General features: G+C 31.4%; 2 protein-coding genes across 2 annotated transcripts; both read right to left on the reverse strand.

Annotated features, from left to right (window-relative positions):
- Window positions 1–16,671: 16,671 nt before the first annotated feature.
- On the reverse strand, window positions 16,672–62,288 carry LOC134708381 (choline transporter-like protein 2). Its single transcript, XM_063568868.1, has 23 exons — window positions 62,155–62,288; window positions 56,592–56,640; window positions 55,412–55,485; window positions 49,974–50,049; window positions 47,269–47,362; window positions 43,935–44,075; window positions 41,310–41,373; window positions 39,014–39,164; window positions 35,873–35,956; window positions 33,491–33,603; window positions 32,506–32,637; window positions 31,532–31,631; window positions 29,852–29,944; window positions 28,293–28,389; window positions 27,826–27,875; window positions 26,878–27,054; window positions 25,426–25,554; window positions 24,534–24,603; window positions 23,736–23,809; window positions 23,009–23,079; window positions 21,974–22,062; window positions 20,834–20,918; window positions 16,672–20,297 (listed from the first exon to the last, which is right to left on the reverse strand). The coding sequence occupies exons 1-23, from the start codon at window positions 62,195–62,197 to the stop codon at window positions 20,176–20,178; spliced, it is 2,178 nt and encodes a 725-aa protein (XP_063424938.1). The 5' UTR covers window positions 62,198–62,288; the 3' UTR covers window positions 16,672–20,175.
- A 53,207-nt stretch (window positions 62,289–115,495) lies between these two features.
- Window positions 115,496–125,027, reverse strand: LOC134708382 (uncharacterized). Its single transcript, XM_063568869.1, has 6 exons — window positions 124,898–125,027; window positions 119,550–120,239; window positions 118,867–119,030; window positions 117,530–117,684; window positions 116,839–117,002; window positions 115,496–116,303 (listed from the first exon to the last, which is right to left on the reverse strand). Exons 1-6 carry the CDS (start codon window positions 124,901–124,903, stop codon window positions 116,127–116,129), a joined length of 1,356 nt encoding a protein of 451 aa, XP_063424939.1. The 5' UTR covers window positions 124,904–125,027; the 3' UTR covers window positions 115,496–116,126.
- Window positions 125,028–144,179: the final 19,152 nt, after the last annotated feature.

Consider the following 144,179-nt stretch of genomic DNA (forward strand, 5'->3'; position numbering starts at 1 on the left):
CATGTCAACATTCTCATGACCCCATATTTCCGAGCCATAAAGTAAAATTGGAGAAACCATACAATCAAATAGTCGAAATTGCAGATCTGAGGGAATTTTTACATTTCTTAACTTGTAGTATAATGCGTACAGTGCCTTTTGTGACTGTTCAACCAGTTTTTTCTTTGATAAATTAAAATTACAATTATATCTTATTAATAATCCCAGATAATTATAACTGTCCGTGAGCTTTAACTCCTCGCCTCTTAACATAAATCTGTATTTATTTTTGCGCTTCGCCTTCTCAAACACCATTACTTTTGTCTTATCGATGTTTACATTTAGTTTCCATTTAACACAGTATTCATCAAACTTATATAACATTATTTGTAAATCGTCAGCTGATTCTGCCAGTAATATTGTATCATCAGCATATAGTAATAAAAAAATTCTAATATACATGCCAAGTTCACTTTGACAGTATTCATTCACCTTTTCTAAGCATGTTATATCATGCTGAATAAAATAGTTTTCTAGATCATTAATAAAAAGAGAAAACAGAAAAGGCGATAAGTTTTCACCTTGTCTAACTCCAACTTCGCACGGAAAGAAATTTGAACAATCCGAATTATGTCTAACACATGATTTAATATTAGAATAGAGGTTATAAATAGAGTTGAATATTTTGCCTGTTATGTTACTAGAAATAAGCTTTTGCCACAGCCCTATCCTCCACACCGTATCAAAGGCTTTCTTGAAATCAACAAATGTACAGAATAAACGTTTTCCAGAGAGTAGATAAAGTTGAATCAAACAATATAAACTAAAAATATTATCGAGCGTGGAGTGACCTTTCCTAAATCCCGCTTGGCATTTTGAAAGAAGTTCAATTTCTTCTGCAAATTTGTCTAGTCTGTTATTTAGTATAGCTGTAAATACTTTTCCTAAACATGATACCAGTGTTATACCTCTATAAGAGTCCGGATCTTTAAGATCTCCCTTATTCTTATAAATGGAGTTTATTATTCCCTTTGACCAAATTTCGGGTATTATCCCTGTGTCGAAAATGAAATTGAACAATTTGACGTAAAGAGGTAAACATACAGACACTGAATTTTTAATATACTCGTTTCTTATTCCATCATATCCAGCGGCTTTATTATTTTTTAGAGTCTTAATGACTTTGATAATTTCTTCATCGGTAATGGGCCCATTTAAAATTTCATCAAACTCATTAGTCTGAAAGTTAGGTAATTGAAACTCTCCCTCTTCATTTACGTCACTCACATTGAGCTTCTTAAAATGGTCATACATTACTTCTAGAGAAATTGAACTTTCCTTTTTTCTTTTCGGAGATAATCTATTTAAAACTTTCCAGAATTCTTTCGGGTCATTTTTTGATATATTACGAAGCTCCTTTTCAGTCTTTAACTGGTAATTTTTGAAAACAATTGTTTATTTCTTTTTTATATTCCTTACTTGCTCTTTTCAGTGAATTCTTGTTATTTATACTTTTCTGTTTATTATATTTATACTTTGCCGAGTGAAACTGTTTTCTTTTCAATTTACATGATTTACCAAACCATGGTTTATTACCCTTTTTGACCCCATTAGCTTTTTTCATAGGACTTTTATTTACAAAAGTTCCAAAAGAATCTGTAGCTGTCTGAGAATAAAAATTTGTTAAACTAGTTATTACTCCGTTTATGTCATGATCATCTTTTTTGAAAGATTCCAATTCATTACACAAATCAAGTATTTTTTTCTCGTTCATTCTTACATTTTCTGTGAATTTATTTTTATCTTGTTCAATCCATTTTATTGAGGTCTTTTTATGTGATTTATTTTCCTCTACTATTTTATTGGCCTCTGTTATTAGTTTTACATGTATGCGATTGTGTACATCAGAGAATAATGCATCAAATGGAATAACCTTGAACTCCTCAATATTCTTAAAAAGATTTGACGAAACTATAAAATAGTCAATTAAACTATTGTCTTTCGTGGTAGCCTTTCCTATACCCTTATCTTCCCCGATCCTTCCCGCTGTTATATACAAATTATTTTTCTTACAAAAATCTACTAATTTATTACCTTGAGAATTTGGACGCATTTTATCTTCTGAAAATCTTTTAAGTGGAATTTTTAATGAAATTAGATTTTGGTAATCATATAAAAAATCAATTAATTCGTCGTTTAAATTTTCATCTAAAACCTCTACCAAATTTTCATCTGGAACGACAAAATCAATCAGGGTTCCGGTTCTGGCATTAAAATCGCCAATAAGTGAACATAACTGTTCATCATCTCTAAGTGTTACCATCTCCCTTTCTATTTCATCGAAAGCATCTTTTGACGCATATTTACTATTTTCAGGTGGTATATAGACACAACCGATAATCATGTTTGATTGATTAGAAATATTATTGAGTTGAATCCATTGAACAAATTCACAGTCGGTTTTGATAAACTTGATATGTTTTTCTATTGATTTACTATAAATGACTGAGATGCCACCCGATTTTTTCTTGAATTTTTTCCTACATTTTGAAAAAGAAAGATACCCCTTGGGCAAAGATAGCATATCAAGATCATCAATTTTTGATTCAATACATACTAGAATATCGTAATTTTGAACAGTTTCAATGAATTCGGGGATAATGAATTTAGATTTTAAGCCACATACATTTATACAAGAAAGTTTTAACCCCCCTGATTCATAGTTTAAAAGTTCTGTTGAAACCTTGTCTCTTGTAGCGGCGTAGTCCTACATATATCTATTCTCTTCATTGTTCATATCAGATGACTCGGTTCGCGTTCGTTTAAACGGTCTAGGTGGTATTGGAGGGCTTCTATTGATTTGCTGTTGACTGTTTTTTAACAGGGCACCTCTGTACTCAGATTCTGTATTCTGTTCTGATCCTGTATTTTGGTACTGTTTTCCGTTAATGAAAAGTTTGTCTCGGATCATTTTAACTTGCTTCCCATCTTGTCTAGCTTTTTTAAGAACCGGGTACAATTTTTTCCGTCGATTTTCAATCTCTTCGGGGAATTGTTCATTAACGCCAAAACTCTTTCCTTTTAATCTTTTCGTGTTTCGTAGCACCGCTTCCAAATCTTTTCTGTACAGAAACCTTGCTACAATAGGTTTAGCACCATTGAGTCCTGGCTTGCCAAATCGGTGGACATTTCCAAGTTCAACGTGGAATTCTATTCCTAGTTCATTATACATGAAGCTTCGAAGCTTTTCTTCGCAATTTTCATTTTGGTGAAAACCTAACCCAGAGAATATTAGATTGTTTTTCATTGACCTGCACCTTAAATCTAGAAGGCTATGTTCCATTTGTTTGATATGGTCTTTCAGGTCGTCATTATCTATTTTCCTTTCGAGTTCTTCGTTTCTACTCTTCATTTTCTCTATTTCATTTTTGTTGCCCGAACACCTCTCAATGACAGTGTTAAGCAGTTCTCCTATATCTTCCACACTTTTTCTATTAGTGAATTCCTTTTAATTATATTCAGTAAAGAAGTTTCAATTTCATTGATCTTGTTGCACATTTGGCTGACAGATCCATTCATTTCATCTATCTTACCAAGCTTATCTTCCAATTTCTGTTGCCGCTCATCTATTCTTTCTAGGATTGTCAAGATTTTATTTATATTTGAAGCACTGTCAGATTGTTCCATTGCTTTCTTGCTTTCTTCGATGAGCGATTTTGTGTTAAGAGCCATTTTGTATATTTTTAAGGTTAGACAATGGTTACCAACGTTATCTTCTATGACGACGCAGCGACCTTAATATGTTACCGGATTTCTTTTCGCGACAAACGTTATCTCTATAAAAGTAACGAATTAGTCATAATTTATCTGTTTTAGTGATCGTTCAGGTAAAAGTAGGTCCTTATCTAATTCTTGAACACTTTTCAGACTTCTAAACGAGCAATATATTATTGAAAACTCACTTTTTCAAGAGCCCAAAGTTATCGATGACAGGTTAACACTTAAGAAGTGAATGCTTCTTTTTGTAAATTTATTGGGGTGTAAAAGCGTTGACCGAAGTACATTTTGTAAAAATGTACGCACAGTCAACGCTTTAACAACCCTATAAAGTTACAAAAAGAAGCATTCAATACTTATAATTACATTTTTTTTAGCTAGGATCATGAAAACACGATTTTTATCCAGTTTTATTTAATTCACCTGTGCACTTTATTGTGGGACCTCGTGTCGTCATGCATGATAAATGTTATTGTCTCATGCAACTGTTTACGGAATTACATGTGATGTGCTGTTAGCCAATCAGAATAACGTATTATAATGAAACATACATCTAATGTTATTATTAGTATGTAAAGCTTGGAACGTTACAGCATTCATTCATTCATTCATTCACAGCCGATTGCATTGAGTGTGTAGGCAAAGGTAATATCTTTGGTTAGCTTAGCTTGTGAGCTTAACCGTGAAGTCCTTAAAAGGTAAGGTATACTACGGTACCCGCCTTTCGAAGTAGCCTAGTCCTACAGACAGATAGATTGATTATCTGTTGGAATAGTATATACTCTTAAAGAAGGTAAGTTTACCTAACCTAATAATGACTTCACGGTCAATGAAATCGACTGTAACAGTATACTATGTTTACTATAGTAGTCTCAAACAGGTGAACTTGACTCTCGACGATCTACAAGCACTTAAATTTCTACTGTAGAGCCGTGGTGTAGTGGTTAGTGCATCGGACTACTAACACAAAGGTTCCTGGTTCGATTCCCGTTTGGGATGAAAATTTCAGGAACTCAATTTTCGGCTCTCCCTTGACACCATTTGCGAGTATGGTCTTGAGGAAACGATGATAGTCCGTCGGACGGGGACGATAAATGGCTGGCCCATGTTGAGAGAGAGCCATATCTCTTGCACGTTAAAGACACCCTTGTAGATTTCGAAAAAGAGTAGGCTAATGCCGCTACAAGGCAGCACTCGCACCCGCAAAGTGGAAAGGGATTAATATAAGTTGTAAAACTTGTTTCCCAATCCACTATAAATAAATATGTTTAAACTAAATTTCTATATATTTTTTTTCTTTCCTTAACAGCAGTGCACAAAAAGTACAAATTAAAGAACACATATTTCAATTTAAATCAAACTTTTGAAAGGAAAAGTTGTGCACGGTATGACAATAAACGTGAAGTCAAATGAAAAAATGTCAAAAAGATAATTGATTGGGCATTTCAATATCAATCATTGAGTCACAAACTTAGGACAAAAGTAGTTTTCTTTTATTACACAAATATTGCATGTATTAAAGTGCTTAGTAGTAAAGTTGGCCTTAGCTGTGACACGTCATTATTCGCAAACTTTTAACATTCTTGACTACTCCCATACTAATGTCTGGAGTGTAGTAAGTATCAGACCGACGCTTTCATTTTTTTGCATCTTTTAGATAAAAATGATTCTAAAATGAATAATTGATCCATAAGCAGTTTTGCAACTTTTTTTTTTTGTTTGTTTACCTCAAAATATAAAAAAAAATGTAACTTTAAATTTACTCCAAATGTTTAGTCTCGAATGAAGTTGACTTATGAATATATCATACGTTTTTGTTCAAAAAAATAATTTGTGCCTAAATTGTAATGTTTTTTTTTTGTTTTTATTTATTTTCTATGTAAGCCTGTGAAATTAAAAAGGTTATAAAAAAACATAACAGTAAAATATTTCGTCTTGAATAATGCCTTAACGCTTCAACATTCGAACCGTAAATGACCATTCGTCACCACCATTCCAAGTTAATGGAGGGTTCAGAGTTTCTACTTTGTGACACTTAGAACTTGTTAAACTCCGCTTCATTGTTTATGTCACCGTCCCAAGAGCCTGCAATTCAGCGGTTGGTAGTTGTCTATCATATTTGTTTGTAGCAGTAGCTTGCTTAAATCGTTTTCTCTTTTGAATTGGTTCCAATTTTGTCATACCGCAGCCTTTAACAGATTACTATACGACATGGTTTTTGATCATTGTTGAAGGCCCATACAGTGCCCTAAAGTTGTTTGCATGCTCGCCTTTTGGTCTCTAGTAATCTTTTTGACCAATCATATACCACATCTCCATATTTTATATTGTCATGCCACTGTCACTGATTTAATACTCACACTCACGGTACCTTTTGATGTTCCAGATGCTATAAAGGAGTCTCAGAAGCAGATGTTATTCGCACAACAACGAGGCGACAATGCTGACGATGACGATGACGTTGATAATGAGAATAATGAGTTCGCAAAGTGAAAGATGTAAAGAAAAAAATTGCACTTTGATTCAAGATGTTATTATTAAAATACAAATGTGTAGATCGATGTGCTCAGAACCATTTTTCCAATGTTACAAATTAAGCATATATGTTAGTGCATGTATACCATTGATTTCGTATGTGTCTAAAATGTAAATTAAAGACCAAGAGGAAAGCTATATAATTTTAGGCTTTTTAAGTGTGTCATTTTATTTCTTGTGGATAGTGGTTTTATTGGCATTTAAATTATACTTCAGTGGAGTGATGAAGATTCAGAAATACAATAACCCTTATCTGTATGCTATTTTTTTTTGGAAAACAACGAAGGGACTAGCTATTAAAATAATGACCATTGGTTTGTGTTTTTTCCTCACATTTGTCTTCCATTAACAAATTCTTAATTCATGACTACAACTTTTTGGTGACGATCTACTTTATAAAATACTATATTTATACTATTTTAAGAGATGTTAACAAGTTTAATTCTTCTATGCCTATTTTTGATTTGACATCAAAACTTGTTGAAAAGCTTATAGGTTGAGAGGAGTTGGGGTGACAAATCAGTTTCCATACATAGCATTAGCAAATTTCACAGAAACCAGATTCAGTAAATATAAATATGGGGGAAAATACAAGAATCAAAATCTTGACATTAATACATACGCCTTATCCTTGACAAGTGAACACATTTATTCACAATTTAAGGATTCTGACTTGATATCAGTAAGAGGAGTAGATGCACGGCGGCTTGCAAGTACATGAAGCTAGGAAAAGGGAGCTCCTTATGGTCGAAAATCCTTTTTTTTTTATATAAGAATAGTGAGATGCGGTATGACTGCCAATGAGACAACTATCCACACGAAATTAACCAATAAATCAAACTACTTTTTTTTAGTACTTAGTAAGTGAATGAAAGCAACTATATGCAAGCGTATGGCCTTCGACAATGAGAAGAAAACCAATACTGTACGTATAGTCGTCTATGAAAGGCTCCGACAGGGAGAATATGAAACTTTTCATCTCTTCATCTCTTCGTCCTCTAGGCAAATTATTTCGACCATAGGTCACCATACGGCTTCAAAAATGAACAAAACCAGTTTACCAATTGAATAGTCATATTCTACTGGAGCCAATTGAAGCCCATGGATGTCGTTTTACGGATGATTTGATTTAAACAAATTGTTCTTTAATATTAAATGTCATCACCGACCATGTTTGCATGTAATGTGTTTGAGATGAATTTTAATGCAAATTGTGTGAGTGTTGTTGAGTAAAGTATTGTGATATTTACCAAGGACGTACAGCAAATTATCCTGTTAAATTACCGAACCAAGCATTCATTTGATTAATGCTGTGTAATGAGGAATACAGAAGATAAACAATCAACTTTTTTAATAACAACAGGAAGATGATACTTGTAGTACCCCTTGTAAAACACAAGTTATTCAGTGATTCGTTTCCTATTCGATTAAAAAAACATGTAATCGTTAAATGATTAATAATCCTTATTATTTATTACAGCTAAGCTCTTTCAAATGATTTTTATAATTTATTCGTATGATGTACTGTTACATCACTGTTCCAGGTTAGGGAAAGGTTGGCGCCTGTAAACTAGCTTAACCTGCCACATTCTGTATGTGTCACCTCAAGTCAGTTGCCTTTAATACAGTGGTTGCTGTTTGTTGCTGTATCATATTTGTTTTTCGTGCATTATTTTATACATAAATCAGGCCTGAATTGTTTCACATTTTTCATTTGGGGGCCTTATATAGTTGACTTTGCGATATGGCGCTTACTCATAGTCGAAGGCCATATGGTAACCTATAGTTTTCATATGTCTGCGTCGTTTGATTTCTTGTGGAGCGTGGTTCATTTGTATACGTCCCGTATCAGTCTGCATGCACGAGTTATTTTTGCACATTTTGCAATTTTCACAGCTTTCTTAACTATTTTACCTGAAGTTAACTTCATAGAAACCAGGTTTCATAAATGATTCACCATTTCAACCTACCTTTAAAGTCTTATAAGAAAAACCTGACAGTGGAAACACAGGAACTACCAAAATAACCGGCCCTTGTTTTCTGGAAATCTTAAATTAGTATACTACAGATCACATTAGTCTTGAATCATTGAAATGCAAACTCATAGACAAGTTTTGGGCTCAAAACAGTCTCAATATATTTCTCTTTCACCAAAAAGTTTCATTTCTGCAAATTTGTTGGTTAGTTTATATAAAATTACATCATATAAAGCTACTTTTACATACGTTCTAAATTGGAAAAAGTAATTGGTGGTATGCCACATAAACAACCAAAGCAGAGCACGAAGAGTACTTGACTGAGGTTAATTGTGTGGAGTAAAGAATAGTGATTTTTATCACGAGTCACTGAAAAATAATAGAGCATCAGTGTTCTATCTATAAAGTTTGAACAGGGTGTAGCGCTCGCCCTTTTTTATTGACGCCCTTGCCTTTTTCCTGTTGTTTCTCGGGCGCCCTGCTGTTTTGCTGCAATGATATATATTTTTTTTATGTTCCATGCGTTCTCATTTGTTATAGAATCTTTTCCTGAACAGTTGTTAAATGATTTGATGTAATATTTTTGTTCTTTAAGAATCAGTTACATTGTATTACTATTTAACTTTCAGTTCACTTTAATGATGGATCACGACCTATGGATTGCAAATGCGTTGTGAGGTGGCCGAAGTTCCAACGAGAGGTCTTGTAATTAAGGTCACTAGATACGAAAAAAATATCGTCGAATTATGTACGGGAAGAAAATAATTCAATAGTAGTAAATTGTTGGAGATTGTAAACAAGTATACAGGATTTTCTTTCTTAAGAAATTTCAGTTACTCTTGTTTCATAATCAATTGAACTTGACCTGTGTTCCGTTGGCTCTTACTCTTTTTATGTTTGAGTTATTAGATATGCGGAATTTTACCACTATATGATCTATTTCAAGCAATAGCAGCCATGTTTGTCCATGGATCAAACCACCAGATGATTTTTACAAGGCACCATGACCAAAATCAAGGTACTTGAAGAGTTAGATTAATGTGATTAGAAACTTACGGCCGACAAGTGGTTTATCAATGAGATAAAAACTTTATTCTGAAGGGACATTATTCCTATAAAAATAGTGGATTGGCACTGATATTCGAACTAGTTTTAGACATTACCAAAACCTTTGGTATGAATTTCTTAAACACCTGTCAAGAAATGAAGGCGTAAAAAGGCTATAGATATAGGAAGATGTGGTGTGAGTGCCAATGAGACAACTCTCCATCCAAATAACAATTTAAAAATTAAACCATTATAGGTTAAAGTACGTAAGTATGAATGGATTTAATTATCTCCTATAAAAAATATTGTTCAGTGCTTATTTTCGATTTTGTCCAAGACATTTGATCTAAATTTCATAATGCAAGGAACTTGGAAGCATTTAAAAGGATAAAGATGCCTTTTATTGTGAACCTCAAATTAAAAACATTAATTTTGAATCATATTTTCGAATGGACCACATTAAGATCAATCTTAGAGTCTGTGTATTCATTTATTATCGTGGATTGAGGGATAATTTTATTTTAGAGTTTTTCTTTTTGTGGAAATTTTATATGCTTATAACTTTTTTTTTTTACTTCGTTGGACATTTGAATTCGTGGTTTACTTATACACAAGGAATCCACCAAAATTTGTATCCAAAAATTGATACTGAATCCACAAAATTATTAATTGGAGTTATCTTCCTTTGTCCAAAATTCACAGAGATCATAATTGAACATTTGTATTGAACCTATTTTTGATAACTGTAGTACAGACAGCTTCCTACACTATACACATTTTGTTGGTGTATACAACAGTTTTCTTAACAATTAAATAATGCAAGTACACATCATTCTGTAAATTGAATATCTGATTTATATATTGTAACTGTTGCATTGGTTAGATACAATTCAAATAATTTTCACCACACTGACCTATATATAGTATCAACAGTAGTAATAAACCCAAGAAAATACTGGTATCTAGCCAGTAGTATCAGAGTCTTGATTGGATTTAAAGCTATATATTTAACAAGAAATGTAGATTAAGAGTGCTTTTTATTTAAAAGAGCAATTTTCAATATAATTTAAATTTAAAAGGGACATAACTTTTATAAAAATAATTTATTTTTTAAAGTCATTTAATAGAGTGCTTACAATGCAATTTACAATTGATTTATATTTCCAACTCCTTTCAAATTGTCAATCAGCATGGATTTCTGAACTCACACAGGACACTCCCTGCTGATATAATCCTAGGATAAAAATTATGTGCAAATCTGGCAAGAATTGTATGCTTTCTAGCCTTTCCGATAGATTTTTGGTATTTCTATAGCACGTACACTGCTGGACACAAAGGAAATTAGGAAATGTGGCATGAGTGGCAATGAGATAATTATCCACCTAAGGCCATAAAATGTAAACAACTATACGACAATCTTCAACAGTGCATTAGAAAAGTATCTACTAAATGTGATACAATTCAGAGAAAACAATGGTCTAAGTTATGCAAAAATAATAACAAACACAAATGAACAAATAGGCAATGTTCAGAGGTTGTCGTCTGTTAATGTGGTTCATAAGTGTTTCTTGTTTTTATATAGATTAGACTGTTGGTCTATCTATACAATAGAAATTTCTGGGGCCCTTTATAGCTTGCTGTTCCGTGAGAGCCAAAGCTCTGTGTTGAAGGCTGTACCTAAACCTATAATGGTTTACTTTCATAAATTGTTACCTGGATGGAGAGTTGTCACATTGGCACTCATGCCACATCTTCATATATCTAAGACAGCAACCATTGAAAACATTGAATAGATAAAGACTAGTTAATTGATTAAAATTATTCTTTATTCATTACAGATCATTACATTTGTGTAGATTATAGATTGCATAAGACCTCCAGTTCTTAAAGTTTTGCTTTTCTTTAGTTGCAGAAGTCAATCATAAATTGTAATAAAATCTTACATCATATCTTCCACATATGTATATTTTTCCAATACTTAAAATTAAAAGAGGTTCGTCTCAAATTTTGAATATACATTTATAATTATTATATAAGGTTGATCTTAGTTCGTCCAATTATCAATTGAACCAAGGATTTTGTATAGAAAACTTATTTAATAACAATTTGAAAAAAAAAACAATTGACCAGAATAATATAAGCTCTTTCAACTAGAGGCTCTCAAGAGCCTGTGTCTCTCACCTGTTACTGTATTTACTGATGTCGGCCATCTTGGTTGGTAGGTGGGGTCATTAGACACTTTTTTTAAATAGATACCATAGTGATGATTGTGGCCACGTTTAGTTTAATATGGCCCATGGTTTTAGAAAAGAAGATTTTTTGTACAAGTTACAAAAATGACGAAAATTTGTTCAAAATTGACTATAAAGGGCAATAACTCCTTAAGGGGTACTCTTACAATTTTTATCATGTTGACTTATTTGTAGATCCTACTTTGCTGAACAAAATTGCTGTTTACAGTTTATCTCTATCTATAATAGTATTCAAGATAATAACCAAAAACTGCAAAATTTTCTTAAAATTACCAATTTTAGGGCAGCAACCCAATAACAAGTTGTCAGATTCATCTGAAAATTTGTGAGGGGATAGATCTTATTCTGATGGACATTTAAATCTTGAAAGATTCGCCCTAAATGTCTTAGTTTTAAAGATATAAATCAAAAACTGCACTTTACCACTATGTTCTAATTTTAGCCATGTCGGCCATTTTGTTTGGTAGGCTGTGTCATCGGACACATTTTTCAAACTATATACCACAATGATTATTATCGCCAAGTTTGGTTTAATTTGGCCATGTAGTTTCAGAGAAGAAGATTTTTGTACTAGTTACAAAAACTGACGAAAATTTGTTAAAATTGACTTTAAAGGGCAATAACTCCTTTAGGGGTTGACTGACAATTTTGGTCATGTTGACTTATTTGTAGGTTTTACTTTGCTGAACATTATTGCTGTTTACAGTTTATCTCTATCTATAATAGTATTCAAGATAATAACCAAAAACTGCAAAATTTCCTTAAAATAACCAATTCAGGGGCAGCAACCTAACAACGGGTTGTCCGATTCATCTGAAAATTCTAGGGCAGATAGATCTTAGCCTGATTAACAATTTTACCCCATGTCAGATTTGCTCTAAATGTTTTGGTTTCAAAGATATAAGCCAAAATATACATTTTACCCCTGTGTTCTATTTTTAGCCATGGCGGCCATCTTGGTTGGATGGCCAGGTCACCGGACACAATTTTTAAACTAGATACCCCAAGGATGATTGTGGCCAAGTTTGGTAAAATTTGGCCCAGTAGTTTCAGAGGAGAAGATTTTTGTAAAAGTTTACGGACGACGGACGCAGGACGACGGACGACGGACGACGGACGCCAAGTGATGAGAAAAGCTCACTTGACCTTTCAGGTCAGGTGAGCTAAAAATGTGTAAAAAAAAACATGCTTTCTTTTTTAAATTAACTACAATTTTTTTAATGAAACTAATAATCTCATATAGGTTAATTTTCCTTTTAAAGTATACTACATATATTTTAACTTCGTTATTTTAGCTATAGGTCATATATCAAAATTATTTAAGAAAAAATAAAATAAATTTTAAACCTCAAATCATACGATTTCAAAAATATCTAAAGAATAATTATTGTCATGACTACAAACAGAAAATAAATAAAATACATGAAATGAGACATATTGTTAATTTAAAGACAGAAATACCTGAGTATATTCTAAAACATGATAAATATCTTAATATAACTTAGAATATACATTTGTTCTATACAATGCAACATCTATTGATTATTCTATTAAATTTAGTAGTTTGAATATTGGATGATTATGATATATTAAAAGTACTTAAAAAATTATAAAACAATGTATGATGAGAGAAAACAAATTTTCAAGCAGAATTTTGCAAATTGTTTTTTTCTTAAATATTTCACAGATGTGTATCTTGTGTGTATATGCATATTTTCCTTTAAAAAAAAATTCTCCCTTCCCCAATTTTGTTTTCTTTCTCCCAAATCGTACACCCCTTCCTTCCAAAAGTAAAAACAATAAAAAAAAAAACATTACATGTAAGTAGTTCAATTTATACAAATAATTTCAAGAGAAAATACAACAACTATGTCTGGTTTGCCATACATATCATACACTAAATACAAAAAAATATATGCCATGTAAGATATAATCAATAAAAATGATAAAGGCAGTTCAAAAGTTCAACAATAACTTTCATCGTCATGGTCCCAGGTCATGGTATAACTAACAAAATGCACCAATGATATATCTTTATTACAAAATGGCTTCATGTTTAGGAATGGTTAAAAACATGAAACAATATAAAGGAAAAACTTTTACAACCAAAACCATACTTGGTCATTATATATTTTTCCTAGATGAAACTCTGGCAGATCTAAATATAGATTATGAGGTTTCCTTCCAAATCTATATCATGATATGTGAGCTGTACTGATGATGATCACAAAAGGCAGATTTATGTCAAGTTAGCACCACCAACAAATTCAAAAAGACTTTATATTGTGTGGAAAACTGATATTTTAAAATATGAATACGATGATAACCCGCTTTCTGATTTATCAGATCATAATTGGGTATTTTTCTTGATACAGAAACATTTTTCTTCAATTAAACAGCAAACTAGAAAAGGATTGGTTAAGTCTGGGTCAAACATATCAATGTAAGGTCAAACATTATGATGTCATCAATAATTCAGGTCAAATTTTTAAGATAAAAATAAATAGGGTTTGATTGCCAATGAGACATATATCTAAAAGAGACCAAACTTCTGAGCAACTATATTTTAAAAGCTGTAAAATATTATCAATTTTTTTAAGAGCTGGACTCCGAAAAGACTGATGAGATTGAGCTATCTTAGAATTAACCTGTTACCCCCTCCCTGTAATATTTTAAGAATATCTTACAATACTTGTTTAAATTATATGTTATAGACAAAATGTAAACTTAAATGACCACAAACTATAAATAAATAAATCATAAAACATGTATGATTTTGGTTGTAATAGAAAAATTAAATACATCCAATCATATATACATATTCGTGCAACTACCTGAAAGATTTTCAAGTATTTCCTAATGTTGGACCCATTGCAGATTACCTACTACATATTAACCTAGAATTACTTTTAGATCTATTTCCAGAGAAGTCAAATAAATTATCAAGAATTAAATAAAATAAAAAGTAAAATGGATTTCATTTACAAGAATAATCTCATCAAACTCAATGTGTTAAAATCAAAAACCAAAAAACATAAAAAAAACTTACGCAAACAACTCAATAATTATTTTTGATTATTTACTTTCTGGAAGCTCAGTTTTTTTTTTGTGCTAAGAAAACATGTGCACTTCTTGTTTCATTCCTCAAAAACTTTCAATTTGCTGAATGGAAATAAGGACCACAAGTCTTATAAAACTAAATTTTTTGCAATGAATAGTTTGCCATACAAATGTCACATGACCCAGAGTTTGGCATACATCTCTCTGTAACAAATTATTTCTGTTTTGCAATGGAATTCTATCATCAAAGATAAAAATAAAAAACAAAAGAAACATCATTATAATGTTAAAACAAATATCGTTGTATCACCCATATTCATACATATATGGCCAGAGGACTTGATACTTAGATTTTCATCTAAGCCTCATAAAAATTGTTGTAAAATCAACAGCAGTATATTATTTTTTATGTACTAGGTACCTTAAAATTAGAAATATATAAACTAAATAAAAATAAAGATCTCAGTAGGTAATACATCTCTGTATCATCAAAATCAAAGTTGTGTGATTAAACTGTAAAATGTATTCAGTAATAGCCTTTAGAATACACAAATCATGCTAACCTATATGATATGTATTTACTGTTGATAAAATGTCAAATTTCTCTAATCTGTTATTTTTTATTTTGTACTTCAGCATGATTTTATGTATTGTTTTTATCCTAATGACGGTACCCTAGGCACCTAAACATGTTGATCAATATATTTCTGTAGCAGTCCCTAAAGTGTTGTTGTTATCAGACTCTCTACATGTTATTTTTTATTTTTATGTTTGGAAAAGTTGGCAACCACTACTTAAAACCTTTCAACATTAAACACTATTTATGTTTTTTGGTTTCTAACTTCAAACAAAAAAATATTTCATAAAGGTTAAGCGTAGTTTCATTTGTGCAAATAAGCAGTTGCTGTGAAACATGCAAAAATAAGACAATCACAAATATTATCTTAAATAATCCAAAATGAATACTTAAGAGTAGAACTCAATATTGACATACAAAACTGCTACAAGTATTTGCCTCAATCTCAGATGGCTCAATATCAACTGCAATGGGAGGGGGATAGGACCTTTATCGGGACTTCATATCCGGTGTTTTTAAGCTCGGGATTTCAGGATTGACCCTGTCAGGATCGGGGAATTCTTTTTTTCGAATTTCAGGATGTTGGGATTTAGATTATTTAAATTCGGGACCTCAGGATTTCGTGTTTTTAAGCCCGGGATTTCGAGATTAGGACCCCTCCTACCCCCCTCTAATGAGATATAAATCTACAAATAAGGCAACTTGATAAAGAGTATGTTTACAAAGTATTATGCACATAATTGAGTGTAAGAAAAATATAAATATGAAGTATTCTATAAAAATTGAATATCAGAGTTTTAACAATACATCATAATTAGCTTTATAATATTAAAATACACAATTAGTTTTTTCAGATCTAATATATAAAAATACAATGGAAAAAAAATCAAAGTTTTGTAAATGTCTGTCTGCAAACCTTTAGAAAATTTTTATTTGCTGAAAATATAAATTATTTGTTCACCTCAACCCATGAAGTCCACAAAAAATTGTACTCCACGAATAATAAAGAATGCACAAACACAGATTAATTAGAAAAATATTAATTGTTAAAAAAAAACTTCACTACCGGTAAATGCTTGGAATTTCAATCAGATTCAATATACTATATAAGTGTAAATAAAGGATACATAAAAAATAAAGTAAATAAAAATCACCAGGATTTCTATCAGATCTTGGATTCAGAGTATATTTATAGCAGAACCTATCCATGTGTCAACCATGTCTCTTGTAAGCAGTCAATTCTATTCTGGTTTTATTAAAAGGTTTTCAAAATGTTCATATGTTTTTTAAAAAACCAAAATTTCTCAGGGTAAACTCAGATATATTTCTTCGAGTTAAATAATTGATACAAATGGTACTGCGTAAACAGTATTGATATCAACTACCCAACAACAGTTTTAATGGCAAAAAATATTTAAAAGTTTAATTAAAATTTTGTTACAAGAAAATTGGTTGCCCATGAATTAGATCTGCTGTAATACTGGTATTACAAAACAAACTGAAAGGAATCTCATATTTGTTCTTTTTTGGGCCCTTGATAGCTTTCTGTTCAGTGTGAGCCAAGGTTCTGTGTTAAACGCTGTACTTTTACCTATATTAATGGTTGAATTTTACAAATTGTGGCTTGGATGGGGAGTTGACTCATTGGCACTCATACCACATCTTCTTATAACTGCTTACATTTTTTGTGTACTAAGGAGTAGATGTGCTGCTTTGTGAGAAGATTTTTTAGATGGTAAGATTTTTTTTAATGATGTTGAATGACTTTCATTATCAGTAATGAAATTTTGAACACCTAAAGTACAAAAAGGGAAGATAATTTGTTCATGGCTTCTTATACCAAAGCAACAGAACACTTTTAAAGCTATCCATTTCTTGCATTTTTTTGGACCCATTTTCACATATGATTTAGATATTTCATGGTCTACTGTGGATTCATTAATATTCGTTGGATACTAATTTTCGTGGATTTCGTGGGTACAGGAGAACCTCAAATTCAAATGTTCAACGAAATACAAATTTTGTAAAGGAATGAGAGTAGACTTTGCCAAAACCACGAAATTAAATATCCACGATTATGTAAGTTTTTCTCAAACCACGAAAATTGGTACCCACGAAAATAAATGAATCCACAGTATATAAAAATTATTATATAAATATCAAAGACTTAACATACGCATAATTATTTTTCATAAATATCATTATACATACAAAATATAAATAAGAAGATGTGGTATAATTGCCAATAGAACATAGAATGTGTATAGGTAAAGTAAAAAATACTAGAATAAATAATTGCCATATAAACTTAGACACTCAAACATCTTTTTGCCAAAATTAATTCATTAAAAAAAGGAAATATCTAATATCTTATGGATTTCTAGAAATTGTTTTCACAAGTAAAAAAAGAAAATGAACTATTTCAAAAAGAGTTTAAAGTACAAATATTCAATATTGCTTGTTCATTTCAACTTTAAATATCATGATAAAAATATAATATTTACAAGACAAGTTAGGTCAAGGCACATACATATGTATATATAGTAACATCACAATTTGATATAATATATGTTAACAAATCACAAACATTGAGCAAGGAATGTACATGAAGTTTATATTTATTAGATTATTAATGACAGAATAAGTAATATGCTCGATACAGCATCACAATACAATTGTTAATTATGAGGGTTTGCATGGCCGTTCTTCCATTTTTTTAACCATTTATCTCTACTTGTTAATTATCTTGCCCAATATCCTTTTTTTTGGGGTGTTATTCTGCCTATTTAATTTTTATTGAGCCCATTATTTGGCACTTTTTGTTCATTATTCTCTATTCAGTAAGCCCCATCAAGCCAAAGTAAAATAGTAAAAAAGTGTGGTTTACTATAGGAAAGAAAGTCCTTATTGTACACATCAGGAACCCAATGATCCAGTAAGAACCACAGCTGAGGGGGTATCTGTTTGGCTGCACATTTATAAATAAAGCATATTCTGTATGAAATGGGGACTAGATAGTTATAGGATTAAATTAATGCCCTTGGCTCTGATCTTGCAATATAAAACTGCTTTAAAACCTTGCAATGATTTTATAGGGAACTGTAGGTGATCTTTTACAAGGCAAAATTTCTAAATCAAATTGTAATACATGTATGACAAATTTGTGGCAAATATAGCCCTCTTAAGAAAAACCTTAATTTAGAAAAGATTTTTGAGTCAACTGTCTAAGCAATTTAAATTTCATCCGGACATACTTAAAACTATTGGCTATTGTGAAAACAGATCTAATATTTTGAAGAACAAATCTTTATGGCAAACAAGTTATGTAGTTTGTTACTGAAATAAATCTACAAAATTCATTATCATTTTCTTAATTTAACAGTCAAAGTTAATTAAGATTTCACATACAAAATTGCAATTTTTTTTAAAGTGGCCACTTTTGGTCCCCTAAACCATTTGTCTTTTCTAACAAATTACAAAATACAAGAAGCTTTAACAGATAACTTTAGCTACAATTTTGATTGATAATAAACTGTGAAATATTCTGTAAAGTTACAACATATATGTACATTTTGTTCTATTTCTTTATATGTGTAAAGTTAGTTGTAACAGATCTATATGTACATTATTACATTCTCAAACTATATATGTACTTTTCAAACATAGAATTAGAAACATTTGCATTGATTATTTTATTAGCACTAACATTTAAAATGTATCCGAACATATATATCCATCACTCAACCACTTCAGTTACTTTAACATTATTATTACATGTACATGTAGATTACATTTTATTATGTATTAAATTTCTGACTTTTACATTGACTAAAACAAAAATAATGATATATTTCTTATATGAGGGGGAATAGGACCTATATCGGGACTCCGGGATCGAGTGTTTTTAAGCTCAGGATTTCGGGATTTACTTCTTCCGGATCTGGGAATTCATTTTTTCAAAATTCGGGATCTGGGATTTAACTTTATTTAAATTCGGGACCTCAAGATTTAGTGTTTTTAAGCCCGGGATTTCGGGATCAGGACCCCTCCTACCCCCCTCTTATATAAGAGAATCTCATTTTGTATTTTGATCTGTAGAAATGCTGTTTGTAAAAATCTTCTTTTGTGGTGTTGGTAAACATCAAGGATTTCATTAATGAAGTAAATATTTCAAAATAAGTTTGATTGTCATAGTGTGACTAAGTAGGATTAACAGCAACAACTGATTCTTAAATGTAAAATATATATAAATGGATTCACCATTTCAGAATCTAATGGATCCTTAAAGATTTTGTCTAGTTTAACAGCAATTAAATTAGTCAAAAGTCATTTATGTGTTTTTTCAAAACAGACCTATATTTAGGAAGGAAAAACTATAGCCTTTCTTGGAAAGTGAAACTCAATTCAACTATCTTGATTTTGGTTTAAATTATGAATAGGGATATGTAATATTTTGAACCCAGGTCCTGAAAAAGGTAAAGTATTCATAACCCCTTGAAATTTACCAAACAAAAATTGTAATTTAAATTTTTTTATAAACACACTTTGTTAAAATTAACATTAGGGCTGTTCCAGAAAATACTATGTCCCCCCCCCCCCCCAGGGAAGGCAATTTTTTAAAATATTATGTGGGTGGTTGTATTTGAAAATACCAAAATGCAAAGGGAGTGCTGTTCTAATTAAATTTTATTTCTGTGGGTGGTGGGGGGGAAAAAAAAGTGCCGTCCCTGGGGGGGACATAGTATTTTCTCGAACAGCCCTTAACACAATTTATATTTCATATCAAAAATTAAAAAATCAAAAAATCTAAAAAAATCTATTCTGCTATTTTTCACTGCTGGCTTTATCCTCTATCACTATAATCAAACTAGAATCAGTTGTACTGGTACAGTATTCACAAACTTTTAATATATTATTAGCGAAAAAGGCATGTAAACAAAACAGTTCATTTCAGGATTTCATATTTTGCCATTTAAGCTCTGTTTTCTTCCTCTGGATCTTCATATTTCTTATTCTTTTTTGACAACAATTTCTGCAATCCTTTCCCCATACGATATGGCTTATCTTTGCCATTGTTCACTTCCAAATCTTCCACTATAAGATAAAAGATAGCATGTTATTGATAGAAGTGCTGTACAAGCAAACTAAACTTTTTCCACAATATTTGGGGATGAAAGGGGGTGCGGACTATACACAAATGCCGAAAATACACTGCATAATACAGAATACAACATTTAGTTAAACACAAAAAAAATGATAAAGTAAAACAAGAACTGCATTAAAAGTTTGACAATTCCAGCAGTGTTTTTCCATTTGGATATCCTGTTAATTACAAAAGGCATTTGTATAATTCAAGACAGCTTTCTTTAATAAGTTCTTTACTAATACACAACGATCATCATCACTGCAGAATCTCTTTATTTAAACTAGATTGTTCCATGTGTAGAAAGATACCCATTGGTGCCCTTGACTGTTTTCTGCTCTTTTCGTTGGATTGTTGCCTCTTTGGCACATCATTCCCCATTTCCATTCTCAATTTATTGAAACAAAAAAAAGATTGTGGTATAAAGGATATCAACCAACAATATTATTAACAAATCCAACATTACCCAATGATACAAAGTACTTACAGAAACATAGAAACAGTGTATCAACTGCCATGGTGTAAACATTGAAGAATGTAGCTGCTATCACATATGTTCCCATTATTACAACCTGGAACAAAATATAGTAAAATTAAACATCAAAAGACAATATGAAACATTCATCTCAAATTTGATATAAGAATTTAGTACATTAAAACTGGAGCCAAGTTTAGGGAAAGTCAGACTGCTTACACTCATGTATAATAAGACATGAAAATCAGGCCCACATGAAAATCAGGCCCTTTTCATGCTCACATTCAAATTTTAATGATCTCATACTATCCCAAAAGATTTTTTTTCTAAATTGAAAATTTCACAAGAAAAAGATAAAAATCTCAAGGATGACTTATACAGTTTTACTGTAACTAATCAATCTAATCATGAGTACTTTAATACTTTATATGCGTATTATTATCAAATTTTGAATAGTGTTTTGAAGAGAGAGGGTAGTATATTCTGGTTATCATAATTATCACCCCACCTATTAGGTTTATGGGCCTTTTTAATCAATTTTTAGATCTTTGGGCAACTATACTAAATGCAGTCTAACAACCTGCTTTTACTATCTAAAACCTGATTCAGGCAGTAAGTTCAAATATTCTTATTTAGTTAGACACTTGTTTATAGTTGCAAACCATGGTATATTTAATGCTTGAGATATGTCTGTACACTATTGTAGCTGGTTTCTTATTCCATAGCCTTTTTCCCCATATCAACTTTATTACTTATTCAAAACTTTTATGCAGCTTTATTTCAAATTAAGTTGGAAGTAATTAAGGAATGACTGTAATATTTTTTCTGTCTATGAAGAAATAACATAAAAAATATGGTGCACACTGAATAACACGCATAGCGGGTTATTTAACAGTGTGCATCACATTTTTTATGTTATTTTGAAGAAACAAAAAAAACCATTACAGTCATTTCTTATAATTTAATTCTAAATTCCATTTTAAACCGTAAAAAAACATGAAAAAACGTCAATGACGTCGCGGTCACATGACTAAATTATGTATATTGGCTCATAACAAAATAACGTCATCCAATCAGAAGAAGCGTTACATCCAAAATTAAATTATTACACAATAACAAAGCATAATCTCTTCAACTTATTAGTCTACTTACTATGACTGGTACCAGATAATAATTGAGCTTAGGGAGATAATCTGTAAAGAAATCAACTTTGCCCTGGAACCAGAAGTATGCACCAACACCTGAAACAAATAAAACAAATCTAAATGCTTATCAATACAGAAATCACATTGTTGCAGTATGAATGAATATGCAAGTTGATTTACCTTTCAGTTTCTAGCAAAGTTTATATATGTGTTGGAAAAACAAGGCATGCCTATTTTTAAACGACATGTGGAAAAAAAGGTGAAATGTGTTGTAATCCATCTGGGAACAGTATATCAATATAAATGTTTCTGAATCCATATTAAGGTGGTACCTTACACTACAGGGAGATAATTCTGCAAAGTCAGCTGAATGTTTTAATTACATTCAGTTGTGAAAGAAATATTAAGCTTCTCAATGATCAAAATTGGTGTTTGTCAAACTGCTATATAACCAGTATAATTTTTCTGACAAAATGGTTGGTTCAAAATTTTTTGAAATTTTTATATTTTTGTTAAAGTGTCAAGGTAAATACTTAGACAAAATTTTATGAAAATTAAACGAGACAAATTAATTTTAGTGAAAGTGTTGGGTACCATATTAACCTAAGTTTAATTCAAATTTCTAACTAATTTTTTCCCCTGTTATACCCAGAATTTGGTGGGTCATTGTTGTTTAAAGAATTGGTGTATTGACATGTTACAATTTGAAATAAATTAGATACCTTCAAAAGTTGTCATTTTTTTTAATAACAGTAAGGCATATTAAGTGTGTGCTAGGTTTAATCGTGTATACTATGGGGTGTTAATTTAATATATACATTTTTTTCTTTTACTGTGGATTCATTTATTTTTGTGTAAACCAATTTTCGCGGATTGATGGTTATAATTTTGTTGTATTGGTAAAGTCTACATTAGATAAATTGTAAGTTGTTGAACAATTCAATTTTTGGTTCCACTGTACCACTGAAATCCACTAAAATTGGGATCCATAGATTACTAATAAATCCACAGTATCTTTTTTCACTTTTACTTCATGACCTACCCACACCAGCTGTGACCACCAGTTTGCTGATAAACAGTACATAGTCTGTGACTTTGTCGAGAACCATGGCCCTGTATAAAAAAGTACAATTATCTCAATTATAAAGCTAAAAATTTCCAAAAGATGCATCTAAACTCCTACTAGTATAAACAATTGTTTGTAAATCAAAGAAAGATATCTAGATGTAAAATATTAAGGGTATTGAGTAACAATAGACAAAGTATCACAAAATTATTTGTTTTGTTTCAAACATTATAAAACCAGAATTGTAAAATGATATTTTGGCATTATCAATTTGGTTTAATCTTGTCACATTTGGAGCAAATATTCTGATATTATTAGAAACAATTATGCATAAACTTTCAAAATAAAAGTTATTTAGTGTGTACAAAGATGAAGAATATATTTGAAGGCCCCCTTGAAGGTTTTGTAGGACTATAAAAACAATCTTTCACGTAAAACCCCCATAGGCATTTTGAAAAGTTGGCAGGTATGTGATTTGCTTGTTTGCCAGCGGACCATGAAATAACAAATTCTTTGCTAGAGTAGCAAGAGTTACAAGTAAAAAAATTATCTTTACAGATAACAAAAGAATGACTTTGTACCTGTTTGGACCATTTAGTTGCAATCTACAACAAATAATAAAGATTCCAAGGTTAACCTAACAAGCAATCATACTGAATTGTTATGCACCAAATACACACTCAAATTGATCAAGCTTGCCTACCTTACAACATTTCTAAATATCAAAAAGAATGCATCTTTTGCTGCAGGACAGAAACTTCTACCATATACAGCTATCTGTAAAAATAAAAAATGTAAAGTTAAAATGGAGTAGGTTCGATAAGACCCTAAAATGGCCCCGTATTTTAGCTTAAATTTCAAATTAGATTTTTTTTTACCAATATCACAATAAATTATAGCTAATACAGTGACAAGGAAATAAGCCTTTTGGTAAAAATTTACGTTTCTACATTTAATTCATGATGTCGTAAATAGTACTCATTTTGATTTTAAACAAACAAATTAATGAAAATGGACAAATTTCTATTTGATAATACATTTACTAATTGCTTACTACACTTGCCAATGCTTTTATAAATTTGGCGATCATAAGGTACAGGTTTTGTTCATTGTTGAAGACTGTATGGGGATCTTTAGTAGTGAACATCCTTGTCTATTGGTCAATGGTGGCCTCTTATACAGCATCAACCCATTGTATTTATTGTAACTTTGTTCTCATCCTGAACAAGCATGAATTGTTTGTCACACAATATCAATCAATCAACAGAGTTTAATTATTTCAAAAAGTAGTAGAAATTAATTAAATTGTGAGAGCCCACTTTATGTTCCTCTTCTATAAATTTCAGATAAATCAAATTTAATGTAAAATTTTCTTGCTAAACATACAGTGTAGATGTTCTCTGATAAAATTGTACCATTCATGGGCAAATTCAAAATAGGCTTCTTTTTGGTGGCAACAGCAATAAAAAAAAACCTCTAGTAAGTACAGGTATATAATTACCATAATGTAAGCATTCCTGTTCAAAAACTTTATAAATTTTTCTAAGCACCAAAAACAGCACTTCATACATCTGTAAAAAGATATCATTTAATAAAATTTATCAACATGGAAATTTTTCCTCAAGAGTTTTTTTTCAAGAGAAAAAAATTACAGCAAAGAGAAAAACCTTAATATCTGCAAGTTACATAATAAAAACACCCAAGTAAAATTTGGAAACCAACAGGATACCCCAATGATGATTGTGGCCAAATTTAACAAGAGAAGATTTTTGTAATAATTAACAGACGACCACTACAGACGATGATATTTGATGTAAAGCTCACTTGACCCTTAGAGCCAATTGAGGTACAAATCTAATTTAAAACACACATCCACCATATAATAATTAATTGCAAAATATACTATACAGTTACGATACTGTTGTAAGGTCATTAAAGATAGCATTTTTTGGAAATGATATTGAATGATTTACTGATAGAGTCTTTTGTTAATTAGTGTAGATCATTGTCAATGTGCTTAGTAAATTTCCCTGTTACCTAAATCTAGCATCAGATTCAGACTTCTTTTAAACTGAGTTTTACTGTGTATATTGCTGTGTGTTTGTTTATTCTACATTGGCTAGTGGTATAGGGTAGGCTTGAGATCTCACACAACATGCTAATTCTGTGCTATGCTGATGAACCATTATGATTTGTGGCCTTGAGCTGTTTTCTGTTTTTTTGGTTGAGTTGTTGTCTCTTTGACACATTCCAAGTTTTCATTCTCATTTTTATATGATAGGTGAAATCTAAGTTTCTATTGTGAGACTATATATATTTACAATTACAAATTACTGATGCATTGATTTGTCAATTTTACAAACCAGAAAGAACTTTAACTTGACTAAACTTACTTTATGAGGAACTTCGAGACTGGATTTTCTGAATTCTTTAGCTTGGCGTCAATATATTCCAACAACACACGAATCATTTTGATAATAGCAATGATCAAAGACCCAAATGCTAATGATCCTAAATGATATCTAAAACACACACATAAATGTATATATAACATGTAATAAAATATTAAAACATAGTGTGTTTTTAATGATCATATCTAGAAATAAACATCACTTCAGTTATTAATACTGGGACATGAAAATGACATATTGCACTTTTTCAAATTTCCATAACTGTAGATTCAATCATAATTGTTGGATACCAATTTTTCATGGGGATCATGGGTATATGTGAACCACAAATTCAAATGTTTAATGAATTGTTGCATTTTTCTTTCATTGCAGACTTTGGCAAAACAACGAAATTAAACATGCATGAGAATGCAGGTGTACTTGACAGTATTTTTTCATTCTGATATAGCGTATAAGCATTTTTATGCCCCAGCTTTGATAGAAGAGTGGCATTATGTTTTCTGGTCTGTACGTCAGTTTGTCTGTATGTCCCTCTGTTCGTCTGTCCATTCGTCTCGCTTCAGGTTAAAGTTTTTGGTCAAGGTAGTTTTTGATGAAGTTGTAGTCCAAACAACTTGAAACTTAGTACACATTTTCCTTATGATATTTTCTTTCTAATTTTAATGCCAAAATAAGAGTTTTCACCCCAATTTCACGGTCCACTGAACATAGAAAATGATGTGTGGGTCATCCCTGTCCTGGGGACACATTCTTGTTAAAAGATCATTCAAAGTGGAAAACAAACAAAATCTTGGAATCATCAATATTAAGATATGTTATAAAGTAAAATAGAATCTAATTTGATCTAGTATTTGTCAATATTAATCAGAGAAAAGTAATATATTTTTTTCAATATTTCAAAATGTAATATTTGGAAAACAGTTTATTTACAAAATGCAGTTTTCTAGGAAATTGACTTTTTTCCAAGAAAAGTATAAGACTTAGGAGAAGTTTTAAAGTAATCTGAAAGATCAGAATTCTATCATAAATTGAATCCAGTAGTACAAGTACTTTAGAAGGAGTTATCAGGGTTAAGCAATAATGCTGAGGTAAGTGAACAAACCACCGATCTAGCATGATATTGATTTATTGTTTTATTGGTGTAATAACACTTTCAGAACTGCTGACTATTTTGTGGCAGCCAGTTTTTATTGGTGGATGAAGCAACAGTGCATAAAGAGAGCCACCTACCTCAGTAGGAAAACTAACAATTCTAGTCAACTTACTTTTGAGTTGAATGTACCTGCTTTGTGGGGACTGGATCTCAGAACCATAATGTTAAAAGGCTAGTGATCAATTATCAAATTACCTGATAGATCTGTAAAAGGAAGACCAGATAGGCATAGTGGGTACATGTATATTTTTGGGTGTATTGACTGCCCAGTAAAATCTTACCTGATAGATCTGTAAAATGAAGACAAGACAGGCATAGTAGGTATATCTTTAGGTTTATTAACTGCCCAGTAGTATGAAGCAAATGCTCCAGCCAATGTCATCTGTCCTAAAGCTATGATGAAATTCATTAACCAGAAAAACATGAACAGTAAAAACACCTCCAGTGGTATAATATATCTGAAAAATATAAAAAAAAATAAAGGAATATATAATTGAATGATTGGTTGGTGTTTAATTCAGATGAGAGATTCAAACTCACAACCTCAGAGTTAACAGGCTAGTGAAAAAGTAGTCGGACTGCTTAGACCACGAATGACCACCAAGGACCCATTTCATATATGTTCCATTCCAAGTAATATGCATAGATCACCAATGATAATCAGAGTTTTGCTTGTGTCAACACTCTGTACTTTCTGGATTTTTCTGTACAAAGAATTCAATTCACTTGTCCATCATTAGATCAGTAATCAAGGTAAATAAAAGTTTTGGACAAACTGTTTTTCTGTTAAAAATAATATCCTCGTCTCAAGGGATTTGTGCTATAAAGAATGCAATGTACTGTCTCAAATTCCATTGCAAAAGCATGCATAGTACTAATTCATATGACATAAGAAAACTTATGATATGACCATACATTGAACTTTGTAGTATTCCAAGGAGTTTCATTTTTCATATACACATATAAGCTTCATATCCATTTCATTTTTTTTGTTCGTTTGTGTTTAACGCCCCTTCAGCAACCCTGACCATATATATGGTGGCTCAAGGAAGAGTATCAAGAGAGATCTACCAACCTTTGGCCGGTGAACGGACACACCCTTGCCATTAATTATAGGTTGGAGTCGACACATTGTGTATTATGCACCACTTGTATTAATTACATCCCAACATTCATTGTTGAATATTTACTTGTATAGGACAAACAATTCTTACGAAGAAATTACTTACTGATCTCCACCATATTTTACAAAACCACAAAATTCTCCAAACGTTGTGTCCTAGAAAAACAAATAGTTCTGGTAAGTGATTTAGTTTGCCAAAAAATTCTGTTCAAAATTATCCTACAATCTTTGATATGGGATTTACTATTCATGTCACTACTAAAGTGGTACCAAACATTTAGATTATCATAACTTTGGGTTGTTTAAATTTCATAAAATATTTACAAAATATTTACTTTAGACAAAACTTCATCTGAAAAATTTTATTGGATATATAGCAGTTTGACAAACACTTACTTTGATCATTTAGAAGCTTAAAATTTCCTTAACAATACTGGTATATTAAATTGTTAAAACCTATATCTGTTTTAGACAAAGTTATCTCCCTGTAAAGTTATGTACCACTTTAAATTTCATTTTACTTTTATTTTATAATTTGAAAAGTTTCTTTTACTATTGACACACTGTACTTACATTTTCATTACATGGTAAAGTAGACAATGCTTCACTACCAATCCGACTGCTGGTATCATTTCTGTAATACTCTCTTCCTCCCATAGAAGCTACAAATCTGGTACCAGGTTAAGGATTGTATTATATATATATCCTGTACAGATTTTGTAGACGTTATAACATGTACAGACATATTTTACAAGTTATAATTTGTACAATGCAAAAATACAAATTATTACATGTACAAAATATTGTTTAAAAATGTTTTTTTTAGAGTTTTTTCTGTTCTGAAACTTAGGTATGCTCTTTTCGTTAGTCCACTGATCAGGATTATTTTATAGCTGACTATGTTGTATGGGTATTGCTATAGTTGTTTATTTCTGTGTCACTTGGTCTCTTGTTGAGAATTGTCTCATTGGCAATCATCATTAACCATCTTGTATATGGAAAGAGGGCAGAGATATCTAAAAACAACGGGGTATAATTAGTCCCTCACTTATGTTATGTTCTCATTCTAGATTCTCCTTAGTGTTGTCTTATGAAATATCTTAATGTTTTAAGTCATTTCAAAGATTTGATATTTGAGGCAGTTTTTTTTCTGTTTATTCTGTGAATTCATCCACAACCATTTTAGACATGGATCATTTAGAGCCTGACATATAAAACAGATACTGTTGTTAAAGAATGTTAATACACTGTAAATGTTTTTTGATGTTTATGTCATTAGTGGTCCGTTTCCTTGACATAAACCCATTTTCTTCTTTCATTTAAAGTTTGAAGACAGTCCACTGTTTAAACTCTTTTATTTCTATGAAGTTGAAATGCTATATAAATTCTTTCAACATGCAATTTCACATATGACACCTCGGAAAAATAATTAAAGCTTTTGATATTCAAAATTCCTACAAAACTGTGGATCAAAGTGAGGGCCACAGATGGTTTGCAGTTGAAAAGAACAATATCCACTCAACTTGTAGTGTGCAATGCAGCTTTTCTATAAGCTTTATCATTTTTAAATGCATATTGTACGAACATGGAAATTTCGAAATTTTATTTTTATTTCTATCAACTGATAAATAATTGACCAAATTGTGTTCTATTTTTCATGAATTAGTTGCACTGTTTGATCAACGGTACATTGACTTGCTAATTGACCAAATTGTGTTTTATTTTTCATGAATTAGTTGCACTGTTTGATCAACGGTCAATTGGCAAAAAGGACATTGAAGTTCAATTGGTTCTGACTGTGATACAATTACATAAAAATTGTGCAATTAACTTATCTTAGATACAAGGATTGAAATTTTGTATTTGTACTGGATGTGCTTTTTGTATACAAAGACAATGTAAAAGGGTAAATGCACACATCAGAATGTTGTCTATGTATACTTGTTTTGAAAATATTTTTGTTTCATCAACTGAATGACACCAGGAAAATCTTTTGTATCATTTTTAAACAGCCACACTGGTTACCATACAGTGTCCACTAGTGAAAAATCAAAAATGAAAAGATGTGAAAAAGCAATAACCAATTAATGAGGTAAAAACAATTTTGACAAAAAATATGTTTTGAAGGATACACTGCTGTCACAGCCATATAAGATATCATTATTATCTGCATCAGGAATGGAATAATTGGCCAGAACAGAGTAAAGATCATGTTTCCAATAGCTCTGAAATGATATATACATAAAAAAAACATCATATGGTAAACAATATTAAATATACCAATTATGTAAAATTTTGGGCTCATTCAGGAAAAATTTGTAAGGGTTCCGCGGAACCCAGTGTTTCGCCTATTTTTGCTGTAAATCGCAGGTTCAACAACAATGAGGAAAAAAATCAATAAAAATATTCCTCTTGTTACTATTTTATTATTGTAAGAAAATCTAAGTCCATTTAAAAGAAATTTACAGAAAAAACGGAGTAATTTTTTTACAAACTTTACTTCTGGATACAATCTTATGATCATAAATAAGCTTCTGTCCATGTTTGGTACAAACCCAGGATAGTTTAAGAAAGTTATTAAAATTTAAAAAACTTTAACCACAGAGTGAATGTAATGGTTCCCCGAAGAAAAACTAAGTCCATTTAAAAGTAAAATATGGAAAAAATGGATTTATTTATCTACAAAATTTACTTCTGGATACTATCTTATGATCATAAACAAGCTTCTGTCCAAGTTTGGTACAAACCCAGGATAGTTTAAGAAAGTTATTAAAATTCTAAAAACTTTAACCACAGAGTGAATGTTTTGTTTCCCCCCCAGAAAAAAACTAAGTCCATTTATAGTAAAATACGGAAGAAATGGAATTTTATTTTTACAAATTTCTTCTGGAGACTATCTTATGATCATAAACAAGCTTCTGTCAAAGTTTGGTAGAAATCCAGTATAGTTTAAGAAAGTTATTAAAATTTCAAAAACTTTAACCACAGAGTGAATATTTGTTGACGCCGCCGCCAACGGAATGTAGGATCGCTTAGTCTCGCTTTTTCGACTTAAGTCAAAGGCTCGACAAAAAGTTCAAATTGATTGTTACATTTCAAAAGTACTAACTTTTTGTTTACAATCGTTGCCATTTTAGGTGTCAGACCACCAATTACTCACTCCAATTTAGAACGTATGTAAAAATAGCCCTACTCTGACACAAAATAGTGCTTTTGATGTCCTTGTTTACTTAAACTAACCAACAAATATGCAGAAATGAAACTTTTGGTGAAAAAGTCATATATCTAGATCATTTTGAGCTAAAATTTACTTGTCTATGAGTTTGCATTAAAAATTTGAGGATTAATGCGCTCCATAGAATACTAATTTTAGATTTCCAGAAAACCAGATGTTTTTTTTTAGTATCTCTGTTTAAAGGTCAGTTAATTTGTTAGAAGGCTTTAAAGGTATGGTAAAAATTGGCCTGTAGAATGCTGATTCATGAACAATTCAGGATATACCTGGTTTCTATGAAGTTAAACTTAAGGTAAAATATTTAGAAAGCTGTGAAAATTGCAAAATTTGGTTGAACAGATAGGGATTTTTAATTGGTGGTCTGACACCTTTACCTATACATGTTATATTCTGACTGTCTAATAAGGTATATAATTAGGCAAGAATTTTAAATTATTCTATCAAAGGATTTCCTGTTGAGATAAAAATCATGACCAAACTTTTTTTTTAATTGATACAAAAAGTCGATAATATTGTTTTGAAAAAAATTATTCAATTACCAGACCCATCCCCTTTCCTTTACAATTGAACAACTTACTTGCTTCCCTCTTCTATAAGCTTAATAGCAATGCAAATTCTGTGACACAAAAATATCAAAATCAATAAAAATATGATCAGGAAAGTGGCTGTTGTACAACCTGAAAATAGAATAATAAAGACAGTAAAATCAGGGTAAATATCACAAATTATTATACCGTACATATATTTTAAACAATTCTGTTGGGTGAAACATTATCACGTGACCTGGAATAATTCAGTTGTTTTTCATTCAATTGAAGGAAGGAAGAATAACCCTCAAAATTTCCACCAGCAGTGAATAATCTCATGAGATTGTTGATTTGTACTTGAGTTATCTCCCATGAAAATGACGTCACAGACGTAAATAAACAAATGGCAGCGTTCACTTCACACCAGATAGCTTGAAGCCTACCGATAGACAAGAAAATAACTTTAATAAGGCATTGGACATGAATAGAGTGCCATCTCTTATAGAGTAACGGTCCTTTTCAGGGCCATCAATATTTTACAAAAAGATTCTACCTTTGTTGTACTTTCTAGTTATTCTAGAACATAAATGTATTTGACTTTGTTATGTAAAGTTTAAAAAATATATAGAAAGTGTTCGAAAGGCATTTCCACTGTTAGTTTGGTACAATAAAATAATTGTGGCCCCTTAGAAGAGATGAATATCCAAAATTGTCAACCCTTAAAAGTTATTTCACTTTAGGCTACGCCCTCATTGAAATAACCTTCTTGTGTTGACAATTTTAGATATTCACCTTTTCAACGGGCTATAATTGTATATCATTATCAAACAGTAACATGACAGAAAGCAATATCAACTTCTTACAATTACAGCAATGTCAGAGTTGTGAGTAGACCAATTTGTTTACTTCATATTTAAAGAGGAATATATAGTTAGAGCTATCTATTCAAACCACGATACTCAGGTAACATACCTGAAAAATATGGTAAACTATGAGACAATTTTTCATTACAATATTTACTTACCAAATGCAAGCCATGTCTCTTTTAGTGTCAGGTAGTATGAAAAATTGAGAGCAAAAGCTTGAGCAATACCAAATTCTGATGTTGAGTTGGAGTTCTTCAAATCATAATACTGGGAGTAACTATAGTAACAACCTGAAAATATTTGAGTAATTACAAATGTATTCATTTTATCCTGCATTAATAGATAACTTTCGATGCATTTCCGTCAAAAACTCTAGTTTTAGTGAACATCATTTGTGCGTTTAGGTGCGTCGTCACTTCCTTTCCAATGTTAAGAAAGTGGTTGGAAAAACTACAGATCTATATTGTACGAATTGTGCAGCAAATTGAATTCTCATAATTGTTAATCAACACAGCTGTTATTCGGGAATTGTGATTAAGTACTTACAAAACGCCTATTACTTCTAGTTTATCCTGCACAATGACGATCACTAAGAAGCTTGATGAACGTTAATATTGCAGGGATACAGACAACCCCCTCTATCTGGAAATGACGTCACAAAGGCGTGCATAATTAACTAGTTTTTTTCTGGTGATGGATGAACTCGAAAGTGGTCTATTAACTTAGGTATCAATGTTGAGTTTGGAAATGAATAACGGTAAATCAAAACAACAATAATTCTCATGATTTTAAATTATATTCTGCTTTTGATATTTCAAACAATAAAAGCTAAAATTAATTGAAAGTATTCTACATGTATCTTTTGAATAAAATGAAGACTTTATTCTTTTAGTTAAATTTTGCAAAACAAAAAGGGAATTCTGGAAATGTTACTAAATCCAACAAGATATGTTTAGTTGCTAATTATTCATTGCAAACACATGTACTAGAAGAATTACGTTCCTTAAATAATATAATAAGTGATATCTTTTCTGAAATAATTGAAATTTACTTTAAAAAGGTACATAAAGTACATTGTAAAATGTCTAATAACTTATAAGCTATTTATAAGCCCCAAAAAAATTGTAGAAAATATATTCTTACCAAAACCCATGACTCCTAAAACTGCAAAAATACTGAACCACACCATAAACCCTGTAATCCATCGCATAATAACAATCCAAATAAAACATGCTACCATGGCAATTACCAGGAATCTAAAATTACATAGAAAATTAAAGGTTCTAAAATAACTAAAATGTCAAAATATATGTAACTTTTAGTATCCAATTTTTCATCAGCCGAATATTACTAATAAATATTAAGAAATAATGGTCCAAGGACACAGTTATAGTCCTTTGGTTTTCGTTGTCTACGAATATAGTTCCTAGTGTAAACAGTGTATAACTTGCATGTTTTATTTGATACACTTTCCCAATTTATTTCTTGATATTAAATGCATGAAATATTAAGAAGGGGGATGTAATTACATGTTTAAAAAATTTGGGTGCTGAATCTTTATGTTAAGAAGTCAATTGGTCCAGTTCTAAAAGGTCAAATTTTATCACGTCTGAAGCTGTCAAACTGAATTTTACACCCCTTAACACATAATTGTCAATATTTTGAGTTAGAGCTGGTATAATTTTGATATTATTTGTCTCACTGGTAGTACACTACACTGTAAAAATCTTTTTGAGAAAGAGCAATTGCAATTTTTTTAATTTGAATTTATTGTCTAAAAGAAATGTACTACGAAATAACTGTGTTCTCGGGCCTATAATGCTTAATTCAATTCTATATTTATATTTTGACCAGATGTTCTTTAAATTCAGCTGTCTTAATGTGTACTACTGTGGATTCATTGATTTTCATGGGTACCAATTTTTGTGGATTACTGAAAAATTACATGTTCCTGGATATTTTCATGGTTTTGCTGAAGTCTGCATACAAGCATATAAAAAATTGTTATTCATTGAACATCTTTTTTTTGTGGTTAACCTGTATCCACGAAACCCATAAAAATTGATATCCATAGAATAATAATGAATCCACCGTAACATATTCTTATGCATAGCAATATAATATTTCCAACAGAAAGTAACCAAAAGTTAGCGTGCAATAAATTCCAATATTACACTAGCGCAATAAATCTTCAAAATTCTTGACGTCATCAACGACAAAATCTTAGTTTAAACCAATTTTTACTTTCAAATATTATATTGCTATGTATACAATAAAGGGAACATATATTGCACTCACAAGCTTGTGCAATATAAAATTCTACTCGGGACAATATTCCCCAATATTTATGCAATAACCCTATATTATTGTATAGCAATATAATATTTCCAACAGAATGTAACCAAAAGTTAGTGTGCAATAAATTCTAATATTGCACTAGTGCAATAAATCTTCAAAATTCATGACGTCATCAATGTTCTAATCTTAGCTTAAACAAATTTTTGCTTTCCAATATTATATTGCTATACAATAAAAGGGTTATTGCATGAATATTGGGGACTATTGTCCCTCATAGAACATATATTGCACTCGCAAGCTCGTGCAATAAAAAATTCTACTCGGGACAATATTCCCCAATATTCATGCAATAACCCTATATCATCAAACAAATTACTGATTTTGTTTCAAAATTATAGGAAAATTTGTTTTGAAAGGGAAACAACTCTGTAGTAAAAGGTCAAATGATTTATACAAAGTAAGCATCACATGCTTAATGTATTGTGATCTGATAATAGTTTTGAATTTGTAAATGAACAATACATTTATGGTAGGAATCAAATTGGGAATTATGGGGTTTATGACTGAAAATAATTAATAGCTTATGTACATCAAAACATGTTTCTAGAACCACAAGGTTTCACATTGACAGGGAATGGAGCCTGTAACAGAGTTGGTTTTCACTTTGCCAAATTTTACAAAATTGCAAATACAAAGTAATTATGAGAAAATCATCTATTTAAGTAAATCTGGTTCATAATCTTTTTTTTCATTGCAAAAAACTGCAATAAGCCGTGTACAATTTCAAATACAAACCTGCAAATAATGCAGTATGATTCTAATATTTTGTAGAGGTCAAACATTTAAGAATTGAATGCTTTTTTTCCTAACTTCATTGTGGTGAAAAGGCATTGACCAAAGTATATTTTGTATGAAGGGCGGAAGCACTGCATTCTTAAACTGTGCGCACTGTCAACGCTTTTACAGCCCTATGAAGTTACAAAAAGAAGCATTCCATACTTATAATTACATTTCTTAGCTAGGATCATGAAAACAGGATTTTTATCAAGTTTTTATTTAATTTACCTATGCACTTTATTGTGGGACCTCGTGTCATCATAAATGATAAATTATATTGTGTAATGAAGTTGCTTAAGGAATAACGTGAGATTGCAGGGTAGCCAATCAGAATCACGTATTATAATGAAAAATACATATAATGTAATTATATTGCAATAAAATTCTTACATGATGATGAGATGCCATGCTGAAATTACATCTTTAAAAATCATTTCTGCCTCCTGTGATGCTGAATAAAACAAAGCTAAAACGCTGAAATCAGAAAAAAAGTGTATTAGACCCTGTTCACACTAGCATTTTTGTTTTATTGATCTAATTTGAATCGATCTAAATAAAACCAGTTAGCGTTCATATTATCTTTAATCATATCGATCTCAATCGGTCTAATCTGAACCACTGCGTTCACACTACAATTAAAAGCGCAATCGATCTAACCTTTTTGCCCGTAAAACTGTAAACAATGTGTATAAAAAGAACTGATTTATCAAATTCTTGAGTTAATACACTGATACACACACTTGGGGAAAAAAATTGGAGAAACTTATTGTTTCTCTATCTTGAATCACAAGATAAAATTTTGATACTTGTGGTATAGCAGTTTTCTATAATTTTGAAAAAATAACTGTAGCAACGGAGTTACAACATGACGGCGCAAATACTGTTGTTTCTGCAAAGAAAAAAATCAACATTAGAAAAACAGACACAGATCTATGCTATGGCGAAGACAACATGTTTACAGTTTGTTTTAAAGGTCTTTTAACAGAGAAATATGGGTTAAATAACTGACCTCTGAGATAGATTTGCCACTATACATACGCATACGTTATTTTCGATTCAATCGTACTAGTTTAAACCGATCTCTGCGTTCACATCTAAAGTTAGATCGGTTTACTTTAGATCGATTCAAACTTAACTTCCTCTTTTTGTGTTTTAGTTTAGACCGATTGAAGATCGATTCAATGCGTTCACATTAGCCCGTAAACCAATCTAATGCGGGGTTCACACATTGCCGATTATTGCTCCCGATTGAGATCAGACAGCAATACGACACGAAAAGTGAAAAAGTCGGATTAGTATCCTCAATTATCTGGAATGTCCTATCATTGTCTGAACGCATTCGTTTTAGTTCGTAACAGATTCCTACGGATCGGGAAGGGTCCGAATAGTTCGGCAAAGCATCCCGACAGTTAGGTGCGTCCCGTAACATTCGGGGCAACTCAGCCGATTTTGTCTAGTCGGATTACAATCGTGGCTATGTCGTGACAGATTCTGCTGTATCGGATCGAATTCCGAACAATGTCTTGTGTATTCTGGACGGTGTCCTTTGGAACGGGAATGATCCGGAGTAATTTTTCATAGTTGTTTTTCTGCCGATTGAGTCCAGATTGCATCCAGATCTTGTCGATTGCGAACCGTTTTTTGCCGAAACCGTTCCGAAACAGTCCCGTTATTAATACGAAATTCGTCAATGATACCCACGTCAGAGTCCCGACAATTACAGAATACAATACGACTGAGACCAGACAAAGCCGTTTGCAATGCGATAGAGCGGACTATGATAGGATTACGTTCCGACAGTACTTGATCATCCCGAATATGCCGACAGTTTTCGAACGGATAACTTCCGTCAGCGTCGGTTCACTGTCCGGTCACTGTCTGATCTCAGTCGGATAACATTCGGTAGAGTCGGGACGCAGTCGTGACAGACTCGGTCGAATTTTACCTGGCGAAAAATACAAATCGGATTAGAAGCGGATTCAGAACGGTGTTATCGGGACTAATTCGCTTAGAAACGGTTGAATATCGGTGCTTCCTGAATACTATCTGATTGTTGTCGTGATCAAATTATTTTTTTTACAAATTTTAATTTAAGTTTGAATTTCCATCCACGATTCACAGGATCTTGATCAGACTTTTAATAAATTTTAATCGGGAATGGTCCTATCAAGAACGGTAGTAAAAATCGTGAATGTGTGACCCCAGCTTAAAGTGAACCGGTCTAGTTTAAATCGATAAAAATATCCTAGTGTAAGATCGTTTATATTGTATTGAAAAAAAAATCTACTTTTTAATTTTTTTTTATTTAAACACATTGTGAGAGGAAAGATGAATTTTAAATTCACAGTTTGTGTTTAAGTAACAAAAAGTGGGAATATCACATTTGGACCAATTTTAAAATATCCATTCTTCCATTTGCGCCATTTTCATTTTTTCATTTGCACTGATTTTGTTTTTGCCTTATTGCATTTACAGTATTACATAGGTGAGTTAAATACTGGCCATTCATATCAGAAAGTCAGTGCAAATGATAGCAAAAAAGTATGATACTTATTCTTTCTACACACCTTAATCTTGAATGTTTTTGCAATGATATGTCTGCAATATTTATAGATTGAACTTTAAAGTGCTGTCCGAAAATACTTTTATAGGTTATATACTTTACACGGATGTAAAAAAGGAAACTATGTTACTATAGTTCATGCCCTCTTACCTTTGAAAGATGAACAGTGTTATGAAGAGATGTCAAAATAATTTGCGATCTCTGACATCAAAAACAACTTTCCTTTGTGGCCGAGGTTATGCATATTGACTTTGAACAAGTAATGCATACTTGTCTGTTGAGCAGGGCACATAGTTCAAAGACAATTGAATGACATTGGTAAATGGTTATCCCAATTGATTGACAATTCATAACATTTGTACAACTGGCTAATGAAAGAGGTCTATACAATAGATACTCTATGATGAGAAATGATGAATAAAAATTACCTGTAACTGACATGTAAAAAAATCGTTGAAAATGCAAAACACCCAAAATTTGTATCCCAAAAATAATATTGAATCCACAGTATAAAATTTCATTTATTTAATACTGACCTTGATCCTTCACTGATGACACTTCCTGTTATCAGGTTATTATCAGTGTCTGTCAGGTTATAAGTTACCTACCTTAACCCTTTGCTGATGACACTTCCTGTTATCAGGGTATTATCAGTGTCTGTCAGGTTATAAGTTACCTACCTTGACCCTTTGCTGATGACACTTCCTGTTATCAGGGTATTATCAGTGTCTGTCAGGTTATAAGTTACCTACCTTGACCCTTTGCTGATGACACTTCCTGTTATCAGGGTATTATCAGTGTCTGTCAGGTTATAAGTTACCTACCTTGACCCTTTGCTGATGACACTTCCTGTTATCAGGGTATTATCAGTGTCTGTCAGGTTATAAGTTACCTACCTTGACCCTTTGCTGATGACACTTCCTGTTATCAGGGTATTATCAGTGTCTGTCAGGTTATAAGTTACCTACCTTGACCCTTTGCTGATGACACTTCCTGTTATCAGGGTATTATCAGTGTCTGTCAGGTTATAAGTTTTATTTGAACCATCCTTATATGTTATGGCATCTGTTGCTGTCTCCAAAATAGTTTTAAATATTGATGGTATACAGCGACCAACAACTACAAAAAATAAACTGTTATCACAGAGATATGTCTCGCCTTTTTGTAATTTTGACAATGAATTGTGCCAATTAATGCTAATACAATTGCAAACCAAATATCAATGACCTACCACAAGTGGATCCCCATAAATTGACCTAATCACAAACTAATAAATGTAATGTAAGCAAACCAATCAAAGTGAATAGACCATGACTGAGGGGGCGGAACCAAATAATCTCCATGGCAATGAGATGTGACAATGCTAATACATCTGCATACCAATTATCATTGATGTACCACAAGTGGATCTCCATAAACTGACCTAATCACAAAGAAATCCATGTAAAGTAAGCAAACCATTCAAAGTCAATAGACCATGACTGAGGGGGCGGAGCCAAAAAATCTCCATGGCAATGAGATGTGGCAATGGTTATACATCTGCATACTAATTATCATTGACGTACCACAAGTAGATCTCCAAAAACTGAGCTAATCACAAACTAATACATGTAAGGTAAGCAAACCATTCAAAGTCAATAGACCATGACTGAGGGGGCGGAGCCAAATAAACTCCATGGCAATGAGATATGTGGCAATGGTAATACATCTGCATACCAATTATCATTGACATACCACTAGTGGTTCCCCATAAAACTGAGCTAATCACAAACTACTGTAAATTCAGAAACTATTGGGTGCATTTATTATTGCGATTTTGTCATTTTACACTTGAATGTGATTTCAATTTTTACGATTTTGAGAAAAGTCATGCTTAATTCAGTTAAAATATTACAAAATGCGAGTTTTAATTATTGCGTTTACAACTCATTCGCATTATTCGCAATAATAAAAACCTCGCAATAATTTCTGAATTTACAGTAATACATTGTTGATGCCATCGCCGTCGCTGTCGCAGACGCTGTCGCCGACGCCAGAAACATAACTATGTCTCGCTTTTTGACTCTGTCAAGGCGAGACAAAAATCATTCATACTGCAAATTTAAAGTTATTGCAAGGTTTTTATTCATGTGAATAATGGGACTGGGTGTGTATTGAACTTGTTTTTTTGTGTAATCATACGTTTTTTGATTGAGTTAAGTCTGCTAATTGATATTTTATCGTATGTTTTTATATGTTGTGATGTTATGCTATTGTTTCAGAAAAAGGGAGAAGGTTTGGGCCCATTAAAACGTTTAATCCCGCTGCAAATGTTTGCACCTGTCCTTAGTCAGGAATCTGATGTACAGTAGTTGTCGTTTGTTTATGTAATATATGTGTTTCTCGTTTCTCGTTTTGTTTATATAGATTAGACCGTTGGTTTTCCCGTTTGAATGGTTTTACACTAGTAATTTTGGGGCCCTTTATAGCTTGTTGTTCGGTGTGAGCCAAGGCTCCGTGTTGAAGGCCGTACTTTAACTTATAATGGTTTAATTTTTAAATTGTTATTTGGATGGAGAGTTGTCTCATTGGCACTCACACCACATCTTCCTATATCTATTGTATTCTGATATCTAATACGCATATCTGTATGCAGATTTTCCTGAAATTTAAATTAGTTGTTAAATTTTTGTCCTCGCTTCGAAAAATGCAATTATAAATGCATGCAAGCAATAATTTCTGATTTTACAGTATATTATTAGTGACATGGTGTGTCAGTGACCTGATATTGGGGTGCGAAGTGTTGATTTCCCTTAATTGCTCTTTAAAGGGCACCAACTTTTAAGTTATCTTAAAATGACCGAAATTAGATGAAAAAATTTCCTGATCTTCGGTAACAGGAAATTGTTGAGTGGTGAATCTTAAAACGCATCACACGGTATAGCTGCCTTAAATAAACCCTAAAACCAAATTTCAGAAATCCTTGTGCTGTAGTTCCTGAGAAAAATGTCACAAGTTGGAGTTGGTTCTCACGGGAATTTATTTGCATAGCACAATTTTCTACCATTTTACTCCAAGCATCCAAAGACTGTTTGTTCCTTTGGGAGGACAATGAAATCATTGATGTTTTGTTCTAAATTGTGGCAAACATTGAGAAGATCTAGTTTTCATTGTTTAAAAGGGGAGGTAATATTTTTTTCACTAGATTTCCCTTGAAATGCACACATTAATTCTGAATTTGCAGTAACTGACAGTACACAGCTGAGTTTTATTCCAAGAACTTACTATCTGTAGTCTCTAGATAATATGCAGCACAATCATTATCAGAAACATACTTCTGGATTTCTTGCTGAAATTAGAAAAATTATTTTTTTCACAAATATGTTTTTTGGATCAAGTACAAATTTAACAAGACATTGTAACATATATATACTGTCTGAAAACAATTTAACTTTAATAAAGATCTCGCCTAACAGTTGTTTTGCACTGTTGTCTCATTGGCTATCATGCAACTTTTTAAAACCAAGAAGAATTTTCTTAGCAAATCCTAACTAGAGGCTCTAAAGAGCCTGTGTCGCTCACCTTGGTCTATGTGCATATTAAACAAAGGACACAATAATTGTATTTTGGTGATGGTGATGTGTTTGAAGTTCTTACTTTACTGAACGATTTTGCTTCTTACAATTATATCTATCATGAACTTTGACCATTAGTAACAGAGAACTATATTTGGTAAAAACTTACATAAATTTACCAAATTAATGAAAATTGTTAAAAATTGACTATAAAGGGCAATAACTCCTTAAGGGGTCAATTGACCATTTAGGTCATGTTGACTTATTTGTAGATCTTACTTTGCTGAACATTATTGCTGTTTACAGTCTATCGCTATCTATAATAGTATTCAAGATAACCAAAAACGGCAAAATTTCTTTAAAAATTACCAATTGGAGGGCAGCAACCCAACAACCAGTTGTCCAATTCATCTGAAAAATTCAGGGCAGATAGATATTGACTTGATTAACAATTTAACTTCTTGTCAGATTTGCTCTAGATGCTTTGGTTTCATAGTTATAAGCAAAAAACTGCATTTTACCCCTATGTTCTATTTTTAGCCGTGGCGGCCATCTTGGTTGAATGGCCAGGTCATCGGACACATTTTTCAAACTAGATACCCCAAAGATGATTGTGGCCTAGTAGTTTCAGTGGAGATTTTGTAAAAGATTACTTAGATTTATGAAAAATGGTTAAAGATTGACTATAAAGGGCAATAACTCCTAAAGGGGTCAACTGACCATTTTGGTCATATTGACTTATTTGTAGATCTTACTTTGCTGAACATTATTGCTGTTTATAATTTATCTTTATCTATAATAATATTCAAGATAATAACCAAAAACAGCAAAATTTCCTCAAAATTACCAATTCAGGGGCAGCAACCCAACAACCGATTGACCGATTCATCTGAAAATTTCAGGGCAGATAAATCTTGACCTGATAAACATTTTTATATCATGTCAGATTTCCTCAAAATGCTTTGGTTTTTGAGTTATAAGCCAAAAACTGCATTTTACCACTCTGTTCTATTTTTAGCCGTGGCGGCCATCTTAGTTGGTTGACCAGGTCACGCCACACATTTTTTAAACTAGATACCCCAAAGATGATTGTGGCCAAGTTTGGATTAATTTGGCCAAGTAGTTTCAGAGGAGAAGATTTTTGTAAAAGATTACTTTAATTAACGAAAAATGGTTAAAAATTGACTTTAAAGGGCAATAACTCCTAAACGGGTCAACTGACCATTTTGGTCATGTTGACTTATTTGTAGATCTTACTTTGCTGAACATTATTGCTGTTTACAGTTTATCTCTAACTTTAATAATATTCAAGATAATAACCAAAAACAGCAAAATTTCTTCAAAATTACCAATTCAGGGGCAGCAACCCAACAACCGATAGACCGATTCATCTGAAAATTTCAGGGCAGATAGATCTTGACCTGATAAACATTTATACCCCATGTCAGATTTGCTCTAAATGCTTTGGTTTTTGAGTTATAAGCCAAAAACTGCATTTTACCCCTATGTTCTATTTTTAGCCGTGGCGGCCATCTTGGTTGGTTGACCGGGTCACACCACACATTTTTTAAACTAGATACCCCAATGATGATTGTGGCCAAGTTTGGTTTGATTTGGCCCAGTAGTTTCAGAGGAGAAGATTTTTCTAAAAGCTAACGACGACGGACGACGACGACGGACGACGGACGACGACGCCGGACGCCGGACGCCAAGTGATGGGAAAAGCTCACTTGGCCCTTCGGGCCAGGTGAGCTAAAAAGGACCTTTGGACAGCAGAGTAGTTTCCCTCTAGATTCAGACAACTATATGATGGAAGAACTCTTGAGCAAATATTCCAAATTTCAATTTCAACATTCATTCATTCAAGAACCTATAAGTGGTTTACATGAAGTTTGAAAGTAACAATCTACTATTACTGTAGATTCATTTATTTTCGTGGGTATCAAATTTTGTGGATTGAGGAAAACTTGCATATTCATGGATATTTGATTTGGTGGTTTTGTCAATCTGTGCACACAAAGCCATTGCAATTTTAATTCGTTATACATTAAAATTTGTGGTTCACTTGTACCCAAGAAACTTGGTAGCCAACAAATAATAATCAATCCACAGTACTCAGAATTAACACAGTACTTTCCTTTAACCCATTGCATCATACTGCATTTATAAGTTTGTTTCTAATACCATAAGGGTCTCAGAAAACTTCATCAAAACTAAAATTTCAGAGTCAAATTCTCCATGTGCAAAGACTTTCAGGAAGTGCTATTGGTGCAGACCAAGTTGTTACTAGTGGTACTATTAGGTTTTTATCTTCTTTGTGAAATAGTCTACATACCGCTGATGTTGTTGCTGTTATATTGATGTTATCTTTACACACCATTTTCTCTATGTCAGTCGGGTTCAGTACACCTGTTTTAGCCTTGGCAACTGATTCTAAGTAAACATAATACTCAGAAGTGCAAGATTCCCGACACACCTGTTATAAAATTAAAAAAAAAACCCACAAAATTTGAATATTGCATAAGCCATATAAATATACATGTAAAGATTTTATTTTACATAGTAAATACATGTATATAATTTTTTTTTTGTGTATACCATGTATACTGAAGAGCATCATGTTATATGAACTTTTGAAAGTAATTTCAGTGCCTTTTATGGTTGACTACATGCAGTATGGATTTGCTCATTGTTTAAGGTCATATGGTGACCTATATTTGTTTTAATTTCTGTCATTTTGGTCTCTTGTAGACAGTTGTCTCATTGGCAATCATACCACAAGAATAAAAATGCCCTCTTGAAATTTTCTTTTTTACACCAGAAAAACTTAATTCAATTTAACATTAGAGGTATTTGTTTTCCCTTAACACAATTTCAAAATGAAATATCACTATATATTTTCTGAAAAATGTTTTGCTTTGGTATGGTATTTTATATATCTCATGAGTACATGTTTTTCAAATCTTTAAAAATAATTCAACAAAATTCTGTCACATACATAGAAATTAAAATTAATAGACAACTTTCGAGTTCATCCGTCACCGGAAAAAACTCGTCAATTATACGCGCCTTTATCGCAGTCATCTGTGCGTTTAGGGGCGTCGTCACTTCCTTACAAGGTTGAGCGAGTGGTTGGAAAATTATAATTATATTATAAATATTATGGCGGTCGCCATTTTCGCAATTTGCGAAAAAATTATAATTGTGGCGATTAAAATTCGTCATTGGCGAAAGAAATATATATAACGATTTATTTTCAGCCATCTTGTTTGTTTACTTTTTTCGTGTTTCTCTGACTTTACCCATCAGACAATACTCGGAATTCACCTTGAACTCGTTAAGATTTTGACAGAAAATCAACAATCATCTGATTGCATTTATAGCTATCGACATCAAAGGACTTATTAATAAAGGTGTTGATTGTATGATATGACAAAATGATATGGGCTTCTGTCATATGTCTCAAAAGGGATTTATTTACCGCTTTGTGAAGCAAGTGTTTGAAGCAAAATTTACGCTTCCTCTCCTTCTTTTGAAAAGAAAATTATTGTTATGACGAAAAATGTTCAAAAGCTAGAAAGGTCCCTGATTTAAAACTTTATCATTTAACTTTCATATAGATCATTGATTTGAGTGGGTACTTCAAAGTCGTTTCAGTAACACTGGTGTTTCAAGCATATAGTTTTACTTATTTACGATGGTCTAGAAAAGAAAACTATCGTTATGAAGAAATATATTTAAAAGGTTGGCATGAGAGTAACCCTTCAATGTAATGACTACACTTTACACGAGGGATCAATTCCAAGTAATAAGATTCTTCGTTTTGTTGTAAAAAAACACTTCTTATTTATGGGGGAGGGGGGTTGGGAGTGCTGGAAAATAAGAAAATTTTAAAGGAAAAATATATTTGGCGAAAAAAATAATAAAGTGGCGAACAATATATTGTTTTGGCAAAAGAGGTGGCGAAAAAAATAATTGACCCAGGGGAAACCCTGTTGTACGAATTATTCGGCAAATTGAATTCTGAAAATAGACAATCAACACTGCTGTCATTAGGGAATTGTCAGTAAGTACCTACAGAGCAACCATTATTTCTAGTTTATCCTGCACAAAAACTATCACTAAGACGCTTGATGAACGTAAATAGTGCAGGGATACAGGCGAGCCCCTCTATCTGGTAAATGACGTCATAAAGGCGTGCATAATTGACGAGTTTTTGCCGGTGACGGATGAACTCGAAAGTGGTCTATTTGTACATTCATTAATAAAATTCTAAAGTGAATGTATTTTAAAAAGATTACATAGTAGATTTATCAGTTACATATATTATTTACAAATAATAATTGTCATTATTGACAGTATTGTTAAATCCAACTCATCTTTCCATTTTCAGAAAGACAAATCTACTGTCGTAATGGGTTTATTTTCATTATTCATAACCACATCTAAAATTGGTATGAAATATCAGCAGAAATCAACAAATCTAATAATAAGCTTTTAGTTCTTGATAAGTATCAGCTGAAATAGTTTTATCAATTTATTTATTTCATATATCTTCCACAAATAGTGTTAATAATCCCCAGTTGGCAGATAAATATTATTTGAACTTACAGTACATTCACATTTAAAATAAGTTAATTAATGCATGTATATCAGAAATATTTCCCATTAGTTGATTGAAATATTTATAAGATTATTTCAGAATTTTCTATTTATCTATATTCTATTAATTCCTACATGTTATGATATTTTGGAATTTTTAAGTATTAATTATTCGTGAAAACTGGCAATAGAAAATTCTCCATAATATTACATAATTTCCCCCCCCCCCCCTCCACATTATACATAATTACGCACTCCACTGCATTCTAAGTGTAAACTATGCCATACCCTTATTTTTCACTAGAATGTACATAATCATATTTACTAAGTTTCTTGTTTCCCACATTGAAGAAAGTAGCAATTCAACATTTGTTCAACTGAAATATCAAAATGTCTAAAATCTAAGATGAAAGTTTTTATCTTAGGCAGTACATATACAAGGATTATATCGTAGATATAGAAGATGTGGTATGATTGCCAAAAGATAACTATCTAATAAAGGTAGAACAGGTAAATATAATAGTAACAAATTTTTGAGTTATTGTTCAACGGAGGGAAAGACGGACATAATATGTCCCTTAAAGGGACGTATAAAAAAATAAGTTTTGTCCAAAAAGAAAAATGGTATGATTTAATAGAGTGTCTAATAAGGAATAAGAGATGGTTGAAGATTAAAAAAAAAAAAAACAGTCAAGAAACAAGTATGTGTCCATAGTTAAAGAATGCCCCACTGGCACTACCATTTTCTATGTTCAGTGGACTGTGAAATTGGGGATCAATACTTTAATTTGGCATTGAAATTAGGAAGCTTATATCAAAGGTAAAATGTGTTCTAAGTTTCAAGTTGATTCATCAAAAACTGCCTTGACCAAAACTCTAATCTGATGTGGGATAGACAGAAAATCAGATGGATGGAAAAAAGCATAGACTAAAAAACATTATGTCCCTCAGTGGGGCATAAAAATCAGCACTTCAAACAGTACTCAGGAAAATTGCATGAGCACTCGAAATGGTCAAATTTTAACCCCATCAATGTAAACCACTTTAAAAGTATCTAAATGACTCACCTGAGGTGTTGGACAGCCCAATGCTACTGCAGCTGGGCCCAATTGAGCACATTTTGAAATGTCAAAGTATACTAAATATGGCCTTTCTTTAACCCTGGAAAATATATATCAATTTTTACAAATAAAGAGTTGAATATCTCATAAACAACAAAACTCAATTGCTTACAGAATAAAAATAATCTTTATACTTCAGTCTTCATTATTATTTTTATCTAAACAATGAAACAAAAACCCAACAATGCAATATAATAAGACCTCTTAAAGTCAGCATATATTTGTCATAAATATAAAACTGAGTATGCCATGTATGAGTCAATTTCTTAATAAATAATAGAAGACCTACAATCAAAGTCAAATTATTCAAGGACAAACAATTAACACATTTAAATAATCATATATAAATATAAAATATATGTATATTGTTGGGAATTCTAACATGACGTCCTTCAAACGCTTTGAGTACACACCCGTGGTAAAATATGAATATATTGATTATGCTGTTCCGATTGCACTCCCACGTTATATGTTTGTTTATGAATGAGATACCCGACGTCATAATACGATGACGTCAGAATATAAGCATTTTACGGGAAAATACACGCTTGTGAAACCGAAAATCATCACAACATTGAAACGTAAACAAACGATTCTCAATTGTTGTATACGCCATTTTTTTATACAAATAAAACATATAAGTAAATTATCATTAAAATTCATCCGAATCTATCTAAATACGTTATTTACAATAGTTTAGGCTTGTCACTCGTCTAATTCAGTTTGCTCTGTTCTTTTACGCCAATCTAAAAGTGCGTAAATTTATGGGAACAGCAAATATTTGCCTCCACCTAGAGCGCTTCGATCCAAAAAAAATGCCGTATTTGTCATATCAGAATCGAAATAATTCATGGGGGCTTGAATATATCTAGATTTTACCACGGGTTGTCCCTTTATGCCGATATTTTACCCCTCGCTATCGCTCAAGGTAAAATATTTGTCATAAAGGGCCAACCCGTGGTAAAATCACGATATATTCAAGCCCCCATGAATTATTTCTTAATTAAAGGAGTAGGTCCGGTAAGAGCCGATTTTGGCCTCAAATTTCAGGTTCATCTATCGAATATTTTGGACAATTTGTAAACACTTAAGTGTCTATTTCAATTGATGCGATTAGTTAAGGTGAAAGATTTTAACTGATTTAGTCATTAAAAATGCTCTGATTCAAGCTTATATATGAAAGATCTATCAATTATCCCCAAAAAACTTCACTTTTCAGATGGTTTTTGTCAAAAATGAAAGTGGCCGCATCCGTGTTCATCCTCAACCTTTATATATGTTTTGTATTATCATCAGATACAACTAACATTTCAATATAATGAATGAACACAAATGAGGCCACTTTCATTTAAGACAGAAACTGGGAATTATATTGTCAAAAATATCTCATGTTTATGTAGCAGAAGCATTTTACTTTCACAAATATAGCTTGTGGATTACATTTTCACAATTTTCTAAAACTGCTATATTTTGGGACCAAAAAGGAGTCTTACTGAACCTACTCCTTTATTTGTAGGAGCTTTCATAACAGGAACAAAGGCAGGGATTCAATTAATATTTCTTTTGGTATAAACATTCATGATGTGTATATTTTCACAGTGATATTGTTGGCTTTTTTCAAAATTTCCTCTACCCTTTTTATTGAGAAAATATGCCTCATTTTTATCAAATTGGGCAATTTATAATAAACCATGAATTTTACTTAAACTTCAATTTTCAGACCCCATTTCAAGAGTAAAACCCTGCTTTGAAATAAGACCCCTTATAATCAGTGATAATGCACATATAGACCCTCAAATCTGCACATAAACTCATTTAAGGCATGAAAAATGTAAAAATGAGTGTTTTTCAGTTTGTATTCATGCACAATACAACACGACGGGTGCCACATGTGGAGCAGGATCTGCTTATTCTGCTGGAGCACCTGAGATCACCCCTAGTTTTTGCTGGGGTTCGTGTTGTTTATTCTTTGGTTTTCTGTGTAGTGTCATGTGTACTGTTGTTTTTCTGTTTGTCTGTTTCGTTTTTGGCCATGGCGCTGTCCCTTTGGTATCTTTCGTTCCTCTTTTACTACGTATACTGAAACTGCACTGTTTGGGAATAATTTTAAGCCATTTTTTTTTCAAATTGGGATTCTTCTCCAGGGGAAAAAGCCTTTATTCTCCAGTAATTTAAGGCAAACAATATCACTGATTTCAGAATAAGGAAAATTCAGTATTTTGATTGGAAGAGTTCTGAGTCGAAGCACAATAATTGTACTCCAAATTTTCATAACCGTAGGGCATTATTTCATGGTTCGTATCTTGATGAATAGTAAACTTCTTGATTTACCTACTGGTTATACTCATGAAAAAGAGTTACAAATGAATAATAATGAAACAACAAATACATTAAAACTTTAAATGAGTCTATCAATGAGGGGGGCAGAACCTTTTTCAGGACATCAGAATCGGGCGTTTTTAAGCTCATGATTTCGAGATTTACCCTTTTGGGATCAGGGATTTCTTTTTTAAATTTCAGGATTTTGTTGGGTTTTTTTTTTTTAATTTTGGGACCTCAGGATTTCATGTGTTTAAGCCCAGGATTTCAAGATCAGGATCCCTCCATCCCCCCTCATCAATTGTACTATTCATCACATGATTTGGACCTACTCTTCATCATAGCCACATATAAGTCCTGAAGAATCTGTAGGATGCAGCAATCTGTTGGGGTTACCCCATACAAAACCTACAAAAAATAATTGACATCACTATGAATTCATGTCATTCTTATTTCTGTAAAACTTGATGCTACATTATGGTTCTATCTATCTATCCAAGAACAGAGCTTTATAAAACATTTGACTGAACAAGAATTTCAATTTTCATTTTTGACATCATGTACCTTGAGCTTTACAAGAAATATATCAAAAGATTCAATGTGAATCTAAAATTAGAATATGGGAATATTGTTCTTTTTTAAAGTACTATTATTAAGCCATGAAAATAAAAACACTAAAGCTTTTTACATATAGGCTTGGATGAAAGAATGGGAAAGAAATATAAATATGAAAATGACTCTGATTTATGCAACTATAGGTATGTATAAACAATGCATTTATATATGTTATAAATGAACTTCTCGAATCATTGCTTTTTCACATAACAAACTGAAAGATTTCAGATTTGTTGTACTTCTTTATAATACCACGATATATATTTTTTATATTTCCTATGGCTATGTAAACAAGAATGTGTTCCAAGTACACGGATGCCCCACTCGCACTATCATTTTCTCTGTTCAGTGGACCATGAAATTAGGGTAAAAACTCTAATTTGGCATTAAAATTAGGACTTATTATCATGTCATAGGGAACATAAAAACTTTAACCTGAAGGGGGAAGAACGGACAGACAAACAGACGGATGAACTAACAGACCAGAAAACATAATGCCCCTCTACTGTCGTAGGTGGGGCATACAAACATTTTGTTGCAAGAGTAAAGTAAACATGGTCAATATTTATTCCTAATTTTCTATCCTATCCTAGATTTCATAGATCTAAATACAACACATTTATAAGTGTATAAAAGCTATAGTTCATATTTCACTCTTAATAACTAAACCCCTAACCACTCATTAAATTTATCACATACATCTAGAAAACATAGAAATGCTGTAGTAGCAAAAGTAATCATTCAACTTAATGAGATTAACATTAACGAGAGAGGCTTATTTTATTTTATACTCTTAATATAAAACCATATCTGATGTAATAGTAGAATTAGAAAATGCATTACCAGCTGTTTTTTAACATGCTTAAAGGACTATCAATCATGTCTATATCTACAATAGTTGGTTCATATTACTAAATTTCTTTACAATCAATAAATTTTATTCATATTTTCAAAGTTCAAATTGATACAGTTACAATGACTATATTATATATAAATGCAATTTAATTTTTATCAGTTCTTAAACCATTACTCCTTCATTAATTGGCATCTAATACAGATAAATGTACAAGTGCTGTTTATTATTATTATTTTTTTTATTTGTATACCTGTTATTTGTACAATAGTTGGCTAATTGCAGGATACATACCGAATTACATGTACAAGTGCAAAAGAGATGCATTACCGGACAAAATTGAGGGAGGGGGTCCTCAACATGGGATTTTGGGTACAGTAGTGCAGCTGGGATTAAAAAAAACACCCCCATTCATATATTGAACAATTGTGAAATCCCTACCGTTACATATATTTCACGTCGAAATCCTTTATACACATTCATATATTTATCAGCTCAAATAATACCTTTATGCCTAAACAAAAAATGCAACACAATTAGTGCAAATAGATGGATGTGTTACACAATAAGTGCAAAAGGTTTGTTATGTGGATTTTATTATACTATACTCAAGTGGGTAAAGATTATTAATTGTTACAGTGTAATAAAATTCAAACAATAGCTAAACTTGTGTCACATTATAAGTTTCAGCAGATTTGAAAGTTTTAATGACATTGGAGAGTTTGGGAAATGCAGTGAAGATTGTTGCACAACAAACTGAAAAATTATGACCAATTGATATCACAATTGGTCAATACCTACCTATTGATATACATGATATACGTCCTGGATAAAATCGCACCGCATAGATATATGTGACGTATAAAAAAGGGACCCATTCCAGCGGCACATTTCATTATGTATATTCATGTACCTTCATATAGGAAGAGACCCCCTGCACTGTTTCCAAACAATTTAACACCACAACTTCTAATTAGGAACAGCAGGGACAAGAGTGCACACGCTGAAATGTCTCGCTTTCTTTACTAATCATTGATATTATGTTGATAGTCCTAAATATAAAGCTAGCTTATCATTACAACTGTAATAAAAACTTAACATTAACCAAGAAAACTAAACATAGACCAATGAACCATGAAAATGAGGTCAAGGTCAGATGAACCATGCCAGACAGGCAGGTACAGCTAACAATTCTTCCATACAACAAATGTAGTTGACTATTGCTTATAGAGTTTGAAGGTCAGATGACACCTGCCAGTTGGACATGTACACCTTACAGTCCTTCCATTCGCCAATATACTAGACCTATTGCTTATTGCTGAGATATAGACTTGACCACCAAAACTTAACTTTGTTCACTGACCATTGAAATGAGGTCAAGGTCAAATGAAAACTATTTGACAGGCATGAGGAGCGTGCAAGGTACGCATACATTGTATACCAAATATAGTTATCCTTTTACTTATAATAAGAGAGAATTGAACATTACAATTTTATTTTTCTTTTTTCCAGTAGTCACTGAACCATTAAAAAGAGGTCAAGGACATTGGACATGTGACTGATTGAAACTTCATAACATGAGGCATCCATATAAAAAGTATGACGCATCCAGGTCTTCCACCTTCTAAAATATTAAAGCTTTTTAACAAGTTAGCAAACGCCACCACAGCCGCCACCAGATCACTATCCCTATGTCAAGCTTTCTGTAACAAAAGTCGCAGGCTTGATAAAAATCTAAAGTTATATATATATATATATTTTGTTTGGGCATGTATCATATTTTCCCTCCGGTTTATATGATCCGTTCATCCTATATATTGACTCTTAAAATTCAAGAGTTAATCTAAAAATGAGGGTACTTTCTCTAAAAATGAGGGTGCTTTTTATATGGCCTTCCAAATACCGTTTCGATCCCTAACATCACTGAAGAGACATTTATTGTCGAAATCCGGATATGGTGTACTAAAGAAATATTGACACCGAATGTTTGTGGCACAACATCCTGTCCACAAGTTAACAATTTTTTTTTCTGTGACGTATTAAATTTATAATAAGATCCATTTTGTTACAACCTGTGATCAATTTTATTTGGCAATCGCCAATGGCAGTCAGCAGGGTTAAAGAACATCAGTTGTTCGACCTGTTAGTCAAATGCGTTTTGTTTAAATATACTCTTTCACTCTTTTGGAAAATGTTGTTTGTGCTGTTTTTAGACCCTTCTGCAACGAAATTTGTTTGACATGCACACGTATAAAAATTGCGGTTTTTATCCAACGCAGTCATAGGTTTGAACGTAGTTTTCAATTTAGACTCGTTTATATTTTTTGTTTGGGCATGTATCATATTTTCCCTCCGGTTTATATGATCCGTTCATCCTATATATTGACTCTTAAAATTCAAGAGTTAATCTAAAAATGAGGGTACTTTCTCTAAAAATGAGGGTGCTTTTTATATGGCCTTCCAAATACCGTTTCGATCCCTAACATCACTGAAGAGACATTTATTGTCGAAATCCGGATATGGTGTACTAAAGAAATATTGACACCGAATGTTTGTGGCACAACATCCTGTCCACAAGTTAACAATTTTTTTTTCTGTGACGTATTAAATTTATAATAAGATCCATTTTGTTACAACCTGTGATCAATTTTATTTGGCAATCGCCAATGGCAGTCAGCAGGGTTAAAGAACATCAGTTGTTCGACCTGTTAGTCAAATGCGTTTTGTTTAAATATACTCTTTCACTCTTTTGGAAAATGTTGTTTGTGCTGTTTTTAGACCCTTCTGCAACGAAATTTGTTTGACATGCACACGTATAAAAATTGCGGTTTTTATCCAACGCAGTCATAGGTTTGAACGTAGTTTTCAATTTAGACTCGTTTATATTTTTTGTTTGGGCATGTATCATATTTTCCCTCCGGTTTATATGATCCGTTCATCCTATATATTGACTCTTAAAATTCAAGAGTTAATCTAAAAATGAGGGTACTTTCTCTAAAAATGAGGGTGCTTTTTATATGGCCTTCCAAATACCGTTTCGATCCCTAACATCACTGAAGAGACATTTATTGTCGAAATCCGGATATGGTGTACTAAAGAAATATTGACACCGAATGTTTGTGGCACAACATCCTGTCCACAAGTTAACAATTTTTTTTTCTGTGACGTATTAAATTTATAATAAGATCCATTTTGTTACAACCTGTGATCAATTTTATTTGGCAATCGCCAATGGCAGTCAGCAGGGTTAAAGAACATCAGTTGTTCGACCTGTTAGTCAAATGCGTTTTGTTTAAATATACTCTTTCACTCTTTTGGAAAATGTTGTTTGTGCTGTTTTTAGACCCTTCTGCAACGAAATTTGTTTGACATGCACACGTATAAAAATTGCAGTTTTTATCCAACGCAGTCATAGGTTTGAACGTAGTTTTCAATTTAGACTCGTATATATATATTTTATTTGGCAATCGTCAATGGCAGTCAGCAGGGTTAAAGAACATCAGTTGTTCGACCTGTTAGTCAAATGCGTTTTGTTACAATATACTTTTTCACGCTTTTGGTCTTTTGGAAAATGTTGTTTGTGCTGTTTTTAGACCCTTCTACAACGAAATTTGTTTGACATGCACACGTATAAAAATTGCGGTTTTTATCCAACGCAGTCATAGGTTTGAACGTAGTTTTCAATTTAGACTCGTTTATATTTTTTGTTTGGGCATGTATCATATTTTCCCTCCGGTTTATATGATCCGTTCATCCTATAATTGACACTTAAAATTCAAGAGTTAATCTAAAAATGAGGGTACTTTCTCTAAAAAATGAGGGTACTTTTTATATGGCCTTCCAAATACCGTTTCGATCCCTAACATCACTGAAGAGACATTTATTGTCGAAATCCGGATATGGTGTACTAAAGAAATATTGACACCGAATGTTTGTGGCACAACATCCTGTCCACAAGTTAACAAAAAAAAAAATTTTTCTTTCTGTGACGTATTAAATTTATATTGACATCTTGTGATCAATTTTATTTGGCAATCGTCAATGGCAGTCAGCAGGGTTAAAGAACATCAGTTGTTCGACCTGTTAGTCAAATGCGTTTTGTTTAAATATACTTTTTCACGCTTTTGGTCTTTTGGAAAATGTTGTTTGTGCTGTTTTTAGACCCTTCTACAACGAAATTTGTTTGACATGCACACGTATAAAAATTGCGGTTTTTATCCAACGCAGTCATAGGTTTGAACGTAGTTTTCAATTTAGACTCGTTTATATATATATTTATATATATATACATAAAATACATACCTAATATAGACACAGCTATAAGTCCTAAGATGAAGACCAAAAATAACAAACAACATATGATATCTGTACAAGACCTGCAAATAGAAGTTTTATTTCTACATTATTGTATACAAATTTAAAGGATCATGAAATCAGCATGAACTTATACTATACATATTCTTAGAGTCATGAAATCAGCAGTACTTTAATTCCATTTGCAATAATTCTTTGTACATCTACATGAATTAAAGAGACAACTATTCATCTATCATTTTTGTTTATAACAGCAAAAGACTTCAAGAAAATATACTGTATTAAATTTTTAACAACTTTCTATACAATGTGTCGATACTTGATCGCCATGAGTTATATTATATAAAGACAATTTGTGACAAAACTTTATAGGTTGGAAACCCTAGGGTTATTGCTCAAAGAAATTCTCAATGAAGCATTACAGAACACCAGTATTCAATCAGAGACAACAATACATAGTTTTATTTTGATCTATACGAAAGTGGACATTTTTCTATGCATGATAAGAGTAATATGTTGTAAGTACTGTCACAGTGTCATTTTGGTCTCTTGTGGAGAGTTGTCTCATTGGTGATCATACCACATCTTCTTTTTTATATGTAAGAAAGTGAAATAGAACTTTTTATTGTAAAAATATTTATTTATTAAATATTCAAGTCAGACATGTTAAATGTTGATACAAACATTATATGTTTAAAGATCTTTTGGCAACACACAGGCTTCATGTTTCTTTTCTACATGTTCTAGAAACAAACATAAATTTGTCAATTTTCATGGATTTATTTTGAGGTTATATTGTGTGGAAGGTGCTTCTTAGTTTGCAGTTTATATAATATTTTCCATTTTTTTGTTTGTTTGTTTTTTCTCATTGTATTTTTATCTGTCCATCAACTCAATATTACACTTGTTCGTAGCTTAACATCTATATATATTATAATCAAGTATCCATGCACAGTTCACAATATAATATATATATATATTTGGTGTCACGATATCTCAGTAGCATGGGTTCAAATCCCAGTGAGGGAAGAACAAAAAATTTGCGAAAGCAAATTTATAGATCTAACATTGTTGGGTTGATGTTTAGACGAGTTGTTTATATATATACATATACATATATATATCTGCTTCATAACAATGATTTACATGTACCTGGTTTTGTACTTACCTGTTTTCAATGGGACCTTTGAAGTTTTCATTATGTTTTGTACGTTTACCTGAAAAAGAAGGATACGATACGATAAATATGACATGTATGATAAATATGTTAATCTTCACTTGAATAGAAAGATTTCAACAATACATTGTGTAAGATTGGCTGCTTGGGGTTGATCCTGATAGGTCATTTCTCTGTGCCATATTTAACAGTTAACACAACCATAAACAGCTGAAAGAAATTACACACAATTAATGAATGTCATAAAATGAACATGTCATTATACAAGATATTATTGAACTGTCATAGTACAAACAAACACAACTTAAAAGTTTATACATCTTATATATGCTTATAGGATTTTAAGCAAGAAGACGGCTTTAAAAAGAAGAGCCAGATCAACATGTCCCTACCAGAGCAATTACGGTCACCGTCAGGTTTTTGGTGGGGGGTGTATTGATTTTTAGTATTTTGTGAACTGTTGTTTTTCTGATGTTTTTTTTCTTTCTTTTGGCTATATAACATGTATAATGTTATCTTTTTTCTTTTCTTGTTTTTTAGTCATTTTGTTGTCTTAATTTCTTTTTTCCATTGTTTTGTTTTGTATTGCTTTTGACAACTGTGTGACAGTACCTTTTATGATTTGGTTTTAGATTGCCTGATTTAAGCTTCTTCGGACTTTTATTCAGTTTGTGAGTTAACCGCCCCGGTTTACACATCAATAACCTCTAGAAAAAATGTGTTTAATCCTATAATATATGTTATGTGTGTCACAGATCATGTTTTTGATTTTTATGGCAATTATTTTATTTGATTATTATATCAATTTATTATACATATATATATATATATATATATACAACTCGTCTAAACATCAACCCAACAATGTTAGATCTGTAAATTTGCTTTTGCAAATTTTTTGTTCTTCCCTCGCCAGGATTCGAAACCCATGCTACTGTGATATCGTGACACCAAATCACCTGCACTGCAGCCATCCCGCTAGACCACATGACAACCTGGGCTCTACAATAATAAAGCTTTCAGTGGCTGTGTGTTACCTTTCCTCATCAGTTTTAATATAGCGGTGTACTACAGTACATGATATATAAGGCATGGAGATGTTATTGTTATATACATGTATATATATATATACTATATATTATTATTATTTATATTTCACAACATCCTGTTTGTTTCAATAAATCATTTATGACGTATCACGACTAATAATTAAGGAATGGCCTCCACTGTGACAAATATCATATATATATATATAGCATGTAAAGAGAGGATTACAAATTTTTGATTATTACTTTGTATAACAATATATTCAAGAGAAAATCCTTGTTTTTGTTATTTGTTTATAATGTGCAAATGCAATGATTATGAATCTTCCTGAGAAAACTTTGCTTAATAAATTCATTTTGAAATTTAAGTGATAACTTATTAGTTATATGAATCAGCACACTTTACTTTATTTATGACCATTTTAAATTTGTATTATACAAATTAATTTATTACTGTTGAATGACACTATAAAAAAGTCGATATTTTGTTGGACAAACACTGAAAGTATAAGTGAGTACAATGTAAAGTACTCCACAACATTGAAAGAATTTTACAGTTTGATTTCAAAACAATGTTATAAATTTTATTGTTTATACACATATACATGGGAAGTAACTCTTGTTTTTGAATTTATTTTAATAATACACTTGGCTGTATCGGTGTAAAAATATTCAAAACGCAGTAAAGAAAACTATCTCAATCACAACTACTTATTCAATTTATATAAGAATCTAAATTTTTTGCTTAATAATTAAAATTTGACTGCAATAACCATACTGCAAGCTTTGTTTTTTCAAAGAGAGCAAATCACTAAAATTTAAAACCCTTACAAGAAATATGGACCATAATTTGCTATTGGGCTCCGTTTCCTATAACTATAGAAAAGTGATAAAATGTGAATTACTGTAAGAAAAGTTGTAACTACATCTAAAGATGCCATTATTTTTATCAACATACAAGTGTATGCTACTCTTCCCTAGAAAAAAATTTAAAATATACAATTTCAAAGATTCTATAACCGTATTTTTGCGTCGTTTCTCGCGTTACTTATTGCTTCCGAAGAGCATAACGCTGACTGATTTATAGATAATCGTCACCGTCAAATTCGTAACTTTTGTTTTCAAATAACAAAGAACATCGACCAATAAGAATAGTGAGAAGAAAATGCCGAGAACTATAAGTATTTATGTAGCAGATGTAAAAACAGTGGCGTGATTTTTGTGTCCCATTTCATAACGCAATTTTTAGATGATGTAATCTGCTTTGTTGTAATAGAATTCTTAAAAACAATATGCAAATATGAACTCTCGCGAGATATACAAACAGGTAGATCCTAGATGATTAATATTCTTGTTTTGATCTTCGTAATAATTAAGTAAGAAAATTACGTTGTGGTTATGCGTTACATTTCTCACGAAACAGAAGTCCAGTTATTTATTAAAATTGTTTTTGTCCTTAAGTTCTAACCATTTCCGGTCATACGTGAAACCCGTGACTAACATGTGATAACGCCATTACGGCCGGATGTACGAAATACTAGGTCTAAACATTGTTTTTGTTTCCAACGGGATGTTAGCAAACATAATCTGTAGACTTGTTTCGTCTTGTTTAAAAGAGGAAAATACAATTGTCAAAGAGATTGCGCCGGTGGTCTGTTATTTTTCCTATGTGCATAATGTTACATACGATCCTGTGTGAAAATAAATGCCCAATTACTTGACAAAATCGATTTCATATTTGACCGACGTTAGAACACACTTCGTTTCCCGATAATGACGTGAAGAGTCCTTGGAAAAATCAATCGAAATTACGTCTCTTATCATTGCACCAATGCTCGTTGGATTGATTTAACTTCAGCAGTAAATATTACTGGATATTTTAGGTGAATAAATATAATTTAATAACAAATACATGTTAATATACCGTTACACTTAGAATGTACAAAGTTGGAATCCTGTCACAGTTTTTAATTAATATTTTTTATTCATGTTCTGCAAACACTTATCAGAAACGCAATAAACTTGTCAAAGGAGAAGTAAACTTTTACCATGCATGACTTGAAAGGAAGTACTTTATTGATTTTAGCCCACTAAAGTAGGTTAAAATGTGGAAACCATGTAGATAGTGTACAGGTCACAAGTTTTACATTGTGCCTATTTTAAAGATTTTAATTCCAAGTTAAAAGTTTTTTTCTTTACTGGATTTAAAGAATGTTACATTGCCAATGATTTGGAATAAATTGTATATAACTGGAATATCAAAACCAAATATAAATACATTTTTGTTTGCTTAAACATCAAGATACAACGATTATGGTATCCTGTATCAATGGAGAAAATATGGAAAATTCTGAATAAATTGTACTAATTGTACTAATTGTTTTCAAAACAAGCACATATTTAGGAGTTTTATAATACTGTTACATTTAAGATGGATTTTAAGAAAAAGTATACTGTTCAGATTATTTTAAGCAGATTTTGCAATAAAATAAAATTAAAAAAATGCTTTCGGTTTCTTATGGTTTCCTGTCAGGTTTAAAAAAACCTTTAATATAACATTGAAAATAGATTTTAACTATTAACATGAAGCAAGTAACACTAGAAATGGTGTTTATTTATGCCTTTTGAATTATATTGTGCAAAATAAAGAAAATAAAGATTGGTTTCCTGTTTGGTTTCATGTCACGTAAACGGTGAATCAAAATGTATTAATTTTTTCTCGAAAAACTCAATTGTTCCATTCATACTATCCTAACACCAACACAACCCACAAAATAAAAGTTAAAATTTTAGAACTTATAAAAAAGGATACAAAAAGAAACCAAAGGCCGAATACCAAATTATGGTCCATATTCAGAAAAGAATTTAAATCTTTAAAAGGTCATTTATAAAATAGTTCATGGAGTTCATTTTTTATAAATGAACAATTGAATTCAGGAAATATACATTTACTGTATGAATAGGAAATAAAAGTATGTTTTATGAGTGATAATTTGACTGCAATTGTTACAAGCTTCATTTCCTTTACACATAGTCAAAAATAATAGATATAAACTTAACAGAGGAAGTGTGATTGAAATCTGTTTAATATAATGAACATTATCATATACATTCAGAAAATAATGGTTACAATACATGTATATAGGACTATATACATGTACAATGTATTGTACCCAGTACCCACTATAAATTGTACATACTTTTAAAAAATGTTAAGAATTGTCTTATAGCTGTGTGATATGACTCATTTGTTACCAATCTTCACATACAATTTTACTTTGAAACCAGTGGATTATCAGATTTATCCAATAGAGATAGTTTAATTATCAATTTTAAAGTCCCAGTCTCAGTGAGAATTTGAAAATTTATAACTTACATGTACATTTTTGTAACTATAGCTTTGTCCAAAATTTATAAATTCCAAAAAATTTTGAAAAACTTATCGATGTTTAAGAAAACAAACTTAGAAACTGTTACTAATTGTTGCTGCTTATACATGTATACATGTATAGGACGACGCCACCACTACCTAAAACCTAGCCTTATATAGCAACGAAAATGTGTTTTTTTCATTTTATAAACAATAATACAACATGTCTGATACATGTAGCTACGACCTTCTAAGAGCATGCCCTTCATATTCAATTACATTGGAGACCTTATTGCTTAGTTAGATTACTTCTTCATCTGATTCCGATTGTTTGAATATAAAAAAGAAGATGTGGTATGATTGCCAATGAAGCATATTTAATTTTACAAACAACATAAGGACCTAAGAGCTACGGTTCCGCAGCTAGGGTTGCTTATGATCAACTTTTTCAATATAAATGAAATATTAATTACTGACATAGCTTTTAAACCTGTTTTAATCCCAATTATTGTTTAGGAGTAATACCAGTTCCAAGTTGATCAGGAATAAAGTGCTCAGTCATATTTTTGCTGATAGCATTTGAAAATTGTCAGTTTTATTGAATTCCACTTTTAAAATTTGTCTCAGAGGAAGGCACTTTTATGACAGAGCTCCCTATCTTGAGTTTCATTTAGGTAATGACCGATTTGTTATAAATTAACTGTTCTGCTCCAAACTTTGTCTACATGTAGGTCAGCTCCCCCCTTATTTTTATAAAGGACTAAATATTAAATCCTGTACCAGTGACACAATCGCTTAGACTGTTAATAATTTACAGTGGCGGATCCAGAACTTTTCATAAAAGGGGGGAGGGGGCTCCAGTCTTGCTTCAGTGACTCCCTATATTATCACCCCCCCCCCTTTTTGGATCTGCCTATGATTTAATTTGACATGGTACATACATCTGATATTTTAAATTATTGTACTGATGTAGGAGCATAGTGGCCGCCAACATTACCAAACCTTTTATACTCATAATTGTTTTTAGCCGTTATAGAAATCCCAGGTTTCGTTTTTGATTCTCATAATTTGACTTTATTTGTACTGGCCGAGTGTTTCGCTAATTAATTCATTATGACATAGATGGTAAATATATTACCGTTCAGTTCAATTTCTTCATGATCTTTGTCTTTAGAACCCATTTAAAACATGTATTTGTAATCGAAATTAAGATCCGTGTTTGAACTGCTAAACGTGTTATTGTTTTCTTTTTTTCACCTGAGTCACGTGATCAAGGTGTTTCCGGAAGCAGACGCAAAAACGGCACAACTATGAAAAATATCCGGAAAAGAAACCTGATTGATGGTTGTCTGCTTAGCTTTCAACGAAAAGTTAACCAAATGTACATGTAGAGACGTAATTAAAAAAAGACATGAGACAGACTCTGCGAAGTTGTATACTTTTAAAATGGCAATGAAATCTGGAATGCCAGAGATAAAAGGACATGTTGGATAGAGTAAAAAAAAAATGCATTGAATCAAGCCATCCGTCTGAGCCCGGCCTTATAATTAGCTTAAAAGAAAACAACTTTTTTTTTTTTTGTAAAATGATTTATCAAACTAGACTTCTTGAACTTTGCCATATCCCGAGTATTTAATTTGTATACGACAATTCTTCCTTATAAAGATATTTTTCGCTGGTACTTTACTGCGGACTTTCAAAGTGATGTGATTTGCTATAGTGGAGTTGACCAGTGCGTTGAAAAAAACGTCACTCGGTCATTTTGAAATTCAAATTACAGTAGTACACATTGCTTAGGCTGTGGGTCATGATAAACAGGAAACCTTCATAGCGATACAGGATTGAACAAGAACGTATTGACTTCTGTTTCACTATTCCACCAAAAAGAAAGTAATAGTAAATACTTTATAGACTATTATACTCTCATGAAAAAAAGTTCCACAATATCATTTACCTACGAAAACATGTTTAACCCCAAACACCCCAGCCTTTTTTAAATAACATAGCTGAATAATGATCCCCAGTCAGTATTAGCTCTAAAAAGATTTCAAGTCTCAGGTACGAAGCTTTTGATTTGAGGAGGCAGTCTGAAATATTTGAGAGAAAAAAAATACTCTGATTCTTGTCTTAAACAAAAATTCTGGCCGTATCTGGATTGAAAACAATAGTCTTGTCCACGTATTTTTGTGGCCGGGGTTTGCATATTTGACCGGAATGTCTGTTTCCGGCCGGACTTTAATATATATTGAATACTTTTTTCAAGACCAGACTGTAACCTGCCTGGCGGGTGTGACTTTTATGTTTCCATTTGTCGACCGTCATTCATAACTTTGTTGTCATTTCAGACACTTTCGTAGTCTTTGGTGGATTTGGAACCCCTCGCTTCGGTTCCCTTAGTTATGTTGGGTGAAACATAATTAATCAAATATTTTGATAAAAACTGTTTTTTTGTCTTTTTTTAAACTCGTGTCGGTCGTATTGTAAATTTCCATGTCTATTTTTCACTGACAAGTCCTACATCAAATATATCAGTGCATAAGTTTAGATCAATACTATCATTTTATGATGGACAATTTTAAATAGGGAGAATACGTCAGCATAAAAAATGTCCAACCCTTTACAGCAACTATAAAATATACATGCCCCCACACAAGGAACCGTTTAAATAGTGCATATTACACTTATTTTTTATGTTTTTTTTGCCCCAAAAGGGTCCCAATTTTTAAAAAAAAATTTCGCCCCCCTTTCCAAAATCCTGGATCCATGTTTATCATCGTTTTTACCTGTATAAGAATGCTTTTTTTTGTGGACCGAATCAACTGATTTGTACTATACAAATCCGACTTGATCGAATCAGTCAATCACAAATGATTTACCTTTTTTTCACTTTCAATGCTGACATTCTGTTCCTTTAAAAATTTTACATCCACAATTCATGCAGTATCCATCGCTGAATCATCGCTAACTAAGAGAGGTTAAAAGGAATACGGATTCAAAAGGTCGAATTATTCACTTGCAAGTGAAAAAATCATCATCAATGTTTCTTAGCTTTATTATGACAAAATAGTTATTGAACCACACTGTCTGCTAAAATCGAATAATTATTTCACTATTACACTCAAATTAATTATCTTAAAGTTTTCTTATATAAAAAAAAGACCAGCATTTATTCGAATTTTGAATTTCAATACAATAATTATTTCTTTGGCATAACAATAAAACAAAAGATACAACACGCATCAGTATAATGCTCCCCGCATGACTGAATAGCAAAAACTATGCATGACAAGACATCATATATCACTGCGGTTTAGAAGCGAAGTCAGACACTGGCTATGTACATCGCTTTTAGTGTCGGACACAGAAAAAGACGTATGGATTTGTTTCTTAATATTGTATTTCTCTAGGGCGGTAATTGCAGAGACGGTGAAACCTTTTCCTACTATTATGTTTCTTTTTCCAAATATCGTTTCTAGAATTTTGTTATAAAAGACTCTCTCACTGTTCTTTTCATTTTGATATGAAAATCAGTTCAAAGTGATTTTGTTGTAATATATATATTTCATAACAATTAAATATTAGACATGTTAGAAACAACATATAATTCTAGACTAAAAAATATATTTAGACATCTAATTTCAGATTCCTGGGTCATCATACTAATTACCAAAAGGTTTCAAACCATTCCTGAATGACACCGTTAATACAATACTAGTATACTCAATGTCAATAATTTACAAAATAAGCACGTCGTGATGAGTTTATAAAATGTCATGCCCATGGTCATTCAAACGCTTACAAACAATCACATACAAGAGAGAAGAACATTTAAGCAATCCATATTTGAACGAGAATCAGATTGTGAGCAATGTCTGCATCTGAGTTGATACTGGTATGTGATATATTTGTCTCAGTTTGGAGTTGTATAATAATATTTGACATGGGTTTAAAGTCCAATAACGCTATGGGGTTTGTAAATTGTTTGAGACCGTACGGTTACCTTTAGTTGCTCACAATCTCGTTCAAATATGGATTGCTTAAATGTTCTTCTCTTTTGTATGTGTTTGTTTTTAAGCGTTTGAATGACCATGCATATGTTCCTAACGGTAACTGTATAAATGGAATATGGTAAATGTAAAAAAAATGAACGAAAAACAAATATGTAACACATAAACAAACGACAACCACTGAATTACAGGCTCCTGACTTGATAGCATATTTGTTACAACATTAATTTTGAAATTGTTTTAACATAGTTTGTAGAGGACTAGATGCGGCATCCTTTAGGAGGAACACATATACGTTGACAGTTTGACTTCTTAGACCACTCGGAAATCGAGGGTCCGTTTGTTTGTAAAGCAGTGTAAAGTCGGTTTCACACAAAACTGACAACTAGGATTGACCCAAAGTCATAATTATGAACAATGCAATATACCTACGATCAATCTTAGTCGATTAGAATTTTATTTTTGAGCCAGACGCGCGTTCCATCTTTATTAAAATGTATATAGTATATATAAAGTAAAAATGTCGAACGCATAAAATTGAATGTAAACAATAAATTGCCTAATAAATAGTTTTGCATTCTTCAATACAACAAAAAAGTATTTGCAAATGGTTTACTTTTTTCATCTATCATGTGCATTTAAATATATGAAGGAAAGTTTGTCTGTCAGTAGTACTTTTAACAATCAGTAATTTGATTGGTTTACATTTCACATAACTTCAAACTTCCTTGACGACCATTACATCAGATGACTGGCACAGGATTACTATAATCTCTTTATATTGTCTTAAAGAGATAGAAATCACGGGAAATCGTCTCTAAGGACAGAGATGTTAAAATGAACCAAATCATATCAGCAATTGAAATAAAGTTATCACAGTACAAATAATTTCAGGCCAAGAATAGCTTATATAAGGATTTACAATCAAATTATAAATTCTCATCATCGAATAGCGTTTTCACAATGAAGAGTTATTTATGTATTCGATACATTCTTCATTTTCATTGAAAATAACATAATATGATGAGTCTGGAGAAAGCAAACGATTTAACATATTTCAGATCACCCGGACTGTGTCCATCAGTATGGGTCTGAGATGGGGTTAAATCCCGCTGCTGGAAGAACACAAATACTACAACTAATTCCAAAGAAGAAGGTGTGATTGAATTCATCATTTGACAATTAAAATGGTAAAAGTACTAACATTATTCAAACTTTTACAAAATTATATTAATTGAACCGACACAAGGACACTTTATCAAAGAGTCTCTACACCATCTTTGTCATGTTTGTCACTATTATATCGGTTGCTGGAAGTTCCCTATCCAAATTATTAGTTATAGTCTTTTCTCAGTCACTTTATATGCAATGTTATTTAATAATAGCGCGCGCATTATGTTTAACTCTGCAATAAAATATTTAATCATTTATTCATGCATACTTGATTGCATAGCTTATAATATTCCAATCTTATATTTGGGTCTTTCCAACAAAGAACGTTCTCTTCTTAAAAGGGAGACGAAAGATACCAGAGGACAGTCAAACTCATAAATCGAAAATAAACTGACAACGCCAAGGCTAAAAATGAAAAGAACAAACAGACAAACAATAGTACACATGACACAACATAGAAAAATAAAGAATAAACAACACGAACCCCACCAAAAAACTAGGGGTGATATCAGGTGCTCCGGAAGGGTAAGCAGATCCTGCTCCACATGTGGCACTAGTCGTATTGCTTATGAGATAACAAATCCGGTAAATAGTCTAATTCGGTAGGTCTCATTCATGAAAGGGAAGGGGATTGTAGTTACGACGTGAGGAACATATATATCCGATATCATTTGTGAAACGGTTATTCCATAACGGTCAACCAACTCGTGATGGCGTTCGTAAAATGTACGAAGAGATGATTTCAACTTCACCAATTGGAACTCTTTGGATTTAATAGCTTCCTTGTGAGCAACAACCCTCTATCAAGAAAATTATGATAGGAATTCCCCTTACAGAACTGAAATGTTTGCAGCCGATCTACTGCAAACTTGCTGCAAGTCTGCTGAAAACAGGAAGCTTGCAGGAACCCTTTGAATAATGTTTGCAGATGTTTGCAGCTTTTTGCTGCAATTAAGCTGCGGCAAGTTTGCAGAAACAAATATGTTTGCAGTAAGGTTGCAATTGCAATTTTATATGTTTGCCAGAACATTGCAAGAAACAACATAAAACAACTGAGCATGCCTATTGGAAACTTCCTGCAAGATAAAGATTTGAAATTTGAAAATGTTTGGGATGTTTTTGTCATCATATATATATTAGTGTTCAGGGAAGCAATATATAGTTTGGAAATAGACAGATTAGTTTTCAAAGACATTATTTGTAAGGACCAATTCATAATAGATAATAAACCTATGAAATCCATTACCTCCACATATATATGCATCAAGGTTAAACATGCATTTTCAATGCATGTATGTATAACCATGCAATATACAGGACTCCCTCATACACTTAGAGATAATAACTTACTAAATATTTTGTTGTAAGTCTAGTTGAATTGTGTGACAATATTAATCTAACTAGCTGTAAATAAATGAACAAAATAAATTTAAAAGAACCCTTTTTTATTTCAGATTCCTGCATGCAATTCATTTAATTGCGAACGTACTTGGAATTTATTTAACTTATTTAAAGGAAAAAACTTATGCTATGATAATTTTTCAAATGATAAAGTAACTAAATCATTGTATGTATGGATGTAACGTATTATTTTTTTTTCAGAATTTGATATGTAATATAGATAATATGATGTGTATACTCAACATAAAATATGACATTTGTTAATTGTATGAAATATGTAGTTCCTGCAAGTTTGCAGCAAACACGCAGAAGAAAAATTGATTTGAATAAAAATGTTTGCCGCATGTCTGCAGCAAACACACAACAGGTCTGCAACATACCCTCAGAAGAAAGATTAATTTGCATGAATATGTTTGCAGCAGATCTACAGCAAACTCTCATTTGCATATAGATGTTTGCAGCAGGTCTGCAGCAAACACTCATTTGCATGGTAAATTGTTTGCAGCAGACCTGCAGCGTATTTACAACAAACACGCCACAAATACGAACTCTGTGTTTGCTGCAAGTCTGCAGCAAGTTCGTAACAAACTTGCAGTAAATATTTGCAGGAGGCTGATTTTTCAGTAAGGGTTAAATGCAAGCACGGGAATATCGTATCAATTGGGATATATATACACCATTTACAGGTGCTGCTGGATGTTGCTATTAGAAATGGAAAGTTCACAATCGGAAAGCTGAAATCATCTCTTTTGTCGTAAAGTCTTGTTTTTAATCTACCCTTATTGTCAATTTCTAGATGAAAGGCCGACTCAACTGTATCTGTTGTATCATTTATATACAAGTGAATTGTCAATACCTAATTCGTTTATCAAGCAGTTAATATAATGAGTTTTACACACAAAAACGATGTTGTTTGGGGCTTTATCTGCGGGGATAACAACATATTTGTCATGAATGTAGGATAAGTGTTTTGCAACATAAGGGTCTTTTAAGATTGACGTAGCATGGGCATTGATCGACCCATTCAGTTTCTTAAATCTGATTTGTATCAACGACCTCACTGCCTTAATCCATTCGGGAAGAGTGTCTTCGTCTTTTTCTCACGCTTAGTCCATTGCCTGGTATAATACTCGATTGAATTCATCCAAATTTTAAATTTGTATTTCCAATTGATGGTTTTCGGCTCACGATATTTTGGATGACTGGATTACGATGACCAACAGTTGTTAAAATGTTCGTTATTTGGTGTATAGTTGAGAGTTGTCTCATTTACTTGATAACCACGTTCTCTTTTCAAAATGAAAATATTTAAAATAGTCCATATTCCTGGCTCTTCTGTCTTTTTCCTTTCCATCTGTAGACTTTGACATGACTGAGAGATATTTAATCGTATGTTTAGCAGACGCCTAAAGTTTATTAACCCTTTCCAGGACATCAAATCTAAAATTTAGATGTGATTATGTTGTGTCCCCTTGTATTTTACTCTTAGCCTTGTCTCTATCAAATTTTCCTCTGTTTGTGTTCAGTTAAGTTAAAATCACAGTTCTGCCAAATGTCATACACAGATCGCACACTATCATATATCTAATCCGTTTGAAATTTGTTCTAAGTTCTATACAAAATCAAGTTATTTTTTTTCTCATTGAGTTGTCACTAGTTACAAGTGAGGTAACTAAAGATTTTATGTTCTGTGATTTCATGATTATTGTTAACCCAACTTTCTATTCTTCGAACTTTATTTACATCACATTTCTTCTTGGCTGTATTGTCTTTTACATCCCTTTTCAATTGTAAGGTTCGATTTAGCTTACGTTTTAACCTGGTCCACACTGCATTGAGTACAATTTATTTAGTATGTTATACTCATCGTCTATTACACAAGTGTCGTCTGCATCTGAACATTTTTGAGTCTGGATTTGTAGACAATCTTTGGCAGTTTTCGCATAGCCATGCATCTTCTTTTTTTAGTGATTCATTATGCCATGATTTCAAATGACAGGATAGCTTTTCGTTGAACCTGGTGATGGTTAAACTATGTTTGTCCGCCATCTTGGATTAATGTAACAGGGGTACGATATATTTTGTCCCTCAATTTCATTTAAACATTTGTAAAATATAGCCTGCTTTTTTTTACTAGACCTAGGCTGTATGTAGAACGCAACAATTTGGGTGTTTAATGTTGTGTATGACAAAGATTAAATAAAAGCTCTATACGAAATGTAATACAAGTGTACATATGCATCATCTTTGTTTTAAGATTAAGCATTGCGAACCGCACCCAAACTAGTCTAAGATATAAATGAACTCATGCTCAAAAAGTGACACTCAACATGTTAATATGGTATATCAATGTATCATAATTTGTTGTAGACAACCGCTTGATTACGTAAATATATGATATTTTGCATGGTTATTACTAAAATGAAATGTGAATTTGAATGGCTGTTATTCGATCCGTTTCTTTTTTCTTGTTATGCTTTCATTCCTTTCTTTATGAAATGTACTGTAGTGAAGATTACTACATAGCTATCAACGTTCGTGCCACAAAGGGTTTAAATCAAAAAGTAGGATTGTACATAAAGCTGTAAAAGATTTTCACAGAAAAGAATCTGATAGAATGGAAATAATTCTTTCAAAGCCTATTAATTGGTAACTCTCAAGTGTCTTTTATATAACGGTGTGAATGTCGTTTTAGTCTTTGTAATGACCATAAGCGCCTGGATTTAACCAATAATTAGATGTGATAAAAACAGTTCACCGTAAAAGTATTTCAATGCTAAATTTAGTAGTACTTTGGAACTACATCCCACAGGGCAATTGTCTCAATATTTTTTTAACTGGAACGATATTTTCCAAAGATGTGATACAGAAAGTAATTTAACCACGTCCATGTCTTCAAATTGATTGATATTTCATCTAACCATGAAGCTGATTATAATTTTCAATCATTGATTTAATGTAAAGTCGTTAACATTTATTATTTAATGTTCACCGCAAAACAAACAATATATAATAAGGATGTGGTATGGTGGCCAATGAGACAACTGTCCACAAGAGACCAAAATGACACAGACATTAACAACTTTGGGTCACCGTACGGCTTTCAACAATGAGCAAAGCTCATACAGTATAGTCAGCTATAAAGGTCACCGATAAGACAATGTAAAACAATTCAAACGAGAAAACTAACAGCCTTATCTATGTAAAAAATGAACGAGAAACAAATATGTAACACATAAACAAACGACAACCACTGATTTTTTTTGGTGTATATATACCTTAACATAACATAAAATATACAAACTGGTTGTCTATCACATAGAAGCATTGCAGGTTCGCTGTTAGAAGAGGAAATAACTTATACTGTGAAATCATTTTCATTCGTTGGTTATCAATTTTCTTGGATTTCGTGGATTACCACGAATTAAAATGTTCAACACTATACAAATGTTATAAAGGCTTGTATTCAGACTTTGGCAAAACAATGAAATTAAATATCCACGAAATGGAAAAAATCAATGAATCCACAAAAAAATAGATACCCACGAAAATAAACGAATCCACAGTAGTTGACTTGATGGAAAGGACTGCTACGAATAATTCAGACAAATAGAAATAAGCGTGCTATACACCATCGTCTCATGTTCTTTTGGTGAGCTGTGACATAATTTAATGATCTTTCCTGATTTGACATCTTTGAAGATACATTAATTTAATGATCTTTCCTGATTTGACATCTTCGAAGATACATTCAATTGCCAAACAAGAAAGATAAAAACAAAATTGTTGAAAATTTATTTTTTTCGAAGCAAAATGTAATGATAATATTTAAAAAAAAAAATAACACCCCATTTATAGAGTTGATATCAAAAACAGTTTACCAATTTTATATCCACACCGTATTGTTCCTAGCTGTGTTTTGCTCAACTGTTTTAGATGACAAATCAATTGTCGGCGTCATTCTTTTTACTAGTATCATGATTCATCCCCGAGGGTTCCACCAGCCCAATAGTCAGCACTTCGATGTAGACATGAACACCAATTATGTGGTCATTTTATATTTCCTGTTTACAAAAGGATGATTTTTTTTTAAATACTAACGCTTTTCTTATCTCATGCATAGATTACCTAAGACGTATTTTGCACTGCATTATGGAATTTTGGGTTCTAAAATGCGCTTCAACTTTGTACTTGTTTGTCTTAAGAACTTTTTAGATCTGAGAGTCACTGTGAGTCTTATGTAGACGAAAGGCGCATCTGGCGTATTAAGTTACTAGTATAATCCTTGTACCTTTGATAACTATTATTGATGTATATGTTGTCTTTTAAAATTACTTCTTTGCTACATTGTGGTTAAGTCAATGCTTATGATGACGATATCCAAGCAAACAGTCACCAATAAATCACCTATGCTTACCCGCCCCAGTCGTGGTTCGTTTTAGTGAATATGTAGTTTTTGGTGCAGGCGTTGTTTTATATAGTTTTTTACTATTGGAATTTCGATCTTCTTCTCTTAATGTCTCTATAGGCCATATGTTCTGTTGTGTTTTCGTGAATTGTGAATTGCTTTTGAATTTTGTATCGCAAATGTTTGCATGGTTACAACGTCTCAGTACAATATTATTAAAAAAAACATCAACAGTTATATTATATATCTAGCGAACTAAACTAGTCAAACTTCGGATAATTATCATCCAGAATTTGGATATAGGTCTGACCCGATACGTGTAAACTATAGTCATATGTATAAATTATAAAACAAACCTAATAAACTCTTTTTATGACAAAGAATATTTCTGTAAAGCTTACAAAAAACTGTTGTTTTAAGAATTTCTAGACATATTAAATGTATTTAATATTTTTTTGTAATTTTCCCCATTAAATTATAAGAATAAATGATTAGTTTTAATTCCTTATAGTATATAATGATGACACCTTAGTTAAAGGGATTATAAAAAACCGTACTGAAAATCTTACAAGAAACATACATTCTATAACCTTTGATGAAAATATAAAATCGATTTAAGTTTCTATGAAATAGTACACTATAGAATTGTTGAAAAATTTAGTCAACATTGATTGACTCATTTTCAAATCTCACAAATTGATTAACATGATTAAGACGTCAAATCAAGATAACAAACACAAACAAAGGGAATTGCATAAACCAATAGAGGAATAAGAATGGTTGAGTAACAGTTGGAATTTACAAACATTATGTAAAAAGTTAAATCTCAAATATACTGAACATATATAGGAAAATTCAAAACGGAAAGTCCCTATAAATCAACTGGCAAAATAAAAAGTTAAACACATCTAAAAAAACCTGGGGTTAAAGCTATCTAAACCTCTCACTTGTATGACAGTCGCATCACTCCGAAAACAAACGAACGAATATATTAACAAACTTTTGTCATGACAAAATAACACAATGACGGGATGTATACGTACAGAGCCTCGTCATATGTAAAAAAGAAACAAAAAAGGCATACAAAGCACATCAGCAAAAACGAAAGACAAGAATACATAAAACATATCATAAAACAATGACAGTATGTATAAGTGCAGTGCCATATCATTGTTATGTTAACTTTAGCAAATAATGTTAAAAGAAACTAGATTTTGCAAATACTGCAGACATAAGGCTGATTCAACGATTTTTGATTGACCTTTAGATATCTTACTATTTTACAGAGAAAGATTAAGACAGAGAGAAACGATTAACCAGCAGCCATTAAACACGAAACTGTTCACGAAGTAATAAAAACATTCCATCGAGAAACAAAAAGTACACGTGATGACATTTATACTTATGATGCAAAAAATGCCCTTTACAATTTTTATGGCGAAAGTCCATCTCTAAATATACACTTCAGGGAGAAATAATTTTTAATTTTGTTGAACAGTGTACCTTACGAAGTTACAACTATTCCCATTAACGTCATACTTACTTGCAATTTATCACTCTCCCGACTAAGGAAATCTAATTAGCAGAACAAAATCAGTCTTCCTTTTTAATAAATATGTAATGAGCAGAAGTGTACAGGCAGTTTAAAGTCAATTATTTAAATTGGGTTAAGTAAATAAGTATTCACACCTAGTGGCAAAACAAAATGAAAACCTGGTTATTTTCCATTTAACCAAAAAAATAAATCCTTGTTTCAAAAATTCCAATAAGGAACATATATTACCTTATTGTAGTAATAAACCAAAATTTCACGACGTATCAGCCATTGTCCTTCTTCATTTTCTTCATTTTCTTCTTAAACTATATGGTATACATTTTTCTTTAATAATTATTAGGATGTTATAGATATGAAAGAATAACAAAAAAGAAAAAAAAGAAAATTTTGATTTTGAATTGAAGCGAACCAATCATTATTCTTTTTTGCGTATTTTTAGGATATACATATATTCACGTATTTCCAGTAGTGTGCAGACATTACTGTTCCATTGTCACCATCTTACGGTGTTTATATATCTCAACTTGTACGATTCGCTCGTGTATGTAACAATGTTTTAGATTTTAACGAGAGAAATTTATGTATTACTGAAAAATTATTACACCAGGGTTTTCGATATCACAAACTAGTCAAAACATTTACTAAATTTTATCATCGGTATAAAGACATCATTCGTAAATATAGCTCAACATGCAGACTTTTTATACGTTCAGGTATTTCGCATCCAATTTTTTATGGAAATATTCTTTATAAAGCACAAAGGTGTCAGTATTCACCTCATAAACTTACAAAACCTTTGAATAGACTTATTAAGAAGGGATATAATTACGATACTGTTGTCAAGTCATTAAAGATTGCATATTTTGGCGTTAATATTGAGTCACTGATAAGGTCTTTGCGTCGGAACTAAACACATTTATTCTAAAAACAGTTGTTGGCATGACACGGGTTATGTTCTTCTCATATATGTTATGATGGTATGATACTAAACCCCTTACGGGAAGGATTGTGCCTGATGTTCATATGATGAAATCATAATCTTTCAGTCAGTTTAATTGAAGTCTGGAGCTGGTATGTCAGTTAACTGCTAGTAGTCTGTTGTTATTTATGTATTATTGTCATTTTGTTTATTTTCTTTGGTTACATCTTCTGACATCAGACTCGGACTTCTCTTGAACTGAATTTTAATGTGCGTATTGTTATGCTTTTACTTTTCTACACTGGTTAGAGGTATAGGGGGAGGGTTGAGATCTCACAAACATGTTTAACCCCGCCGCATTTTTGCGCCTGTCCCAAGTCAGGAGCCTCTGGCCTTTGTTAGTCTTGTATTATTTAAATTTTAGTTTCTTGTGTACAATTTGGAAATTAGTATGGCGTTCATTATCACTGAACTAGTATATATTTGTTTAGGGGCCAGCTGAAGGACGCCTCCGGGTGCGGGAATTTCTCGCTACATTGAAGACCTGTTGGTGACCTTCTGCTGTTGTGTTTTTTTTTTTTTTTTTTTTTTTTTTTTTTTTTATTTTGGTCGGGTTGTTGTCTCTGTGACACATTCCCCATTTCCACTCTCAATTTTATTATTAATTTTCAAATCTTACACATTACATATTCTCCTAACATCACATGACATCCCATGACATGGAACCCTTCATGCAAAATATAATAAAAATAATGTACTTTAACGATTACTATTTCATAAGTTTAAATTTCACTACATTGGAATAAATACAAGATACACCACTTTTGCATATAACTAAGTGATCAGTAAATAACAAAAATCACAAACAATAAAAGATCTGATAAAAAAAAAAGCTCAAGATCTTTCTCTTCCGGATAGCAGTACCGTAACACATTTGACCTCGAGATGTCTTCTACAAATCTGTTGATCATGTTGATGTAATATATGTTTTTGAGTGGTTAATTATTGTTAAGTCGAATATATCGACTGCTTTGTAAGAATTGTGTCACTGCAAGTGTTGTCTGACAACAATCAACTATGCATAGTGACATATAAACACGTTAGAATATTTTAAAGTTTATATATATTGTAAAACAGTAATGTCAAATTTCACCCTCAGTATTTGTATGGGTATATAATATACGAATTGGTGGAGATTTGTTTACTTCTATATGTTTCTTCTATAAATTCAAAAATGCCCACCAAACGCATAAACTGACGTTTTTTTTTATACTTATTTTAAAAACTTAAGTAAAGTAAATCTTTTTGGCAGTGTGATCCATAAGATGGACCAATAGGTAAATTTTGTTAAAAGATTCAAATTAATCTAAAATTTCATGGCTACAGAACACGTTTTTGATTGTCCTATTGGTGTCTTTCCCCTTTTTCAGAATCTAAGGTTTAAAACTCAAATCAAGCAGCCATAAATGCATGACAATCTTCTGTCATAAATGAAAGCATTACGTTAGGTAAAGATTCAATGTAAAAATAATATATTGACACTAGTAATAGTGTATACATGTTGAATTACAAATTTTAAGCCGATAATTGTATCACTTATTGTACACGACACTATTCAACTCTGTAAGTTAAAGTTTCCAAACGAAGTCATCACTATTTCTTTACGTCATACTAACATGCCATTACTCACGTATAAGCGTGAGAAAATTCAATCAGAAGATGTAAAATGTGCTCTCGGCCAATGACTTTGTATGATTTAATGTTTCTTATTGTGAAGAATGAATATAAATCATGTTCTAAGTAAGATATTATAATTATGCTCACGCCTACTTGCAAAGAATCCCAATGAATTTACTAACTCAAACATTTTTCTCCACCAGATGTGCATTCCGACAATCAAGGTCTTATCATTAATGCTGGAGGCCAAAAAATTTGCAAATACAAAGCAAACTGCCTGAAAACATTTACCAGCTTGGAAGAATATATGATTGAAAGAAAACTTGAAAGAATTAATATAGATTACTTCAAAATATGAATACAACACTTTATAACTTTCATGCAGCCTAAGCGATTTCTTGATGTACTTCTTCAGGGAAGACGAAAGCCAAGTTTGAATAAACAGAAACAGTTGAAAAGCTATTTGACCAAAAAAAAAAAATCAATTAAGTTAATATTTCGATTCAATAAAATAGAAAAGAAGAATAAAAAAGAAACCCACTAGCCAACAAAACATGAAAAGTTATTCATTTATAGAAGTATAATATATGAAAAACACAATTTATTGATACTTATTATATATACATGAATAATTACGAGTCTTAAGGCGAAAATGTATCGCGTAATTCTCACTGGGAGCAATACTTTTTAATTTTGTTCATTAACGTTTCCTAAAGAAAGCAATTACTACAGTCCGTTGACGTCATACGTACTTTTCATTAATAACTCACAAGTGTGAAAATGATATAATAATCAGAACAGAATTAGAATAAATATGTTGCTAGCCGTATAAACACATGCTGACCGAATTATCAACTGTGATACGACTATGACGAGATATGGATAACATAGACTTAGGTTCTAATTCACTTGTTCAAATGGACATAAAGTATTTATGTGCACATCGCTACTAAATTTCTGAAACCTTCTTCAAACCCAAACTGTATACTTATCATTTTGGTATAAAATAAAGAAACACATTTCTGATTTTGTCCATTTTATTAAACATTTATTTGTAAAAAGTTAATCATCATTAATTTTAATTGCCCACCAAAACATTGAATTCTCTGAATGCAAATACGTTACGTCCACTAAACAAAAAAAAATCATGGTACACTGGCCTACAGAATATCTAAGAATAAACAAATATCATAATTAGTACACATCCAATACATAACAATTCTACACTATTGTAAATATGTCTACACTGTAGTAGTTATCAACGTAGTGGTCACAGCCTAACCTCATTTGCTGAAAAAACGTGCTCCTTTTCTTATATACTACCCACGAAATCTGAACCGGTTCTTACAATAGGTACTACGCGTCTTACAATAACTACGCGTAGAACACACAAATATATATAACGATCCTGTGATAATTTTGCAATCAGCCAAACATTAGTGTCCGACCCATGATCTGTATCCTTCTTACTCTTAAAACGAGCAAAGTAAAGGTAAACATCAACATTTCAATAGAAAATGCAAAATTCTGTATTCGGTGTAATATGACGATATGCACACATTCAGTTATGCCACATTTATGACTGTCCAGACTGAGTATTCTATTATTGGTACCAATGTAAATGTAGAATACGGTTTGTTTACACTTTAGCTAGTTTTAAAGCCATTTGTTTTAAATCCAAAAGTAATACGAACGTCGAAGATGTTATAATTTAGGGGAAAGAATAAACATAAAAGAAGAACGAAAAACATATAGAAACTGACGATCGTCATTTGACTATCATCTTTTCCTTGCTTTTTAACAAATTTAGCTGATTGTAAATACAACGGTACATTTTTGGCCCATTTGTACGTTCTACAAAGGAATTGTCAACACAAATTTTAAAGAATACTAAAGAATATCTGTAAAATTTTGAATCTCGATCTTTCTCTTCTGTAATTAGTTCTTACTTCTAACTTCTGACTTTATTTGGCCTTTTTAACTTTTTTTATTCGAGCGTTACTGTAGAAAAATTCAATCATGGAATCTATGATGATTTTTTTTAAACATTCCACATTTCCATTCTTAATTTTAATACAAATCTTAAAATGTTTCATTCCTGTACACCCCCATTTCCCAAGTGATATGAAAACAAATCGGTAAAAAGAAATATTCCGCAATTCTTTTAGATATAAGAATAGAAGCAAATGTTATAAAAAGTAAAATCCCCAAAATACCGAACTCCGAGTCAAAAGTTGAAGAACTTTGAGGACCCAACATTCCAAAGAGTTGTGCCAAATACGGCTAAGGTAATCTATTCCTGGGATAAGAAAATCCTTAATTTTTCGAAAAATTCAAAATAAAATGACCATGCATATAACTGATATTCATGTCAACACCGAAGTACTGACTACTGTAAGGCATATTTCACTAATCAATGTTAATATTGAATAAAAAAAAAAATCATGCTACATAAAGAAACAAGCAATCAGTATATGCTGGAGTTTCTTATTGACAACTAGGAGGTAGATTTAGCAACTTATTGTCACCATCCATACGAGCAGAGCTGATCGCCTCTATACTTGTCGACCTCTTCCATTATTTTTATATGAGCCGGAGTTTTTTTTTTGACAAATATCAAATACAAGAAGATCAAAGAAGGCAGATCATATTTTTACATTTAGATATATTAATGATGTTCTTTCCATTAACAATCTAACTTTTTTGATTTTGTTCTATAAATTTAGCCTCCTGAATAATCTATAAGTTATACTAAAACTACGAGGTCCAATTTGTCAGCCGTCATCATGTTAAAACGATGAATCAAAGAATTCAACTTTACATATAACTAATATAGTACAATAGTGTTGATTAAAAATTACACCACTCGAGGCCCCTTTTTTCCACGTAATTAATTATTGCCAATAATTAAGAAGTTCCGGATCGAATCCGACACCGATACCAATAGTATATTCACCTGTTACCTATTACATTATCTGTACGTTCCGCATCTGACAGGCGCACCACCAAACGGTGTATTTAGAATTTTTACTGTATACTGTTGAGTGAAAGATACTCCATTCCAGGCCCTTTTGTTTTCCAAATTATTAAAATTACCAATAGTTGATAGGTTCCAGGTCGACGGGTTCAAACAGAAAGATTTTGAAAGTAGAGAAAACTGTGCATCTTATAATCAGCATGACTTTATCAGATGACAATACCAATACTAAAATAAGGCGTACGGATAGTTATGTATTTTAATTCAGTCACGGACCCGCAAAATCACGGGTGTGTTCTAGTATATCATAATAATATATTATAATAACATCTTCATGCCTTATATATCATGTACTGTAGTACGCCGCTAGATTAAAACTGACGTGGAAAGGTAACATATGGCCACCGAAAGCTCTTTTTTTGAGAGCCCAGGTGGTCGTGTGGTCTAGCGGGACGGCTGCAGTGCAGGCGATTTGGTGTCACGATATCACAGAAGCATGGGTTCGAATCCCGGTGAGGGAAGAACCAAAAATTTGCGAAAGCAAATTTACAGATCTAACATTGTTGGGTTGATGTTTAGACGAGTTGTATATACATTATGTACACAGCCATGTATCACCATCATTGATGGCGATCCGATGGATACATCTGTTGTAGGGTTGTCACTGACTCAGACGTACTTATGAATATAATTATTTTCTGTGACTGTATCTTACATTAATTTGTAGGATCCTTTACTATAGATAATTTAGCTGATCTGTAACAATAACATCTTCATGCCTTATATATCATGTACTGTAGTACGCCGCTAGATTAAAACTGACGTGGAAAGGTAACATATGGCCACCGAAGCTCTTTTTTTGAGAGCCCAGGTGGTCGTGTGGTCTAGCGGGACGGCTGCAGTGCAGGCGATTTGGTGTCACGATATCACAGAAGCATGGGTTCGAATCCCGGCGAGGGAAGAACCAAAAATTTGCGAAAGCAAATTTACAGATCTAACATTGTTGGGTTGATGTTTAGACGATCGAGTTGTATATACATTATGTACACAGCCATGTATCACCAACATTGATGGCGATCCGATGGATACATCTGTTGTAGGGTTGTCACTGACTCAGACGTACTTATGAATATAATTATTTTCTGTGACTGTATCTTACATTAATTTGTAGGATCCTTTACTATAGATAATTTAGCTGATCTGTAACAATAACATCTTCATGCCTTATATATCATGTACTGTAGTACGCCGCTAGATTAAAACTAACGTGGAAAGGTAACATATGGCCACCGAAAGCTCTTTTTTGGAGAGCCCAGGTGGTCGTGTGGTCTAGCGGGACGGCTGCAGTGCAGGCGATTTGGTGTCACGATATCACAGAAGCATGGGTTCGAATCCCGGCGAGGGAAGAACCAAAAATTTGCGAAAGCAAATTTACAGATCTAACATTGTTGGGTTGATGTTTAGACGAGTTGTATATACATTATGTACACAGCCATGTAACCATCATTGATGGCGATCCGATGGATACATCTGTTGTAGGGTTGTCACTGACTCAGACGTACTTATGAATATAATTATTTTCTGTGACTGTATCTTACATTAATTCGTAGGATCCTTTACTATAGATAATTTAGCTGATCTGTAACAATAACATCTTCATGCCTTATATATCATGTACTGTAGTACGCCGCTAGATTAAAACTAACGTGGAAAGGTAACATATGGCCACCGAAAGCTCTTTTTTGGAGAGCCCAGGTGGTCGTGTGGTCTAGCGGGACGGCTGCAGTGCAGGCGATTTGGTGTCACGATATCACAGAAGCATGGGTTCGAATCCCGGCGAGGGAAGAACCAAAAATTTGCGAAAGCAAATTTACAGATCTAACATTGTTGGGTTGATGTTTAGACGAGTTGTATAATAATATATTATATATAGTGTCTAAAAATAGCAACAATCAACATTCAATCTATCTAGGTGTGGATCAGTTTATAAATAAACTGATGCAGTTACTAAATTGAATTATATAAGTGTCTAAGAATGTAACTTTTTTAATACACTTATTAGTGTTATAATTTTTTTTATATATATTCCGGCAATATTTCGCTAAACAGATCAGCGTCATCGGGCGTGTGCATCTATTTAGGTGAAATCTGATGTATGACAAAAATATTTTTGAAGATTGAGCTATCCAAATTATGTGTAAAAGTTTATTGATGGCCTATAAAAATCAATGGCTTCCTCGACTGCATTTTAGACTCATACATAGAAAATTATGTAAACGGTCATTTCAGTACCAGAATCTATGACAAACGCGACGATTCTTATTTAAAATATAAATTCCCCCAACCTTAGCAGAAATATACCAACTTTCCCTGCATAACGGGTATACATGTCCAAACTCTTCCGCTGTTCAAGATCTTGCAGCTCCTACTCAGACTTTGGAAAACATCATCAGTGTCTGAGTTGAAAGTTGATGAACTGGAGTTATCTCAAAGAACGAGACGTTCTTTTTTCTAAAAAAAAAATCATCGGGAGATTCCAAGATCTTATTGATAAATATTCAATGTCAACATAACAAAATAATAAATAATGATCTTGATGTTTAAAAACGAGGTACTGACGTTGTTTAGCATCTCAATTCCGTGTTACAGTGATGTTTTTATTTGTCTTTGTACATATTTTTTAAAAACTTTTCTGTTAGAATAATTTTTGGTAATATACTTTCGACCTTGTACGGTAATCGGTCATCGCGTCACTGTGGTATTTTGCTATGGACTTTTTTGTATTCTTGATTCATTCTTGCATATTTACTTTGTCTATAGAGTTTTTATATGTCATTTTTTTTGTCTTTGTAGAAATAGTTTTTTGGTTTCGTAGTGATTAAGATTATAACACAATTTTTAATGCTGTACCACAAGTTTTGACATTATAATATGATGGTGCTGTAGGTCGATTCGTTGATCAACTTGAACGTATAACAGACTGTTTATGTGTAAATTTCATGCTTTTTCGTAGTAATACTAATAATAACATTGATCAAAGGTGTTAATCTAATACGTTTCGGTAATACAAGTAATTCATTATACTATCAAATTATAGTTCCGACAGATACGTAGTACTCCTACGTTCTTCATATATTTTTAGAATATTATAATTCTAAAAAAACGTGAAAATTTTAGTTGTAAATTAAAACTGTGATAATTAAAACAAGTTTTAATGCGCAATAAACAATTTCTCAAACTTTATCATGGTCATGTTCAGGAATAAATAGAACAGCGTGTTAATACGTAAATCAATGGGGGTTATTTTTGTAAAATAAAGATTTATGTTCGAATATACAAAAATAACTATTTTTATTCTATTATTCATGCTGAAGTTAACAGTAATAATTTCATCAGAACACGAAAAACGGACAATGCGGGGTAGACCTTCATAAGACAACAACATAAGAACAATAATATCTCTTACATGTTAGCACTCCTTTCCCTTGATTTCAAAATATTAACGTGTATATTAGTTTTTCGCGTTTGTAAATATATTGGTTTGCCTTACATCTTTATGATTTATAACGTTTATGTTTTGATACATGTGCATAGGTATTGGACATGATACGATTGATGTTTTGAAATTATAATTGATTGGTGAGTTGCCTATGTGAAAAAAAGAAAGGTACTTGCATAAACAGGATGGGACGTGGATGTATATTGTTTTAGTAGACCAGCGAATTTTATTTGTATCGTATGAGCTCACAAAGTTTGAGACGTTGGAATAACTAATCATATTCAGTCACAAAATAATGACTCCGAGCTAACATCGCTCTGTGATAAACCTAAATGTTGAGAACATAAGAGAGAAGTAGAAAATATGTTTGTTTCAAGCCATTGCAGGGTCGATACAACGATCTCCAATATTCGAGACTATTTCTGTGAAAATAAACGGACGCCTTCACGAGTTGCTTGAACGTTAGGGAATAACCGTTTCACAGATGATGTCGGGTATGTTTCTTATGTCGTAACAATCTGTTGTCTCTTGTGTTCTATTGTTTGTCTGTTTGTCTTTTTTCTTTTTAATCCATGGCGTTGTCAGCTTATGTTCAAATTATTAGTTTGACTGTTCCGCTGGAATCTTTCGCTCCTCTTTTACATAATTAGTCTAAAAATAAGTTTAAATGGTCCCCTTGATGACTTGAAGCTCGAATGTGTTAGCTGTTGTTTGTAGGTCTTAAAGTTTTTGATTCTCTTCTAAAAATTTGATTTTCAGTTCTAAAACCTTCGAACATATCTTTTGACATGCTAAATCACCATTCGTTTATATGGTATGGCTTATACATTCGTGATGAATGTGCAGGAAATACTTGCCACTCGATGTCAGGATAATAATAATAATAAATCAATCTGGTTTTTGCTGATTTATGAAATAAGGTTACTGGTATTTGTTCGACGTGTTTGCCGATTTAAGTTTATGTTTTATGTGTTGTAACTCCCTTTTTGCAACAGTCAAAATGGATTGACTTGATTGGAAAATCGTTAACAATACTGATGGTATATTTATAGTGTTTGCGTCATTCTTTCAATTGCAAAATCCTGTATCATACAAAAGAAAAAAAGTTATCATTGTTCAAAATCATTTGAATAATTAGATAATGATTTTGGAACCCCATGCCAGTATAGATAATTTTCTTTTTCGTCAGAATAAATATTAAAGAAATTAAGTACTAATGCGCTTTTTTTTGACATAAAAATATATGTGTTTTTCTGATAATTGAATTTTTAATGCCACCATGTCCTTTCGTTTGTCTGTTGTCTGAATTTCATGTATAAAAATGTACAGAATATAGAAGTGCGTTGGTTTTTCTCTCCATTTGTTCATATTTTGAAAGAGGTGTTCCCGAACATTAAAACGGCAAAAGTTATATATTTGAGTCATAAGTATAACATAAGATGGTATATGGTTCATTATTTTTTTAAGATTTAATGCAGCCTTACTTCATAGAATAACGTACCTTATGGAGTTATCGAAATTAATTAACACGATGGTTGAACGTTATTTGTAATGTAGCTCCTATATATGATGCATTTATCTCCAAGTTAATACCATAATTTTGTACTTGCCTTTTTTATCATACAGGGTTGCTGATTTAACGACGATGATGAACGTATTGTTCCATATTGTTACGCTTGTTTGGAAGACTTACGCCATTTATTATTTGACAACATCACAGGTATGTTCTCTTTGTCGTAGCCCCAATAATATCATATTTCCTGGTTTTTAACATCCCCAAAGATGAACCATCACGACGGTAGCCACATGAGGAGCAGGATCTCCTTACCCTTCCGGTACACATGAGATTTTGGTGGGTTTCATGTTGCTTATTCTTTAGTTTTCTATGTTTTTTCATGTGTACTATTGTTTGTCTGTTTGTTTTTTTCATTTTTAGTCATGGCATTGTCAGTTTATTTTCGATTGATGAGTTTGACTGTCCCTTTAGTATCTTTTGTCCCTCTTTTAGTAATACTGGCTTCGAACAAGATTGAACTAGAAGCTGATTTCTCTTCTGTAGTCCCTGATTGTCCTTTTATGAGGGATTCTTGTTGTTTGATTATTATTTATTAATGTAGCTGTATTGTTGTGTGGATTGTTGTGTGTCTGTTCGTCTTGTTTCTTTTTTTGATTTTGATTGTATTCAATCTCTTTCCTCGACTAATACGTTTGGCTGCTCCCCTTAACATCTTCGTTTTTTCGTTTTGTTACACAAATGTTGTTTCGTCAAAAATACTCAGCAAAAAACTAAACTGTTTTGAATTGCTTTTCATAAGTCAATTAAAACCTCATACTATAACTTATTTGTTTTATGATACCACACAATAACTCCATTCCATCATCTTTTTGGGATTTACTTGTTGTTTTTATTCCAGAAGTTCTACATTTCAAACACGAAAACATGTAGTTAATCCTAGTTCTAAACAAATCCATCGCCATCACTTCTTTTTGTTTGCTTTCCTCTACCTTTATTTGTAAATAATTAAGCATATAAACGACAAGGACAAATCAAATAAACACAAATATACCTTTTTCAAATAAATAACATTGCAAAGAATAATTTAGTGGAGTTGTTATTTTGTTTTGAACAAATTGATGAATAAAGTTATATTGTAGCCTACTGAAAAAAAACACTTACAAAAACAGCATTCCTGCAAATAGTGTTTTGTAAAATTGTAATAATGTGAATTGGGAGGTAAAGTTTGACTACCACTAGAAGAACAAACATTTCTGTGTTTTTATAGATCATGTCCAAACAAACAGACAACCCTTAAATATAAGTATAATTTGCTGGACAGGGAAAGTCTGTGTTTTAATTTTCATTATCCAAAATAACCCTTGTGTACTACATTTATTATAAAAACTTTAAGATCAGACACTATAGAAAATTTACAATGAAGGAGTGATGGGATAAAAATATACCATCCTTTTGCATGACAAAAGTATTGAATTATTGCTATCATGAAATTCACGAATTTCCCGTTGTTTTAAAAACTATGTGGACATATTCATTTGAATTGCAGATCTTTCATTATAATAGGGTTTTTTTTTGTGTCTGATATCTTTTTATTGATTAAAAGAATTTGAACTCTAAACAACAGAGGTAACCATTCATGTTCTCATGAATATAATTTAGACTATTTATTGGTCAGATCTCCGAAAAATTCGACATCTTAATCAAAAACACAAATATATGCCAATTAAAAACTTTGTAATTAAGTTAATCTAACAAAATCCAGAAAAATAAAATAAGATATTAAAAAAAACAGAATAAGGAATGAAAACCAGAATCAGGATTATATGTTTACTTTCTGTTATAAACATATACTATTCATTTGTTTACTGTAATTCAGAAACTTTTGCAATGTTTTATTGCTCGAACTTTAAATTTTCACATCATTGTTTTGTATGCAGATTTGCTCAACAAACTCTATAATAACAAATGCATTAACTTTGCTTTCGGATTTTCAGTAAATGGAAAAAAAATAATTGGACATATTGAATCTGATATGCGATTATACCAAATTACAGAGTATAACTTTTCCAGATAAAACGTCACCACATCGTTTTCAAAAATGTTTCTAGTTACATACAAGTGCATGTTAGATGAATTAGGAATATATTCGATTTTATAATAGTATTGACGTAATCAATGCATCAATGGTAATGTATTTTAAAGGTCAGATATTTCGTTTACATTAATAACATAAAACCTTTACTTAATCCTTTCATATACATAAATACTTGATTTTTATATTTGTCTATACTTGTAGAAAACTTATTAAAATCCGATATTTCACATCCTAGATTTTACGGTAATATTGTACTAAAAGCGCGGAAATCACTAAATTGATCGTTGGTTTGGTAATAAATACAGAAATTATGAAATATTTATAATTTAAAACTTACAGTTTTATTTGCTAAAATATGAAGTCTTGTCTGTATTTTCATACTTTCACTGTTATGCTTCAGAACGGATTCAACACTTTCTCAAAGTCTGAGCGTAAAAGGACGTTCGTATATCTAAAACATTGTTGCAAATGTAAACGTAACAATATCACGAACATTATCTTTTCTTGAATTTCTCCGTTGTGAAATTGAAAAACAAGTAAGAAAAGAGAAAACTAGCATCTTGTTGTAATTTGTATCATCTTTAAGCTGAAAACAACAATAACATTCTACCCTTTATTCAAAACAATACCAAACCCAGTACATCACTGAAAAAAACATTTATAAAAGATTTGCATTTAATGGTTATTTTCTTAGTAACATAAATGCATTTTAGGATAGTCTTGGTAATAAATACAGAAATAATGTAATATCAATACTTTTAAACTTACTGTTTTATGCTGCTATTTTACTAAGAAACTATTAACGATTTGTTTTTATGTTTAACCGTTTTTCATCACATAATAGTTTTGATACAAATTTATAGTTTTGAATTTTTTTTAAAGTAGATTTGATGGCTTGAAAAAGAAAGGCTATTTGGTGATACACATTTGACAACAATGTCATAAAACACAAAATATATACATTATAAAGGTGTACATTAACAAAGAGGTAGGGACATCTTTATTCACTTAGAAGATTATTGTTTTGGAGGAGGGAACGAGCTGTATTATAGATAACTATATTACGGCATTTTTCTTTTTTCTTCTTACACGCTTGATGATGAGTGCAAACGCCATGAATGAAACTTGTTTGGGTAAATATATAATAAAAAGTAAAATCACAAAAATACTGAACTCAGAGGAAAATCAATTTGGAAAGTCCATAATCACATGGCAAAATCAAAAAACAAAACGCATCAAAAACGAATGGACAAGAACTGTCATATTCCTGACTTGGTACAGGCATTTTCAAATGTAGAAAATGGTGGATTAAACCTGGTTCTATAGCTATTTCTAGGATTGTTTAATTCATTTTATTAGTAACAAAAATAAATTAATCATCTTTTTCAACTTTTATTTTGTGAATCAAATCAGCCAACAAAAAGGTTCCCCTTGATTTCACTTTCAAATAAACCTTCGCGAAAAAAGGACCGAAACATAAAATGCATTCTTATCGTATATAAGATACATTTTTGTATTAGATAAATATTCGAAAATACACATAATTGCAATAAATAGTTATCACCCTTTGATGAGATGAGAATGGTAAAATGGAAAATAAATCATTTTGGTGTATTTCCGACCTATTGACTAAATCAATGAAAATGCTCCAAAACAGCAAGTTCAATTAAATGTTTGCAGTGATTTTTCATGGATATATTCCCAATATTTTCATGAAGGAAACAAAAAAAAATTTGAGGGATTTCAAATGTCTCCAAACTCTATTTAATAGGGTTGACAAATTTGAACAAAAATGTAAAATGTGTTATAATGTCTTCAATGCCAATTCAATTCCATATCAGTATCAGTATTTAGCTTTAGATAACTTTTTCAAAGTGATGAACGTATACAATTGATCTATTATTTCAATCTTTTGATAATATAAAGTCTTTCAAAGGTACCAGGATTATAGCTAATTACGCCAGACGCGCGTTTCGTCTACACTAGACTCATCAGTGACGCTCAGATCAAAATATTTATAAATCCAATCAAGTACAAAGTTGAAGAGCATACAGGAACAACAATTTCAAAAAGTTGTGCCAAATACGGCTAAGGTAATATATTCCTAGGATAAGAAAGTTCTTAGTTCCTCGAAAAAATCAAAGTTTTGTAACAGGAAGTTGATATTCATGTCAACAACGAAGTGCTGAATACTGGGCTGGTGATATATCAGGATATAAAATTGAAAAAAGTTTTAATGTTCTTTCATTTTAACCTAGTAAGTGTTACAAATACAGGTGAAATTATCCCTAATCTTTCTACCGAAACATACACCAAAAATTGCTGTCCTTCCTCTAGATATGTTTGGAACGACTCCCAAACCTGAAAGCTATACAAGACTGTACAGTTGATATTCACAGATGATAACTACATATGTATTTGAGGGAGCAGATATGGAGGAAAAATTGCCAAATTGTAAAAATCAAAGAGACATTAGCTGCCAATTTCCTTTTCACCGATATGATACAAACTCTTACATTTGTTCATAACATACTAAAAGGTATATCCAAATAACAATAAGTCTGACGTAAGCAATTTACAACGCATATTAAACTGCATTTTGTTTGTATTTTAGTCTGGATATTATTTCAATATCAATCAAGACGACCTTCAAAGAATGCAGAATGTGACATACCCCGATATGTGCATACAGATAAATATCAATAGATTTGAGCACATGCAATTGGATATTTCTAGGATTGTTTAATTCATTTTATTAGTAACAAAAATAAATTAATCATCTTTTTCAACTTTTATTTTGTGAATCAAATCAGCCAACAAAAAGGTTCCCCTTGATTTCACTTTCAATTTTGGCATTTATTTTTTTGTTTAAAGCTAAAAACTGCTCATACAAGAATAAATGAGGGACGAAAGATACCAGAGGGACAGTCAAACTCATAAATCAAAAAATAAACTCACAACGCCATTGCTAAAAAAGAAAAAGACTAACAGAAAAACAATAGTACAAATTATACAACATGGAAAACTAGGTATAATATTGAAGGACATATCGATATAACCAAAATATCTCGTATATTATTTGCCCTCAAACAGAAGAATAGTAACTACTAATTAAATTTCATCATTCGTATTTCAACAAAGGACTTTATGCTTCTTTCACTCAACAAGGACATTTAGATCATCTTTATTGACTCAACAACAGGGTTACCTTCAGACATTTTGTCAGAAATTTTCGATCATATGTAATATTAAGATTTTAATGAGCAATTAAAAACGGATGGACTGCATACTAAATTAACAAAAAGTCACCAGACATTGCATCCATTATAAAAGTTATATGCCCTCAAAAGTGGTGTCGAGTTATTATCTGTAAGTATTATTCACAATTTGATTATGTTATTACCGACTTTTGAATCAAATTTCTTCCCTTAGTCATTCGCTGACTTGTACCATACCTGACAAAACGACATCTGCTAACGCAATTATAATATTGTAAGTGATATATAAGCGTTTGAATCAGTTTAAAATGTAAATAACTACTGGTACCCAAAAGGTGATATCTTGAAAGAAAGTTAATGTAATTACAACTTTTAAAAACCATAAAGATAACACAAATTACGCACAAATAATTTATATCCCTCCGTAGGGAGACACATAAAATGGATCCTTAATTAGAAGGTCAATTACGCCAATTGGAAAATAGACTGATATTGTTGAATTTAAATCATCACAAATGACTTGGGGTCACCAGGGACAAATTTAGCTCGATCAAATACTATTTCCGGAACTAAGAACCATAGACCATAAAGTTTAGTGCGAAAGTAAGGACGCGGAGTTATATGTCCTTCCTGAAATTAATTACATCTTGAAATACGATAACAATATGAAAGTCAAACCGTATAATTAAAAAAGTATATAACTGCTAATAAATATAATTTTTCATGAAAAATATATTAACCAGCTCATAATTTCAGAAATACAAATATTATTAATTTCCAGTACACATGTACCTTATTGTAGTTTTATACTTTGTAGGTCATTGATCAGTGCAATGTAAGATTGCATTTAATATACATATACTGGTTCCAATGTTACACCTGTGTATAATATACGTAAACGAAACAATGTATAAAATATTGATGATACAACGAGGGAACCTGTTGTCATTTGAGGTTCCCTTTTTATAATATGAATGAACTATTTTATTTTGAACAAAATTTTTGATCATATGGTAACTTCTCTAACGTATTTAAATAATGAAATTACCACTTTATAATAAACTCATCAAAGATACCACTGGGCAGGATTACAATTATGTACGAAAGACTCATGTTTAGTCTTTAAGACGTTTTCGAAAACTATCGACACTAATGCTTTTATCACATGTATGATTAGGACGACATGTAACCTTTTTGAGAAGCAGTCAAATTACTACATGCATTTATTTATTAAGGAAATTTAAATTACATTCTTAATACTGAATAAGACATTTATGGCGAAAGATACATAAGAGACATTCAAACTCATATATAAAAAAACAGTCATCAAGAAACGCTTATTTATGACATGTTGATTATAGTATAAACTGTAAGGCGTCGTTTTGGTGTCCAAGGATACCAAATTGTTTAAAACATGTGTCTCCTAAAGGGTTACAAATAACTTATGAAAGTTTATAATGATAACGACGGTGACCTGAAAATATAATGATGTTGGGGCTGTTATTTAGGACGATATATTTCGATAGATACGTCATCCATCGCGCCCACTGACATTCATTAATCTTCTGATTACAATTTAAGGAGTAAGTCAATATTGTCTCTAAAAACTCGGAAACAATGATAAGTTCTGGTAAATTTTAAGTTAGGTGCTTCTAGTGCACCTTTCTGTCTTTCAAATCTTTTTGATCTGAGCATCACTGATGAGTTTTATGCAGACGAAATGTGCATCTGGCGTATAAATTAAAAGCCTTGTACCTTTGATAATTATATCTGGGTTTATCTTTCTCTGGTATTATGAAACTGAAATGTATATTAATACCTTGGTATATGACCAAAAGGAACACACACTCAAATTTCTATAAGTTTGCTGCTTAAACCGAAGGACTACGGATAGAACAGATATATTACAGTTTAAAATACAAATAATAGGATTCTGAATAAAGAATAAAACATATATATAACAATGCGATAGAAAGTGAACAATGCAAACATGTAGTGAAATTGAATTTAAAAAAGTTTGACATTCATTATGTCAGTACCGAAGCACTGACATCTGAGTTAATGATACCCCTAGGAATAATCATAAAACACAAACCAAGGGAAAAAATGCAACGTCAGAGATCGGCCAACGCATTATTTATCAATTGAAGACATTATGTGCTCTTAATTTCATTGAACGATCGATATATGGACCAATCATCGCCATTCGTTTATTATATAACGACAAGATAGTATTACAATCATTTCTTATAACCAAATTATAGCAGGATTGTTTTACACCAGCGCAATCTGTTACTTCATTTACCCCTTCTGATATCAGCTTGCAAAGCAACATCAACTAATATGAAATAACTAAATATAAAGTTAAACGTAACGTGAATACCTTGGTCAAGTTAAAAAAAATTCCGAGGTTGTCTGATTGTTTTATCACATCGAATAATATAGGAATACACCTCCGCATCGAGTGATTCTTTTATCTTATATAATTCCGAAAGAACATTGTAAATTATATACAGCAGGCGCATTTATTTTGAATTTTTTAATTTATGAATGAGAAATGACATATATTCAAATAACTCAAATATACTTTGTTTTTAACTAGTTGATTCGTAACTGCCTTTATAGATATAAACGGTCCAAAATATAATAAAAGTGTAACGATAAGATAATCAAACAACAGAGATTAAAATGCATTTCTAAAAAGCTAAGTGGGATCCTAGACTACAAAGCTTAAAAGAAACAGAAGATATCAAAAGGTAGACACAAAACACAAGTTAAAGACAGACAATACCGTGTTAAAAAAAGATTGAAGAAAAGAAAAAAATAAACTACATAGAAATTTAAAGACTGGAAGGTAAACACAGGTTCACTAGTTGCTCTTTTTTTTATCTTTTTTTTTTATGTTAGTAACAACTCGATTTTTCAGCCATGTCAAGTATGCAAAAATTGACAAAGAGAGGACGAGATTGATGTTACCGAAATTGGAACATATTTGCCATTGGTTCAATAGTTTCCATGTATGAAACGAACTTTTATCAAGAAAATTATGATAATAAACGAAAACTCTACAATATAAAACTATAACACTGTCCATGAAAGGATACCACCCTTCTTAGACATAGAGTTGAGATCTCTCACTTCTTTGTACTGTTTGCTTTTATAGCAAAAAATAAGAGAAAGTCAATGCTTAAGAATTTGGTATGATGTTTCGCCGCAACAATGCTCGGCGGATTTGAATGAACTTGTTAGTCTCATATGCCTGTTAGTATTATAAGCCCATACATACATCAGAACCAACCATAATGCGGACGACTATCACACTGATAAAATAACAAATACAAACAATAAATCGAAACTAAATGGGACTGTTTCGTTGCTTTTATTACTTTTTTATGGTTTGATGTGGTACACAACTCTTTTTGATTTGTTTAAATATACCTTTTTATATAAATATTTTAAAACAGAAATGCAGTACATCCAAATGGTTTGGCTTTTTTATGTTTTGTTCTGTCAAGTTTTCTCACAAACATCTTGATATGTCTCGTGGTTGTATAATTTCTTTTAATGATTTTGTGACATTTTATGTTTGAATTGTTTATTCTGCTATTGGTTGGTCCCATTCTTTATATGTGTCAGTTTTCAATGCACAGCTATATAGCTTTTATCCTGGCAAACTATTCCACTCACCGTTGTGCAGGACAGTCTTGAACATGTATTGTGAACTTTCGTTTCATATTGAAAGCTTCGTTGTGTTTTGATCCGTTAGATATTGTTTAGTGAGTGTTTACCAGAATGATTTAGTCTTGAACATAAAAGATCTCGACTACTTGTGTGTAATGTAACCAAGATCGTTTAGCAGCAAAATATAGAGAAACGGTATTTTTCAATTGGCGACAATACTATTTTTCCCGAAATAACCACTTTTTATAATTAAAATTGAAAATTAGTGGTAGTAAAACTTTATTATTCTTGTATATGATATCCATGCCTACAATCATTTTACATCTTGTCAAATTGATGAAAATGTGAAAGTCTTTAATTTATATTGTAAATATACCCACTAAGGTTATTCACAAATGGGTTAAAGAAAATGTCATACATTACATCCAATCATAGCGATTTTAAGTTGGTACACAAAATGCCAAGCTAAAGTCGGGAAAATGTAATGTTTTTCCTTATAACGACTTGATTATTTGGTCTAAGCACATCTTTTTTTCAGTCAATTATTTCATTACTGTCTGGGGTTACAAGAAACTTATTTTACAGTACAATATTCAAAGAATATTTCGGTCACTGGACTAGTATCCTTAGAGCTGTGATACATCTATTAAATCTAAATAATGTAATATTTAAGTAATTTGTGTTTGCGCTAATGGACAACAGGGTAAATATGATACACATCAAAATCTACTTTATAAGGCATTATATTAATAAAATATCAATTTATGATTCATTAAAGATATTATATAAACGAAATTTAAAGAAAATATTGCAATAAACTATAAAACAAAATTATTTATGTTTGTTATAATAAGTACTGTTTGACTGAAATACTAGGCAATACGTTTACATAAAATTATGTCTTTTGGTCTCTGGTGGATATTGTAAACCACTTGTTTTCGCTAGCGATTTATTTTAGAAAAATAACGCGAATATAAATCGTCGCGAACTTCATTAAATCAATCAGAAAATCGCGAAATTAAATAGCGGCGAAGATGTCAAGAAAGGGTAAAACCCGAAATAAAGTATCCGCGAAAATAATTGGTTTACAGTAGTTTGCAATCATACCACATCTCCTTATTTGAATAATAATAGGAAACCTAATCTTACATCGAAATGAAAGAAAAGGATGGGTTGGATACTGATGAGAAACACAAATTATTAACAAACATACTTTATTTGGCCTTTTTAACTTTTTTGGATTCGAGTGTCACTGGTGAGTCTTTTGTCGACAAAACGAGCGTCTGGCGAACATACAAACAAAATTTAGTCCTGGTATCTATGATGAGTTTAATTATGTTAACAGCATACAATGTTATTCTTCATCAGGTCAATTGCAAGCAAATCTTAAACGATGAATTAAATATAAAACAGCGTACAGCAAGATTAAGACAGGTTTTAAATTTAACTTACTTAGTATTTTTCTCTTTGGTAATACTTGATAATTGCTACCAATCTTTTGCAGAATCAACAAATTTATTTGAAAAAAAGTTCTTGTCATGTATAACCATAAAGTATTCCCGAATGTTAATCAAGGGGTGATCTCAGGTGATCCGGAAGGGTAATCAATGTGTAAAAGTACAACATAATAACGAACTTTTAAAATCAGATGAAAAAATAAAATTGATGTTTTAAATAAGATGTGATGTTTTTGTGTCCTGATAAATTGTTCCTTTTAAAATTGTTATACGATGATGACTGATGTACCCATATTTTGACTATTTAATTAATTGTGACTGTTTATTTAACGCATCATGTAAATGTAGCGGAATTTGATGAGACTATTATTAAAGTGAGAGGGTTAGCGCTATAGAACCAGGTTTAATCCACCATTTTCTACATTTGAAAACGCCTGTACCAAGTCAGGAATATGACAGTACTTGTCCATTCGTTTTTGATGCGTTTTGTTATTTGATTTTGCCATGTGATTATGGACTTTCCAAATTGATTTTCCTCTGAGTTCAGTATTTTTGTGATTTTACTTTTTACTCGAGGTGCTAATCATGTCATAATGTTCGAATGTCACCACAAGTTTGTCATTCCCTTATTAATTTTACTTATGTTATTTCCACTAACCAATTCTCAAAGTGCGAAGTCGAAATATTTTTGAACCAGTGTATGGATCTAAAGCAATGTCTTCATTTCACATTTGCAAGGTTATAAATATAAACAAATGCAATTTATGTTTAATATCAATATAACAGGAAAACAGAGCCGTACGTACCAAAATAGATAGTCAATAACAAAATGACAATTCAATGACGAGATAAAACCCAGATAAACACAACATTGTACAAAACAAAACACAGAAAACAAAAGTCTGAGCAACACGAACACTACCATAAAAGGGTATCACGTGAAACGGAAGGGTAAGCAGCTCCTGCACAACATTTGACACCTGACATGTGGCTAACGTTATGAAAATAGGCGAAAAGTCTAATTTGGTAAGTCACATTCGAAGGAAAAAGGACAAGATTGTGAATACGCTAATAAAGAGATATCCGTCGTCATCTGTGAAACAAATATTCCATCAATGTAAAAATAAACTGCTAGTGACGTCTATTGGTGTTGATAAGGGATGCTTTTAAAAAAAGCTTCCTTGTTAGCAGCCCTCTATAAAAAAAATCATGATAGGAAATACATATTCTGAAATATCGTACAATATATGTTCCGGAATATCGTAACACACCTGAGAGACATAAACTCAATATGGAGGCGCTTTTGATATGTTGCGTATGGTTATTCATTTACTTTTCTGCTTTGGCTAGAGGTATAGGGGAGGGTTGATATCTCAAAAACATGGTTAACCCCGCCCCATGTTTGCGCCTGTCCCAAGTCAGGAGTCTCTGGCCTTTGTTAGTCTTGTATTATTTTAACTTTTAGTTTCTTGTGTACAATTTGGAGTTTGTATGGCGTTCATTATCACTGAATTAGTATATATTTGTTTAGGAGCCAGCTGAAGGACACCTCTGGGTGCGGGAATTTATAGTTGCATTGAAGACTTGTTGGTGATCTTCTGCTGTTGTCGGGTTATTGTCTTGTTGGCACATTCCCCATTTTCATTCTCAATTTTATGCTACATAGAAACGGAAAGGTAATAAATGGAAAGACTAAAGATACCTGTATATCGCTTTGAATGTCATAATTGTAGACAAAATTTATCGTTCTATGCGCTTATTAAAACATATCAAAACTATCGAAAATGTAAATTACTTTTTTTTGTTTAATTTTTGTTATATATTATGTTTCATTATTGTCATCTACGTTCCAACATATGTTTAAAGTACATGAAAATGAAATTGTGTAACCATTGCATGAATAAGATTTCATTCTATTTTGGGTCAAACGTGACTTAAGAATTTTTCAATGTTATTCAAATCATGAATCATTCATGTTTCTGTTTCTTGTAAAAGACAAGTTCAGAACCTTCGAAATAAATAACTAAAGCTGTAAGCTATTAAGATTCAAGAGTCATCTTAGTAGAAGATTTATTCCTAACTGATTACAACACCACAAGGCAATAGTTATAGTTTTCCATTCAAAATATTCATCTTCATCATACAACCAGCAATCTTCTTACAACTTTTCTAATATTCATCAAAGATTTATCCAGGAAACTGAAGTTATTTATTTTTATTGTTAAATTCTACAATATTTATTTGATTTCATTGACAATAGAAAAGAAAAAATAGGAATGGTTTCTGTACGATTGTGACGTCAAACACTAAGTTAATCCGTTACAGGGGATTATGTTGGATATTGCTCATTCGGAGAATATACACAGATTGATGGTAAATAGCATCAGAGAATTGTTTATTGAAATTGTCAGTACTACATGAACTGCCGGTATGACAGTTCGCTGTCCTGGTTGTATTGTGCCATATGAAAGGGATAATTAATCGATGACGCAAAAAGAATTTCTCTGGTACAAATACCATGTTTTCTGTCACACTTTATGCAATGTCCTTTTAAATAGAGCTTATTTCCTATTGTTACTAAATAAACCAAAATAATAGTTGTGTGCGTTGTTGTGTTATTTTGCTTTGTATTTTGACTGTACTGCTATTTCTGGTTTTCTACATAAATGGATGACATAATTACATCATACAGACTCACAAACTAACACACACACACACATAGCAAATCAAATTATAAATGTTATAAATTTCCTGTTTACAAAACTTTGAATTTTTCGAAAAACTAAGGATTTTCTTATACCAGGCATAGATTACCTTAGCCGTATTTGGCACAACTTTTTTGGGAATTTTGATACCCTCGAAGCTCTTCAACTTTGTATTTGTTTGGCTTTTTAATATTTTGATATGAGCGTCACTGATGAGTCTTATGTAGACGAAACATGCGTCTGGCGTACTAAATTATAATCCTGGTACCTTTGATAACTATAAGTGTCACAACATTCGTGCGAACAATATTAAGCTAAAAAGATTCGTCTTTTAAAAAAAATTAAAACTGATAACTTTAGTAGTAATTGGATGTCAATAAGAGCTATTAAATGTATTAGCTGTTTACTGATAAAACATAGGTGAAATATACCTCGAGGAAATTTCGATTGCATCTGTAGTATCAATTTGTTTAATTCTTTTTAATGCTTTTATTCAAATTAAAAACATTGATCAATTGGAAGTAAATGAGAATGTGCATGTTTAAGGAGGTTCAGGCGGTTTCGTGTCAATAACAAGTCATTATTACAACACGCAAGCATTCAGGTATTTCTACACATTGCAGATATGAATAAAAAAACGGTCAACCGTAAAGTACAGAACGAACAGTAGAGAAAAAAACATGAAGACGACAGTAGGGAAAACAAACGTAAGGACATTCTTTATACAATATTTACAACGGTCCAGATTGGCTTTGTTTTCTAAATATAGCAAGTTAGCCATATGGTTTTACCGAGTTAATTGCAGGTCATGAACATAAATTAGTTGTGTGTAAATACTTTAATAGAATTTATATATTAATGTAAAGTTTTACAAAATATAAAAAGGATTGCAACACCGAATTACAATTCAAATAAAAAAAAACACTCTTTACTTTTTTGTGATATAATTTGCTGTAATAGAACAAGTTAAACATAATGTATGTCTCATCTGAGTTTAATCAATAAATATCGACTCCATAAGTTCTTATCTGCACATGCAGCTAAATAACTCGTAAACAATAACACATATGTTTTTATCCTCCTAGTTTTCATCACTTTAAATAACCAAGTTTATAAGTTATGTGATTTACACATTGTAATGGGTCCTACACAACTCTTATCTGCAGCAAGATGGCAGATTATCAGCATGAGAGAAGCAGGTATGTCGTTGTCACAATTGCACGTATTGTTGGTCAACAATATTTCATTTATCATTAACTATGTTTCAATATTATTTTACAAATTTGTTATCATATTCTATCCAAAATAAGAGGCTGGTTTTGCAAGGTTTTAAAAAATCAAGGTGTTGCAATTCTTTTTGCATGTGTAGATAACAATATAAACAATATAAGATTATTTGCTGACAATGTTGGTTACAGATTTTGCATGCCAAACCTCATTATTTTCCAGTTTCTTATCTTTATATAAAAAGAATATATTTTTCCGATAATTAACTTATAGAACAAAACAGACTCAAAAGTACAGTTCTGAGTGATAATTGGCACGTAACATGATTTACACATGCGATATTACCCTTAATCTATCGTATACTCTACCTCCTTGAAGGAATTAGCAAAACGAGCATATATTAAAAAATTATCAATTGATAAAATATGGAAAAGATGAATAGACGTTCGATAATATTTTGGTACCAATTTTATTGCGCCAGATGCGTTTTCCCAGTGATCTTCGACGCAAAACCATTTGAAAATCACCATTGTATTAAAAAACAATATTTTGATGATGAAAGACAAAATTATAGCCAGTTTTAGTCACGGAAAAAGAACTTTGCACGAGAAAGATGTATTGCTGTATTTGAAATGATTTGAAAAAAGTATGAAGTACTGACTACTGGGCTATTGATACCCCCATCCCCGCAAACAACATGGTTTCAGTTGCACGGAAAAGGAAATGTTAAGTTTACACGAACAGATGGAGCAATAGAACCAGAAAATTAAGTCGAACATACCTTTTAAAAGATTAAAAAATCTGTACAGTCTCGAAGATTTTATGAACAACACAGACTGAAATTTTCTTTTTTTTATAATGAACTTTAATGTTGAAATCAATACAATTTTACAATTGTTCATGGAATACAAAAGTATGCAAACATCAGTATTATTGATTGAAGAACATCTGTAATTAGCAGCAAAATACTTCTACAATCATTCTTCATCATCCCTGATAGGATCAGTTCTAATTATACCATTATCCATCATATGTCAGAGCTAATAGTATGGGAGTAAATCCGTATAAGTATTGAAATTACACAAATTTTCCATGGATTCACACATTAGCAGTAAACTATGTTTTTATTTCTAACTGTAATGATAAAGGAGATATGTTCATATAAAAAAGTGTAATTCTCATAACCTACATATTTTTCTACAATAAATACGTTGAACTATACTTCCTGAAATTAACTTGAGATATAGACATTAAACCCCTTTCAATGAAAGTAAAATCATAAAATCTTTTTTTTTAACTTACTAAAATATTGAATTGCAGTGTAGCAATTTATTCAATAGATAAACTTGTTGTTTATTGAATACAAAGGAAACATCAATAATGTTGATGTAGAGACCACGATAGTTATTCGATCTAATCTTCATCATTCTTGATGGGATCACTACTAATTATACCATTCCCAATCAGACGTCAATTGACAGTTTGGGTTATATATATACATCCTTAATTTCGGAAACCAAAGTACAATGGTATAGAGACATGCACACATATTCTAATAGCACTTCAATTCCGTAGACAGTGCTTTGAGCACTAACATGTCTTTTGTCCACTTCATGAGTTTAGTGCATCGGCACTGATATCAGTTTAATAAGTTTTCAAAAACTTTTCTGCTGTGAAATTAAAAAATACATTTAGAAAACAAGGTTCATACTCCCTAAGGCATATTACATTAAAGGAAGTTCGTTTTCCTTTTTATGCTAATTTTTTGCATTAACATCTTCTGTTTTATGTTTTTGTACATCACTTGCTTTAAAATATTAAGGTTTTATAATGTTTCAGTTTTGCATTCCTGAGGAAGTTAAGGTTTGAGCATTTCTGAGTATGTTGAGGTTTGAACATTCCTGAGGAAGTTGAGGTTTAGAAATTCCTGATGATGTTGATGTTTGAACATTCCTGAGGATGTGGAGGTTTGAATATTCCTGAGGATGTTGAGGTTTGAACATTCCTGAGGAAGTTGAGATTTAAACATTCCTGATGATGTTGAGGTTTGAACATTCCTGAGGATGAGGAGGTTTGAACATTCCTGAGGATGTTGAGGTTTAAACATTCCTGAGGAAGTTGAGGTTTAAACATTCCTGATGATGTTGAGGTTTGAACATTCCTGAGGATGTGGAGGTTTGAGGATGTTTATGTTTGAAAATTCTTAAGGATATGGAGGTTTGATCATTCCTGATGATGTTTAGATTGTTGCATTCCTGATTATGTTTATTTTAGAACATACCTGATGATGTTTAAATTTGATAATTCCTGATGCTGTTCAAGTTTGATAATTCCTGATGCTGTTTAAGTTTGATAATTCCTGATTCTGTTTAAGTTTGATAATTCCTGATGTTGTTTTAATTTAATCATTTCTAATGCAGTTTAAGTTTAATCATTCCTGATGATGTTTAAGTTTGAATATTCCTGATGGTGTTTAAGTTTGATAATTCCTGATGATGTTTAAGTTTTTGCATTCCTGATGATGTTTAAGTTTTTGCATTCCTGACTATGTTTAAGTTTGATTATTCCTAATGCTGTTTACGTTTGATAACTCCTGATGCTTTTTAGTTTGATAATTCCTGATGTTGTTTAAATTCAATCATTTTTAATGCTGTTTAAGTTTGATCATTTCTCATGATGTTTATGTTTGACCATTCCTGATGATGTTTAAGTTTGACCATTCCTGATGTTGTTTAAGTTTGATAATTCCTGATAATGTTTAGGTTTTTGCATTCCTGATTATGGTTACGTTGGATAATTCCTGATTATGTTTAAGTTTGATAATTCCTGATGCTGTTTAGTTTGATAATTCATGATGTTGTTTTAATTTAATCATTTCCAATGCTGTTTAAGTTTGATCATTCCTCATGATGTTTAAGTGTGATCATTCCTCGTGATGTTTACGTTTAACCATTCCTGATGATGTTTAAGTTTAATCCTTCCTGATGATGTTTAAGTTTAATAATTCGTGATGATGTTTAAGTTTGACCATTCCTGATGATGTTTAAGTTTGACCATTCCTGATGATGTTTAAATTTGACCATTCCTGATGATGTTTAAGTTTGACCATTCCTGATGATGTTTAAGTTTGATAATTCCTGATGCTGTTTAGTTTGATAATTCATGATGTTGTTTTAATTTAATCATTTCCAATGCTGTTTAAGTTTGATCATTCCTCATGATGTTTAAGTGTGATCATTCCTCGTGATGTTTACGTTTAACCATTCCTGATGATGTTTAAGTTTAATCCTTCCTGATGATGTTTAAGTTTAATAATTCGTGATGATGTTTAAGTTTGACCATTCCTGATGATGTTTAAGTTTGACCATTCCTGATGATGTTTAAGTTTGACCATTCCTGATGATGTTTAAGTTTGACCATTCCTGATGATGTTTAAGTTTGACCATTCCTGATGATGTTTAAGTTTGACCATTCCTGATGATGTTTAAGTTTGACCATTCCTGATGATGTGTAAGGTAGATTGATGGTATACCGCCATCTTGGATTGTACAATCACAGTACAAAATCGGTATAGCTATTTGCCTAAATCTGCAAATTTGGAAAGAAAATAGCAGTTCAATAGTAATACTGTTTTTCTATATAAAGAAAACTTGGCAATTAATTGTATTAAACAAAATAAGTTTACAGATATCATATTTTTGGGTTCCAAAATCATTTTTATCAAATGTGCAATTTAACTGTTTTAGTACAAAATCTGTACTGAGCTAATAGGGAAATTTTAAATTTTTAATTGTAGCAAGAAAACAAGTTCGGTGACACCATATTTTCTTTTTATTTTCTTAAAACATATTATAACAGCTATCTTCTCACAATTTATTTCCAAATTCTATCTCATAGACTTTTTTTTATGCACACTAATTTGTTTTTTCATGAACAAACTAACCAAATTTTGGCAATTTTCAACGACTCATAGCTTGAAAAATAGCACGGTGACCCATACTTTTTATTAAATTTTTGAAAAAAGCATAGTAAAATCTTCATTTTGGCAAATTATAAGAAATTCTGTCTCAAAAAATTTATACTTTTGATCTACCTTAAGTTTGATATTTCTTGATACTGTTTAAGTTTGATCATTCCTGATACTGTTTAAGTTTGATCATTCCTGATGCTGTTTAAGTTTGATCATTCCTGATGCTGTTTAAGTTTGATTAGCCTGATGCTGTTTTAATTTGATAATTCCTGTTGATGTTTAAATTTGATCATGACTGATGCTGTTTTAATTTAATCTTTCTTGATACTGTTTAAGTTTGATAATTCCTGATGATGTTAAAGTTTGATCATTCCTGATGATATTTTTAAAAGTTTGATCCTTCCTGATGATGTTAAAGTTTGATTATTCCTGATGCTGTTTAAGTTTGATTATTCCTGATGATGTTAAAGTTTGATCCTTCCTGATGATGTTAAAGTTTGATTATTCCTGATGATGTTTAAGTTTGATTATTCCTGATGCTGTTTAAGTTTGATCATTCCTGATGATGTTAAAGTTTGATTATTCCTGATGATGTTAAAGTTTGATCATTCCTGATGATGTTAAAGTTTGATCATTCCTGATGATGTTAAAGTTTGATTATTCCTGATGATGTTGAAGTTTGATTATTCCTGATGCTGTTTAAGTTTGATTATTCCTGATGATGTTAAAGTTTGATTATTCCTGATGATGTTAAAGTTTGATTATTCCTGATGATGTTGAAGTTTGATTATTCCTGATGATGTTGAAGTTTGATTATTCCTGATGATGTTAAAGTTTGATTATTCCTGATGCTGTTTAAGTTTGATTATTCCTGATGATGTTAAAGTTTGATTATTCCTGATGATGTTAAAGTTTGATTATTCCTGATGATGTTAAAGTTTGATTATTCCTGATGCTGTTTAAGTTTGATTATTCCTGATGATGTTAAAGTTTGATTATTCCTGATGATATTTAAGTTTGATTATTCCTGATGCTGTTTAAGTTTGATCATTCCTGATGATGTTAAAGTTTGATTATTCCTGATGATGTTAAAGTTTGATTATTCCTGATGCTGTTTAAGTTTGATTATTCCTGATGATGTTAAAGTTTGATTATTCCTGATGATATTTAAGTTTGATTATTCCTGATGCTGTTTAAGTTTGATTATTCCTGATGATGTTAAAGTTTGATTATTCCTGATGATGTTAAAGTTTGATCATTCCTGATGATGTTAAAGTTTGATCATTCCTGATGATGTTAAAGTTTGATTATTCCTGATGCTGTTTAAGTTTGATTATTCCTGATGATGTTAAAGTTTGATCATTCCTGATGATGTTTAAGTTTGATAAAGCCTGATGATGTTTAAGTTTGATCATTCCTGATAATGTTTAAGTTTGATAAAGCCTGATGATGTTAAAGTTTGATCATTCCTGATGATGTTTAAGTTTGATAAAGCCTGATGATGTTAAAGTTTGATAATTCCTGATGATGTTTAAGTTTGATAATTCCTGATGATATTTAAGTTTGATCATTCCTGATAATATGAAGATGTGAAGATTCCTGATGATTTATTTTTTGTTCTTAGTATTCCTGAAGATGCATATGTGCGAGAATTTCTAGTGATGAAAATCTTGAGCATTCTTAGTGAGAAAATTGATTCGGACAAACTACATCTGAAAAGTGTTGTTTTCAAAGTATAGTTCAGACCAGGGTCTATTAAACTATATAAGACGTCGCATAATAGACGGATATTTGTTATTGAAACTTTTAGAATGGAGCAAATCAATATGATACAATATATAAATGACTCACAACGTTTTCACGACATCGTACATTAGAGGATATGTGGTCGAACTTGATTCCCGTTTGAAAATTTATGCAGAAAATTTGGTCTATTATAAACATTGCCTTACAGAGTTGAAACACAGCTACTAAATAATTTCTAAATAATTATAAATGGACAATAAAAAAAAATGTGTTTTGGAAATCAGGTCAGTACTGAAGTACATCAATGAATATGTTGACCACCAACATATCCTTAAAGACTAAGATAGAACTCCACAGTAAAGTGTGTAGTTTCGAATTTTAGCCCCTGTGGATTATTCAAATAGGAGAGCTAGTGTGCAATTAAATTCATATTTGGATTGCAGAAGATTAAAAAGCCTTCAAAGTGGGTTTATATGATCATTAAGATTATATGATGTATGTAATATAGGCTGTTTTCTGTATGACAGTGTGTATTTGCATATTCATACCAAACATTGGGCCGGCAATTATTGTAATGTTTTGTTTTCAAACTTTTTGTTGCACGAACTTTGTGATTAGATTTTACGAAAAAATGAGGCGAAAGACACCCATTATTAATTGGATCATAAGGTAAAAAGTAAAATCACAAAAATACTGAACTTAGAGGAAAATCATATTCCTGACTTGGCACAGGCATTTTCAAATGTAGAAAATGGTGGATTAAACCTGTAAATAAATGTCAAAAGTTTCTGAAAAGTTATCACTCAAAGGCATTGAAATTCTAGTTTGATCCACATTTCCGGGGATATCTGGCAAACCCCTTTTGGAATATCTTTTGTAAAACAATACAGAATGCTGCCATGGATACACAAAGATGGAATTATATTTCACCCTTTTAAATTTTGAAAATCAAATCTATGGAAGATACTAATTACATACATATGTACATGTATAAAACAAAAAGTTAGATTAACGCAATAAAAAGCCAGAAACAGAAGATGATAAAACTTTTTGTGGTTCAATTTTAATTTTATTTTCTAACTGTGTAGTGCTACTTAAGGCAAGTGGTTGTTCATGTTATATGCTAGCATACCTTTTTTGTATGTAAACGTGCATTGTAATTGAGTTCATGGACAGTATGATATTAACCTCTAAACAAAAGCAATAACAACAATCCTTAACTTGTCAATATAGCTAGCTGGATATATACCATAGGTCAACCAGTCACATTCAATATAACTAGAGTTTCAACCTTATGAATAATATATGAACTATTGTCTGAGTTTAAATTGTCTCAACAAAGAGATTAACATGATTAACGGCAAATTTCATTATAACATATTTTATGTTAAAAAAAATGAGGTTTTAATTATATTTTTCGTTGAGATATATAAGCATTAAAATCTAAATCATGAAAAGTTTAAAGTTCTATAATTTGTTTTGTATTGCTAAAGATACAACAGCGAATGACATATAAAACAAATGCTGACCAAACCAGCGTTATTATCAATTAAGAATTATCGTTGCAGGAATATTTTGCATGACCATATTTGCAAAAATGTTCAGAATTGTATTAGTTTCATTTTTTCTTTCTGAAATTACAGTGGTCAGATTCCGAGACTCTAAATTTATGATATTTTAATAATTGAGGACATTATCTTCTGATCATAATTAACATACAAGCTATTTGGTCAGGATTCATATTCAACAACAATGAACTTTGAGGTTTTATAGAATAGAAACACGAGACGAAAGTAAAATATTAATGATTATAATTTGATAACTGAAGTCCAAATTTTAAAATAGTTTTTGGTGGGGTTCGTCTTTCCCAGCCTTTTTTGTGGTTTGTGTTGTATTCCTAATATCAAATTTCCAATTTGTAGGCAACTGGCATTTACAGCATTAAACAATCTTGGAAAAACATTTTCATTCATAATTCAAATATTTTTTTATAATTTTGATTAATTGAGACATCAAATGCAATGAAGCTGTTTTGTAAAAATCTAATGTAGTAAAAAACGGTTGCATACTTAAAGTTTTATATTTCAATGTATAAAGCTATCTTTATGACTCTATGGGAAAGTAAAACGAGGAAAAGGTTTGATATTCCTCCTACGTATTATCAAATATGAAACTAGTTCAGAATAGATCTATCAAGACTAATATATTATTCATAGAAATATAGAAAATAAGGACATTGTTTAAATATTTTCAATTCGATTTATCATTTACTATCATCACTTTTACTTTTAAAATCAACAACTATTTCCAAGAAAAAAAAAGGGAATTCAGTATTTGTAATTGGTACTAACATTTTCAGAAAGAATTCAAGAAAAAAAATGTTGGTTCCAAGTTACCAAACTGCAATTGGTTTAAATTTTTTCAAGCAAAAAACCGTTTATTGCATATAATTTTTCAACAGTTTTGTTTCTTTTATACTTTCTCGGTGTCCTGATATTCGACTCTGAACGTATCTGATGAAGATAAACTTAGAAGGTCATATAGTTTGTCAATCTTATAAATCATTGGTTTTCTAATATTCGGTTTTGCATGTTTTTGAAGAACGTAGACCAAGATAGTCATAATATCTTTGTCAACTGTTTCGGTTCTTAAACATCATTGGCTTTCTAATATATGGTTATCGACGTATTTGAAAAACGTAAATCCAGAAAGTCATATTATCTTATCAACTGTGTCGGTTCTTATATATGAGTGGCTTTGGTTTGTTGACGTTTTTGACGGACGTAAATCCATATTCTCATAATATCTTGTTAACTCAGTAGCATATTAATCTATTGCAATAAAAATTCATAATTTCAAATAAAATTTCAAATAAAATTTGTAGATTTAGCTAACTAAGTCCTTATATGTGTATAAAATAACATTCGTTTATAGTGGAACATTGTTTAAACAATGAATTGGCTGCAATCAAAATTTGCTTGCTAGTCCCTCTCTCACAAATAGATAACTCTGGCTCATTTCCCAATCAATCTATCATGAAGGGAAGTAATTTTATGCAACAACAAATGGAAGTTTTTAACGACCTTGACTGGCTATACAGCCCTTGCACGGTCGGTATTTTATGCAATCCTTATTCATAATCTATTTGAAAAATGATAAAAAGATCTTTATATTGGTATGTTAAATTTTTAAACGTTTCAAATTTATGAAATTATATTCGTACATCAATTGTTTTGATACATCAATAACAAAATCAGAAATATATTGCATTGATTCATTTTGTAATTATTCAAAATTATATCAGAAACCTAAACATAATTATAAAAAAAAAATGAACCTGTTAAGGGGAGACAATTCTCGTATAACTTTTTCGAATTGGCACATAATACCAAGGAATGTCACTCATCATACAAATGGCACATCCATATAATTAATTAACTGCACAATCGCGCTCCACCTTAAATGCTGATTCTGAATTATAAATATAACCAAAAGTTGTTAATCTATAGATAGTGAAGACTAATGAAAGCTAACCCACTGTAAAAATATTTTTTTGCACTTTTTTAAAACTTCCTCAGGAAAAATTCTCTAGCCACTTGACTTTCATAGCTCAAAATTAACGTTTTTACAGAATATTTGAATAAAATAGTTACAGATTATTCGCTTCACAAAGTGTAAGACGCAATAAAAATCGTATGCTTGCACAATCTTACCGAAATACGGATTTAATTAAGTCCTAAACATTTTGACATTTCTTAGTATAATTTTTATCGAAAACCGGTTTAAACAAATCACACGTACGTATTAAGATCCGACTAAATACCTATTTCCCGATATGGTCAGGTAGAATTGCTATTAATAACTGTTTCGGTTGTTATACATCAGTGGTCTACAAATATTCGGTTTTGAACGCTCCTGATGAGGGTTTATCCGGATGGTCATATAGCTTTTTAACTGTTTCGGGTTTTTCCCCGACGGACGTTCAGCAAGTATAAATCAGCTTGAATTTAAAAATGTATTCGGGATTTTGAATGATTCAGATTTTCCCAGACCACCTCTTAATGTATCTTCCATTCCTTTTGGTTGTCTGATCTTTTTGGATCCTCAATGCTCTTCAACTTTGTACTTGTTGGCTTTTTAAATATTTTGATATGAGCGTCACTGATGAGTCTTATGTAGAAGAAACGCGCATCTGACGTATCAAATTATAGTCCTGGTACCTTTGATAACTAGCTGTTTAATGCATTTAAAAAAATATATTCCAAATGTGTTATAATTATTATGAATTATTATTTCATTTTTACTTTTACTTTAACGATATTTTTTATTAGTCTGCATATTTTACAATGAATTTTATTTTATAAAAAGTGATAAATTGTTAAATTCTTGTGAGTGGCTAACAATAAGTAGGTTAAACTTTTAGTGGATCTTTGAAAACACTTAATTATATCTAGATAATGAATCACAATTTTTCTGGGATTTTTCTTTTTTTTTTTATTATAACCGAGAGTGCGGGAGTACATTCTTTTTCAGAATCTTTGAGTCTTCATCATGTTCATGAATTTTTCAATGAAGAAACCACCCATTAACTTATATCACACGCTGACATTCAGACCAAGTCAACATTTGCCAACGTACTGACCTAGTCATAACAGTTCGATTCCCACAACAATAAGTTTATCCATGACATTATTAAAAATGTCATGGATACTGTTTTTGTATTTGTAAAATGACGGGGAAATATTTACTTAATTTCAATTGCATTGCGTGGTAAAAATAATTTTGCATGTATGCACCCAATCCACTCTAATTATTCCCCTGCCATTCCATCTACCATAGACAGATTTTATCAGTCGGTCATTGTATATTGTTTTCATTGTTGTAAAACATCAATCAAATACTTTATTGAAACAGTTAAAAGCAAATTAAATTACCAATATCATATTCTATTGATCTGTTATGGTATATGCTTCTCTGTAAAGGCCACGTCTAACTTTTAATTTGTTTTGTGTGATGTAAAATTTTCGTAAACTATCATTCTGATATGATGAAACAAACTTTGAAATGATACATTAAAACAAAAAGACACTCATTACAAACTAAACTTACAATGTATATGCAGTTTGAAGCCAAATTTTAAAATCAAAACTGATTTTGTTTATATTGTTTTATTTAACATAAAAAGATGATGTTAGTTTGAACCCAACAAATTATTAGAACATTTACTTGACTAATGTTCAGATATCTCACTGGTTAAGTTTTACTTCAAAAGATTTTGTCATAAACATGTATGTATTTTATTTGAGACGAAGAGTACGGTCGACATACAAATAAAAAAAAACTTCGCCCTAAGTAGGTAAAAAGTTCACATTAATATATATGTATTTGTTTACCCTAGACGAAGCGAAGGTCGACCAACGAGAAAAACACAACTTTTGCCTCAGTAGGTAAAAAGTTTATATTAATATACATCTATTTGTTTTAACTGAGACGAAGCGAAGGTCGACCAACGAGGAAAACACAACTTTGGCCTAAGTAGGTAGACAGTTTACAGTTGGTAAAAGAATGAACCATTACTGGAGATGTCATGCCGTGTTATTACATTGATTTTCAATAAAACAATACGAAGAACGACGGCCCAGTTTGAGGTATATCCAATTTCACAAATATCAGATCGATTGTTACAATAAGATTACCCTTTTCAATTAGAAATTTAATGGCAAACAGTATCCGATTTATTTCGTTAAAATCAGTATTTAAGCTTTTTAAAGTTGAAATTAATAATGTATGTTTTATCCTGATAAATGATGATATTTGCTGTTTCATGCCATGGTCATTGGATAAAGCATTCCTCTTTTACTATTGACTGTTGTTATAAAAAATACCTGTCATGTTTTGTAATAATAAGAACATTAAAAGAAAATAAATTGGTACAAATCACTTTCTAGATCCCTACATTTCCTGTTGACTTGTTATATTTCTGATAATTACGCAACTTTTTTTCCAATGAAAAATGTAAGAATCGTGCCAATAAATACATAATTCAAACAGAAACAATAGATTTCCACCTTCCGTTGACTTAAGTCCAAAAAGCAGAACACTGAATAGTTTTAAAATATCTTTTTCAATGCAAGAGACCTAAGTGCAATTTTCAAACGATTCTGGGTATTTATCGAGGGAACAGACCATACCCAATAGAAATCTTTATACAACTAAGAAAAGAGTTCATATTGCCGTACGCCCGCCGAGTTGTAAAATTTTATCACCTCTTGTGAAAAATATTGCGGCAAAAAGATTTTAGAATAGACTAATTTTTAAAATATCCTGCATAATTTTGACACATATGAAACAATAAAGGTCAAATCTGTTTTCAGCAATATGAAATACCCTTTAGAAAATACTATGATAATCGATAGCCGCACTGAAAGCACATCTTCTTTAAAACTGCATTAAGTGTCTGATCTAGACATGGTAGGACTTATCAAGACAGGATTCTTTGATCTACAAAATTGAAATCATGGCTGACATTTGCAATTATTGTTTCAGATCGTAGAATCCGACTATTGGGTCTTCCGATCAAAAGAAGAAAATATCCTCAAAGGCAAATGCTTTTGAACACAACTTTTACAAGAAAAAAACTTTATAGGTCAAAATTTACGATCTTCAATACGGAGCATTTGCTCACATCAAACAGCAAGCTATAAAGGTCCCCCAAAATGACTAGTGTAAAACCATCCAAACGGGTTTCCATACTTTCATTTAAACACTGCTTACTAGATCACAATGGTTCGCCCTTGTTTTGTCTATAGGACGAAATCTGTGGTTTTTTTTTAGTTTTTTGTGGAATATTGTTTGTTGTTTAACAGTTTTTTAAAGACATGTTATAACCTCTCTTTCTTCGATTTATGGTGTTTGATAGTCTCACTTATCTTTTAATGTCAATGTTGATTAAATTTTGTATACCACATACATAAAGTTCTCCTAATTCGGTACTGATCTGGAGACATGCACGGTCCTGATCTATTTATAAAACATTTCCGCTGTAAAAGCAAACTGGAGTCAGGTAACTCAACGTTTACACAATATTGAAGAGGCAACTTGAAATATTCGTCGTATCGAAACAGTATCTATTTCTTTTTAACATCAGTATTATATTGACAAAACAATGCAGGGGGGGGGGAAATTATATAAAACGTCCATTACCAAGTATGGTGATAAGCCTTATAATGAAACTAATCAATTTAATTCTTTAGACAAAGAACGAATAAAATAATGAGCGATTAATGTCCACATGACAGATTTTAAAAGAAATTAAAGACCAAAAACCGTATATTGATATATAAGTCCTGCATTAACCTTGCCAGAAACACCAGTGACCGAAGCCCGGACATTAGATTGTCAACGCACCAGAGCGCATATGCAGCAGGTAGGCATAATCTAAGCTAAAAACGTTCTCTGAGCCAACCAGTCTTTGTTATTATCATTAACTGTCATGTGTAGTAAATAAAAATTGTAAATATTTTGATATCCATTATCGTTGGTGAAATGCACCTGCCGCACTAGACATGCGTGCACGTAATCACGTGACCAACTATTTTCTATTGTGAACAAAATCCTTCATGCTGTAGAATATTGAAAAACTAATATGGAGTCGTATTGAATATATCGTTAGGTACAGAACTTTACTAATCAAATTTTAATTTTAAAAGTATATATAATCCAATACTAAATTCAATATAAGCTAGCTTTGTATCTAAAGGTCAAATATTCCCTTGGAACTTTTCTTGCACAGATGATTCATTTTGACAGTTATTTGTTATGATGAAAATAGAACTTCAAGAGCTAGATTTGAAAATATGTGTCAGTTTAAGAGCATGTGTTCTTAATATAATACAAGATGTTATATTATTGACAATGAGACATCTATCTTCCAAACAAAACGATAATAATGTTAAACAACTATAGGCTCATCTAACAATGAGCAAAGCTAAATCCAGCAGCGAATGTCTGAATTATTTAATTTAAACCGTAAAAAAATTTGAAAAGTGAAAAGCAAATATGAATGACAGTAACCAAAAGCAATCACTGAATCTTAATGATGTAGGGTGATCAACATATTGTAGGGTGATCAACACATTATCTTTACTAAACAGTAATGTAACAGACAAAATAAAACAAACTTTATGGATGAATGGGAGGGCTTGATTCATCAGATGTAAAGGGAGCAGTGGCTGACAACAAAGAACAATCATTACCATTGTCCATTACCAAGTATGGTGATAAGCCTTATAATGAAACTAATCAATTTAATTCTTTAGACAAAGAACGAATAAAATAATGAGCGATTAATGTCCACATGACAGATTTTAAAAGAAATTAAAGACCAAAAACCGTATATTGATATATAAGTCCTGCATTAACCTTGCCAGAAACACCAGTGACCGAAGCCCGGACATTAGATTGTCAACGCACCAGAGCGCATATGCAGCAGGTAGGCATAATCTAAGCTAAAAACGTTCTCTGAGCCAACCAGTCTTTGTTATTATCATTAACTGTCATGTGTAGTAAATAAAAATTGTAAATATTTTGATATCCATTATCGTTGGTGAAATGCACCTGCCGCACTAGACATGCGTGCACGTAATCACGTGACCAACTATTTTCTATTGTGAACAAAATCCTTCATGCTGTAGAATATTGAAAAACTAATATGGAGTCGTATTGAATATATCGTTAGGTACAGAACTTTACTAATCAAATTTTAATTTTAAAAGTATATATAATCCAATACTAAATTCAATATAAGCTAGCTTTGTATCTAAAGGTCAAATATTCCCTTGGAACTTTTCTTGCACAGATGATTCATTTTGACAGTTATTTGTTATGATGAAAATAGAACTTCAAGAGCTAGATTTGAAAATATGTGTCAGTTTAAGAGCATGTGTTCTTAATATAATACAAGATGTTATATTATTGACAATGAGACATCTATCTTCCAAACAAAACGATAATAATGTTAAACAACTATAGGCTCATCTAACAATGAGCAAAGCTAAATCCAGCAGCGAATGTCTGAATTATTTAATTTAAACCGTAAAAAAATTTGAAAAGTGAAAAGCAAATATGAATGACAGTAACCAAAAGCAATCACTGAATCTTAATGATGTAGGGTGATCAACATATTGTAGGGTGATCAACACATTATCTTTACTAAACAGTAATGTAACAGACAAAATAAAACAAACTTTATGGATGAATGGGAGGGCTTGATTCATCAGATGTAAAGGGAGCAGTGGCTGACAACAAAGAACAATCAACGAAAACGAGGTTTTAGCCTGTTCAGCTGTTGCTTGAAACAAAACCATGTTCTTTTTGCCTTGTAGTGTATCCAGCGATTACTGGAATGGTTTGAAAATAATAATGTATCTGTAAATGGCAATATAATTAATGCTAAGTGACTTTTAATTTTTTATTGTGCTTAATAATATAAGAAAAATAGAAATATAACAATGGAATGGTGTGCAAAAATGGGAATAAGATTCAAATTGGTAGAAAAATATTATATATACAATAACAGTTTTTTACAAAGATCAACAATAAAAAGCTATCTTATAAGATACTGTAATGATAAGTCACAATAGTAATACAACTATGAAAATTGGAAATACAAAAAAATGTCACATGATGATGTCGCAATTTAAAACAAATTGCAACAAATCACAAAATGGATTGTTAAACGTAAATGCTTAAAATCGTTCGGAATGAGCACTTGTGCTTGCATAAAAACATGAAATGAAATGAAACAAAAATTTCATTTTTTCAATGATTTGTTAGTATGGATTTTGATAAGTATCTTGTCTCGTTGACTCCTGTTTTTTTCAATATTTCACAATATTTTAGATATCAATAATGGAATGTTAGGAAGTCGATTGACTTGTAAATATAAATCATAAAATGATACTGAAGTTTTAGGATAAACTTATAAGCGAGTTAATAAAAACAAAAACAGCACTTTATGGAGTTATGCGCCAGAAGTTTTTTTCTGGATGTACCTTTACAAGGAACGGATATTTCGTAGCTTAGGATGTATCAGACTTGAAATAGATGAAGAATTATGTGACAAAAAAAGACCACAAAATGACCGTGCCTTTGAATCGAACAATTTCGAACAACTAAAACGTTCATTTCGCAATCACCGCTTTTCTTCTACTCTTTAAATTTTGGTGGGGTATATTAAGATACATACATCCAAGGGTATGCATAATGTAAGGATCAGGTTAAGTTACGTTTCGTTAAAAAAAAAAATACCAGTCTGTTCTAAATCTCATCTAATCATAGGTTCAATTAAAACGTTTCAGGGATGAGAAAGATTTTGAAAACAAGTCCCATTTAGGCTATATTAATTTATTTTTTCAAATCCGAAAATAAAACAAATACATGATACTGGATATTAGGTATTTTTACACGCACAATTATTTCCTTGATTTTAGCAGCATATGAATAATGCTAAATCGAGACTTGAAAAAACCTAGGAAAATTGCGAGAAAAGCTAAGAAATCAACATTGGAATGTTCCTAATTCTCTCTCACAATTTCCTTTAATTATAATGAATCAGATTATGCTAAATTGTATCACCTAACATACAAAAGCACGATACATTAAAAATTCATAAATGCTTTAAATAAATTGTCATCTATCTCTCCATCAAAACACTGGTAAGAATTATATAAAAAATAATGCATGAAAAGAACAAATTGAAGAGATCAAATATGTTAATGATATTGTGTCTGCAATGTCTAAATTTCGGAAAAAAACAACTGGTCATTTTAAAATCGACTCTTTGGTAGACATTGAGAACCACCATACAATGATTCATCATCACCAATTACCTGCACTTTCATAACCATACCTAAAATATAACAAAAGGAAATATAAATACCATACAGAAAAGCACGAAATATAAATTCATAAAAAAGTTTCTAAATAGATATTGTAGATCCTGTAGAAACAGAGTGAAGCATAGCATTGTGTAGTTATGATACCATAGTATGGTTAATTATTAACATAGTCTGATTAATACTTAGCATAGTCTGGTATATACTTATCATAGTATGGTTAATACTTAGCAAAGTATGTGAATACTTAGCATAGTATGTTAATACGTAACAATAGTATGGTTAATTCTTAGCATAAATTGGTTATTTCTAAACATAATATGGTTAATATATACTTAACATAGTCTGGTTAATACTAAGTATGATGTGGTCAATACATAGCATGTCCGGATTATAGGCAGGGAGAAGGTTTGGATCCATTAATACGTTTAATCCCGCTGCTAATGTTTGCACCTGTCCTAAGTCAGGAATCTGATGTATAGTAGTTGTCGTTTGTTTATGTAATTTATACCTGTTTCTCGTTTCTCGTTATTTTATATAGAACAGACCGTTGGTTTTCTCGTTTGAATTGTTTTACACTAGTAATTTTGGGGCCCTTTATAGCTTGTTGTTCGGTGTGTGCCAAGGCTTCGTGTTTAAGACCGTACATTGACCTATAATGGTGTACTTTTTTAAAATTGTTATTTGGATGGAGATTTGTCTCATCGGCACTCACATCACATCTTCCTATATCTATTATATTTTTGATAGCGTGTCATGGTTAATTTTTAGCATATTGGGACTAGATTCTTACCTAATTCCACATGTTTATAGTATCCATTGTCATATTCCAAGAATAAGTTCCATGTAGTAGCTTTGATAATTTACTTCTTCACTAAAGACTACAATCTTCTATTAAGTCTAATCAATCAAAATTATATGAAAAATCCTCTGTATCTGCAAAATTTACAGGAAAACACATATAAGTTAAAAATGTTCATTTATCTATGCCTTGGATATATTCTCCAAAACAAACTGGTAGAGATCAGATTCCAGAAATCTAGGGTAGGAATCTTTTGCCATTAAAGCTTGGATTTTGTACTGTGCTACATCAAAGGTATCTCTTGAAGGACTTTCCAATGCTAAAACTGTTTCCATTCTTGTGTCGGAATCCAAGTTAACCTACAGAATAAAAGAGACAAATATAGGATCCAACAATCACTATAACCAACAGAGCAAAAGGAAGAACACAAACGACCCGAGTTTTGAAGTTGAAAATATATAAAGAACAAACACGAGTTGACAGTTAATACGGAAATAAAGTTTTAGTGTTCTTAAAGGTTCTACTCGTTTAATACTCATATTGGGAATAGATCAACGTGATATATTATTTACATGCATTAAAACTACATCTAGAAATGCGTTTTTAATTCAAAAAGCTCATGGTTTGTCTGAATAGTTGACTTTATTTCAAACATAAAAAAAGCATATACATAGGTGGTAGGCCAGTGCTTGTCCCTTGTTCGAACTCCTTCATATTCATTATTTGGAGACGAAAATATCTGCTACTAAGAAAGACATTTGAAAATAAAGTCATACTTAAAAAGTTATTTGGTAAAACTCTTATATAAAAGTTGAATGTGGTTTTATGGGACACAATAAAAATAATAGTTATGACAAAAAGGTCGAACATTCATTTTAAATCTGTTAAATTTACCTCTTTTGGTGCTTTTGAAACCACAAAATCATTGTAGATCTGTTCCGCCATTACTGTCATACTAGATTCATTACACGACCGGAATTCTTCACAAGCAATCCAAAATTCTAAATTCTCTTCACTAAACTCTGATCGCAGATATCCAAGAAAAAGTTCTAAACCATCTGAAAAATAATGAATTTATCTTATGAGGACTTCAGATAAATAAAGTCTTCATAATAAATATTTCCTTAACACAATTGTTTCTGTTTGTAATTTCATTACATGGAAAATACAAGTGAAAGATATCAAACGGATAGTCAAACAACAAATCAAAAACAAACTGACAATGCCATGAAAAACGATCAATAGACAGACAATAGTAAATAAAGTTTAAAGACAGGCTGAGGAACACGAACTCAATAAAAAAAAAACGTGGGTGATATCAGGTACTCTGGAAGAATACGCAGATCCTTTTTTTTCATGTGACATCCGCCGTGTTTGCTTTGGTAATCGTGTATTATATTAATTCTTAATTTATTTTATGTGTATGAGTATTTTTTTAACAGTTCAACATGCTATCAAGGACATTATCCTTATACTGAGTTATACAAAACAATATATTAACGGTAAACAGATTAAACACAATATCTACAAAAAAAACAAAAGTATGGAAAATCAAAATACAAGAAAATATAAACGTGTTTCCTACATTTATCATGAAGGAGATCCTCGACTGATCTGCTCCATTGTAATGCTTGGTCGTAGGTTGTTACACTAAAGAAGGAAAAAGAGTTTTCTTGATCCACTACTGTGTCTGTGTTTTGTCTTCTCAGAAACTGAAATCTTTTTTTCATATTCTTTGCCCTGAAATGTATTTAAAACTAGTATAGCCCAATGTTTAAAAAAAAACTTCATTTTAATTGCCACCTGTCTTTCTGCATTTTCTGCATTTTTCTGTGTTTGTTAATATAATTTTGTTGTGTATGATGAACATAATGGACTGGAAAAAATAATTGAATTTTGAAATACTTCACATAATCATTGTCATACAAATTAACATCAATTAAAGTGAGTTGATTGTATGACGAATGTATGAATGACTTATACCCGGATTTGTATGTTTGCTATCGATTGATGAGTTTTGAACATCGGTATACTACTGTTGTCTTTATTGAACATCGTTATACTACTGTTGTCTTTATTAAACATCGGTATACTACTGTTGTCTTTATTGAACATCGTTATACTACTGTTGTCTTTATTAAACATCGGTATACTACTGTTGTCTTTATTAAACATCGGTATACTACTGTTGTCTTCATTGAACATCGGTATACTACTGTTGTCTTTATTGAACATCGGTATACTACTGTTGTCTTTATTTATACAAACTACACTTTTATCTTGGTTGTTACGTTTTCTGTTAAAGGCCCATTTTTTCAATGTTGTATTTTTTTCTAGGTCATCCATCCACTGACATTTAGCATGTCTGGGATAATGGTTTGATTGCGTTTTGTCTTTCATTTTTTAAGTTTTTATCGTTATCATATACAAAGTAAATAATTTATTGGCAGATACAAATCCTTAATATGAGAACCCACGATGAATTAACAACTTCGAAATGGGACTCATAATGACACTGTATACCAGACGAGAAACAGTCACGGAAAGGTTAGCACGGATATAAAATATCAAAGTTTAATGCCTTTATGCGACCGCTCATTGATTTAAAATCGTAATTTGAGGAAGTGATGTGAATGAGGCTATTATCGCTAATTGAAAAAAAAAAGATATTGCAATTCATTCGGAGTAATAAGAATACCTGGACAATGTTCTGAAACAGATAACATGTTTTGGTCATTAGTGAATACAGATAAATATTGATTCCCCGTTTTCATCATTTGATTAAGAACGTTTTTAACTTTGCTATAATTTCATTTTCTGATGGCGTTGAAGGTGATTGATGTATGCTAACTGGATAACTTCCCATCCAACGGGGCCGGAACTGAAATAATTTGGAGTTAACTTCGAAAATGGTTTACTTACAAATTTTTGGATTTCGATTTTGTAGAAAAGTTGTTGTTGAGAAGTTCTTCTTTCTCTGTTAATGCTGACTCAGCGGAAAACGTCTTATGGAATCGTTTTGTTTTGTCTTCCTGCTCACCAAAAAGTCGTTGATACAGAAGTAAGTCCATAGCACGACTTTCCATCTACAAAATAAACAAACAATAAATATAGGTTAATTCTTTCTAAATATGTTTTTGGCATATAACGGTAAAAATGGGATTTATTAACTACCCCAAAACAGTCTTTAATTAGCCAGGAAGGTAATGCAAACGCCTATCAATAAAATAAAGTTTAACATATTTTTTTTTATGTATCTGGAAAGATGAAGTCCAAAACATACGACTGTAGCATGTTTTTTTTTGTTTTTCAGCATTATTTGAATATTTGATTTTGATTGACACTCATATTACATGCATACAGTAGTATACACAATTCATTCAACAATATATTCCCCTCAAGAGAACATATACCTCTAAAAGCTTTGCAAGACAGTTAAATTTGATTTTTTTTGGACGACATTTTTTTTCAGAGAAAATACTTTTTTTGTTTCATATTTTTGGGACTCTTTAAGTTGAAATACCAATTTCGCTTTTACATGTCATTGAAAGAGAAAAAAATCAATATTTTTCAGCGTCACGAAAAACGAATTAAAAGATACTTACAGTATCTTTAGATTTGCTGCCCTTTGAATCTAGAAACAATGCATGTGATGGGATTTCATTTTCACAGCATGCACTTTGACTCCGCCGTAACGGTCTAGTGATTATCCGCTTCAGTCTCTGTCGTTTGGACTCCTTATCTTTTTTATTCATGTTGATAGCTTTTATTTCAGACTGTTGTTCCGGATCCACAGCATCATCAATCTTCTTCAGAAATGGCGGTCTGGCTTCCGGTTGTTGGTCAAGGTCAGATGCGTCTAATGACGAATCACAGTTGAATGATACCTGTGTACTTTTCAAACCTGAAGATGATCTAGACGATGTACTGTCAAAAGACATGTCTTTGACATCACGTGTGTCTTTATCAAATGATAGCTCTACAGATTCGTCGATGTCACATGACCCTATCTTTCCTTGACATCTTTTTCTTTCCAAAATTCTTTTTCTCCAATTTTTCTTTGCTGACTTTTTGTCCTTTGGAGATTCTGGTGAGAGAGAACATTTATATTTTATATCTGTCGATAGCTCAGTGGGAGATCTCGTTAATTCTCGATCCGACGGGACGGATAGAATGTCTAATGAATGAGATTTACCAGTTACATTGAGAGAAGGATTGGTAAGCTGACAAACTAATTGATCCAAATCTTGTGTGCTTTTTCCATCTAATGGATTTCTTGATTCATCAAAAACACCCTGTAAATAATTAATTTATAAAAGACATTACTAAAAAATGAAATTAATCCATACTAATAAACAATCTCGTAGCAAATCTTGTAAATGTATTTATAAACTTGTTGCAAATCTCAAAAACTATCTGAATACCGGTATTTAAATCAAACAGAACCAACCACCTCTAATCAATCAATGCTTACCCTTCCGAAGTAGCTTATATCAGAATAATTTTAAATATATGAAAAAAGAGATAAGTTGATAAGATAAGATCAATGATATAGATCAACCAACCCAAAAGGAAAAAAAAGACTTTTCAAACTTCAAAGAACTATACAAATCAATAGTCCGAGAAAAAAAACCCTGTCTTATGAGAAACATGAATGGCAAAGTAATGACAGAACATATGCAACAAACAACTATTTTATTAAAAGGCACTTCCCATACACAAAAAAAACCTCGCTACTTCAAAACACAGTTTTACAGCTGCGCAAAACTTCCATTGATACGACAAGCATAACTAGTAGTATAAAAGTAATGTTACCAATGCACCTTAGGAAATACCTACAATATTGATAAAACGATGTAATATTTATGGAAATATACTAATAGTAATATACGTTGTATTCTAGTACATAATACATCAATTTATCCATGTTCAATGCACGCTGCTAATTTTTTTTTTTCAGGAATCATTCATTCTTCTCGAATTCATTAATTTTATAATAGAACGTAAATGTTAATGAAAATGGTACTTTACAATATTCTAAAGGAAAGATCAAATGCTGGAATGGTTAATGGAATTGCCTGATAAAATGTTTTATCAGCTTTAATTTCAAATACTAAAGGTATTCGTATAATGCTTACACAGGTAAAATAATTGAACAGCAATTATCAATGTACTATTGTTGCTAACAACGAACACAACATAATTGGAATGTTTCAGATTTTTAACGAGTACAAAAAACGCGAGAAAGTCATTATAGATATTATTTAGTTATAGAAAACTCTTTTAAAAACTGGTATAACAGTTTCTCTTATTTAAATGCAACTTCATCCTTTCCTAACCCGTTCTTTAATAAATTTAATCAATGTGTGTTCGAAAGGTTCTGGTTCTTAACGATTTGTGGATTCAATACAGTATACTAGTAACATAGAATTAATTGTTAAGTAACAAATAGCGGTAAAAGAGGGAATTGACACCGGAATCCGAATGACTACTACTCACACAAGGGAAATCAAGAGGATGATATATTGTTACGATCGATGCCTTCAATGTTCTCAATGTACGTAAAATAAACAGCTTTGTATACAAAAAAATGTAAACATACATAAATTATTTTTATGCGAATAATCTTTCATATGAAATGTTTTTTGTTTAAGTTGTTTTTTCCTAAAAAAACAACCCCAACAGTTAATATCTTTGTGCTCGCGCTTCAAATGTTGAAAGTAAATCGCATGGCGGAAGTTTTAAGACTTCAAAAGCAAAAAAAATTAATGTGGAAACACAATAATTAGTCTTAATCCCTTGGTAACCATGTAAATATTGGTTTGTTTGCTTGGAAATTAATCAGTTTCACATTAATAACAGTTATGCTTTAATCTACAAAATGTATCCAACAACAACAAAAAATGATAAAAGCACAAGAAAGGACAATTGTGTTGCGTGTTTACATTTCATTCAAATCCAAGCTTTTGTCATTTCAGCCGACAGAGCCAACAATCAATTAATTATTCCATATATGGTAATATAACATTAAAAATGTAAAGTAAAGAAACGATAGTCATCTCAATACAATACCCATTATTATAAAATGGCTTTAAATTATTTTCCAATATTAAAGGAAAAATAATGACAACAGAGTAATAGGTTTGCACTAGCTAACTTTTTTATTGTCAGACTATTCCTATATTTAAATAAACTTTGATTTTCATGTTTTGGTCATCACAGTGTTTGCATATTATATATGAACACAATCTACTGTCTAGAGTAATGTAAACAAGTTAGCAGTGACTAATAAAAAGATGCGCTGAAGATGAAATTTAAATTACAATTTCATCCTGTAGTGAACAAGAATGCATTTTAGCGCCCTGGGACTAGAGGTAGTAATTGTGGTATAAACGTTACCATGAATGAAGCTCTTTAATGTTTACAATCTCGTTAATGTAGTTTACATATCAAGGGAGAACGTTTGGTTGAAGACTCAATTTTCTTTCAAGTATAAAGTACTTTATTGTGTTGATTGATATGCAGAGGTATTTAAGGAAGCTACTGTGTGCTTTCAGAATTGTTTAGTGTAGTCAAAGCTAATTATATGTAGCTGAATAGATTTTTTTCAAAAGAAGAGTATACACAGTCGGAAAATCCTTTAATGAGTTAATATTGAAGGGGAAAAAAACTGAACCAAACTTTAAGTAGAAAACTAAACCAGTACTACTGTTTCTGGTTTGGGCAGCGCTGACAACTAAAATTCATGTTTAATTCATCGTGTACATTGCTCCCTCTAAGAACTTGAATTCGATACAAAGATATCTTGCCATTTTTATAATGAGCATTTGTTAAGATACATGTTTTATTTTTTTTCATAATTTATGTCCTAGTTACAAGGACTCTACCTGTCTCTCTTAAATTGCTGTTATAGCAGTATCACAGGAAATACATATTACGTGATTGATCAAGATGAAGTCTGAATGCAAGCAGTACTTATATAGCTTGGTTGAAAATAGATCAAGCTATGCATTAGCCGTTGATTTCCCGTTTGAATGGTTTTACACTAGTAATTTTGGGGCCCTTTATAGATTGTTGTTCGGTGTGAGCCAAGGCTCCGTGTTGAAGGGCGTACATTGACCTATAATGGTTTACTTTTATAAACTGTTATTTTGATGGAGAGTTGTCTCAACGGCACTCACACCAAATCTTCCTATATCTATATAAACATGTGATGTCCTACACCAATCAATATTGCGGTTCTTAGGTCTTGTTTGTATCAACACACTTGGTAACATTTAAGTTTTATATTGCTTCTTCTAACGCAAAAGTAGACGCGACAGGTATTTTGATTTGTTTTTTTCAAAATTGTAATTGTGTTTATGATTTATTTATACTGTTAATGAATACATAACAGGATAGTCCGCTATGTCGAAACAACTGGTCGTATTCCATTGGGAGTTACGCATTCACTTCGACGTTTGTCTATGTGTACCTGGACAAAACATGGCATCGGTAATCTATCTGAACGGATGCATGTACATCGTATAAGAAATATCACAATTATTATGAATGACATGGAAACGTTCCGGCGTAAAAACAAACAAACCTCTTAATACAACAATTTTTATCTTCACCCTTTCAAAGTTCATCATTAATTGGGGTATCACCTTTTACTAACACTCTAGACAATCGTGACAACTTCAAGGGTAATTGCAATATTTAAATCTCGTTGAAATGTGATAATTGTAAATATATGCTCTACATTTTATGCTATAATTGCGCAATTATAATTGTAGAATTAAGGGATATATTTGAACATACTTTCTCAAAATGAGCACGATCTCAGTTTTTAGCGACAATTGTTTTAGAAACAGTACAAATGTAATACGAGAGGTGAACCAACCTAGGTAAAATTGTGATAATTTATAGATTGATTAAATACAGTAGAAACTGGATAACTTGGAAAAAATGCAAAAATAATGACATATCTTCTATTTTTTAGATAAAACTATGAAATATGCGAATTGTTTTTTACAGTTACCAAAGTTTATTAATATGACTATCATAAATACCAAACTTTGTGTTTTAATAATGAGATTAATTTCTTCATTATAAACATTTAAAAACACATTTTCATCTTTTTGTTTTATTGGGGTTTTTTTCTCACGCAGTTTTGTTTCCATGAAAGTTTTTAGATTGTCATCTATATGAGAAAATTTACAATTAAAATATTTATAAATCTGTTAATTTTCTGTTACTCATAAATTTTGAATATTGATTCGATATTTAATTTAGTATAAATACAAAAAATATTTCTTCTCTGTCTGCAAAGTATGCACATCCATATAGAAGTATATAAAAATTATAACACCAGGACAGTTAAAATCCTCTTTATTGAAATTTTATCCCGATTGAAAGTTAATTTGATTTTATGCCGATCCCTCAATGTCATGTTGGAAGCGAAATAACATTAGCACTATACATACCAAGTATTTTCTATTGATATCATTTAAATATCAGAACGAGAAGTTTCATAAAAAAAATCACCAGAATCTGGAGTAAATGAGATTTGAGTTTTAAAGCACACCACTGTTTTGATCTGAATGGCATAATGTAAGTTAAAATTAAAAAAAAAAAAACCTTAACAAAACAAAACAAATCAAAACACAACCCCTACATCTTCAAAAACGAAACAGGAAAATTGTTGATCTCTTTTCAATGAAATTTAAAAGTTTCGTTATTTGTTTAAATTCAAATGAAAAAATCTTAAACTTACGAAAGCTTTTTTCTCTGTTTATTTTCTTTGCAATAACTGGTATGTTCCTTACAATAGTTTTTTTCTCTCAATTAGATTAAACCACCATTACAAGAGTGCAAATTGTTCCTTGTATATATATGTTGCATTTTATTAATCAGATTAATGTACAGTTTTACAAAAATGAAAATTGAATATTTTTTTGTATTTACTTACCCTCATTATTCTGAAATTATACTAATATAGGAGAAATCCGTTTAATATAAGCAACCTCCGTGTTACTGGTCTGAAAATCTATATAACAGTGTTCTCTTTACAATCAATTGCAAGCAGATTTGTAAACCTGATCGAACAATTCCTAATTAATATATTTTTCTCTGTGTACATCATTCGTTATTTTATCCAATCAGAATTCAAGGAAACAGTAACCTCTGGAGATATATTCAGTGAGAATGTAAGTAAGGATTCAGTCTGATATTATCCTTAGGTGAAATAAAAATTCCCAGAAGAAAATAAAAAGCATCAAAATCTAGTCATATGTCGGTTTGTATTTGTTTATTTGTCTCTTTCAATATCGGAAAACAAGATAAACAGAAAGTGTGGTTTCTATTTTTTTCTCTCGAAAAATGAACCATTGGATCAAAAAGATATTTTTTTTTTATTTCGCATATCCTATATTCTTGGGGATATCACATTTAAAACTAAATAAAAATGAGAATGGAAATGGGAAATATGTCAAAGAGTCAACAACCTGACCAAAAAGCAGCTAACATTCGGACACCACAACTGGCATGTTTATGTACAACCATTCTCATCTATAAGTTTATTCAGATTTTAATGTCTTATTTAAAGACATGAACCTTCATTTGATAAGAAAGAACTATAAACACTTCAGCTGCTTTTAAGTTCATCCCTTGATAAGTTATATTTGTGATCCATTACATTTTTTTCTTTTCTGCTTTGTATTTGCTTTAATGTTTTGATTATCCTGTTGGTATGTGAATCTGAATTTGAAACACCTTTCCAGAGAACACAAAAAGTATTCCTGTAAGCAATTTATTTTCGTGTTATATATTATAGATAAAAAAAAATATTTAATGTCTTACTGTTTTCTTTCTTGACTATGGACTAAGGTTATTCTGGTATTTCATACTTATATGCAGTTTGATTTTATATAAACGTGATCCAATCATAAACTTTATAACTTTTTGACTTGATTATTTCACATTGTGACTTGAAAAGATTTACTTGTGACTGGGATATTCTTCTGCTCTAACTGATCCTGAAACTTAAACCAAGAGTTTGTACAGTCTAGAACTGTGCTAACGTTGGCTGCCAAAAAAGGTGTGTTTTTTTAACTCAGTCTTTTGTTTTCTGTGTTGTGTTTTGCAAACTGCGTGATTGCGTTTGTTATTACATGTACTGTATTTCTGCCACTTAGTTCTTATTGTATTTTGTGCAGTTTTCTTTCACATTGCCTTATCGAGGGAGGCTCGGCTAGATATCAAATCAGGTTTAACTTAACGTTTTCTTCTCAAAATTAAAATGTGATGCTCTGAGTCAGGAATAAGGAAGTTGTTCTCAAATAGTCCATTTCAATATATGTTGGTGTTGGTGTTTGTTTTTGTTGCAGTTAAGTGTTTCTGTTGTTTCGTTGTTTTCCTCTTAAAGTTAATGTGTTTCCCTCATGTTTAGTTTGTTACTCGGATTAATTTTCTCTTAATCAGTTTTTGACCTTTGAACAGAGGTTTACTACTTTTGCCTTTATATGTATACTGTTGTTTGTCTGTTAGTCTGTTAGTCTTTTGTTTTTTTTCTTTTTTACCCAAAACGTTGCCAATTCATTTAGACATGAGTTTGATGATCACTTTGGTACCATTGCCTGTCTTTTCACATGTCCCCGACGTAGGTTTCAGTAAGCGTCGTTAAAACACTTTTACACAAAAACAAACTTGGATCATACTGTTTCAACATTGTCTCTAATTTGCGAAATACACGACAAGTAAGCCACTTTAAAGTGGTACCTATCACTACAGGGAGATTACTCTGTAAAATCAGTTAAACGTTTCAATTACGTTGTGTTGTTAAAGGGAAAATTAAGTTTCTCAATGATCAAAATTAGTGTTTGTCAAACTGCTTTATAACCAGTGTAATTTTTCTGATAAATTGGTTGGTTCAATTTTTTTGAAATTATCATATCTTTGTCAAAGGGTCAAAGTGAATATTTTGTCAAAATTTTATGAAAATAAAACAAGCCAAATAAATTTTAGTCAAGGTGTTGGGTACCACCTTAAGAACGAAATTAAAACAAAAAGAAGAATCATGCTTCCTTAACCGTTATCATTTAGTTTAACTTATGTTGCCCCTAAATGTTTTTGTTTAAATGATAAATTGTTTTAATATGTTGTTTTCTGAATGATACAGCTAGACTTATCTTATTGAAATAAAACTATTTGACATACACGGAATTCAATAACTGCTGAAAAAGAGAACTTTTAATGTTATTGACAAAAAGCTGGTGAAGACCAATTAACGTTGACCTCGCTTATAAGAGATTTTGTTTCTTTGAAATTATTTTAGTTGTGAGGTAAAAGGGATAAAACTGACCGCATTATCAAAGTTTGCCCTACATTATTTATACAGTGTTGGTATCCCTTTTAATGACCATTGCCATTATATATAATGACCATTGGTATTATATACTCACCTTTATAGAAATTGACGTGTTATTGTTTGAATGTTATTATTAGTAACGCGAATTGATTAATCCTTTTGAATTCATTGTCAGTATATATTAGTAACCTAAGCTTTTATTTATGAACTCAAACTCGTATCAATAGATAATACTTATTTAAAAATATCCCATTGGTTTACGGACAAAAAGAGGGTAATTGATTAAACACCTAGATCAACGGAGGTTAAAAGGACAGTTGTTTACCTTCCGTAATTGTAAGTCCTGAACGCTCGAAAACGTCGTATTACCTCAGGCATATATTACCTGAGCTGTATTTGGCAACACTTTTAGGAATTTTGGATCTCAATGCTCTTCAACTTCGTACTTTATTTTGCTTTTTTTTTTTAACGTTTTTGGATTCGAGTGTCACTGATGAGTCTTTTGTAGACGAAACGCGCGTCTGGCGTAAACATAAAATTTAGTCCTGGTATCTATGATGAGTTTATGTAAATCCATCGTCACTGATGAGACTTTTGTAGTTGAAACACGCGTACGGTGTACAATGTTATCAACTTGTTGTCTTGATAAGTTTCTATTTACCTTATTTGCTCATGGATCAATAACGATACTTATATGTGTATATTTTTCTCGTTCTTACTCGACCTATCCTTTTTCTAACCTGTTGATTATTTATTTTCAGTTTTATCACATTTATTCATGGGATAGAAATTTCTTATGACGTCAGAATTTCTTATACTCCTCCGAAATTATTATTGTGATGTCATGAAAGGCCACATTGCCAGATGATGTCACAAAGAAATAAAACATCTTTTTGTGGGTAATTTGAAAATAAGAAGTAATATTGTCTGCTCATCGTCAAAACATCCACCACCAAATTTCTTGCCATACGATTTAAAACGCCCGACGAGCCTCGCTATTAGAATTTTTAAAAAAAATGTCTTGAGTGGATATATATCACATCACAATTTGTGCAGTAGTAGAATATAGATATATCTGAAGATTTTAATAGCAAGCCGCCCAATTCAGTAGGTATTATTTCCATTCTAAGATATGTTGTTTGCTCTCTTACGTGTATTGCTTACCTCAGGCAAATTTAACTCCAGCTGCTTTTAAATTGATATTGTTATGTTGGTTTCCCTTCAATGATATTTAAATGGGAAATTAGAGAACAACAATTGAGAATAATAAATAGAATTTTATTTGACAATCAACAACAGAAGTAATCACTTATTACAAACAAGGAGGGCAACAGTTCTCTTGATGTAATATAAGAAAAGAACTGTTTAACACCGCCACATTATTTATGTATGTGCCTGTACCAAGTCAGGAGCCTGTAATTCAGTGGTTGTCGTTTGTTTATATGTTACATATTTGTTTTTCGTTCATTTTATTATACAAATAACGCCGTTAGTTTTCTCGTTTAAATTGTTTTACATTTTAACTGTTGTTGTGTTCTTCTATAAAGGCAACAGTAGTATACCGCTGTTCAAAACTCATAAATCCATGGACAAAAAAACAAAATCGGGGTAACAGACTAAAACCTATGGAAACGTATAAAATATAAGAGAACAACAACACAACGCTAAAATGTAACACACACAGAAACGAACCAAGCATCAGACAAAATCCCACGAGAATAACAAATATAACATCAAAACCAAATACATGAATTTGGGATAGACAAGTACCGTGACACGTTCAAACCGGAATCAAGACAAATCCAGTCAAATCACCCTAATTGAGAATACAAATAAAAGAACTCGTATGATACTGATTTCCTTGAGTAGAACATGTGTTTCAGTAATCACGCGCATCATATAAGAGTTCAACAATTTTTAAATGTTTATCCAATTATCGAAAATTTCTAAAATATCCAGTATTAAATCATTGACCTCAAGGCAATATTAGTACTAAAAATTAGAAAAAAAAGTAAAATTCACAAAAATACTAAATTCCGATGGAAATTCAAAACTATAAGTAAATAATCAAATGGCAAAATCAAAAGCTAAAATATATCAAACGAAAACAACTGTCATACATTGTATATCGAATTCAATGTTACATAGACAATCCCTACAGTACTTTAGATATATAAAATATCATCACGCAGATGCTAACACGTTACTTATAAGTCTCTTAGATATCAACATTAATTTGTTATTCCCCACCTCCGATAGTAGAGGGGCATTATGTTTTCTGCTCTGTGCGTCCGTTCGTTCGTTTTTCTTTCCTTCCGTCCGTCTGTCCTTCCTTCCGTCCGTTCGTCCCGCTTCAGGTTAAAGTTTTTGGTTAAGGTATTTTTTTATGAAGTTTAAGTCCAATCAAATTGAAATTTAGTATACATGTTCCCTATGATATGATGTTTCTAATTTAAATGGGAAATAAGGGTTTTTACCCCAATGTCACGGTCCACTAATCACAGAAAATGATATTGCGAGTGAGGCATCCGTGTTCTATGGACACATTCTTGTTTATGCATATTTTCATTTGAACATCTTGCCTGTATAATGATAAACCTTAATAACATACTGCCCATTGTTTTTTTTCTGACCTAATTCAGATTTTCTGGTATAATATAATAATATTTGTCCCAATCTATTAGAACTGAAGCAATAAAATAATATTACAAAACAACTAATAAATATGTACGGTTATTGATAAAGAAATGCAATATCAACCTTGGTTTTGATTCAGAAAACAATATAAATTTAATCAGATTGTCATTAATTGTTACAGTTATTTTCATTTCATTCATCAAATGTACAGAACGTGCTTTCATTCACAAGTTTATTGCTATCGATTTTGTGAGAACCTAGATAAATAAATGATGAGTAGAGGTAAGGGTATTTGAAAGATAATTGGAAAAATATTTGTTCAGGCGGTTTGTTTGTACTTTACTTTTGTTCCTTCAATCAAGAGAGAGAGAGAGAGAGAGAGAGAGAGAGAGAGAGAGAGAGAGAGAGAGAGAGAGAGAGAGAGGGAGAGAGAGAGAGAGAGAGAGACTCGACATCTAAAGTGTTGGAAGTGAAATAAATAGATGAATAGTTTATATGCTGTCATTTTAGAGAAAAATGCTGTAATATTGATGCCCACAGAATGTTGTCAAACCCTTAAATTTGTATTTAAACTAATACGTAATTTAGAATTACATAAATTCCATAGAAACAATACACAATGTCTAGAATCGTAATATATGTATCAACATTTCGTGTGTATTCCTAACTGGACGCCATCGAAATAACTATTTACATGATCCACGGAAGTTGTCAACGGTCATGGGTCCCTTTATTATCGTGAATATAAACAGACACGTGAATATTAAATACAAATAGACAGGTAAGCACCTGCAACAGTTTAATGTCGATTATAATTTTTCCGTTTTCATCTTTTGTCATATGGATAGAAATACTTTATTTTAATATAAATCATTTGTTCATAACCTCTGGAAGACTGATTTTATGGTGGTTCAATGCAATCAATGAAGTCCAGCTTCCTGCTGAGCTCTTACATAGTTTCACAATTCGGGGCAATCATTGGATATGATCATCACATGTACAACACATCTACAACAAAGGTTAAATCAAAATGCACATGAATACGGATTCAAATAATGTTAAAGAATTGACATACAAGCTAAACTTACATCAGAGTACTGTTAAACTTATTTTGACAAATAGAAACCTGACTGCTCATTATTCAAATATTTCTCTTTTATAAATCATTTTGTTTTGTTTAAATCGTTGCTAATGCCCCTTTAACATGAAATGTTTAACTATCAAGGTTTGTGTTTTGCTAAAATGTATATCACTCAGATCAGTGTCAGTTTGATGTTCGAACTCATATAAATCAGTATCATGTAAGTCATGCCCGTACTAGATGATCGGCTACCGAACGAATGAAACCGTTTAAGGACGACAGTCAAACAACAGCAAGACTGACTAATTGGTTCCCCCTCCTTGCATAAGATAGAAAGCACTTTTGTTGCTACGTCTTTAGTTTTCTATATTGTGTCTTCTGTATTATTATTTGTCTGTTTGTCATTTTATTTTTAGCCATGGCGTTGTCAGTTTATTTTCTATCTTTGAGTTTGACTCTCACTCTGGTATCTTTAGTTCCTCTCTTGTACAACCTAATGATTTGTTTTAATATAAAATCATTTATTACAACTAAAAAGTGATTAATTAAAACGGTAAGTAAGTGATCGTGTTACAAATTCAATATTTTATGAACAGAAAACAAGAAAAATACTTATTTACGTCATTAACTGACCAACGTATGAAAAGCAATCTATTTTCTCCAATCATTCTCTCAATGACAATAACATTTTCCATTCATAAGATAAACTAATTAATGTAGGTTCAACATTGATTCTTTCCAATCAGATGAATAAATGATAGGCATGTAAAAACAAACTGTGAAGAAAACTGATCTGACGTATAATGTTTTTATCTATCATTAATTAAAAAGGTCTGTTTCAATAAAGGTCGTTACAATTACAATAAATCAAAGTTTATACAGTGTTGGTAACACGATAATAAAGAAAAACATGAACCAGTACCCATGAAAAAAGTATCCTGTTCTCCAGTGTTTTTTCACCATCAATAAGGACATAACTTAATCATTACTTCGTAAGGGATCACTCGCAGTTACAAATGACTTATAAACTGTGTCTTCACTTTCCGATGAAGTCCTTCATTAAAGACAATTTAAATCTTCAAATGTAAATTTGAAGACCCCAATACCATACATTAATATTGCAGTATCTTCAGACAATATTTGTTAGATAAAAGATAAAAGAATACATAACCCAAGAAAGTATGACTTATCATACTAGTAGTAAATATTTTTTCTAACGCTGATTCATTTTTCGTGATCGAATTGACAAGAAATATAGAAATAAACAACGCTAGCTATCTCTATACGTACAGAATACATACTGCGATATATCATACTAGTTTTGGGAGATGGATGTCATAGATGTAAAGTACCTAATCGCGGTTATACATTATTAACGATTTTTTTAAGTTGGATGTAATCTGACAATAGAAGATTGACGTATAAATGCTGTTAACTTATTCCTTGAATATATTTGTTTCTATTTTGATACTTGATCATGTTGAATTGTATATTCGGGTAATCCGCCAGTTATTAAATACAAAGCTGACAATATCTTAATCAAAGAGATAAGCTATGATTTAGACAAAACAAGGAAGTATGACTATTCAATGTCAAACTTTAAAAAAAACCACGAAATTCTGATAAAATATTTTAAATTCAGCTAAAAAATGTAGTCTAGTTCAATTTTGTTTAAAAATTGTATCAGTTACCATCTTAGAAAGACAGGCAAAACAAATTGCAAATTTGACCTCATTTGGGTCCGCATGCCTCCAACTTTTGATTTGAGTTGCAGATATACTTTGTTCATGTACTGACCGTTTTCAGTACTAATTTAAAATAAAGAAATATAAAAAAGAGACCTTTAAATGACAGTAGTAGAAAGACCGATTTCGTTGATTAATTCGACCAGCAAAAAAGTCCTTATGACGTTGTACTGTTACGCTAGCTCATTCGTCTATTTGTAAAAATGAAGTCTTTCTATGTGTATCTATGTTAACCTGCTTGTTTAATTTAAATCAAAATGATGTGGCATATCCATGGAAAACGCCTGTGGGTTATTGCGATGGTAAATTAAATGGAGTTCCGTTACACAACATGCTGATACTTTATAACGATCCCATACATCGCGTTTTGTTTTCCTTAGGAGTTCTGAAAAACTAGTATAGACTGAAATGAATTTGAATCTTTGAATCAATTCGGTGGGCATGAATTTGGGAGCTAATACATATTGAGTAAAAGACAGTTTGATGGAAAAAAGAAAGTGCTTATCAATAAATCATAGTTATATAATATATGTCGTTTCTTTTAATCAGTTATTTGGCGCATACTTTGAAAAAATGAATTATAAATACAACATATGTTATAAGTAATAATATTATGAAGAAGTTATATCGTACATAAAAGTGTGTTTCCCTTTACTATAAATATATAAGTTAAACTAACATGAAGATACTGAGTTTAAGTTGTAAACTTAGTTTATTGTTACATATAAACAGTTAAGATATTGGTACGTTTAAAAAAATACCAAAGGGTTTCTTTTTCTTTGCCTGAAGATAAAGCAGACAAACCTGATAATTTCCAGTCAGAATATATTATTTATACCCTCAAGTAATAAAGTGCTCCCTTGTTAACATAATAATATCAAATTGTTCATTTTTATTTATTATGTAATTTCACTCTACCCCATAATTAACTATTTATTATCTGGTGTCGATGCACTCTAAGGGTTGACCTATCTTTTAAATGTTATAATTTAGAACTAATTTGATAATTATCACTACCTGTAAATGTAATTATATACCTAGCTATGACCGTAGCGATAAAGTAATTGATTTGCTTGTTATATTAATTGCTATTTATATTTTGTGAATAAACAGATACCAATATAAAATGTCCAATTAATACAAGTTCTAGGAAATAACAAGGAATATAAACAAAATTTAATGAGTAAAATTCTAAGAAAAGTAATTTAGACATAGAAATATTTCAGGCTGTTTGTCACACAAGTACCATAGGTTGCAATTGGGTAACCTCAATGTAATATAATATGTTAAACAACTATATCATCTAGCAGTTAGTGTTTACTTAAATAGTTTTTTTTATTCTTTCAAATAGTCTGCACTTAACAAAAAAACTACAAAAAGGTAACTTAGAAATTGAGAAAAGTCTTTACCTTTGTTTATTCAATGACAACTCATCCTTTAAATTTACAGTATGGATAGATGGCATTCAGAGGAATGAAACACTAAACTTAATGCAATAAGAAATCTGACTTTTTTATAGTCCAGAGGCATTAACAAATCAACTGTAAGTCAAAATACAGCAGTTCGGACAAGCAGAAAATGACAACAAACGAGAACGGCATAATCATGATAATTAAGACCGAGCCGTAAGATGGTAAAACGAACCACTCAGATTGGAATATGACGTCACATATATAATTTCAACATGTACAGCTCAAACGGTAAAAACAGAACAGCTTAATACTATTCATCCGAAATGGCAACAATAGTAAATAAATATGGTTACCAGGACTGGTTTCGTCTGGTTTTAGGATCTGTACTGAGGTTATCTTCGTGCTTTCATCGGACGTTTCATGACGTCTGGAATTAAAAATCCATGTACTGACGACTATTCTACTCTAGATAAACATAAATTATTTATAAGTTGAAACAGGTTTTTGAATTAGCCTACAGCCAAGGCAAGTATATGTTCTCTTAAATATAAATATTTTGTTTCTATTGTCTTTTCTTATTTTTGTGTTTGTTTATAAGTACCATTCCTAAGACTCAAGTCCTTTCAAACTGATTTATAGTTTATTTTTATCTTATGTTCTCTAACGGTGTCGTCTGGTTACATCAACTGTACTTGATTAATGTCCGTGCACCGGAATGATGTCCGTGATTTCCCCCTAATTTTCATGATGTTTTAATGCTATCGTTCTTAAAAAATAACACCACAGGAATGAAATTTACTCCCCTTACCTCTAAAGTAGTGTACAAGTATAGCAATAGAAATATGATAAAAAATTAAGTTCGAAAGAATTTGACTCATAGATCTCGGTCTTGTTTGAAATTATGCAGTTCTTTCATCTTAATTTCACTAATTTGAATGATCCTGGTTATCATGATTTTTACTTGCATTGAAACTCAAACGATGGACTTTTTAAGTCATAGAAGAAACACATAGTTCTTTCATGGAATGTTTAGACATATGTGTTATGACCGAGTATGGAGATTTAACTTGCATTAAGGACGAATAACGACGTAAGAATTTTGGAATTACGGAATACATTTTTTTTAATAAACATCAGACGAACATTTGAAAAGCAAGTTAAATTAGTTTAAATAATGCTTCTCTAAATGTCAAATCTGTGAAGAGATAACTTAGCTTGTCGAAAACGTTTATATTTTAAATACATTCATGTCAAAACTAGCTTCCTTTCGATATATGAGTTTGAATGTCCCTCTGGTATCTTTCGCCCCTCTTTTCTCCTCCCACATGCTAAATACCTTATATATGTTGAAATTTTGAAAATTGTATATTAATCCCGTAGTATTTCTTCGATTTATTAATGTACCGTTGGGTTGTCAATTAACTATACTTCTTTATTAATATGTAGTTATATATATATATATATATGTATATGGAACCAATAATCTTTTATATGGTTCTACACATTAAGAAATGTTAGCTTTACGGATTAAATACATGAATCTGGTATACAAATATTGCCATCAAATATACGACCCCTTAACGTATTGACTTAAAGTAAGCATTGTCTTTGACACAAACTCCTGGTTAACCATTGTACAAAGACATCAAAAACAAGACTTATTAAGACAATGTAATTACAATTTCTGTTTAATTGCACTAATCTTGTCCTAACTGTATTGTTTCTATATTGGGAAACAAGAAACCACTGTAAATAATTACTCACGAAAAAAATAATATCTTTAGGCATTGTAATCAAATAAGAGATTAATAACGAGGCTTTAATCAAAGTGAGGTATATTTATATCTAATTAAAATATTCTTAATTAAATAACGAGATAGGAAAAAGCTCCTCTCCAAAAAAGTCATTATAAATACCAAAAAAAATCACATTTTTGATAAATCGATGCTTGTCAGATCGATGCGTGTGTTCTTTCTTTATTTTAGTACACACAAACAAAGTGTGTGTTTGTAAGATGTATTTCTCTTTGAAGCCTACTGTTATAGCTAAATAGGTGGAATTTTGGTACTGTTACGTTATCATTACAATTTCAAACAAACTAACAAAACATTTCGTTTTGTTTAAACTTGTAAAAAAAAGAATCTATGTTTACCTCAAATATAACATGTATATAACATGTATAAAGCATCCTTACATTGCCGATTCACTGAATAATAGGCATGTATTTACTTAAATTTCAACATGTGAATACAACGCTGATAAGGGATCGGTTATTTATCTAAAAATATATTTTCGGATACTATAATCAGGCCTTGAAAACTTTTTTAAAATCATATTGATACAATAGTATCAATAATGTTGCTAAAGGACAATTATCTCATATACATAGAATTTTACTTTAAACAGCATCTGTAATGATTGTAATCAAAGGGTTTAGTACAATCCAATATGACATAAAACAAAATTACGAGCATGATTCTTCATTAACTTCACATTCAAGTTCTAACATTTGTCAGCATTAACGAGGCACTACACCTGCATAACCCAGTTTGGATAAGAGAAATATATTATAACGACGACAGAGTTGTTACAGTTAATCTGCTATTCATTCACATGTTCTCAAATGGCCTTAAATTTATTTTAAAAATAACACATTTTGATCAAGGGAAAAAGTCATAGAGTTTAATGTGACAACAACACACATTCATCCAACACATCTGGTAGTTATGTAATTGTAAGTTTTTAATCATTTTAAATATAAGAATAAGGAGATGATTGCCAATTAGATAACAATACACCTTAGATGTGAACAAATATAGCTCGATGTAGGATATTCAACAGTGATCTAAATTACAACACAAAACAACAAAAGGATCCGTGAAATGAACAAAATCAAACAGAATATGTTTAACAATTAAAAGGTGTTTGACCCGGACATCAACTACACCGTTTCCCTATAAACACATTAAAAGCTTACAATGTGAACATGTGTTTCTCTTTTAAAACAAACACACAAAAAAGGACAATGAAAAAAAAGAACACAATCGTGAGGAGAATATATGTCGTAATTGTGATCCCATCAACTTTTTAAATGTAGTAAGGGTGCATCTGCCGTAGCCATCGCTACTAAAATCTCTTGAATTGTCAAATTACATTATATATCAAAAACATATATGTTTTTATCTATTCAATTGAAAATATGATCAAAGAAATTATTTTTGAAAACCACATCGTATAATCTGACTTGATATTTTAGCTTATAAGTGTAAAAAAGAATATGCCCAACACAAAAATACAAAAAGGTAAAAAAAAAACGTAATTCTGTAACTTATATGCAGCTAAATAAACATCAAATAAAAACCTCGACTTTTTTTTCATAATCCCAAAATATAAAACATTTTCAATGCATTAAATCAGAAGTGACTATACAGAACAGACAACATTAGTCAACTTGGTCTTATGTCACTTTTGTCTTAAAGAGTTGCGACAATTACACTAATGTTTGTTATGATACTTAACATACATTAGTGAAACTGTTGCAACTCTTGGTCATATAGAAAACCACGAGTCCCGTCGAAAAAATGACAAAGAAATTACCACTTTCACTAAAAATATAGATTAACATTTAATAATGAAAAAAGAATACAAAAGCAATGGCACATGACAAAAAACAATTATCTTTAAACATCACTAGTAATTACTGACCATCTGAGAAGATAAATATGAAAAATCTAATTCAGCTGTCCGTTATGTTTCTGGTATTTTACATTTTTGATGATGAAGATAGACTTGTCGCATAAATATTCAACTTATCCTTATGAGACCACAACAATTGGCCACGAGCATCACTGAAATGCGCATCTGCTGCAAGAAAATTAGTATCGTTTATTTTATTGACATGTACTAGAAATGTTCAAATAACTGACTCATGCGACAGTCATATACGACAATACATGCGTTTTGATATTTGGGGTGCTATTGAGTATAAGTCTTTGTTTCATTTTTTTGAATTCATGCTAGTACAATAGCTTACTTGTTTTGATAATTTATAATGGGCATTAACTCGCATGTTATAAGTATCATGATGTGTTTTTACCCTATGATATTGATTTTAACGATGTAATTATGGTGCCATTTCATGCATGTCAAGTTGGACAAGGACTTCTACAATATCAACGACAGACTACAACTAAAACGCCTCAATCTATTCACAATTTATCAAATACTTGAATAGGATTTTTACTGATTTTTTTTATGGCTATCAACCCGAGTGGCCAGAATTTTCATGTTTTTCTGTTTTTTCCAGTTTTTTAAGCGCAAGGGACTTTACAAATACAAATATGGATCTCATGAAATCTGAACATTTTCCGTAATTTGTTGTAGTCCGATGTCTTCAATATCAAAAACAACATTTTTCGAGAAGTAAAAATGATTTTATTTTAAACCTTTCAATTGTCAGCTATGCCAAGGCCATTACGTTTTTAGTTTATTTTCAATCTATGAGTTTGAATGTCCCTCTGGTATCTGTCGCACCTCTATCATCCAGGGTTATGTGTCTTATTTTCTGTTAAGGTTGTTTTTTTAATAATTTATTTCAATTCAATTCAACTGTTTTAATATTTGACATAGATATACGACAAAGATGTGTTCTGTACTTTATTTGTCACGTTGTCTTGCGTATTAAAATACATAATGATTTAGAACCATAATAAGCTATATGAAGGTTATCAAAATACTTATTGCGTCTTATTGTATCTATTGGTCAACTTCTGTAACAGCTGATATGAAAATACAACGAATATATGTTTCGCAAATTGATGTGACACGTTTTTTTGTGATAAGCGTTTTTCATCAACTTATTCTAAAAGTCTAGCAATTTTCAGTTATGTTTAGGTTATTGAGACATTTATTGCGTATTTAGTTTTATGTAAGAAGAGGTTCTTTGATATCTGGCAGCGAAATACAATAAACATATCAAATTTTACAACTTTTAAGGCTTTTTTTAACGACATATGTGTGAGCAATTCACATAACTAACATCAATTTCAAAACGTTTACATTCACTTGTTTTTTTCGTAACTCATACAGAGCTGGGCTTTATTCTCGTGGTACGTTTTGTTGTTAGCTCTTGTCTAGATTGTTTGCCAAAGAACCATGTTGTAGAAACGTATTTTTGTTTGTCATTTCTAATCGAACATTATTTCAAATTAGGTTTTAGATCTGTCGAAATAACTCTGATCAGCAGACTAATTATAAATACTTCTAGCAAAATTATCATTTTTATCACTTTCTTAGAAACGATTCGTGTCTTTAGATATTATAGGTAGGTATTTAATCAAATCTGAATGTATAAATGTAAACATAAAGTGAAAAGTTGTCAATTTGTATACTGGTTTTATTTCAAATGCATTGACGTCAAAAGTTTAATATCTCCATAGCAACTATCCGGATCGATATGTAAAATGCAAAAACGTATAATTATCATTAAAAACCTGTAATTATCATTAAAAAGATAAGTATTTTTTTTTAAATAGGTAAAAGAAACACGGACGTCATTGGTATTATTGCATTATAATTATAATTTCATAATAAAGACAGATGAAAAACTATCCATTCGGTCCCTGACAGCTGTATAAACCCAATGTGTCATTGTTTAATGGATGAGTTTGATATATTTACCGTTTCCAAGCAATACCTAAATAGTTACAATGATTATATAAAGAATTTCTATTCATGGTAATTTGAACAGCAAACTTTAAAGCAAATGAACGTGAAGTCTGTCTAATAGTTTAGTAAACCAATGTTTAAGCGCTATTTCCAGTATTTCGTCACAATGTTGTTGTCCAAAAAAAAGACTAGTTCAATCATCAAAGTTAAGTTTGTGTTTTAAATCATAGCATTTGATGGTAATCACACCACTTGGGTTAAATGATTATATTGAAATTGATATTTGAAGTCATAAATAAATGAATTAAAGCTATTTTGGAAAATAAACAGTCAGAGTCTAGTGTTCAAAGACAAACGGTGCTCCAATAATTGCTGATAGTTCAATTTCTCCCGGTATAGTTTGAAAATATATCTAGCTGACTTGATGAATATCTTAGGTACCGGGTTTGATTGGAAGAATCTAAACTCTGAATACATATGGTAAATTACAAGAATCAAATTCTTTCGATATATAAGAACACGATAGATAAGCCTTCAATTACAAACCGAAAACAACATGATCAATCTTAGACATAAATAGATAATTATGATCATTATACTATTGTTAAGGATATTACCTCAGACAAAAGATTAATAGTGTTGAAGACACATGCACCATCTTTGAAAAGATTTGTACGTATGTCATGTAAAGCAGGACCGTGAATGTTTATCATTTTTTTTTATATCACTGTAGCCTAACAATTTGATAGTTCAGCCAGTTTCTGGCCGACAGTGCGCCATTGTTGGACTCAACTCCCACAAGGTCGAATCTTATAATCGTATATGTAAAAATAAATGAAATATAGTTTACGTATACTAGTATATGAAACTTATGAACCTTTTAGTATTCCTAACATTTCAATTCATGTGATTATCATTGAAAAATAAATTTACACATTCTGTGTTAATAAATGTTTTTATTTACCCTACTACACAAACTTTCTGTAATCTAACGACAATCGTCAAATTCCTTTCAGACAAATCTAGTTAATGTGTTAATAGTCCACTATTTGTATTATCAGTACATTAATACTATTGTTGATTTCAAACAGTGCATGTATACTATTGGTGATTTGAAACATATATCAAAATATCAAAAGTACACATCTGCTCTTTAGTACCACAACTATAATTATTTTGCTGAAAACACAATGTTACATATAACTTTTTTGTATTAATCCATTACTTTCGTGAATCTTGATTTGACTTTCCAATCATATTTTGATTTAATTTTCCCTCCAGTTATACTTGACAATGATCAGCAACTTCAGAAAAAAATCCAAATAGAGTAAAAACTTGAGGTGCGTCAAACATCCACCACATAAGGTAAAGGAGGACAAAATTCTTTTACAGTTTATTTTCAATCTATGAGTTTGAATGTCACTCTAGTATCTTTTGCCCCTATTTTACAGGAAATCCAAACAAAATCTATGAATTTTTAAGTCTGTTTTTTTTTTTTTTTTATATCAGATAGGTCGAAATTACACACACCACCTACACAAATTCTCCAATTGTATTTTCGAACATTGATTCCCAGAACTTAAGAGGGAATGCTGACGCAAAAGTTTCTACAGTTTAAAAAACTAACACAACACATGTCCAAATAACGTAAAGTCCTTTAAAAATGACAATATCAAAAGTTTTTATACATTAAACAATTGACAGCAACTGTCATTTTGTTTTACCATGTGCAGGCATTTCTTTATGTCGAAAACTGTGGATTCATTAAAAAAAACGCAATTCATTATCAGATTAACAAAAGCTATCTTTCGTCTCTCGGTCAAGTTATGTCTTATTAACAAAAAGAGAAGAATTTTCTAGACTGAGTTACTAACAAGAAAGGTAATATATGGTCTGGTGGAAAACAAATTAGACCTTCCACTCATTAAAATTGTAAAAAATAGATTTTACGACACTTATATTACATGCATTATAAAAACAACTATGGCATAATTTCTTCGATGACAAAACCATGCGCAGTGACCTGATTTTGCTGACAATTGATTGACATTAATCTGATGAGAGGATGTCAATCTGACACAAAGGTTGTATTTTACTATGTCTACATGCAATTCAGAACAATACGTCTATGTTTGCCGAGAACATTAAATGAAGCCTAAATAGCTTTTACGTTTAAGGATGCAAGACAATACATGGCAACATGCTGATTATGCAATGTTGTTATAAATAGGTATTGTATAAGTTGGAAAATAGATTACATAGTTTTACACAATATAACTACTTAGAAAGTGTTAAAAATAACATAATTGTTTACGTATCGTCATCAATGTATTGTGTTCGTCGAAAAAATATCAGGGAGTTTTATGGGATTCTTATAAATATTTATAAACAAAAATTAAAAATTCTTTCCCAGTTCCAATATCAATTTTTATTTTCTAATTTTGTATTGTTTAGTCGGAAAATGCTCTTGACGGTGTTTTGGAGGTGTCAATAAAATAACTGTCGATAGCATATAACTATTATTAGAGTATAACATATTTCATAAAATACCTAAACATTATTCAAATAGTCTATGAACATATAGTTCTATAAATCACACACACGTCTAGTCGAATTGCGTTCTCACAGGGAAATTTTCAGTTGAAAATTAGTTCCATTATTTGCAGGAAGACCTCAAATAGATTCTATAAATTTGACCTGTTTTTTCCCTACTCCTAATTGCGATAAGCTTGCCAATGAAACATAATATTTCACTTAAATTAATGGTCTTTTACGTGCCTTTACAGGAAATAACATTAGATAATTTACCTTCATCGTTATTTCAGTTATTATCAGGCGCAGATATATAATTTCAAAAAGTAACATTTGTACGGCTTTCTTTTCAGACTTTGAAACAAAAAAAACTAAAAACAAACCTCAAATATCGCCCTGTCATCCACCAAAATGAGCCCTCATTGTTTCTTTGTTTGGAAAGAATCAGTCTACTGCTAAGTTTTTTTAAAACGGTATAATACAGTTCACATTAAATACGCAAGGATTCACAATTACCAATGGAATCTGAAATCATATTTGTTCTTACATCCACATGATAAAAAGGTTATACGCTGTCATTTGAATGATTATAAGTAACTGCAATTGTAGAAAAACTTATATATGATTTAACAGAAAGGGTTAACTTTCTTTTTTATAGTTTCTCTTTTAATACTTTTATTATACATTAACATTGAATCAGAAAGTGTGTGCATTCATATTTTGAATGAAACATAAGTATCCTGCAATTGGGTGTTCTACTATACAGATACAGCCCTACAAATATTGATATGCTGTACTTGTATACTATACAGCTATCGCTATAAAGCTCCACCCAGTGCCGGACTGAATATTGTATGAACCTGCGTGACCTCAGAATTTGTATTGCAGTCGCATTCCAATGACGTATTAATTGCGAATTTAGGATCATACGTTCTGTTTGTTTTCAAACATTTCTATAGACCAATAAGAATCACACCAATTTTCTTATAATAGTTATCAAAAGTACCAGGATTTTAATTTAGTACGCCAGACGCGCGGTTCGTCTACATAAGACTCATCAGTGACGCTCATATCAAAATAGTTATGAAGCCAAACAAGTACAAAGATGAAGAGCATTGATGATCCAAAATTCCAAAAAAGTTGAATTTGTGTGATTGAGTAACAAAAAGAACCATGTCAATTTCAGCATTCATGTTAAGTGACTGTCGAGTCTGAAGCGTAGGACAACTCGTACACTCCTGTTTCAAATTGGACAATGTTTTGTTATTTGATTTTACTGTTTACATTAGTTTCTATGTTAAAATAGATAATTATTCACCTTGAGCGATGTATTATTGTTGACCATTAGAGATTCTTTTTTTTAGAAGCCGTCTTCTGCTGAATTTGTTATTACTGTATTGTGGTAGTACACGGGCCTCAAGGGATTTCAAATCGAAAATTAATGCAAAACATGTGTTTTTGTATCTATCAAAACACAAATAATATACAGAATTAATTGCAGGATAAAGACAACAACTGTTTAGTGTCTTTAAATATCAGCTGTATTTGTACTCGGCTCGAAAAAGGTGTTGTAGCTGGCTAAAAGATCGCATACATCTTGTTTCCTAGCCTCGTACAAATACAGCTGATACTTTTAAAAAGGCACAAAACAGTTATTGTCTATATGTTATGTAAAAAAGGTAAAATCACAAAAATACAGAAATCCGCGGAAAATTCAAAACGGAAAGTCCCTAATCAAATGATACACCTATGCTATTTTTTTTCAGCTTGGTTGACAAAAACAAAGTGTAGGACAGTTTTTGAGATGTAGA

This window comes from Mytilus trossulus, chromosome 2, assembly GCF_036588685.1.
Source record: "Mytilus trossulus isolate FHL-02 chromosome 2, PNRI_Mtr1.1.1.hap1, whole genome shotgun sequence".
In the NCBI taxonomy this organism is placed as follows: domain Eukaryota; kingdom Metazoa; phylum Mollusca; class Bivalvia; order Mytilida; family Mytilidae; genus Mytilus; species Mytilus trossulus.

Coding starts and splice junctions, on each gene's coding strand:
- LOC134708381 (XM_063568868.1), bottom strand. CDS start 62,197: ATGGGTTCTAAAGACAAAGATCATGAAGAAATTGAACTGAACG. Junction 32,638..33,490: donor TTTAGGAGTCATGGGTTTTG/GTAAGAATATAT, acceptor AAATATTTTCAG/GTTGTTACTATAGTTACTCC. Junction 23,080..23,735: donor ATATTTAGAAATGTTGTAAG/GTAGGCAAGCTT, acceptor TTTTTTATACAG/GGCCATGGTTCTCGACAAAG.
- LOC134708382 (XM_063568869.1), bottom strand. Junction 117,685..118,866: donor AAATCGAAATCCAAAAATTT/GTAAGTAAACCA, acceptor AATACATTTCAG/GGCAAAGAATATGAAAAAAA. Junction 116,304..116,838: donor TTTCAAAAGCACCAAAAGAG/GTAAATTTAACA, acceptor TTTATTCTGTAG/GTTAACTTGGATTCCGACAC.